Raw genomic sequence first — 144,179 nt, forward strand, 5'->3', positions numbered from 1 at the left:
TAAAGTACATCCAGAACAAACTCCACTTAGCCAGGCCAGTGCGGTGAGGTGGAATGGACTGCACTGGGCTGTGCTGGCGAAACGGGGGAATCATGCGTAGGGATGGTGCCATATACCCCGGCCCGTGGAGACGCACTGGAGACCAGATGCGCTGAGCCGGCTTCATGGCACATTGCTCGATGCCCACTCTAGTCCGGCCGATACGAGGCGCTGCTATGTAACGCACCGGGCTATGCCTGCGCACCGAGGACACCGTGCGCCTCACGGTATAACACGGTGCCTGCCCGGTCCACCTCTCTCCACGGTAAGCACGGGGTGTTGGCTCAGGTCTCCTACGTGACTTAGCCACACTCCCCGTGTGCCCCCCCCCCCAATAATGTTTTGCTGCTGACTCTCGTCCCAGCTGCGCTGCCGTGCTAGCTCCTCATAATGCCAACTCTCGGCTTTAGCTGCCTCCAGCACTGGCTTGGGGGGCGATATTCTCCTGGCTGTACTCAGGGTCCCTTGCCATCCAAGATCTCCTCCTAAGTCCAGGAGTCTTGAACCCGCTGTTCCTGGGTACTACGCTGCTTGGTCCGGTTGTGGTGGGTGATTCTGTAATGCTCGTCTGTGATGGAAGGTGAGGACCAATGCGCAGCGTGGTAAGTGTCCATATTGATTTAATAGAATAAATGAACACTCAACAGAAAACAATAATGCGACAATGAACGAAACAAAACAGTCCTGTATTGTGAGTACACAAAACACAGAACAGAAAATAATCACCCACAACTCAAGGGTGAAAACAGGCTACCTAAATATGGTTCTCAATCAGGGACAACGATTGACAGCTGCCTCTGATTGAGAACCATACCAGGCCAGTGAAGACCGGTAACCCACCCAAATGGCTGTAGCCTGGGGTTTTGACTTGCTTGTCACGGTGGTGCCTCGGGGTTTTGGGTGGCACAGTAAAAGCACAGGCAGCTGCTTTAATGCCCTCCCCATTTCAATAGCATTCAGGGCACAACAAAGAGCCTCTTTGTCATAAACACCACAATCATATATTTTCTTGTAAAATCTCACCTGAAAAGAAAAAAATGAAAAGTATTTTAGGAACGGTGGAGAATTGACCCCCAATCTAGCCCTAACCTAACTCTAACCCCTATTCTGACCCTAAGCCTGGCCCCTACTCTAAATCTGACCCCTAACCCTGCTAACTGGGGGTTAGCTACCTATGCTAGCAGACATTGGCTTATGTTAACTAGCCGGATAGCATTTATTTCACCTCAAACTTTCTGCACATATTGAATCATGTGTTGTTATATATACACACATGCATATATATATATATATATCAAAGTCATCAAATCTATGAAATAACACATATGAAATCACGTAGTAACCAAAAAAAGTGTAAAACAAATCCAGATATATTTTATATTTGAGGTTCTTCAAACCAGCCACCCTTTTCCTTGATGACAGCTTTGCACTGTTGGCATTCTCTCAATCAGCTTCACCTGGAATGCTTTTCTAACAGTCTTGAAGGAGTTCCCACATATGATGTGCACTTGTTGGCTGCTTTTCCTTGACTCTGTGGCCCAACTCATCGCAAACCATCTCAATTGGGGTGAGGTCAGGTGATTATGGAGGACAGGTCATCTGATGCAGCATTCTATCACTCTCCTTTTTGGTCAAATAGCCCTTACACAGCCTGGAGGTGTGTTGTGTCATTGTCTAGTTGAAAAACAAATGATAGTCGCTGTTCCTTTTAGAATATCCGTCATTGTCATACAGACAGAGGAAATAACTGTGGCTTGATATCGACATCAAGATTTATAATCACATTTCTGGTGCCTCATTTAAAACCGTAGCCTAAATCTTACAATAAATATCTGCATGCTCCATTTCTAAAAACAATAAGTGAGCTACATCTTTAAAAAATGGATTTATAAACTTGGTGCACGCCATAGATGTCACGTCTAATCAAGGTGGGTGGAATCAGGCGCAGAGAGCAGATAGTGATATAAAGTTTATTCTCCGGTGAACAAAATAAACATGGTCAACCCAAATACACACAGGGTGAAATTATCCAACACAGGATAACAGACTAACCGGAGAATAAGAAACACAATAACACAGACAGACGAAATGAATGACAAAATAAACAATCCCGCACAAAACAAGGGCGGGACAACCTACATTATATAAAAACACTAATTAACTAAACAACACACAGGTGAAACCAATCAGACAAAACCAACAGATACACGAAAAGGGATCGGTAGTGGCTAGTAGGACGGTGACGACGACCGCCGAGCGCCACCTGAACGGGCAGGAGAGCCAACCTCGGCGGAAGTTGTGACAGTACCCCCCTGACGCGCGGCTTCCGCAGCGCGCCGCCACCATCCTCGAGGACGACCCGGAAGACGAGGTGCTGGGCGATCCGGGTGGAGGCGGTGGAATTCTATCAGGAGAGAAGGGTCCAAAATGTCCCTCACCGGAACCCAGCATCTCTCCTCCCGGCCGTACCCCTCCCAGTCCACGAGGTACTGTAGGCCCCCCCCCGACGTCTCAAATCCAGAATGCCTCGGACTGTATACGCCGGGGGCCCATCGATGTCCAGAGGGGGCGGAGGGACCTCAGACACCTCAACTTCTTGCAGGGGACCAGCCACCACCGGCCTGAGGAGAGACACATGAAACGAGGGGTTAATACGGTAATACCTAGGAAGTTGTAACCTATAACACACCTCGTTTATTCTCCTCAGGACTTTGAACGGCCCCACACACTGCGGCCCCAGCTTCCGACAGGGCAGGTGGAGAGACAGGTTTCGGGTCGAGAGCCAGACCCTGTCCCCGGTGCAAACACGGGGGTCTCACTGCGGTGCTGGTCAGCGCTCCTCTTCTGCCATTCTCCCGCTAACCATAATGAGTCCTGAACGGCTTTCCAGGTGTCCTTGGAGCGCTGTACCCATTCCTCCACCGCAGGAGCCTCGGTCTGACTCTGATGCCATGGAGCCAGGACCGGCTGGTAACCTAACACACACTCAAAAGGAGACAAGTTAGTAGAGGAGTGGCGTAAGGAGTTCTGGGCTAGTTCGGCCCATGGAACATACCTTGCCTAATCACCAGGCCGGTCCCGACAATAGGACCGCAGAAACCTGCCCACATCCTGGTTAACACGCAGGTGCCCATTACTCTCGGGGTGAAAACCTGAGGTTAAGCTAACCGAGACCCCCAGTCTCTCCATAAACGCCCTCCACACTCTGGACGTGAATTGGGGACCCCGATCAGAGACGATGTCCTCAGGCACCCCATAGTGCCAGAAGACATGGGTAAACAAAGCCTCAGCAGTCTGCAGGGCCGTAGGAAGACCGGGCAACGGAATGAGACGACAGGACTTAGAAAACCGATCCACAACGACCAGGATCGTAGTACTTCCCTGGGACGGGGGAAGGTCGGTAAGAAAATCCACCGATAAATGTGTCCACGGCCGTTGTGGAACGGGGAGGGGTTGTAATTTCCCTCTAGGTAGGTACCGAGGAACCTTGCTCTGAGCACACACTGAGCAGGAGGAGACATAAAATCTCACGTCTTTAGCCAGTGTGGGCCACCAGTATCTCCCTCTCAGACTCTGCACTGTCCTCTTGATACCAGGATGACCCAAGGAGGGAAGAGTATGAGCCCACCTAATCAGCTTGTCCCGGACCACCCTCGGCACGTACTTGGTCCCTACTAGACAGTTAGGAGGAGCCGGCTCTGACCGTGAGGCCCTCTCTATCTCAGCATCCACCTCCCATACCACCGGTGCCACGAGACATGACGGTGGAATGATGGGAGTTGGCTTTACTGACCGTTCCTCGGTATCATAGAGGCGAGACAGTGCGTCAGCTTTGGTGTTTTGGGAGCTTGGCCGATATGTGAGGGTAAACTGGAACCTAGTAAAAAAACACGGCCATCTAGCCTGACATGGATTTAGTCTCTTAGCTGCCCGGATGTACTCGAGATTACGATGGTCAGTCCAGATGAGAAAAGGGTATTTAGCCCCCTCAAGCCAATGTCTCCACACCTTCAGAGCCTTGACTACAGCTAACAACTCCCGGTCCCCCACATCATAGTTTCGCTCCGCTGGGCTGAGCTTGCTTGAAAAGAAAGTACACGGGCGGAGTTTGGTTGGCACGCCCGAGCGTTGGGACAGCACGACTCCAACCCCAGCCTCGGACGCATCCACCTCCACTATGAACGCTAAAGAGGGGTCCGGATGCGCCAACACGGGCGCATTGGTGAACAGCTCCTTCAGACGACTGAAAGCTCTGCCCGCCTCTGCTGACCAGCACAAGCGCACCGGTCCTCCCTTCAGCAGTGAGGTGATGGGAGCAGCCACCTGACCAAAACCCGGATAAACCTCCGGTAGTAATTGGAAAACCCTAAAAACCGCTGCACTTCTTTCACCGTGGTCGGAGTCGGCCAATTACGCACGACTGTAACGCGATCATCCTCCATCACCACCCGGAGGTGGAAATACGATACCCCAGGAAGGAAACGGACTGTTTGGAAAACTCACATTTCTCCGCCTTGCAATACAGGTCATGCTCCAGTAGTCGCCCAAGTACCTTACGCACCAGAGACACATGCTCCGCGCGTGTGGCAGAATAGATCAAGATGTCATCAATGTACACTACCACTCCCTGCCCGAGCAGGTCTCTGAGAATCTCATCTACGAAGGATTGGAAAATGGCTGGAGCATTCTTCAACCCGTATGGCATGACGCAGTACTCATAATGACCAGAAGTAGTACTAAATGCGGTTTTCACTCATCTCCTCCCCGGATACGTACCAGATTATACGCGCTCCTCGGGTCCAGTTTTGTGAAGAATCGCGCCCTGTGAAATGATTCCATTGCCGTAGCGATGAGAGGTAGTGGGTAACTAAACCCCACTGTGATGGAATTTAGACCTCTATAATCAATACACGGACGCAGACCTCCATCCTTCTTCTTCACAAAAAAGAAGCTTGAGGAGACGGGTGATATGGAGGGCTGAATGTACCCCTGTCCCAGCGATTCGGAAACATATGTTTCCATCGCAACTGTCTCCTCCTGGGACAATGGATACACGTGACTCCTAGGAAGTGCAGTGTTTTCCAGAAGGTTTATCGCGCAGTCTTCTCGACGATGAGGTGGTAATTGGGTCGCCTTCCCTTTACTGAAGGCGATAGCCAAATCGGCATATTCAGAGGGAATGCGCACGGTGGAAACATGGTCTGGACTCTCCACCGTAGTCGCACCAACGGAAACTCCTATACACCTACCTGAACACTCCTCTGACCACCCCTTAAGAGCTCCCTGTCGCCAGAAAATCACTGGGCTGTGTTGAGCTAACCAGGGAACCCCCAACACCACTGGAAACGCAGGTGAATCTATAAGGAACAGGCTAAACCCAGGGAAAGAAATCAATACAATCACATGACCGACAGGAAGCTCTGAATGAGTTTGGTGCTTACTCACCTGGGGTGATCGAGCAGTGTTCCGCCTGTCCTCCCGACTCCTAGACAAGTTCCTTCAGCACTGGTCGGACTTGTGCCCTCGTCAATCACAACTGGTGCAGGAGGACACTCCTCCTCCGGTCCCCCTCGAAGCCGTACCTCCTAATTCCATAGGGATAGGAACAGGGGGGCTGGGGATTGGAAACAACAGGACATGATCTGAACGCCCGCGAGCAGCCAGCAGGTTATCAAGACGGATAGCCAGATCGATAAGTCCATCCAGTGTGAATGTGGTGTCCCGACATGCCAGCTCCCTGCGGACGTCCTCCCTGAGACTACATCTAAAATGATCAATCAAGGCCCTGTCGTTCCATCCTGCTCCTGCTGCCAAAGTCCTAAACTCTAGGGCAAAATCCTGTACGCTCCTCGTCTCCTGACGCAGGTGAAACAGCCGTTCACCCGCCGCCCGACCCTCGGGTGGATGGTCAAAAATAGCTCAGAATCTGCGGGTGAACTCTGGGTAATTATCCTTAGCCGAGTCCGGACCATTCCACACTGCGTTGGCACACTCGAGGGCTCGCCCAGTCAAGCAGGAGACGAGGGCACACACGCTCTCCTCTCCAGATAGAGCAGGACGCACGGTAGCCAGGTATAGTTCCAGCTGAAGGAGGAAACCCTGGCACCCAGCCACCGATCCGTCAAACTCCCATGGGAGTGTCAGCCGAAGAGCCCCAGAGCCAGATGTGGTCACAGAAACAGGAGGTGCTGGAGAAGAGGTGGGGAGGCCACTCCTCTCCCATCGATCCATTCTCTCCATCATTTGGTCCATAGCAGAACCAATCCGGTGAAGCACGCTGGTATGATGGAGGACCCTCTCTTCCATCGATGGGAGAGGAGACGCTGCTGCTCCTGCTGATTCCGTGGTGGTGCGGGATTCTGTCACGTCTAATCAAGGTGGGTGGAATCAGGCGCAGAGAGCAGATAGCGACATAAAGTTTATTCTCCGGTGAACAAAATAAACACGGTCAACCCAAATGCACACAGGGTGAAATTATCCAACACAGGATAACAGACTAACCGGAGAATAAGAAACACAATAACACTGACAGACGAAATGAATGACAAAATAAGCAATCCCGCACAAAACAAGGGCAGGACAACCTACATTATATACAGACACTAATTAACTAAACAACACACAGGTGAAACCAATCAGACAAAACCAACAGATACACGAAAAGGGATCGGTAGTGGCTCGTAGGACGGTGACGACGACCGCCGAGCACCGCCTGAAAGGGCAGGAGAGCCAACCTCGGCGGAAGTCGTGACAATAGAGGCCATACCAAAGATTATCTATTATCCAGACAAGATAATTAGGTGGATAAATCTTGATTACTGTGATTGGGTAAGCAGCACAATTTTTGCTATGAATGTGCATGAGAGAGTGAATGAATAGTATTCATTACTAGTAAAACATGAAAACAACAAATTATAAAATGTCTCAAGATGCCTTAATGTCTCAAGACATTGGTATTTCCTAGATGTGTCTATAGACGTCTTCATTTTTATGTCTCAAGACATTGGTATTTCCAAGATGTGTCTATAGATGTCTTCATTTTTATGTCTAAAGACATTTGTCAAAATGTTTCAAGACATGGTGAGGGCTGGGTATGCAGTAATAGCAGACATACTTCAAAGTAAAAGATCAACTGTCTTGATGTTCACCTGTTAAATTAGTCTGTTGGCTAAACCGCATTGAGTATGCGATCACACAGAAAACTAGAAATATATAGCCTATCTATTTATATAGGCTCAATTAAATGAGAGATGCATGCTAATTTGTTGTACGGTTACTACGGGAATATGAAACCATCACGGCCAGAAAAGGTGAGGAATTTATTCTGCAAGGGTTCTGAAAATAAATAAATAGGAAATATAATCCTACGTCCAATTATTTTAGATTGGGGGGCTTAATGAGGAACTCAATCCCAGATCTTCGATCTCAGATCTTTATTTTATTATATGGCCATGTTTTGATTTATTTTTCTGAATATTGTTTTGCCTTTGAAAAAGTCATGGGAGCATTGCTTTGAAGAAAATGGGCCCCATTTACAATACATGGCCAAATTAGTAGATTCTGCTATTTCAGCCACACCCATTGCTGAAAAGTGTATAAAATCGATCACACAACCATGCAATCTCCAGAGGCAAAACATTGTCAGTAGAATGGCCCATACTGAAGAGCTCAGTAACTTTAAACGTGGCTGTCATTAGATCCACCTTTCCAACAAGTCAGTTGGTCAAATTTCTGCCCTGTTAGAGCTATCCCAGTCAACTGCAAGTGCTGTTATTGTCAAGTGGAAACTTCTAGGAGCAGCAACGGCTCAGCTGCGAAGTGTTAGGCCAAATTTGCTCACAGAATTAGACCGCTGAACCGCGTAGCGCATAAAAATCGTCTGTCCTCAGTTTCAACACTCACTACCGAGTTCCAAACTGCCTCTGGAAGCAACATCAGCACAAGACCTGTTCAATGGGTGCTTTATGAAATGGATTTCCATGGCCGAGCAGCCGCACACAAGCCTAAATCACCATGTGCAATGTCAAGCTTCGGCTAGAGTGCTGTAAAACTGGAGAGAGAGGTGCGAGAAAGAGTGTCGAAGACAGAAAGAGAAAGAGGTAAGAACAGAGGAGCAGGGAAGACAGCATATGATTAATTAATTACAGTGGTACAATTCAGTGCTACAATTCTCTCAGGTCATCACAATTACATAACAGTGTCTCTAGTGGTGTCTCCTAACCAGCCTTGGGCCCCCAGTTGGCCTGAAGGTTATTTTAAGAGCGGGTGAGGTGGTGATGACGAGACTGGGGGTTGGCAACCTCTCTCACATCAAAACATATCTGCAGACGAGAGATAGAATATAAAAATCATCAATCATCACAAAACTGTCCTTGGATCATTAATTCTGGGAATACTACATCTCTATCTGTATTTGAATGTAAAGCATCGCTTTAATAATACTTCCTGTTGACCTGACCAAGTGACCTCTCACCTCTGATCATGTTGTGCCCTCTATGTGTCATGCAGTTCAGATGCAGGAGGGGTTCACCGACACAGCTGATATAATCTAGAGGATTTAGGGAGAAGGAGGAGAGGGATGAAGTGAAGGAGGGAGACTGTTATTGAGAAAACAAGGTAGTTACAGAGACTGTTCAACAGGAATGTGTGTGTGGGACCTCACCTGGTGTCCACAATCAGTGGCTGCAGGGTACATTATACTGAAAAACATGCACAGACATGTGAGGCAAACAATATGGCATAGTTATATAAATATAAATAATGAAGTGTCTAACTATTCTCCATGGTTGGTCCTCTGAACTATTATTTGAAGGTGGAAGGAGCCAGTTATACAACTGAGCCTGCTTATTGCACAACACAATTCATCAGATTGATACATGAATGCATAGGTCAAATCAAATCAAATTTTATTTGTGCTTCTAGTTCCGACAATGCAGTGATAACCAACAAGTAATCTAACTAACAATTCCAAAACTACTGTCTTATACACAGTGTAAGGGGATAAAGAATATGTACATAAGGATATATGAATGAGTGATGGTACAGAACAGCATACAGTAGATGGTATCGAGTACAGTATATCCATATGAGATGAGTATGTAGACAAAGTAAACAAAGTGGCATAGTTAAAGTGGCTAGTGATACATGTATTACATAAGGATGCAGTCGATGATATAGAGTACAGTATATACGTATGCATATGAGATGAATAATGTAGGGTAAGTAACATTATATAAGGTAGCATTGTTTAAAGTGGCTAGTGATATATTTACATAATTTCCCATCAATTCCCATTATTAAAGTGGCTGGAGTTGGGTCAGTGTCAATGACAGTGTGTTGGCAGCAGCCACTCAATGTTAGTGGTGGCTGTTTAACAGTCTGATGGCCTTGAGATAGAAGCTGTTTTTCAGTCTCTCGGTCCCAGCTTTGATGCACCTGTACTGACCTCGCCTTCTGGATGATAGCGGGGTGAACAGGCAGTGGCTAGGGTGGTTGATGTCCTTGATGATCTTTATAGCCTTCCTGTAACATCGGGTGGTGTAGGTGTCCTGGAGGGCAGGTAGTTTGCCCCCGGTGATGCGTTGTGCAGACCTCACTACCCTCTGGAGAGCCTTTCGGTTTAGGGGGTTGGAGCAGTTGCCATACCAGGCGGTGATACAGCCCGCCAGGATGCTCTCGATTGTGCATCTGTAGAAGTTTGTGAGTGCTTTTGGTGACAAGCCAAATTTCTTCAGCCTCCTGAGGTTGAAGAGGCGCTGCTGCGCCTTCTTCACGACACTGTCAGTGTGAGTGGACCAATTTAGTTTGTCTGTGATGTGTATGTCGAGGAACTTAAAACTTGCTACCCTCTCCACTACTGTTCCATCAATGTGGATAGGGGGGTGTTCCCTCTGCTGTTTCCTGAAGTCCACAATCATCTCCTTAGTTTTGTTGACGTTGAGTGTGAGGTTATTTTCCTGACACCACACTCCGAGGGCCCTCACCTCCTCCCTGTAGGCCGTCTCGTCGTTGTTGGTAATCAAGCCTACCACTGTTGTGTCGTCTGCAAACTTGATGATTGAGTTGGAGGCGTGCGTGGCCACGCAGTCGTGGGTGAACAGGGAGTACAGGAGAGGGCTCAGAACGCACCCTTGTGGGGCCCCCGTGTTGAGGATCAGCGGGGAGGAGATGTTGTTGCCTACCCTCACCACCTGGGGGCGGCCCGTCAGGAAGTCCAGTACCCAGTTGCACAGGGCGGGGTCGAGTCCCAGGGTCTCGAGCTTGATGACGAGCTTGGACGGTACTATGGTGTTGAATGCCGAGCTGTAGTCGATGAACAGCATTCTCACATAGGTATTCCTCTTATCCAGGTGGGTTAGGGCAGTGTGCAGTGTGGTTGAGATTGCATCGTCTGTGGACCTATTTGGGCGGTAAGCAAATTGGAGTGGGTCTAGGGTGTCAGGTAGGGTGGAGGTGATGTGGTCCTTGACTAGTCTCTCAAAGCACTTCATGATGACGGAAGTGAGTGCTACGTGGCGGTAGTCGTTTAGCTCAGTTACCTTAGGTGTGGGTTATAGGGTGTCTAATTGTTCTAAATCTTTTCAATATGGGTGACTCTTAAAATAGCCTGTTTTGTTTTTGTACAGACATCACCCTTACCTAAACAGCACCCTCACCTGAGAAGTAGAAATCAATGGGAGATAAACTGGGAATTGAATAACTGCAGTTGACATAGCTAAATAAATGAAAGAATACTCTTATTGCAATATGGATGGCTCTTAAAAGAGCCTTTGGTTGTTGGTTGTGCATAGTGTAGGTTATGGTGTTGCCAGGGAACAGCACCCTATTTGAAAAAGTAGCAGGTGAATATCTCCTGCACACGGATTGCCTCCCGTGTGGATTGCCTCATTGTTAGACCCCATCCTTGAAACATCACGCAGAGCAGCAGACATCTCCTCGCGCACATGGCGGCAAGCTGCAGATCCCCTCCTGGTCCTCATGTGTTATGCAGGACACAGGTTGCCTTCACACACGCCTGATTTCCCCCACGAGGCAGTCCAAGATGGCCCTGGTCACCCAACTGTGCAGTGTGTTAGAGTTGCGTAAATTCGAATCTGGTATCAGGATAAATATAAAAATGAGTCACCGATTTTATACTATGTATTTTTTATTAGCTAAGTAATAAATGGCAAATGCAACTTTCGTATATACGGGCTCACTGTAATACCACGCAGGGCAGAACAGGGAACTGACAAGACGTATGTAAAACAGTATTCTTTATACTGTGATAGACAGTTCCAACATGTCTGTTGGCCTATCACAGTAGATAGGCTTGCTCAGCCTATTGCAGGCTAAAAAATATGACTCCGTGAGGAGTCAGCTAAATTAGGCTGCTTAGACAGAGTTTGCAGCAGAATGTATACACAGAATAATGTAGGTGGAGTCTTGTCGTGTTGGTCTTCTGACTGGTCCTGAAGAGTTGGAGGCGGGCCTGAGCAGGAGCCCCATTGGTGCACAGCAGAGTCCTCTGCTCTTGGCACCCGACCAGTAGAGGGGGGTGGAGTGTGATGGTACTTGCGTATGAGATGTCTGTGTGTCAAGGAGTTGTGAGATAAGGGGAACTGAAACTGGCAGTTACTGTCTGGGGCTAGGGTGTTTCCTGTTTTGACAGGGGTGCGTGCAATGACTTGAGTCAGGCGGATTAGTTTGGTGCTCTAAAATTGTTTGTGCGGTTAGTTTCCTTGTGACAATGGGGAACCATGTTTTGAGCAACAGCAGTCTTATGTCTTAGTCATAGGGTGTTTTGTGCAAGCTTTAATCATATGGTTACAAGCAGGCTCTAAAGCGCCTGAGGGCAGTAAGGCCACCTAAATGATGCTTAATATATGTGCTTGATATATGAGCTATGTATATGAATATATGTATATATGACAAGTGCCCTAAACTGTAACTTTAGGCAATCGTTTTTAAGGAATCTAAAGTCTGTAGGAATATGGAAGATAATGTCATTATTAGACTTTTACATCACCAGGTCATTGTGGACTCCTAAAGTATAATATCTCTTATAACATATCATGACAACATTTGATAGATAGATGCATGTGCACATACGTGCATGTGTAGCATGTGAAGAGAGCAGGATCATATCAAGGATAGCATCACAGATTCCAAGAACGCAGGATGAGATTTTACTATCCTTTGTGCAAGCACTTCCAAGAGTTAATGAACAGTGAGCGTGGTGAAATTTGGGGAGCGCATCGTCAGTAGTGTACCTTTGGTTCCTAGGGTGTTTCGGCCTTTCACACTATACACCCTCCCCAAAGGCGGCCAGCGACAGGGTGATCAATCCTACGCTTGCGTCCCATTCCCAATTAGTCATAGGAGTTACCTTGTTGTTGAAAGCCAACATCCCATGGGACTATGCATGGCAGGGGCGTCCTCCTCCCTGAGTCAAGCATTGTTGACCGCATACCTCCTACACCCTCCCCAAAGGCGGCCAGCGACAGGGTGATCAATCCTACGCTTGCGTCCCATTCCCAATTAGTCATAGGAGTTGCCTTGTTGTTGATAGCCAACATCCCATGGGACTATGCATGGCAGGGGAGTCCTCCTCCCTGAGTCAAGCATTGTTGACCGCATACCTCCTGGCCCTCTCACATTTTGAGGGGCCCAGCTGGGGTCTTTCCTCTTCATCCAGAGCCACTGACTGCTGCCTTCTGCCGCCTCTGATACAGCTTTGATTGCCGAGGAAACGCTGGCTCTGGCCCATGCTAATTCCCAGGTCTCTAAGCAGTCTGGTTGTAGATGTTGCCACAAAACCTCTGGAGCCCACCTCCACTGGTCGGACTTCTGTGTTCCAGCGATGATGCCGTGCTTCGGCAGCTAGATCAGCATAGCGCAGATGTTTTCGCTCATGTCTGGTTCAAGTGCCTTCCCGAGGCAACCTGCTGTTCACCTGCTGTTCAGGTCAGTCTCATAAGCCTCATCTACTGAGTTTTCCCAGGGTACTGTGAGCTCAATGATAAAGACCTTATTGAGTGAACGGGACCAGAGCACCATGTCAGGTCTTAGGGTGGTGGTTTCGATCTCCGGAGGAAACACAAGTTGCCGGCCAATGTCAGCTAGCATTTTCCAGTCACGGGCCAAGCGCAGCTGGTCTCGCTCTAATGGTGTAGAGCCGCTCTTCGGTGGTTTATCCCCTTCGCGGACAAAGTTTGTCCGTAAGGAGTGTGATGCTGCTGTGGGTGGTAGGGAGTTGGTGGCAGCTCGCTTGTCCTCCAGGGCGGACGCAAGGTTTTTAAGGACTTGGTTGTGACGCCAAGTGTAGCATCCTTGGGTGAGGCTTGTTTTACACCCTGTGAGAATGTGCCTGAGGTTGGCTGGCATGGAACAGAGGGCACAGTCCTGATCTTCACCATACCATTGGTGAAGATTAACTGGTGTTGGAAGGACGTCATATGTTGCTCTGATGGAAAAGCTGTCTGGAAGTGTTTAATGTTGCAAACCGCCTCGCTTCCATGGCCCACAGATCCTTCCAGCTGATCTTCCTCTTCTCCACACTGTCCCATCGAGTCCACTGTCCCTGTTTGGCAAGAGAGACTGCCTTGGCCCACCTTGCAGCCTCCTCCTGATGGCGTACTTCCTGCACTACCATCTTCCATCGCTCTGGTGCAGTGGCCTTACTCCAAGTAGCACGGCTAGTTAGCCCAAGGCCTCCTCTCCCTTGCTGAACATGACCCACAATGTCAGCATGTCTGAGGGCTGCTGTTGCCTCCTGGACTGCTTTTCCTGGCCTCCATTTGCGCCCAGTTGCCAAGGTCGGGCGCGTTGTTGCTCACCACTGGGTCTCGAGATTCATTCAGTGTCATCTGGAGCCTGATTTTTTTGCACACTTGAATTCCTCTGTTAGACTGGTGAGGGGCAGCTTGAGGACACCATCTCCATAGAGGCCTATGGTGGTAAGGCATCGTGGAACTCCGAGCCACTTCTTTAAGTAGCCTGTGACTCCTCTTTCCATCTTCTCCACTGTTGAGATTGGAACCTCATACAGTGCTAAGGGCCACAACACCCGGGGTAGGAGACCAAACTGCAGACACCAGGCCTTTAACTTTCCAGGTAGCTGGGTGTTGTCGATGGACTGTAGGCTACTACTGATGTCTTTGCGCAGCTGTTGCACCAGGTCTTAGTCCTTCAGGCTTGCATCATACCACCTTCCAAGGCTTTTTACCGGCTGCTCAGACACTGTTGGGATTTGGTAATCTCCGATGAAGAATTTCAGGTCAGAGAGTACTCCCTTCACAATCGAGATGCTGCGTGACTTGGATGGTTTCATCTTCATACGGGCCCAGCTGATGTTCTCCTCGAGTTTTCTGAGCAGTCTCCTGGTGCATGGGACAGTGGTGATCAATGTTGTAATGTCGTCCATGTAGGCTCTGAGTGGAAAGAGGCGGAAACCAGAGTCGACTCGCTGTCCACCAGCAACCCATTTTGAGGATCTGATGATAACCTCCATTGCCATTGTGAATGCCAATGGAGAAATGGTACATCCCGCCATTATACCTACATTCAGGCACTGCCATGAGGTGGTGAACTCTGAGGTGGTGAAGCAGAACTGCAGATCCTGGAAATATGACTTCACCAGGTTTGTGATGGTGTCCGGTATGTGGAAAAATCTGAAGGCAGACCACAGGAGTTCATGGGGCACAGAGCCAAATGCATTGGCGAGGTCGAGGAAGACTACATGGAGGTCCCTTTTCTCCACCTTGGCCATTTGGATCTGGTGCCAGATCATGCTGGAATGTTCCAAGCAGCCAGAGAACCCTGATATTCCTGCCTTCTGTACAGATGTATCGACGTACGCATTCCTTTGCAGGTACTCGGCCATCCTCTGGGCAATGACCCTAAAAGAAGATTTTACCCTCGACATTCAGTAAGGAAATTGGGCGGAATTGGCTGATGTTCACTGCATCCTTCTCCTTTGGGATTAGGACCCCGCCTGCCCTACGCCACACTTTGGGTATTATCTTCTTCTGCCAAGCTGTTCTCATAAGCCTCCAGAGGAACCTCAGGAGGTCTGTTGCGTTCTTATACACTTTGTACGGGACTCCATTTTGCCCCGGGGCTGATGCTGTTCTTGCCCGTCAAACTGTGTTTTCCACCTCTTTCCATGTCGGAGGGCTGGTCTCAATATGATGTTCCGGGGGTTCAATGGGTGGGATATCTGATGGGATGGCCAGATGTTCATGTCGCTTTGAGTCAAAGTTTGTTGTTCTCAGGTGCTCCTCTAGGTCTTTCTTTGTTGTTTTTAGAGCTCCACTTTTTTCCTTTGTGAAGAGACTTTTAAGGAACTTGAAGGGATCTTTATAGAAGCGAGTTCGAGTTTGTTCTTTCTTCCTTCTGTGTTTCCGTAGGTTCTCTGCTCTACGGAGGGATGCCAACCAGGTTTTGATGTCAGCCTGAAGTGCCTCTATGCCCTCCTTTTCCACTTCCGAGGCCTTCTTCCACTGTTTCTTAAGCTGCCGCCTTTCTTGAACGAGGCGCTTGATTTCTTGTTGCCTCCTGGAAACTGGTGGGGTTGGAACCTTTCTCCCGCCTTTTGCCTCTTCCACTTCAAATCTTTCTGTCCCGTACTCATAGATGATGTCCCCCATCCTCTCCAACTTCTTCTCCACTGTGCCTCGAAGTTTCTCAAGGGTCAAGGTAAGGTCAGTATTCACTGTTTCCCACAACTTCTTGTCACTGGCGCCAGGCCACTTCACATACGATCTGTGCCCTGGTAGTCTCCTCTCGACTGCAGGTCTGGGAGGCTGGGTGAGTTCCACTCCTGTTGCTGGTTCAACCTCAGTTGCTACTTCGGTGCTTGAGTTTACGTTCTCCATGACAGTGGTACTGATGCACTGCAAACTATGGTTTGCGTCCAGTTGCTGTGCTTCATTCGACTGATTTGATCGCTTTCGCAGAAAGTAATCAATGCGAGTTATCTGTCTCTCTTTACCCAAACACCCCTTCTTCCCCTGGTGGATCCTCAACCCATGGTGTGATGTAACTTTCCTCCAACCACAGACACATACCTGCATCTGTTTGTGGCCCACTGTTGCAGCAGAACTTGTGACAGTTGCTGTGGTGTTCTCTTGTGCTGTGCTCTCATTACTCGTAGTCGTTTCCAGTCCAGTCATTACCATGTTGTCAGCCGATGAGTCATCTTCCGCCCCCGCTCTCGCAGACTCTAGGGGTATTCTGGTATGTTGACTTTCTGTAGCTAAAGCGGGTGTTTCCAACATACTGCGAAGCATGGGAAACTACAGAAATGGGAAGCTACCCCATGACTGTCCCAGTGGGGTCTATTCCCTCCTATCAACCGTCTCTCCGTGCCGCCACAAGGACTTTCCCCTGTTGTCAGCTGATCTTTCTCAGCAGTCACTGGACAAGTCCAGATATTCAGATTCCAAGAACACAGGATGAGATGTTACTATCCTTTGTGCAAGCACTTCCAAGAGTTAATGAACAGTGAGCGTGGTGAAATTTGGGGAGCGCATCATCAGTAGTGTAACTTTCTGTACCTATCACAAATTAATACATACATACCACTTGCAGTTTGGAACTTAAATGTAAATGTAAATGTACAACAGTATCTGCCTTATCCAGCATATCCTACTCTCTCCCTTCTTTTACAGTTGGAGCGGCTATCCTTTCACCCTCCTCCATTGCTGTTAGCTACCTACCAACAAATGCATTTGGAGTTTATTTTTTACAATGATAAATACATCAAGATAGCTAGCTAATATGAAGTTTGGTAGCTTGTGATATTTAATTCAGCTATACAGTATGTAAAGTTGTCTATATAACTAGCTAGCTATATTAGCAGCTCATTTTAGTTAGCCTGCACTGTAGCTAGTTAGCTAATAATACATCGTTGTTTTTTTACATTTTCGAAAAGTATTTACTTACTTGAATAGGTTCTCCAAGCCATGTGGAGAACCTATTCATTTAATAACCAGACCTTCATACAAATGCGCTATGCTTTATTATTGATGCACAACCAACTGCTGTTAACTATATGCTGCCATATTCTGCCAGCACCGCCACAAGCGAGCCATTCTGAGCGGTCGAAGCGGCACGCAACAATTTACGGTGTGCTAGTGTACAGGAGCCGTGAAGTGGTGGCTTTGAGGTGCTGATTATCACAAATTGCAGCTTTTTAAGATATGATGGTATGCAGAATAATTACAATACTATACTTTCTCTTGTTGACTTGTTTAGGCCTATTTCTTTTGAATGTTTTATAGACCAATATTGGACACTGTGCTAATGCTCCTTCGTCACTCAGACACACAATAGCCTATACTAGTGGACATAATTTTGGCTTGACATCTACTTCAATATTAATAACACTTCTGGTCATTATAGAGTTCCTCATTCAAACAATCTTTTTTGAAAGCATGTTGTGTGGTGCTAAAATTACCATTGAGAACCTGCCGTGGATTTGTTGTACTTCATTAAATTGGTATTCATACATTAGTCAAAAAAAGAGAACCACAGAATTAGAGTGCAACAACAGAATCTCAGACAATGTGCATATGCAAACTTTTTAAACAGGCAGCCGTTAGTGCCTCACATAGGAAATGGTTGCAATAACCTTTCGAAATATTACTTTTCGTCTGTAAACATTAATTAACGTTACGTTCGTAACCATAACATTCATAATAAGGTACAACCATTTTACATAGCACACATCATGTCGCTGTTCCTTTTCAATGACGACTACCCAGCAGACGTCATCACGATTGGGAGAGCAGCGCACCGCAGTTGTACCGCGTGGAAGCTAGGCATGAATTCCCCGGTGCAGAACAGAAGGCTACGGATTGTTTCTCACGTAAGCAATAGCGCGTAGATGTAAAGTTATTCGTCTTTAACGGATTGCTTCAAGTATTGACCTAATTTAACATATTTCTTTGCAATAATGGCGCTTTCCATTGCAACTGAATGGACAAGGTGCGTCACCGTTCTCTTTGTATTCAGCGCGATGTGGGGAATTGCTTTGTCCATTAATCGCTACTCTATTCCCGAGGAAATGCAAGAGGGTTCCGTTGTTGCAAACCTGGCTACAGATTTGGGACTTGACCTTCGCACTCTGATAACACGCAAGGCAAAGCTTGACATCATCCACAGAAACAAATATTTGGACATTAACAAAGAAACGGGAGACCTGTTCATACTTGAAAAGATAGATAGGGAATATATATGCTCGAGCAAGACAACGTCTTGTTTTCTGAAAATGGATGTCATATTTGAAAATCCCATTCGAATTTTTAACATTGAGCTTGAAATTATGGACATAAATGACAATGCACCGGTCTTTCGAAGGGAGACCATGCACTTGGATATTTCAGAATCTACCGCTGCAGGAGAGAGATTCTCTTTGACAAATGCTGTGGATGCAGATGTCGGTGCGAATTCTATTAAGACTTACTATTTAAGCGAAAGCAAGTCTTTTATAATTGACATACAGACGGGAAGCGATGGATCTAAATACGTAGATTTGGTTCTCAACAGTAATTTAGACAGAGAGGAACAGGCGGTTCATAATTTAATACTAACCGCTGTAGATGGCGGGGTCCCTGCACGCTCAGGCACAGCCAGTATCATCGTTAGGGTTCTGGATATCAATGACAACGCCCCTTTTTTTAACCAGCCGATATATGCTATTAATGTAACTGAGAACTCCCCAATTGGAACTCTAGTAATGACCTTGAACGCAACAGACTTGGACGAGGGCACTAACGCAGAGAAGATATATTCATACACGTTATATACATCCGAGAAGACACAAGAAAAGTTCTCTCTAAATTCGAATACAGGGGAAATAAAGGTTAAGGATGTGATTGATTTTGAGGAGAGCCACAGTTTCGATATATATATTCAAGCCAGAGACCAAGGATCTAATTCGTTATCCGGAGATTGTAAAATAATGATATTTATTACCGATCTGAATGACAACTATCCCGAGGTTACCATTAAATCTTTTAAAAGTACGCTCAAGGAAGATGTTGCCATAGGAACATTAATAGCAGTGATCAGTATAAGCGACAGGGACTCTGGGGACAACGGTGAAGTTGAGCTCACTTTGAACCAACAAACATCCCTACCTTTCGTTCTTAATAAGTCTTCGGAGGATTATTTTGCTCTGCATGTTTCAGAACCACTGGACCGTGAGACAATTCCAAGATATGAAATCACTTTCATAGTCACAGACAAAGGAACACCTCGCTTATCTGACAATGAGACAATCACCTTGGAGATACTGGATGTCAACGATAACTCGCCAATATTCCCCCAGTCGTTCTACACAATCCATGTTGTGGAGAACAACGTCCCCGGCGCACTGTTGACGTCACTCAGTGCTTTCGACCCGGACCTCCATGAGAACCAGTATCTGGTCTATTTTATCATGGAGAAGGAGATCATTAACACATCTATGTCCATGCTTTTCTCTATTAATCCAGAGAATGGCAACCTTTACGCTCTGAAGACCTTTGACTTTGAGAGGGAGAGGGAGTTCCTCTTCCACATAGAGGCCAGAGACTCTGGGGTACCTCCACTGAACAGCAATGTGACAGTTCACATCATCATTTTGGATCAGAATGACAACACCCCGCTCATAGTGTCACCTTGGCGTGCGCAGGGCTCGGTTATTGAAGAGGTGATACCGAGGTCCACTGATAAAGGATTCCTAGTTGCCAAAGTAATCGCCATTGACGCAGACTCATTACAGAATTCACGGGTCACATATCAGCTTCTACAGATCAGTGACTCTAGCCTCTTCAGTCTAGATCAATACAATGGGGAGATCCGTACCACAAGAATGTTCAGCTATAGGGACCCCCGTCATCAGAGGCTGGTTGTTGTCGCCAAAGACAATGGAGACCCTGCTCTTTCCGCTACAGTCACCATCAAGATATCAACAGTAGAACACATGGTGACACCATTCTCAGAAACTACTGAGTTGCCTTTGGAATATGACTTGTTCACAGACTTAAATCTGTATTTGGTCATTGGTTTGGGCTCAGTATCCTTTCTGCTATTGATCACCATATTGGTGGTCATCGTGCTGAAGTGTCAGAAACCGAAGCCCTTGAAGATGCCTCCTGCTATGAATATGAATCTGAACAGTCTAAATAGGAACAGTATGATCAGCAGAAACAGTATCATCAGCCAGAGGAGCTCTACCATAGCCGATTCCACCCTAATCTCCAGTGATGCCTACTGGTACAGCCTGTTTCTAGCAGAAACCAGGAAAGGCAAGGTGGTTGTCAGACAGCCTATAGTACCGAAGGGAGCAGGCTACTTTGTGTCCAGTATACCCAGAAGCACAGGGCCTACAGAGACCAGCGACTCAAGAGCATCCACGCTACAGGTATGTGCGCCTCTGAAGATGGAGGCCCGGAGTAGTTTTCCTCTGACATATACTTCCTTATATGAAATGCACACTCTTCCTTCCTTCATGTAATCACACATCTGACAAGGTTGGATTGATGAAAGCAGTAGCCTTTCTTTCATAGAGACTATCATGTGTCACTGATTACATGAATGAAGGACGCATTCAAATACTATTCAAACAGGGCCTTGTTGTGTAAAAGAAAAAATGTTTTTATACCAGAGCCACCTCTGCATTATTTTTGAGACCAAAGCCACCTCTGCCGGTTCCTATGCGTGTCCTCTGCGCATCCTTCAGACTGACCGTTTGACCAACTTTACACAATCATATTCCACTGAGAGGAGGAGCCTATAGACCCTGTGTCACCTCAGTGCAGCTCTCAGCCTTTTATGTTTACTGACAGGTTAAACTCCAGTTAATGAACCAATACAGTAGTACTGTACTACTTATAACTACTTATCTGACAGGCTACACTCCAGTTAATGAACCAATACAGTAGTACTGTACTACTTATAACTACTTATCTGACAGGCTACACTCCAGTTAATGAACCAATACAGTAGTACTGTTCTACTTATAACTACTTATCTGACAGGCTACACTCCAGTTAATGAACCAATACAGTAGTACTGTACTACTTATAACTACTTATCTGACAGGCTACACTCCAGTTAATGAACCAATACAGTAGTACTGTACTACTTATAACTACTTATCTGACAGGCTACACTCCAGTTAATGAACCAATACTGTAATACTGTATTACTTATCTGACCAGGGTTTAGTTTGGTTTTAAATAAATCCTCTATGTATTTTGCCGAAATGTCCTCTATGCATGGGATATCTGCAGGTTTTCTAGTGTTTTGCTAAGGGATGCTGTGAGTAGCTCCTGTACCTGTTGAGTTCCAGTAATTGCACTACCGCTAGTTAGCATTGGCCTGTGGAACTAACGCTAACTTTCTTTATACAGCACACATAAACATAGCATCCACAAGTTCACCAGACTCTGGGAAAGTAGAACAAGAATATCACTGTATCCATTTAAGCTCTGTTCCAGTCCTGTGGTGTATGAACACCGCTAGGCTATTACTGTGTAAGTGTTATGCAGACATAACAGAAAAACTTATTTGCTTTTAATTTGCCCTGCAGTCATTCACTCTACTGGGGTTTGGCTCAGTTTGCTTATTTAAGTCATTGAGCCATGCTAATTCCCAAGTCATGTTAGTGCCACTTCCTTTCATTCTTTGCTTGCAGTTCATGCAATTTTAATAACAAAAAATAGCTTTCCAAGAACGTCTGTCTGCTGTTGTCTCAGACACTACAACTCTCTGAGCTGAATTGCAAAAACCAGGACCGGGGTTTGTGTAATAATAAAACTAACCTGGGGGAAAATAATGGACTGATGTGAGCTCTATACAGTATAATGGGAATGCCAGTGTAGGCTAAACATTGTATGACATTGTTAGTTTATTGTAATTATTTTTGTGTTGATGTGTTTGTCTGTGTGCATTGTCTTTTCCAGGTCCAATAAGAGGCTAACCTTGTCTAACTGAAGTACTTTTTTAATTTGAGCTCTGACTTAGAGAGGAGACTGCCTTGTCCCTATTGTACTGACATGACATGAAAACAAACAAGAGATTAGGATTGGATTAGTGGATCTTGGGTTTTGGAAAAGTGTGTGTGTGTGTGTGTGTGTGTGTGTGTGTGTGTGTGTGTGTGTGTGTGTGTGTGTGTGTGTGTGTGTGTGTGTGTGTGTGTGTGTGTGTGTGTGTGTGTGTGTGTGTGTGTGTGTGTGTGTGTGTGTGTGTGTGTGTGTGTGTGTGTGTGTGTGTGTGTGTGTGTGTTGGACTCTGACCATTGAACCTGTCTCTTTTTCTGTTCTAAAGTACTCAAAATGAAAGGAAGCCCATTCTACAGCTGGAGGTATGCTGGTTGCTGGTAACATGATGTAGGAGCACTGATTGGTGTAGCTCAATCTAGAATTGTGTTTCTCACTATTTTTTTGTGCAAGTGTCGCTGTCCTGCTCTAATGATAGGTCTAATTGTCACTTTATCACCCCTAACGTGGGTTTGACTCTGTGTGGGCAGAGTCCAGTCTCCTTTGTAAAAGGGGGCATGCATTATAAAATGTCAGCAAAGAGCCGACATACATTGATTTCCAGAGAGGATGCAGAGAGAGGGTTGAATTCCTGGTCTCTTTCTCTATCCCTTTCCCTATTTGTTTTCTGTCCCCCTCCCCTGACACACACGGCACACTCTTCTTCCCATTGACCTTCATTGTGATGCATCTGTGATTAGATTGGGAAACCAATCACTGACAGCTGAGATTAGGCCCAAAGTGGCTGCCAGGTCAGAGCAGTAATGCCAATATGTGGTTTGTTTGGCAGAGATTCAGGCTAAAGTGCTAACTAGCACAGATAAAGAATAGGATTAAGGTATGCACTGTCTTGTTCCAAAGCTCAGTGTGCACACCAGCTTCAGAGCAGCGGCTGCATCCAGCCCCTCTGTCACACCCACACACATCCCTGCATATTTTGGCTCTGCCCCTGCTCCCCAGCAGCCACATCTTATCATTGGCCCAATACAGGGAGAAATAATGAAATGATGAGCTGCTCAATGCCTGTCGGCCACTGTCTAACACAGACTAACTGTGGCCTCCATAGACATATTACCTTTAGCCCTGCACGTACGCGCGCGCACACACACACAAACACACACACACACATACACATAAACAATTGCACTAAAGTAGTTCAAACACCAGCTTGCCTATCCTTCACTCCTACAGACTGTGATGTGCATGTCTCTATGGTACATCTCCCTTTCTGTTGCCCTATTTTTGTCATTTGTTTGGTTTAATTCAAATTTCACTTGCTTGCTTTTTAATCTGACCTAGATGCACATGATAGATCCATTCTGCAATTTGGCCATTCTGTAATTTCTCAATTCCTGTGGGGACAATAAAAGATAATGATTTGAGAAATAGCCCATGTAGACAATTTTATAGATTTTACCATGCACACCTCCTTGCATAATCCAGAGGCATGTTAATTGTTTATGACCGTAAAAGTAAGCAACTTGGTATCTAATGCCCACCCATGTTCGATTGATGGTGGAAATAACCAGTCAAGCCCCAGTTGGAGATCTTAACAGTTGCATGAATTGTGACTCCTTATAGGCTGTCAGTCAAGCTGATCCCCCTCCTCTCTCCACCTCCTATTTGGCTGACTGTGTTTTCTATTTATTGGCAGGATTCCAGGGCCAGCAGTGACCTGCCATGATGTCCTCAATCTGGATTATTCGGCTGCAGAACGTTCAAAGAAGTTAAGAGTGACCAACACCCCTCCTTCAATCACTGGGATCCAACAGTTACCTCTGGGGGCAGCTCGTCGAACCCTCTGCCCAAACATACCACACCAACCACCTCAGCAACTGTAGACTACCTTTATCATCTTCCATCAAGCATGAATCTGCATGGCTACATCAACAGGTACTTGTATTTAGAAAATATCATAAAGAAGAAAGGAACATCAAACACAAGGTCTTTCAGACAACATTGGACTGATGTCATTATGCATCGCACCCTCACTGGGACTTTTGACTGTAAATGTGGGACCAGGCACTCAATATCTTCCAAAATCCTACCTTACCTCTCCAAGAAACACAATTACACAAAAGGGATATTCTGTTTAGTCCTTGTGAGGGTTCCTCATCATTGTGATGTCAATGCATTATTGGGGTATGTGTCAGAGGTCACAATATGGTCAATGCCATAACTCTGTTAGCTAGTGAAATAACTATCTTTGTTCATCTGTGAATGTGTAGTGTGCATAGATAACGTTTGTACATTTTGTTTAGAAATAATACTAAAGTTTTTCATAATTTGGCTTTGTAGACCTTACCAATTTTCTTGAATGTGTTGAATTATGTTTTTGACTCTGAACATCAGCCTATGTTATGGGATTATTTATCTCCTGAGACATGGTATGAGATGTGCATGTTGAGTTGGTAACAAGATAGATCAAGACCTCATACCTGTCATTCAATGAGCCAGGTAGGAGAGAAGTACCCCATCTTACTCCACTTCACATTGCAGACAGAGATAGCTAATATATTCTCACGGTTGAAATCTTCATGATCACATTTGACACTGACGCTATATTTAGTATATTTTGATGAGAAACATTTCCTGCTCAGCATGTGTGTGTATATATATATATATATAAGCACAGACTATAATCCATTTTTTGTGTGAGAATCATGTCCAAGGAAAAACTCAGGACAGCGAGAAATACCCAGATTTAGTTCCTACCTGCCTAAGCAGGACAATATGAGGGTCAAATGTAGCCAACACTGTATGTAGAATATCTGAGGCACTAAAGGGGTTCACTTTACAACAATTTATCATACCTCTGTCTGAGCCTTCTCAACTAAACTCCACAGGCCTCTGCCAGGTTCCAATTACTGTAACACTTACTCCATCCCACACTCCCAGTGTCCCTGTCACTGTGAACAAACCTCAGAGAATCAGCTAAAGGAGAATTCAGTGTTAAACAGGAAGCTTAGAGGAAGAAACCATGTGTACTTTATATAAGAAATGTTACTATATCCACTTAAAAAAATAAGACTGTTTTAAAAAAAAAAGATGTATTGTTGTATATTTGAAATGTATTTATGTTGGCATGGTGCAATACAATATTCTGGCCATGTTTTTAAAGTTTACAATGTTTTATGAATTGTCATGTTTTTATTGGATATTTTGACCTAACAATTGTTAACACTGCTTTTTATGTGACTTATTGAAGTACATTGTGTAGCCTACTGTATGACATTTGTATTGCAATACATCATTCACATCTTTTATCTGATACAGTGTACAGACAAACAATCTAAATTATTTTATGAAATGTGAATGTAGCGCTCCCCTGTTTAAGAATTTAGCCAAAATGTTATTTGAAATTTATAGACATACAGAGTATCTCTTCTCCCAGCAATACCCTGAAGTGCAGAGATTTAATGCAAGGCATTAGGTCTTAGAAATGAGAAACTAGAACAGACAGCAGTATTTACACGTCACAATGAAGGGAAAGGGCCAAAAGAAGGAGAGAGAGAGATGAGGAGAAAGAATCTAAAGACGAGTGAGACAGAAAGGGGATTCCTTTGACTCCAGTGCATGTCATGTATGACCTATCGGCCCTGCACTCACAATCCATCCAGCTATTCCTATTCACAGTGATTTCCACTGAATCCAGATCTGGCTACACCACTCATATACCACAGGCTGCAGTGCAGTCATAGTTTGAAGTTCTAATTAACTCTCCAATTCTCTCTTTATCAGTCTCTTCCTATTTAAAGCCCTGTGTGAATCATGACCTCACCTCCCGTCACAATGTGAGGTCACTGTTTGGGTCTGAGGGCTGATGGTGTTGGACACACAGCTGTCTGATTGCTACACTAATGATGTGGGCGCTGCCTGCTCTGTCTGTGGGGAGAATATGCTGCCTGAGCCTTGTATGAAGACACATTTATTACACATTTTAGGCAACAGAAAATATTAAACTAAATTCAGACGTCTTGAGCTCTTTATGGGTCTCCTGCATTATACCAGTACATGTGACTTGAGGAGAATGAGATGATGGTTCTTAATCCAGATTCAAGTCATGATTATTGCAAGGGATAAAATGTAATCTGGATTCATTTAGATCCCAGGCATTTGGAGAAAATCTCCCAAGCAGTCAGTGGCTGGGTGATTGGCTGATATGACCTGAGACCTTAAGCTCTACTTTGACAGTGGATGGGGTTTAAAACCTGTATCGGCGTATCTACTTTGTACTTTTTTAAAAATACAATATACTTTTTATATCTGATGTAATCTCTGCACTTGGCTTGATGGTACATGAGGGTGTCTGTGGTGCTTGCTTAAGTATCATGCAGATCATGTCTGTCTCTGTTGTGTAGCTACACTGCTTATTCCTGCATTATGATTATATGGTCTGACTGTATCTGCCTCCCTTTCTGTAGGGCTTCCTGTGTTATTTATAGGTGAGTGGGGGGCGGGGACACAACCCACAACGCTGATTGGCAGATGCGAGTTAAAAAGTGAGTGAGAGAGAATGGCATTGCTTACATTTTTTTATTCAAAAATAGTTTGGATGTTGTTTCTGTTGCTTAAATGTCCTGCTTGTAGATGCTGGTGTCAATAAAGCTTTAAGATATGTGGTTCTGTGGGTCCCTTTCTTTCTGAAGGCCATTATTGAAGTTATCAGTGTTGTTAGGATACTTAAATTGTCAGACATTGATGATGACCCAGTTTCTCACTTCGGTACTCCATGCTAAATCAAGGAGATTGATTATTAAACTGAGGGAGAGGTTAATATGAAGGAAGTATCAGGTAGAAACACAGCTTTCCTGGTGATTTTCTTCTTATCTTAAAGACTGCCCACACGGCACAGTGAAACACTGATGGATGATCTCCATTGTGACGGCACAGAGACAGAGCCTCTACCCTGCAGTCCGCTGCAAACGATTGACGGGAGTGGCTGGTTGCCAGGAACCACCCGGCACCTAGGAAATGGTTGCTATGACAACCGCACCACCTTCCTGTGATTACGGAGGAGGGGATTATCATGAACACCCTGCTTTCTATTTTGTCTCCATCATTCCCTCTCCTTTTGGCTGTTCTGTCTCTTTCGCTCTCTCTCTCTCTCTCTCTCTCTAATTGAATGTTTCTGCCGTGTGACTGCCTTTGCACAAAATATTTCAGAAATCATGACACAATCTCTTGGGCACTGATAATGAAGTAATCTTCAATTCATGCTAACTATTGTTTGACACTCCAGTATTTCAGTAATCATATTCTAACCCCTGCAGAGTGCTCCAGTTACAACGGTCAGCACCTTCTATATGTAGTACCAACCCCCACAAACCTCTGCTCTCTTGCTCTCCCTCTCTCTATCGCCAACCATTCTCAGTCCCTCTCTCATACATACATACATATGCATGTGCACTGACATACACACCAATATGCTGACCTGCACACAAGCAAGTACGTGTGTGCCCACACACACACTACATTCCTCTTTCAATCGGCAGCATTTTCCTCAATGATAGCTCTTGAGGTTCAGCACCATGGATAGCGACCCACCTCAAACTCCTATTGCTATGGAGACAAGCTGTGCCACAATAGAGATAAAAGAGAGAGAGAGAGAGAGAGCATGAGGGGAGAGGTCATATCTCTCATTTTTCACAAGAAGTCAGCAAGACATCATACATTAATTGCAAGGAACATATACCATGCCAACCCCATATTCAAAAATGTCCATGCCTGGAAAATATTACATAGTCACATACACGCAAATAATAGGCTAATTTTCTGAAGAATTAATTGTTGTTGTTCTTACACTGGACAAAGACAACTACATTATGACAACAGATTATATACAGTACAGTGGCAAGAAAAAGTATGTGAACCCTTTGGAATTACCTGTATTTCTGCATAAATTGGTCATAAAATTTGATCTGAACTTCATCTAAGTCACAACAGACAAACAGTCTGCTTAACCTAATAACACACAAACAATTACACGTTTTAATCTCTTTATTGAAAACATCATGTAAACATTCACAGTGCAGAGTGGAAAAAGTATGCAAACCCTTGGATTTAATAACTGGTTGACCCTCCTTTGGCAGCAATAACCTCAACCAAATGTTTTCTGTAGTTGCGGATCAGACCTGTACAACGGTCAAGAGGAATTTTCGACGATTCCTCTTTACAAAACTGTTTCAGTTCACCAATATTCTTGGAATGTTTGGTGTGAACCGCTCTTTTGAGGTCATGCCACAGCATCTCAATAGGGTTGAGGTCAGGAGTCTGACTGGGCCACTCCAGAAGGGGTATTGTTTTTCTGTTGATTTACTTCAGTGTTTTGGGATGTTGTCCTGTTGCATCACTCAACTTCTGTTGAGCTTCAATTGGTGGACAGATAGCCTTACATTCTCTGGCAAAATGTGTTAACAAACTTGGGAATACATTTTTCCGGCGATGATAGCAAGCTGTCCAGGCCCTAAGGCAGACTTTTTTTCTCCACACATAGTGTTGTATGTTCCTTCCAAACAACACAACTTTAGTTTCATCTGTTCACTGAATATTTAGCCAGTAGCATTGTGGAACATCCATGTGCTCTTTTGCTAACTTCAGACGTGCAGCAATATTTTTTTGGACAGCAGTGGCTTCTTCTGTGGTGTCCTCCCATGAACACCAATCTTGTTTAGTGCTTTACGTATCGTAGACTCGTCAACAGAGTTAGCATGTTCCAGAGATTTCTGTAAGTATCTAGCTGACACTCTAGGATTCTTCTTAACCTCATTGAGCATTCTATGCTGTGCTCTTGCAGTCACTCATAGGGAGTCACTCACAGTCACTCTCCATTTATAGGCAATTAGTTTTACCTTGGACTGATGAACATCAAGGCTTTCAGAGATAATTTTGTAACCCTTTCCAGCTTTATACAAGTCAACCATTTTTAATCTCAGGTCTTCTGAGATCTCTTTTGTTTGAGCCATGGTTCACATCAGTCAATGCTGCTTGTGAATAGCAAACTCCAATTGTGAGTGTTTTTTATAGGGCAGGGCAGCTCTAAACACCATCTCCAATCTCGTCTCATTGATTGGACTCCAGTTTAGCTGACACCTGACTCCAATTAGCTTTTGGAGACGTCATTAGCCTAGGGGTTCACAGTACAGTACACTACAGTACACTGTGATTGTTGAAATTATGTATTCAATATAGACAAGAAAAACACAATAATTTGTGTGTTATTAGTTTAAGCACACCATCTTTGTCTATTGTTATGACTTAGATGAAGTTCAGATCAAATTTTATGACCAATTTATGTAGAATTCCAGGTAATTCCAAAGGGTTCACATACTTTTTCTTGCCACTGTATACAGTGCCTTGCAAAAGTATTCATCCCCCTAATTTGTTGCATTACAACCTGTAATTTAAATAGATTTTTATTTTTATTTCATGTAATGGACAAACACAAAATTGTCCAAATTGGAAAAGTGAAATGAAAATTATAACTTTTCTTTTTTTAAACGGAAAAGTGGTGTGTGCATACGTATTCATCCCCTTTACTATGAACCCCCTAAAAAAGATTGGGTGAAACCAATTACCTTCAGAAGTCACATAATTAGTTAAATAAAGTCCACCTGTATGCAATCTAAGTGTCACATGATATGTCACATGATCTCACTATACCTGTTCTGAAAGGGCCCAGAGTCTGCAACACCATTGAGCAAGTGGCACCACCAAGCAAGTTGCACCATGAAGGAGCTCTCCAAACAGGTCAGGGACAAAGTTGTGGAGGAGTACAGATCAGGGTTGGGTTAGAAAAAAAATACCTGAATCTTTGTACATCCCACGGAGCACCATTAAATCCATTATTTAAAAAAATGGAAAGAATATGGCACCATAACAAACATGCCAAGAGAGGGCTGCCCACCAAAACTCACAGACCAGGCAAGGAGGGCATTAATCAGAGAGGCAACAAAGGGACCAAAGATAACCCTGAAGGAGCTGCAAAGCTCTGCAGCGGAGATTGGAGTATCTGCCGTTTAAGCCATACACTCCACAGAGCTGGGCTTTATGGAAGAGTGTCCAGAAAAAAAAACCATTGCTTAAAGAAAAAAATAAGCAAACACGTTTGGTGTTTGCCAAAAGCCATGTGGGAGACTCCCCAAACATATGGAAGTAGGTACTATGGTCAGATGAGATGGCCATCAAGGAAAATTCTATGTCTGGCGCAAACCCAACAGCTCTCAGTACCCCGAGAACACGCGGGAAATCGCGCTGTTAAGACACTGATGCCCTTTGCAATCACGTACCTATGTAAGAGTGGATTCTCGGCCCTCACTAGCATGAAAACTAAATACAGGCACAGACTTTGTGTGGAAAATGTTTTAAGACTGAGACTCTCTACAATACAACCCAACATTGCAGAGTTATATGCATCATTTCAAGCACGCCCTTCTCATTAACCTGTAGAGAGTTATTCGCAATTTTCGAATAACAAATAAAGTTTTACATGTAAGATGGCTAAATAGAGAAAAATGATTGACTATTATTATATTATGATTTGTACCCTGGTCCTATAAGAGCACTTTGTCACTTCCTACGAGCCGGGTTGTGACAAAAACTCACACTCATTCTTGTGTTTAATAAATGTATAGTATAGTATAGTATATAAATAGTTTAATAAATGTATAATCGTATAGTGTGTGTGGCAGGCTTACAATGATGGCAAAAAAATAAACATTTAAGAGTGCTCTGACACTGGTGCTAGAGGGGGTACACAGCTGGAGGTTGAATGTTTGAAGGGGTATGCTTTCCTTTCCAATTCCCAAGAGGTTAAAAGCAGAAATCTGCATATAATGACAATGACAATGTCTTCACCCTAACAATTGGAGTCTTTGTCCAAAAGGTGTGAAGGCAGACGACATGCTTAGGTCTGCATATTATGCGCATAGAAACACATTGTGCTTATTCTTGACAAATCTGACGAGAGTGAGTCCTTCCTTGCTGCTGAAACTTTATCACCGGAGCGAAACAGCGCCCCCTCTGTCTTACTATTTGTAGCCCATATATCTGATGCTGTCTGACCAGATATAGTATGACATACCATATTCTTTTGGTCCAGACAGCATCAGATACATGGCTACACAGACTGAGAAAGAGGAGCGCTGTTTCGGTCAAATAAATGATCAACATTTCAATGTTTTATTTGGATGGGCAAGTAGGTACGGTAGGGCGGGACAGGCCCCCTAAGACCCACCCATAACGCCAGCCCTGGAATGGTCCTCCCCTTCCTCCTCTGAGGAGCATCCACTGGAGTCTTGTGCATGCTGCACTAAGTGTAATAATAAACTGGGTGGTTCGAGCCCTGAATGCTGATTAGCTGACAGCGATGGTATTAGCTGACAGACCTATACCATGGGTATGACAAAACATTTATTGTTACTGCTCTAATTATGTTGGTAACCAGTTTATAATAGCAATAAGGCATCTCGGGTTTGTGATATATGGCCAATATACCACTGCTAAGGGCTGTGTCCGGGCACTCCGCGTAGCGTTGTGCATAAGAACAGTCCTTTCCTGTGGTATATTGGCAATGTATCACAAACCCAAGGTGCCTTATTGGCCATATACCTCACCTCCTCTGGCCATATTGCTTAAATATACAGCTGAGCTCTTACAGTGCACCATTGATTATTCATTCCATCGTATAGCTGATAGGCAGACTTTTACTTGGTCTGTGTCTCAGCTCTCTGACTTATCTGAATGCTGCCCTCTCTTGGTCTATGGCCCAGCTCTCTCCCACCCTCTCTCTCTCTCCCTCTTCCTCTCTCTTTATCTTCTGCTGATGAGGCTCTGGCCTACATAAAGAGAGCAGGCAGCAGCCTGGGTATAGTCTGCCCTGAGGAAAATCTGAACAATACTGATACTCTGCTTCACTACTGTACATGATCATACTGACTTCAACCTTTCAGAAAAGAGACTCCAGAAACACTCATAGAGTGAAATATGCTCCTCAGACTAGAGAGGAAGCCCATCCTCATGGTAGATATTTAGAACACATCTGACGAGCAAAAGGAAGAAGTTAAGTGAAAACATAAACAATAACTAGGAGTTGGCTACCTTGGTGATACTTCGACAGTGATCATGTTACATTATGTTCGTTCCTATGTGATAATTCTAGATTTGAAAGAGATATCCTATGATTGATGAAATTTACTGAGTAATTAAAGGTTAGTATGAGTAAATACCCGTGCGTGTGTGTGTACGTGCGCTCTATCCTGTGTCTGCATGTTTGTGCAACTACAGTATTAACATTGCATGTATAAACTATATAACGCAATACGGGATTAATGATGGCTATGTGTGCTTACATTGCTGTTTGCGGTGTTGTTTCTATTGAATGAGGGAATATTCTCTATGTAGAACTGTGTGCTTGTCCTATGGCGCGATCATTTACTTATCTGGCCTCTGAGCGCCGCTCCTGTGTCCGGGTTTAACCACCAATCTGACTGCGTATCAGCAGAGAGGAAGAAGCGAAGCGAGAGGTTTCACTCTCGCCAAAGTCTTTCCAAAATAAATCCAATGCGTTTCTATGGGTCTATTTTGGACCTACGCCTATCGTGTGGTTTCCCGTCTTTGGGACAACGACTCCCATTGTTAGGGCAGAGACATCTCGTCGTTATTTACAGATCTCTGGAACCAGGAGCTGTCTATGGTTCTGAATTCCGATTCCCGGGTTCTTCATTTTCATCAGTCATATTTTATTTCCCCTTTCTATTCCACAGATTTTTTACAGTTCATAGCCACTAGACATTTATTTAGGACCTTAAAGTGAGAACGTCTCAAATATCAAGTGAATTGTGTTAGGGTACAATCATTGCATAACACATTTTACAGTAGCCTACCTGATAGTTATAGAAATCTATTTAAGCCCTGGATACTGATCTTTCACTAGGCTATGTGCCAATTAATTGATTATACCTCATAATTTCCCCCTTCATGCGAATTTACAATGATTTGTTGTGCAGAAATGCTTTTCTGTCTTCACTTTCTAGTTTATGCCAGTTTTTGAGTTTACGGTTTTCTTGCATGTATGCTCTTATGTCGGACCAGTTCTTATCCACACGGTGTCAGTGTCTACCAGCAAGAGCAATTTAATCTTGAACTCCACCTAGGTCCTGGCACAATAGCAAAAATCCCACTCATCGCCGACTGTCAGTGAAATCTTAATGAGGTGCCGCACGGAGATATGAGGATTATGTTTCTCTTTCTTAAAAAAAATCCATTGCGTTACTTGGGTTCTCCTTGTTCTCTGTCACACTCTATGGATTACATTCTAAAAAGGATTATATAACAATGGCTGTACTCGAGAACCGTGAGTGGGGTTGGATTGTGAATATATTTTGGCTGTTGCTTTGTTTTCGGGGTTCTGTTTCTAGACAAATGACCTATTCCATTTCCGAGGAGGTAAAAACGGGGACATTTGTTGGGAATTTGGCTAAGGATCTAAATCTAAAAGTGATTGAACTGGAGGCGCGCAGGATTCAGATTGAATCTGGATCATATAAGAAACATTTTGAGGTCAATTTGAAAACTGGCGTTCTCTTCGTTAGCGAAGCAATAGACCGAGAGAAGCTTTGTCCCAACAGCCTTGTTTGTACTGAAAGCTTGGAGGTTATTGTTAATAATCCTTTACGAATGTACAATGTTGAAGTAAATATACTAGACATAAACGACAACGCACCACAATTTCCTGTGAAATCACAGATTATTCGTATTTCTGAGCATACTTCACCTGGAGCAAGATTTCCTCTGTCTACAGCTGACGATAGGGATGTAGGGAGCAACACTATTGAAGCATATAAACTCTCCACAAATGCCTTTTTCAATCTAGACGTACATACTGAGGCTGATAGTGGTCCATCAGCAGAGTTAATTCTAAATCAAGCTTTAGACCGAGAGAAACAGCCTGCGATCAAGCTAACGCTGACTGCTATTGATGGAGGAAAGCCTCCCAGATCAGGGAGCACAGAAATCATTGTCAACATACTCGATGCAAACGATAATGCGCCAGTGTTTTCCAAAGCCCTGTATAAGGCAAAAGTCTTAGAGACTGCGCCAATTGGCACTGCTTTTCTAAGGCTTAATGCAACAGATCTAGACGAAGGCTTGAACGGTGAAATAATGTATTTGTTCAGCAAACAAGGACAAAAGGGGGGTTATGGTACATTTGCAATCAATCAGAGCAATGGGGAAATGACAGTAGCGGGACCTTTAGATTATGAGGTGACCAGTGCGTATGAGATTCGTGTAGAAGCTCAGGACCGAGGCCACTCACCTCTGGCCTCACATTGCAAAGTGTTGGTAGAGGTAGTTGACGTAAACGATAATGCCCCGGACATCAAACTCTCCTCACTTTTGGAGAGTGTGAGAGAGGACGCAAAGAAGGGTACGGCAATTGAGCTAATCACGATTATTGATAAGGATGGCGGTAAAAACGGGAATGTGCATTGTACCATATCTGGTGTCTCGCCGTTTCTATTGGAGTCATCTCAGGGTAAATACTACACCGTGGTCCTTGGAGAAACGCTGGACAGGGAAATCACCTCTCAGTATAATGTCACAATCATAGCCAGAGATGAAGGGACCCCTCCTCTGTCCAGTACTAGCATTATTACTGTCCATGTTTCTGATGTCAATGACAATACGCCACGCTTTCCGGAACCCACTGTTAACGTGTTCTTAAAAGAGAATAGTCCGGCAAGATCTGTGATATCTTCTGTGACTGCGCTGGATCCAGATTCAAAAGCAAACGCTCAGATAACATATAGTTTACTAGAGCCCAGAAATAGGCCTACAGCTTCGCAGACACATGTCAATGTGAATTATGCCACAGGTGAGATATATAGCATGCAGTCAGTGAACTATGAAGAAGTGAAAACGTTCCAGTTCCAAGTTCAGGCCACAGATTCTGGTGTTCCTCCACTAAGCAGCAACGTCACTGTCAACGTTTTTATCCTTGATGAGAATGACAACAGTCCTGTGATTCTCCCGCCCTATTCTGACCACGGCTCCGTTAATTCTGAGAACATTCCTTATTCTGCTGAAGCGGGATACTTTGTGGCCAAGATCAGGGCTGTAGACGCCGACTCTGGTTATAATGCGCTGCTTTCTTATCACGTCTCTGAACCAAAGGGGACCAATCTATTCAGAATAGGAACCAACAACGGAGAAATACGGACTAAGAGACGCATGAGTGACAATGACTTAAAATCTCACCCGTTGGTCATTCTGGTGTCTGATAACGGAGAACCTTCCCTGTCTGCGACTGTGTCTATTGATGTTGCGGTCGTTGAAAGTACAGGTGACACACAGACAACTTTCAGACAACTGCCTGTAAAGGAGGAGAGTTTCTCAGATTTAAATCTGTATCTGCTCGTCGCCATTGTGTCAGTATCAGTGATATTTCTACTGAGCCTCATCAGTTTAATAGTTGTAAAATGCCACAGGACAGACGGCAGTTTCAGCAGGTGCAGCGCCCCAATGATCACCACCCACCCTGACGGGAGCTGGTCTTACTCCAAATCTACTCAGCAGTATGACGTATGTTTCAGCTCTGACACTCTGAAGAGTGACGTAGTAGTTTTCCCCACGCCGTTTCCACCTGCTGATGGCGAGCTGATCAGTATTAATGGAGGAGACACTTTGCAAAGGACACAGACGCTTCCCAACACAGATAAGGTATGCCGGTAACTTTATTATGTCTAATTCTATATTAGCCTATTGTTTATTTTTCTACTAATGTTGTTTTGAAACAGTTTAAATTCCATTTCGATAAACAATGTGGTTGTTGTGTTGTGGTTGTCTGTCTTTGTATATTCCACTTAATTTGTACATTAGAGGGCACTGTATGTCGGGTCATGGGTTACTGGTAACCTGTAGGCTATACATGCAGACAGGTGACCAGAGAGTATGGATGTAGGCATAGAGAGTATACTACCGTGCTCATATTTTACGCGTTGGAGCTATGGATTGCGTTTACGGTAGTTTGCCTGTAAGGATTAATTGTATGTTATATCTTTACTGCTAATTAATGGGCAAATGATCCAACCCAAGATACAATTTTGGAAAGTGGTTTGTTTTGCACGTGTATATTAACTTTTGCAATCCCACCTGTGCCAGAGTGGCTATCAGGAACAATTGACTTCCGAGAAATTAGTCCCTTTTCGGTAGTGTAACTTGGTGGGGAAAAAAATGTTTATTTCAGATATTATTAACATTTTGGTATAAATACCACATGGTCAACTTCATAAAAACACGTTTTCCCCCCTCAAGAGGTCAAAAAAAGAAGGAAAAATTACTATAGTAAGTGCCTACTAAGTGCCAAAAAAAGTAACAGGGTTGGCGATTTCAACTTACATCAGCCATAAATCCCATTGTGACAGGGGGAATGGAAGGTTGATGTGTAGAACAGGGAGGGGTAATTAAATGAAAGCTTCACAAAAATATTTAAATTGTTGAAACATTTCTAGCTTGTCTAGCTGTGGGTGACAGGCTTGACGTGTTATGCTTGACCGCTCCGTTTCCCACCACAAAACATCAGAAAATGGCCAAAAATAGTAGAATCAGCTCACCTGCTTTTACGCTAGGATTTTACTATTAGATGTTCAATATTTATTTTGAAAATATTATTTAACCCTCATACTGGCGACTGGGGTCATTTTGACCTCAGAGGAATATTTGTTATCATAGCCCAAAGGTGGTTTATTAAATTCTTCAAAATCTTCATGACTTTGTGAATCAACTCTTTCTTAATAAATTAAATCACTGTTTAGTGTTTCTGTATCAATATGGACATTTTTTATTAAGTCATTTGCGGTCATTTTGACCCCAGCCAAAAACGTCTAATTCCGTTTATAGTAATTTGTTAGATGGATCTTTATCTTAGGTTTCTCTGGAGACAAAATATTAATCATCAGAGGGTGGATGGGGACCTGTATCTGTGATTTTGACCAGACAGACAGATCACCTGCAGAGATATAGCTCCCCATGTATTTGCCTATGATTGTACTTTTTATACCACGTATCATATGACTGTGTGCAAAACCAAAATTACCTTCTTTTCGTGCCTATGAAAGTCTGCCAATGGTATAAATATTTTATAAATCTGCAACACAGAACTCAGGTACTCTCTGAATCTACACAGAAAGCTGTATGGGGCTGCAGTTAGCTTAATGGCTAAGAGCGTTGGGCCAGTTACTGAAAGGTTGCTTGTTTGAATCCCAGAGCCGACTAGGTGAATAAGCTATCAATGTACACTTGAGCAAGGCACTTAACCTTAATTTACCCTTGTCGTCGCTCTGCAAAAGAGTGTCTACAAAAATGTATTGGTGTGTATTCCCTGAAAATTTGTTATTCTATGGCTAATCTAAAAAATGATTGAATCCAGGTTTCTCTGGAGACATAATATGAAGTTATACCCATCCTCAGAGGGTGGAGGGGGACCTGCATCATGGATTTGACCAGACAGACAGATCATCTGCTGAGATGGAGCACCTTATGTACTCGCCTATGGTTATAACTGGTTAGAACTAGGTATGACCGTGTACAAAATGACCTTACATATACTTAGTATTACTGTAATGCAGAAACCAGCTACCTTCTAAATGTACACATAGTGCTGTATTGGTATGTATTCTACATAAGTAGTTATTCTACGATAAATGTTATATACTGTGCCTTCGGAAAGTATTCAGACCCCTTGACTTTTTCCACATTTTGTTAGGTTACAGCCTTATTCTAAAATTGTTTTTTTCCCTCAGCAATCTACACACAATACCACATAATGACGAAGCAAATAGAAATGTTTGCTAATTTATAAAAAATAAAAAACTGAAATATTACAGTTACATAAGTATTCAGAGCCTTTACTCAGTACTTTTTGGAAACACCTTTGGCAGCAACTACAGCCTGGAATCTTCTTGGGTATGACGCTACAAGCTTGGCACACCTGTATTTGGGGAGTTTCTCCCATTCTTCTCTCCTCAAGTTCTGTCAGGTTGGATGGGGAGCATCGCTGCACAGCTATTTTCAGGTCTCTCCAGATATGTTTGATCGGGTTCAAGTCTGGGCTCTGGCTGGGTCACTCAAGGACATTGAGAGACATTTGCCCCGAAGCCACTCCTGCATTGTCTTGGCGTTGTGCTTAGGGTCGTTGTCTTGTTGGAAGGTAAACATCCGCCCCAGTCTGAGGTCCTGAGCCATCTGGAGCAGGTTTTCATCAAGTATCTCTCTGTACTCTGCTCCGTTGCTCTTCGCCTCATTCCTGACTAGTCTCCCAGTCCCTGCCGCTGAAAAACATCCCCACAGCATGATGCTGCCACAACCATGCTTCACGGTAGGGAGAGAGAGTCTTTAGGTGCCTTTTGGCAAACTCCAAGCAGGCTGTCATGCATGTGCCTTTTACTGAGGAGTGACTTCCGTCTGACCAATACCATAAAGGTCTAATTGGTGGAGTTCTGCAGAGATGTCCTTCTGGAAGGTTCTCCCATCTCCACAGAGGACATCTGGAGCTCTGTCAGAGTGACCATTGGGTTCTTGATCACCTCCCTGACCAAGGCCCTTCTCCCCCGATTGATCATTTTGGCCAGGCGGCAAGCTCTAGGAAGAGTCTTTGTGGTTCCAAACTTGTTCCATTTAAGAATGATGGAGACCACTGTGTTCTTGGGGACAGTAAATGCTGCAGAAATGTTTTGGTACCCTTCCCCAGATCTGTGCCTCGACACAATCCAGTCTCGGAGCTCTACGGACAATTCCTTTGACCTTGGCTTGGTTTTTGCTCTGACGTACACTGTCAACTGTGGGACCTTATATAGACAGGCGTGTGCCATTCTAAATCATGTCCAATCAATTGAATTTTCCACAGGTGGACTCCAAGTTTTAGAAACATCTTATGGATGGTCAATGGAAATAGGATGCACCTGTTTCTGAATATGTATGTAAATAAGGTATTTCTGTTTTTTGTTTTGAATAAATTTGCAAAAATTTCTAAAAACCTGTTTTCGTTTTGTCATTATGGGGTATTGTGCGTAGATTGCTGAGGAAACGTTTTATTTAATCAATTTTAGAATGAGGCTGTAACATAACAAAATGTGGAAAAGTCAAGGGGTCTGAATACTTTCTGAAGGCACTGTGAATATCAGTGTTCCTACAATATCCTACAATTGTATATATGTGGAACTTATGGCATTTGGGTTGCTATAACATTTGGTTTGAAGTGACTGAGTATTTGGGCATTATTTTTTAAGTGTCCTGCCTTAGGCCCTACCACTCCTATTGTTTTGCTAGCAGCAATGGTAATGCTTGCAGTGGGGTAAGTAAATAAAGAAAACAAAGCCATATTTTTGGTCATTGCCTGTCAGAATCAATGAATGAATCACTTTTTGTCAATAAAATTAAGTGTATTTCGCATTTTTGTGTACCACCCCTTTAAATGGCAGTCATTTTTACCACATGAATTAGTATTTACTTAAACATTCGAAAAACTAAGTGATACTACAATCAAATGATGGTCAATCAGCTTTTTAGTACATATATGGATTTTATTGTAATTTGGAAAAAAGCTGCACTTTATGAAACGTTTATATTTTTAGTGTTGCAAAATATGCAAATTAACTGTAATTTTGCTAAAATATCTGTCTGTTTTGTTTATTGTTGATTTATTTCTGATAACTGTATTTATACATCTAAATTGGTTTAGAAAAAAAATGAAGTTTATATTTGACTGATTGTTGCTTTTTAAAATGTGTTTCTTCTTGGGGTCAAAATGACCCCAGTTGATATTCCATGTATGTAAAATATGTTGATAGTGTGAAGGTTAAAAAAATATAGTTTCACAATTTTAAAATACGAGTTCAGTTCACGTAACAGGGTTGACCTTAAAATAAGAGACAGGTTTATTTCTCCTTAAACTGAATCACTAATCACATGAAATAAATAATTATCTACAGAAATGACTTTGTCAAAGCAACAAAATAACCAATGCTTTACAATGATGGTGAAAATGACTTTTAGGGCTTAAGTGATTTCAAATCTTCCTAGAAGTCACAGAGGGTATACAGAGGGACATAGAAAGACCCGCAGGCTGTAACTATTATTTTCACATTGAAGTGTTTTTACATTTGTTCTGTTCAGCAATGGGCTACTATTATTGTGTTTCGACGCTGGGAGACGCTATTGACCACGATAGAAATGCACCTAATTTAGAAAGCCCGGGCTCCTCCTATCCTTTGCTACAGGATGTGTAGATCTAGGTTAGCATAGTAGTGAGGCTTTGTTTAAGAACACATTGGAATACCTTGCTGCACAGATAAATCGGCTGGGTGGAATGTCGCGGATTTATCGCAGGCCTACCAATTTGATCAATTTGGGATTAATCTCGATTACAGTGTCAAGGAACTGAGCAGCGATGGATTTGTGTGACCGTAGAATACATGTTTGGATACAGTGTTTTGTATTGCTTTGTTCATGGGGATTGTCTTCAGGACAGATCGTCTACATGGTCTCAGAGGAGGTGGATAAAGGCACAGTTGTTGGAAATATAGCCAAAGATCTCAATCTAAATGTGCAAGATTTGGAGTCGAGAGGAGTTGAGATTGTAACTGGATCGAATAAGAGGTATTTTGACGTAAACCGGAAGACTGGGCTTCTGTATGTCAATGAAATAATCGACAGGGAGATGCTGTGTCAGAATTCAGTCAAGTGTTTTGTAAACGTTGAAGCCATTTTGAAAGGTCCAACACATCTCCACCGCATAGAAATCAATATTTTAGACATAAACGACAATGCACCATCATTCCGAGAGACAGTTCATATTTGTAATATTACTGAGTATGCCTCTCCAGGAGAGAGATTTTCTCTGCCTGAAGCCCAGGACATGGATGTTGGCAGTAACTTGGTGAACGCCTACAAACTGAGCCCAAATGAACACTTCTCTCTGGATGTACAGAGCGGTGGAGAGCAGGTGTCTGCTGAGTTGGTGCTACAGAAATCTTTAGACCGAGAGAAACAGGCTGTTATCAAGCTTGTGCTGACTGCCATTGATGGAGGAAAACCACCGAGATCCGGGACATTACAGATTATTGTTAACATTATTGATGTAAACGATAATTCCCCATCTTTCAGCAAACAACTCTACAAAGTTCAGATTCCTGAGAATGTCTCAAGTGGAACGACAATTCTTATTTTAAATGCGACTGATTTTGATGAGGGTGTAAACGGAGATATAATGTATTTCTTAACGGCAAAGGGAGATGCAAAACATGCTGAAATATTCTCCATTGATCCGCAGTCGGGAGTTATCACCTCTAAAGGCAAAATAGACTACGAGGAAAGTACAGCATTTGAGATCCGTGTACAGGCTAAGGACAGAGGCGTCCCTCCTCGAAGCACGCAGTGTAAAGTCTTAGTTGAAGTGCTTGATGAGAATGACAATGCCCCTGAGATAGCTGTAACATCACACATGGGCGCAGTGAAAGAGGACTCTCCAATTGGCACTGTTGTCGCATCTATAAATTCATTAGATAAAGATGGAGGTAAAAATGGACGTGTTTTGTGTGCCATAGTCGGAGAAGTTCCCTTTAAACTTATTTCTACTTATAAGAACTATTATTCTGTAGTAGTGGGCGGCCTCTGGACAGAGAGAGCGCATCGCAGTGCAATGTCACCATCATTGCTAAAGATGAGGGAACACCTCCTCGCTCCAGTACCAGTGTTATAACAGTAGACATATCTGATGTGAATGACAACCCACCTCGCTTTTCAGAACTAACAATAAACATGTTTCTAAAGGAGAATGGTCCTGTGAGAGATTTAATTGCAAGCTTGACTGCAATTGACCCCGACGTCAATGGCAATGCTCAAGTTACATATTCAATGCCAGAAACTAGCAACAACCTTCCAATGTCTACGATGATAAACATCAACTCTTTAACTGGTGAGATATATAGCATGCAGACTTTTAACTATGAAGAAGTAAAACAGTTCCAGTTCCAAGTTCAGGCCACAGATTCTGGTGTTCCTCCACTAAGCAGCAACGTCACTGTCAACGTTTTTATCCTTGATGAGAATGACAACAGTCCTGTGATTCTCCCGCCCTATTCTGACCACGGCTCCGTTAATTCTGAGAACATTCCTTATTCTGCTGAAGCGGGATACTTTGTGGCCAAGATCAGGGCTGTAGACGCCGACTCTGGTTATAATGCGCTGCTTTCTTATCACATCTCTGAACCAAAGGGGACCAATCTATTCAGAATAGGAACCAACAACGGAGAAATACGGACTAAGAGACGCATGAGTGACAATGACTTAAAATCTCACCCGTTGGTCATTCTGGTGTCTGATAATGGAGAACCATCCCTGTCTGCGACTGTGTCTATTGATGTTATGGTCGTTGAAAGTACAGGTGACACGCAGACAACTTTCAGACAACTGCCTGTAAAGGAGGAGAGTTTCTCAGATTTAAATCTGTATCTGCTCGTCGCCATTGTGTCATTATCAGTGATATTTCTACTGAGCCTCATCAGTTTAATAGTTGTAAAATGCCACAGGACAGACAGCAGTTTCAGCAGGTACAGCGCCCCCATGATCACCACCCACCCTGACGGGAGCTGGTCTTACTCCAAATCTACTCAGCAGTTTGACGTGTGTTTCAGCTCTGACACAATGAAGAGTGACGTAGTAGTTTTCCCCACGCCGTTTCCACCCGTTGATGATGAGTTGATCAGTATTAATGGAGGAGACACTTTTCAAAGAACAAGAACGCTTCCGAGATCAGAGAAGGTAAAGATCACTGTTCATGATATGGGATGTTTTTGTCACGTCTTGATTTATTTGATTAGGATTATTATCTTGTGTGTGTACATTATATTTTTCAAATTCCCGAGATTTATTGTCAATTTACATAGACGGTTCCAATTGTATGGGTACGGTTTAGGATAGGTATTTTTTTTAAATTATCCTCTAAATTGATGCAGAATGTAGCGTTACAATTCAGCACCAGGGACAGCAACATATGGCTTCTCGCTTTGATTTGTGTCAGTCTAATTCTTGCTCACGTTTTCTCAATTAGTTTGCAGGAAAGTTGTTTCATATTCTCCCATATCAGATCATCTTTTGTGTCTGTCAAATTAGTGTAGTTTTTAATGGTTTATGGTTGACGCAGTAACTGGTAAAGTTATTTAAATATATATGCACACCACAGAATATTTAACCATTGAGTTCGACTACTGGTCATCAGCTGTTTGTCAGATTTAGGGCTATAAGCAATAAATGACATTTGAGAGGATCATGCAAAGCGTTGTTCATTAGATGATCTTTTTTATATGAACTCTTCTGATAGATACCAACATCTTGAATAACTAATGCAGTCACATCTGTATTCATTTTAAGAGCAGAGTAAAAGCACTTGGTGTCGCTGTAGACCGTGATTATTCAGTTGATAACTATGTGGGGCGTCTCCTTCCTCTCCTCACTTCCACTGATGAGGCAGGTACAGTCAAGCGAGTTGTTGAGACGAGAACGCACTCGAGATAGGCCTGTGTGTAGACACAACCGTTGTATACTAATTAATAGAGAGATAGTTTTTTACATAAAAACGTTGCTTAGCAATATTATAAATCTATCATAAACAACTCACAGAAGAATCAGAAGGTCTGTGTATAAGGATGGACCATTCCGTGCATTGTGTATATTTTTGGATTCGGATTGTGCTGTTTCTTTGTTTCTGGGATTTATCTTCCGGTCAGATTGTCTATTCTGTTTTAGAGGAGGTGAACAAGGGAACATTTGTTGGGAATATAGCCAAGGATCTCAATCTCAACGTTCAGGAACTGGAGTCACGTATGATTCAGATTGTATCCGGATCCAACAAGAAGTATTTTGATGTAAATCTAAGAACTGGTGTTCTGTTCGTGAATGAGATAATTGACCGTGAGGAGCTTTGTGAGACCAATGTGAAGTGTTATTTGAATGTGCAGGCCATTGCGCACAATCCTTTACATGTTTTTCGTGTTGAAATAGAGATTTTGGATACAAATGACAATGTACCTTGTTTCATAGAAAATTCTCTGACATTAAATATTTCTGAAAACGCTGTTGCGGGAGAGCGATTTCTTCTGCCAGTGGCTGAGGATGCCGATGGGGGCAGTAACTCTATGAAAACCTACCAGCTAAGTCCAAATGAACATTTTTATTTGGATGTACAGAGCGGTGGAGATCAGAGTTTGTCTGCTGAGTTAGTGTTACAGAAGGCTGTAGACCGAGAGAAACAGGCTGTGATGAAGCTCACACTAACTGCTGTTGATGGAGGAAAACCTCCCAGATCTGGGACATTACAGATCACTGTACACGTATTCGATACTAATGACAATACTCCAATTTTCAGCAAACCTCTTTACAAAGTGAAGGTTGAGGAGAACGTTTCAAATGGCACCACAATATTAACTCTCACCGCATCAGACTTGGATGAGGGTATCAACAGTGACATTCTTTACTATTTTGTTGGTAACAGGAATGCAAAAGGATCTAGTATATTTGCTATTGACCCCTATACTGGGGATGTATCAGTGAAAGGTAATGTCGATTATGAAGAAAACGTTGGGATTGAGTTGCGAGTCCAGGCTGCAGACCAAGGTCAACCTCCAAAAACGACACATTGTAAAGTGTTGGTGGAAGTAGTGGATATAAATGACAATGCTCCAGAGATAGCAATAACATCACTCATGAGCACAGTAAGAGAGGATGCCAAGTCTGGCGCAGCTGTTGCTTTAGTCATGCTCTCAGATAAAGATGGGGGTAAAAATGGAATTGTGAATTGTCAGTTAAGTGATACTGTTCCTTTCAAACTGCAGTTTTCTTACAAAAATCACTACTCTTTAGTTGTGGACGGGCCTCTGGACAGAGAGAAATTTTCTCACTACAACATCAGTATTATTGCTATGGACGAGGGGACCCCACCTCTCTCCAGCACCAGTGTTGTAACTGTATACATTTCTGATATGAATGACAACCCACCCCGTTTTCCAGAACATCTTATTAACATATTTCTAAAGGAGAATAGTCCAGTGGGTGGTCTGATAGTTAGTGTAAGTGCATATGATCCAGATGAAATGGAAAACGCGCATGTATTATATTCTCTATCGGAAAGTAAAAGTGATAATATATCGCCCTCGTCAATTGTCAACATTAACTCCATAACTGGTGAAATATTCAGCTTACACTCTTTTAATTATGAAGAAGTAAAAAAGTTCCAGTTCCAAGTTCAGGCCACAGATTCTGGTGTTCCTCCACTAAGCAGCAACTTCACTGTCAACGTTTTTATCTTTGACGAGAATGACAACAGTCCTGTGATTCTCCCGCCCTATTCTGACCACGGCTCCGTTAATTCTGAGAACATTCCTTATTCTGCTGAAGCGGGATACTTTGTTGCCAAGATCAGGGCTGTAGACGCCGACTCTGGTTATAATGCGCTGCTTTCTTATCACATCTCTGAACCAAAGGGGACCAATCTATTCAGAATAGGAACCAACAACGGAGAAATACGGACTAAGAGACGCATGAGTGACAATGACTTAAAAACTCACCCGTTGGTCATTCTGGTGTCTGATAATGGAGAACCTTCCTTGTCGGCGACTGTGTCTATTGATGTTGTGGTCGTTGAAAGTACAGGTGACACAAAGACAATTGTCAGACAACTGCCTGTAAAGGAGGAGAGTTTCTCAGATTTAAATCTGTATCTGCTCGTCGCCATTGTGTCAGTATCAGTGATATTTCTACTGAGCCTCATCAGTTTAATAGTTGTAAAATGCCACAGGACAGACGGCAGTTTCAGCAGGTGCAGCGCCCCCATGATCACCACCCACCCTGACGGGAGCTGGTCTTACTCCAAATCTACTCAGCAGTTTGACGTGTGTTTTAGCTCTGACACACTGAAGAGTGACGCAGTAGTTTTCCCCACGCCGTTTCCACCTGCTGACGGTGAGCTGATCAGTATTAATGGAGGGGATACCTTCCAAAGGACACGGACGCTTCCCAACACTGAAAAGGTAAGAACATATTTTTATTTTACCAATATTCTAATGTTTCATTAAAGTTTTAGTACAGAGCTCGTGAAATCTGCCGAGATTCCAGCATTGGTGATTTTAGCACCATGCTAGTGGACTGCGATGCCGCGACAGAAACCATCTCCACCAGTGGATTGGTGAATGACGAGCAGTATACATTGTTGTTCTTTCTTTAAATTCGTCATCTTTGAGGGGTTGTGTTAACGTCTCTCGACTTTCAATTAACCTTAAATTGTGACACCTTTCTCTTTTATATAACTGGAATTAACGGGCACAAAATATTAAGCATCAGTTTTCTCATAGTCATTCTTCCACATGATTAAATTAAGAATTCGTCTTTTTCTTTATCTTCTTTCGTGCTTCATTTTGTGAACTGCCTAAATGTTGTGACCCATCTCCTTTTGCAATGTATTCAACCATAGGGGTTATAACCTTCAGTTCTCTGTTTCTTTTTCAACTACTAATACCCATAGCGGAAGCCTGTATGATAACTATGTCAAGTGTTGTGCTATTGATTAGTCAAAGTGGTAGGTGGTCTCTAAATTATATAGAGTAAACCACAAGTGAAATAAGTTGGCGTACTATTTGCCTCTTCTTGTAATGAAGCAGAATTTTTTACTTAGACTATTAAACCGTTTTATTTCAGGCAAAGACATGATGCAGATGTAGGTCATGTGCTTATTTCTAATTGAGCGGTGTCATGTCCATTTAGTAAGAAAAACACAGGGTGTCGCTGTAGACCGTGGATATGAACCCATGATTTAATTATTTTAGGGCCCCTCCTTCTGAGCCTATCAGTCAGTGTTGTTGCAGGCTTTTGTCAGAATAACAGAGCCAGATTCCATTTGAAACGACAGCTCTTTCGTGAGAGTATATTTGTAAAATATTTGCATTATTATCTTCATGATTTTCTCATAGAATACGGAAAGTGTGGGATTCCCGTGGATTTAACGATGGGTCATTCCATGCATTGTGGAAATTGTTGGATTACGGTTGTGCAGCTTCTTTGTTTCTGGGATTTATCTTCCGGTCAGATTGTCTATTCTGTCTCAGAGGAGGTGAACAAGGGAACCGTTGTTGGGAATATAGCCAAGGACTTCAATCTCAATGTTCAAGAACTGGAGTCTCGTATGTTTCAGATTATATCCGGGTCTAACAAGAAGTATTTTGATGTGAATTTAAAGACCGGTGCTCTGTTTGTGAAAGAAAGAATCGATCGAGAGGAGCTTTGTATGACCAGTCAAAAATGCTCTCTAAACTTGGAGGCCATTTCACAGAACCCTCTCAAAATGTATCGTTTAGAGATCCAAGTATTAGATATAAATGATTACGCACCTTCATTTCGTACAAGTGATCATACATTAAATATAACAGAATCAACCTCTCCAGGTGAAAGATATCCCCTACCAAGAGCTAATGATGCTGACATAGGCAGTAACTCTGTTAAAACCTACAAACTGAGCCCAAATGAGCACTTCTCTCTGGATGTACAGAGCGGTGAGAAAACGGTGTCTGCTGACTTAGTGCTTCAGAAAGCTTTAGACAGAGAGAAACAAGCGGTTATCGTGCTCCTTCTGACTGGTGTTGATGGAGGAAAACCTCCACGATCCGGGACATTAAATATATTTATTAATGTGATAGATGTAAACGATAATAGCCCAACATTTAGCAAACATTTGTATAAAATAAGTATATTTGAGAACCTCCCTGCTGGCACACCTATAATAACAATTAACGCAACTGATGTGGACTCAGGAGTATATGGGGAAATAATGTATTCTTTGATAGGCCATGGGGAGGAAAACGCACGGGACTTTTTTCAAATAAACCCAGTCACTGGTGAAATTACAGTTAAAGGAACAATTGATTACGAAGAGCATGCTGCGTTTGAATTACAAGTACAGGCCAAAGACAGTAGTTCTAGTCCCCGTGCAACACACTGTAAAGTCCTGATAGAAGTGATGGATGTCAATGACAATTCCCCAGAAATATCAGTGACTTCAATGCTGAATGCAGTCAGAGAAGATGTAAAATCAGGTACAGCTGTTGGTCTAATAACAGTGTCTGATAAAGACAGGGGTGTAAATGGAAAAGTACACTGTCAAATAGTAGGCTCTGTTCCATTCAAACTGAAATCCTCCTATAAAAACTATTACTCATTAGTAGTAGATGGATCTCTAGATAGAGAGAGTGGTTCCCAGTACAATGTGACCGTTACAGCTACAGATGAAGGCATCCCACCTCTTTCCAGTACCAGTGTCATTATTGTGTATGTCGCTGATGTGAATGACAACGCGCCTCGCTTTTCAGGACCAATAATGAATGTCTATCTGAAGGAGAATAGTCCCGTTGGAGGGCTTGTTGCCAGCTTGACTGCGCATGATCCTGATATGAATGAAAATGCTCAGATGTCTTATTTATTTTTAGAAGGCAATAATGCAATACCCTTGTCTACAATGATAAACATAAACTCCTTAACTGGTGGGATATATAGCATGCAGTCTTTTAACTATGAAGAAGTAAAACAGTTCCATTTCCAAGTTCAGGCCACAGATTCTGGTGTTCCTCCACTAAGCAGCAACGTCACTGTCAACGTTTTTATCCTCGATGAGAATGACAACAGTCCTGTGATTCTCCCGCCCTATTCCGACCACGGCTCCGTTAATTCTGAGAACATTCCTTATTCTGCTGAAGCGGGATACTTTGTGGCCAAGATCAGGGCTGTAGACGCCGACTCTGGTTATAATGCGCTGCTTTCTTATCACATCTCTGAACCAAAGGGGACCAATCTATTCAGAATAGGAACCAACAACGGAGAAATACGGACTAAGAGACGCATGAGTGACAATGACTTAAAATCTCACCCGTTGGTCATTCTGGTGTCTGATAATGGAGAACCATCCCTGTCTGCGACTGTGTCTATTGATGTTATGATCGTTGAAAGGTCAGGTGACATGCAGACAACTTTCAGACAACTGCCTGTAAAGGAGGAGAGTTTCTCAGATTTAAATCTGTATCTGCTCGTCGCCATTGTGTCAGTATCAGTGATATTTCTACTGAGCCTCGTCAGTTTAATAGTTGTAAAATGCCACAGGACAGACAGCAGTTTCAGCAGGTACAGCGCCCCCATGATCACCACCCACCCTGACGGGAGCTGGTCTTACTCCAAATCTACTCAGCAGTATGACGTGTGTTTCAGCTCTGACACACTGAAGAGTGACGTAGTAGTTTTCCCCACTCCGTTTCCACCTGCTGATGGTGAGCTGATCAGTATCAATGGAGGAGACACTTTTCAACGGACACGAACGCTTCCCAGTAGCGAGAAGGTAATTACCCTTCATTGTAAAAGCATACTATGCACCATCTATTAACCAAAATGCTATTTGTATGTCGATAATATGTCTCTTGTTTTATATCATTAGTTTTGATCAGGAAATCCTCATGTCTCAGCATGTTGTTGTTTCGTTCAATGTGCCTTTTGACAAGGTCATGTAGGTACCTTATGTTGTTGAATAGAGTTAGGCCTACCTTGTTTAACTTTTCTGCCTTCTGGATATTAATCACTTTGTTCAAACAATATTTTAATAATTTGGGGTTCATATGGTGTAAATGTTATGGTTAATTTTAGGTTAAAAAAAGACAGCTCGTTTAAGGAGCACTTTTCTTTTGACTTCAGCACCACTTGGGTGGACAGCGACATAACTGGGTCGCTGGCGGTTTAAAAAAACACTCGTTTCAAGTCACACCGTGTCGCTGCAGACCATGGATATGAAGGTTGTTCCTCAGTCTGGTGCCCCTCCCTCTATGGCTTGTCATGAGCTGGGAGGGATTTGTACAGGTCCAGGATACATCGCACTCTGTTTGTGTTTTATACAAGAAACCATTCTCACTGCGTTTTGGGCGTTTCATGTCTAATGTTTTTATGGTAGATAACACTAGTTTCACAATCTACTTATCGATGTTTGGCACAAACAACTGAACCGTGGATAACGATGGGCCTCTTTCTCCATGCATGTATTTTTATTCGAATTCTGCTTCTTTGTTTCTGGAATCTATCATCTGGTCAGATTGTCTATTCTGTCTCAGAGGAGGTGAACAAGGGAACCGTTGTTGGGAATATAGCCAAGGACCTCAATCTCAATGTTCAGGAATTGGAGTCTCGTATGTTTCAGATTGTAGCCGGATCTAACAAGAAGTATTTTGATGTGAATGTTAAGACTGGTGCTCTGTTTGTGATTGAGAGAATTGATCGAGAAGACCTATGTGTGACGAGCAAGACTTGTGCCTTAAATTTAGAGGCCCTAGCACAAAACCCACATAGTCTTTATCGGATCGAGATAGAGATTTTGGATACAAATGACAACGCGCCATTTTTCTCAGGTAATACACTTACAATGAATATTACAGAGATAGCTATTTTGGGAGACAAATTCCTCTTACCCATTGCAAAAGATCCAGATGTTGGTAGTAACTCGGTAAACAGCTACAAGCTGAGTCCAAATGAACACTTCTCACTGGATGTACAGAGCGGTGGAGAGCAGAGTGTGTCTGCGGAATTAGTGCTAAAGAAAGCTTTAGACCGAGAGAAACAAGCTGTGATCCAGCTGACACTGACTGCTGTTGATGGAGGAAACCCTCCTCGATCAGGGACGTTACAGATTGTGGTAAACGTTATGGATATAAATGACAATAATCCAATTTTCAGCAAACCTCTTTACAAAGTGAAAGTGAATGAAAATTCGCCGGTAGGAAAAAAAGTAACTTCTCTTCTTGCATCGGATATAGATGAAGGAGTAAATGGTGAAATAATATATTCTCTAGTTGGATATGGGCCTGAAAACGAAGCTCTATTCTCTATCGTTCCTGAGACAGGGGTGATTGAGGTAAAGGGAGTGATTGACCATGAACAAAATGCTGCAATTGAGTTAAGAGTCCAAGCAAAAGACAAGGGTATTCCACCTAGGAGTACACGTTGTAAAGTCTTAGTTGAAGTTATTGATGAGAATGATAACTCTCCAGAAATATCAGTGACGTCACTCATTGACACTGTTCGCGAGGATGTGAAAACAGGCACAGCTGTTGCCTTAGTCACAGTCAGTGACAAAGATGGGGGTAAGAATGGAGTAATTCAGTGTAAAATTGCAGGTTCTGGTCCTTTTAAGTTGCGGTCTTCATATAATAATTACTATTCTGTATTAGTTGATGGGCCACTAGACAGAGAACTTGTTTCAATGTACAATGTAACCATTGTTGCAACAGATGAAGGATCCCCACCTCTCTCCAGCACTCGAGTTATTAGTGTGCACATTTCTGATGTGAATGACAATGCGCCTCGCTTTTCAGAGACCGTAATGGTGAATTTAAAAGAAAACAGCCCAGTGGGAGGTCATATTGCCAGCTTGACTGCGCATGATCCTGATATGAATGAAAATGCTCAGATGTCTTATTCATTTTTAGAAGGCAATAATGCAATACCCTTGTCTACAATGATAAACATAAACTCCTTAACTGGTGAGATATATAGCATGCAGTCTTTTAACTATGAAGAAGTAAAAAAGTTACAATTTCAAGTTCAGGCCACAGACTCTGGTGTTCCTCCACTAAGCAGCAACGTCACTGTCAACGTTTTTATCCTTGATGAGAATGACAACAGTCCTGTGATTCTCCCGCCCTATTCTGACCACGGCTCGGTTAATTCTGAGAACATTCCTTATTCTGCTGAAGCGGGATACTTTGTGGCCAAGATCAGGGCTGTAGACGCCGACTCTGGTTATAATGCGCTGCTTTCTTATCACATCTCTGAACCAAAGGGGACCAATCTATTCAGAATAGGAACCAACAACGGAGAAATACGGACTAAGAGACGCATGAGTGACAATGACTTAAAATCTCACCCGTTGGTCATTCTGGTGTCTGATAATGGAGAACCATCCCTGTCTGCGACTGTGTCTATTGATGTTATGGTCGTTGAAAGTACAGATGACAAACAGACAACTTTCAGACAACTGCCTGTAAAGGAGGAGAGTTTCTCAGATTTAAATATGTATCTGCTCGTCGCCATTGTGTCATTATCAGTGACATTTCTACTGAGCCTCATCAGTTTAATAGTTGTAAAATGCCACAGGACAGACGGCAGTTTCAGCAGGTGCAGCGCCCCAATGATCACCACCCACCCTGACGGGAGCTGGTCTTACTCCAAATCTACTCAGCAGTTTGACGTGTGTTTCAGCTCTGACACAATGAAGAGTGATGTAGTAGTTTTCCCCACGCAGTTTCCACCTGTTGATGGTGAGCTGATCAGTATTAGTGGAGGAGACACTTTTCAAAGGACACGAACACTTTCCAACACAGAGAAGGTAAGGATCACCTTTTTTAAGGATTTTGCTTTGCAATTGCTTTTTTAAAATTTACGTTATTGTCTTATGTGCACATTATATATTTTTAAATTCCCGAAAAACTTGGGGAAGTTCCCTTCTAACTTGACAAATTGAATGGGTACCGTATAGTTTGGAGAAAACTTTGCTCCAAATTGATGCAGCATGCAGCTTTTTAATTCAACACCATGGACAGCGACCTGTGGCTACTTTGGTTAGTCAGTCTCATTCTTGCTCACTTTTTCTAGATAAAACTGCAGCAAAGTTGTGTCGTATTGTCCTCTAACAGATAAAGGTATGAACCTGTCAGAATATTGTAGTTTTCGTTGTTTCATGTAAAACTGAACATTCTTTGTTTGTTTCTTTAGGCGTTCCTTATGTTATTTCAGCCCAGCCTCACATCCAATTCGCGCATATATGAACAAAATGTATTTCAGCAGATTTCGTGCGTTTTTGTGCATTTTTGTGTGGTTCAATTCGTTCGAAAATACACGAATTGATGTGCTACTTAATTCGTGCGAAAAGACAAGAATTTAACCAGTAGGCACACAAGCCTTTGCAACAACCATATACGCGACTATACCTTACCCTAACCTTAACCCTAACCTTAAACCATTCTACTAACTATACATAACCCTAACTCCAACTGGACTTAACCCTAACCCCCACCCTACGGACGGCCTAAGCGCATATGTGTGGAGTGCACCCCCTCCCTTACCCCTCCGGTTTCCACTTGTCAGAGATGGAAGTGGATCAACCGACTCAAAACTAGAAACCAAACTCTTAGGTTGCACTATGCTTTCCACATCCGTTGACAAGCGGACCTAGACATCATGATCACACCACTCGATATGGACACATGGCAACCAACCGAGGACCAAACCTGCATAAGGTGCGCAACTCAAGGGATTTTTCCTGATCCTACATCGAGTTTAAGAACAAAAATTAGTTACATGGCAACCAACCGAGGACCAAATCTGCATAAGGTGCGCAACTCAAGGGATTTTTCCTGATCCTACATCGAGTTTAAGAACAAAAATTAGTTACATGGCAACCAACCGAGGACCAAATCTGCATAAGGTGCGCAACTCAAGGGATTTTGCCTGATCCTACATCGAGTTTAAGAAAACAAATTAAATATAAACTATCGCGTCTATATGGTTGTTGAATAGGCTTGTGTGTAGCCTACTGGTTAAATTTGTGTCTTTTCGCACGAATTAAGAAGCACATAAATTCGTGTCTTTTCTCACGAATTAAGCCAAAACAACCGCACAAAAACGCACGAAATTTGCTGAAATGCATTTTGTACATATATGCACGAATTGATTGTGAGACTGTGTTGGTTATTTACAGTTGAAATCGGAAGTTTACATACACCTTAGCCATATACATTTAAACTCAGTTTTTCACAAAAAAAATCCGTTTTAGGTCACCAATTTATTTTATTTTATTTTAAGAATGTGAAATGACAGCTTTGATTTCTTTCGTCACATTCCCAGTGGGTCAGATGTTTACAAACACTCAATTAGTATTTGGTAGCTTTGCCTTTAAATTGTTTAATTTGAGTCAAACGTGCTCAAACGTGCTCACACACGCTTTTTCTGTCCTGCCCACAAATGTTCTATAGGGTCGAGGTCAGGGCTGTGTGATGGGCACTCCAATACCTTGAATTTCTTGTCCTTAAGCCATTTTGCCACAACTTTGGAAGTATGCTTGGGGTCATTGACCATTTGGAAGAGCCATTTGCGACCAAGCTTTAACTTCCTGACTGATGTCTGGATATGTTGTTTCAATACATCCACATCATTTTCCTGCCTCATGATGCCATCTAGTTTGTGAAGTGCACCAGTCCCTCCTGCTGCACAGCACCCCCACAACATGATGCTACCACCCCTGTGCGTCATGGTTGGGATGGTGTTCTTCGGCTTGCAAGCCACCCCCTTTTTTCCTCCAAACATAACGATGGTCATTATGGCCAAGCTGTTCTATTTTTGTTAAATCAGACCAGAGAACATTTCTGTCATGTTTTGTCTTTTATTGTCTTGTCATTTTGCTTTTCCTTCTGTTCGTTTTCCCCCTGCTGGTCTTTTTAGGTTCATTCCCTTTTTTTCTCTCTCCCTCCCTCTCTCTCTTCTCTCTATCGTTCCGTTCCTGCTCCCAGCTGTTCCTATTCCCCTAATCAATCATTTAGTCTTCCACACCTGTTCCCTATCTTTTCCCCTGATTAGAGTCCCTATTTCTCCCCTTGTTTTCCGTTTCTGTCCTGTCGGATCCTTGTATATTGTTCACCCGTGCTGTGTCTTTGTATCGCCCTGTCGTGTCGTGTTTCCCTCAGATGCTGCGTGGTGAGCAGGTGTCTGAGTCTGCTACGGTCAAGTGCCTTCCCGAGGCAACCTACAGTTTATGATCGAGTCTCCAGTCTGTTCTCGTCATTACGAGTGGAATTGTTTTTTATGCTTTATTTACCACTCCGATTTGTCTAGGAGTATTGCAGATTTCCTTTACTGGATTAAAGACTCTGTTTTCGCCAAGTCGCTTTTGGGTCCTCATTCACCAGCATAACAGAAGGATCCGACCAAGAATGGACCCAGCGACTATGGATTCTCTCTACTCTACTCTCGAGTTCCAGGGAGCGATGCTCGGCAGACACGAGCAGGAATTGTCTGCTGCTCGGCATGCCGTTGAGACCCTGGCCGCTCAGGTCTCCGACCTCTCAGGACAGTATCAGAGTCTTCGTCTCGTGCCACCAGCTACTTCCGGGTCTTCCGAGCCTCCGGAACCTAGGGTTAATAACCCACCATGTTATTCTGGGCAGCCCACTGAGTGCCGCTCCTTTCTCACCCAGTGTGATATAGTGTTCTCTCTCCAACCCAACACATACTCAAGAGAGAGAGCTCGGATTGCCTACGTCATATCACTCCTTACTGGTCGGGCTCGGCAGTGGGGCACAGCTATCTGGGAGGCAAGCGCTGAGTGTACTAACAATTATCTGAACTTTAAAGAGGAGATGATAAGGGTTTTTGATCGTTCAGTTTTTGGGAAAGAAGCTTCCTGGTCCCTGTCTTCCCTATGTCAAGGTAATCGATCCATAACCGATTACTCTATAGAGTTTCGCACTCTTGCTGCCTCCATTAACTGGAACGAGCAGGCGTTGCTCGCTCGTTTTCTGGAGGGACTCCACGCTAAGGTTAAGGATGAGATTCTCTCTCGGGAGGTTCCATCCAGCGTGGATTCTTTGATTGAACTCGCTATTCGCATTGAACGACGGGTAGATCTTCGTCACCGAGCTCATAGAAGAGAGCTCGCGTTAACTGTGTCTCCCCTCTCTCCGACACTACCATCTTTCCCCACTGACTCAGGTGTTGAGCCCATGCAGCTGGGGGGGTATTCGCATTTCGACTAAGGAGAGGGAACGGAGAATCACCAACCGCCTCTGTCTCTATTGCGGTTCCGCTGGTCATTTTGTCATTTCATGTCCAGTTAAAGGCCAGAGCTCATCAGTAAGCGGAGGGCGACTGATAAGCGCTACTAGACGGTCCTCTCCGTCAAGTACCTGTACTACCTTACCGGTCCATCTACGCTGGACCGGATCGGCAGCTTCCTGCAGTGCATTAATAGACTCTGGGGTGGAGGGCTGTTTTATGGACGAAGCCTGGGCTCGGGAACATGACATTCCTCTCAGACAGTTAGGGGAGCCCACGGTCATGTTTGCCTTGGATGGTAGTCCTCTCCCCAGTATATTATGTGAAACACTACCTTTAACCCTCACTGTATCTGGTAACCATAGTGAGACCATTTCTTTTTTGATTTTTTGTTCACCTTTTACACCTGTTGTTTTGGGTCATCCCTGGCTTGTGTGTCATAATCCTTCTTTTGATTGGTCTAGTAATTCTATCCTTTCCTGGAACGTTTCTTGTCATGTGAAGTGTTTAATGTCTGCAATTTCTCCTGTTTGTTCTGCTCCCTCTTCACAGGAGGAACCTGGTGATTTGACAGGAGTGCCGGAGGAATATCATGGTCTGCGCACGGTCTTCAGTCGGTCCAGAACCAACTCCCTTCCTCCTCACCGGTCGTATGATTGTTGTTCTGATCTCCTCAAGAAGCGTTTTGCATCCGCTCCTATCCTTGTTGCACCTGACGTCACTAAACAGTTTATTGTCGAGGTTGACGCGTCGGGGGTGGGCGCTCCGATACTGACGATGGGGTCCACCCTTGCGCGTATTTTTCTCATCGCCTGTCACCGTCGGAACGTAACTATGATGTGGCTAACCGTGAACTGCTCGCCATCCGTTTAGCCCTAGGCAAATGGCGACAGTGGTTGGAGGGGCGACCGTTCCTTTTTCGTTTGGACTGACCAAAGGAACCTTGAGTACATCCGTTCTGCCAAACGACTGAATGCGCGTCATGCTCGTTGGGCGTTGTTTTTCGCTCGTTTCGAGTTCGTTATTTCTTATTGCCCGGGTACTAAGAACACCAAGCCTCATGCTTTATCCCGTCTCTTTAGTTCTTCTGTGGCTTCTACTGTTCCAGAGGGGATCCTTCCTGTTGGGCGTGTTGTCGGGTTGACTGTCTGGGGAATTGAGAGACAGGTTAAGCAAGCACTCACGCACACTGCGTCGCCGCGCGCTTGTCCTAGTAACCTTCTTTTCGTTCCTGTTTCTACTCGTCTGGCTGTTCTTCAGTGGGCTCACTCTGCCAAGTTAGCTGGCCATCCCGGCGTTCGAGGTACTCTTGCTTCTATTCGCCAGCGCTTTTGGTGGCCTACTCAGGAGCGTGACATTCGTGGCTGCGTGTTCGGACTGCGCGCAGAATAAGTCTGGTAATTTTTTTTTCTGCTTCTGCTCCTGGTCTTGCTGGGTCTCAGTCTGTTCCCTGCCACCGCATCTCTCCTGTTCTTGTTCCTGCCCTTGCTGTGTCTCAGTCTGTCCCTAGTTGTTACTCTCCTGGCCTGTTTGGTCCTGTTTGCTCTAAAGCTTTCAGTTCTCTACCCGTGTCTCATTTTTTTTTTTTTTTTAGAGTAGTACCCTAGTTTCCCTTTTTTCGTTTTCCGTTACGGTCCTGAGGAGAGGAGTTGGGTTCTTTCTCGGGACGTGCTGGACCGTTTGTGATCTATGATTTCCTCCGTTGCCGCCAGTGTTCCTCCTTCGGTGAGTGGGGGGGTACTGTCATGTTTTGTCTTTTATTGTCTTGTCATTTTGCTTTTCCTTCTGTTCGTTTTCCCCCTGCTGGTCTTTTTAGGTTCGTTCCCTTTTTTCTCTCTCCCTCCCTCTCTCTCTTCTCTCTATCGTTCCGTTCCTGCTCCCAGCTGTTCCTATTCCCCTAATCAATCATTTAGTCTTCCACACCTGTTCCCTATCTTTTCCCCTGATTAGAGTCCCTATTTCTCCCCTTGTTTTCCGTTTCTGTCCTGTCGGATCCTTGTATATTGTTCACCGTGCTGTGTCTTTGTATCGCCCTGTCGTGTCGTGTTTCCCTCAGATGCTGCGTGGTGAGCAGGTGTCTGAGTCTGCTACGGTCAAGTGCCTTCCCGAGGCAACCTACAGTTTATGATCGAGTCTCCAGTCTGTTCTCGTCATTACGAGTGGAATTGTTTTTTATGCTTTATTTACCGCTCCGATTTGTCTAGGAGTATTGCAGATTTCCTTTACTGGATTAAAGACTCTGTTTTCGCCAAGTCGCTTTTGGGTCCTCATTCACCAGCATAACAATTTCTCCAAAAAATACGATCTTCGTTCCCATGTGCAGTTGCAAACCGTAGTCTGGCTTTTTTATGGCGGTTTTGGAGCAGTGGCTTCTTCCTTGCTGAGTGGCTTATCAGGTTTTGTCGATATAGGACTCGTTTTACTGTGGATATAGATGCTTTTGTACCGGTTTCCTCCATCATCTTCACAAGGTCCTTTGCTGTTATTCTGGGATTGATTTGCACTTTTCGTACCAAAGTACTTCCATCTCTAGGAGACAGAACGCGTCTCTTTCCTGATTGGTATGACGGCAGCAGGGTCCCATGGTGTTTATACTTACGTACTATTGTTTGTACAGATGAACGTGGTACCTCCAGGTATTTGGAAATTGCTTCCAAGGTAAAACCGAACTTGTGGAGGTCTACAATTTGTTTTCTGAGGTCTTGGATTATATATTTTGATTTTCCCATGATGTCAAGCAAAGAGGCACTGAGTTTGAAGGTAGGCCTTGAAATACATCCACAGGTACACCTCCAATTGACTCAAATGATGTCAATTAGCCTATCAGAAGCTTCTAAAGCCATGGCATCATTTTCGGGAATTTTCCAAGCTGTTTAAAGGCACAGTCAACTTAGTTTATGTAAACTTCTGACCCACTGGAATTGTGATACAGTGAAATAATCTGTCTGTAAACAATTGTTGGGAAAATTACTTGTGTCATGCACAAAATACATGTCCTAACCGACTTTCCAAAATTATAGCTTGTTAACAAAAAATGTGTGGAGTGGTTGAAAAACGAGTTTTAATGACTTCAACCTAAGTGTATGTATACTTCCGACTTCAACTGTATATATATATATACAGTACCAGTCAAAAGTTTGGACACAGCTAATCATTCCAGGGCTATTCTTTATTTTTACTATGCTCTACATTGTATAATAATAGGGAAGGCATCGCATATTTGAAATAACACTTATGGTATCATGTAGTAACCAAAAAAGTGTTAAACAAATCAAAATGTATATTTTGTTTTAGATTCTTCAAATTATCCACCCTTTGCCTTCATGACAGGTTTAATGATGGTGGTGGTGGAGCTGAAGTTGGCTAGCCGGTCTTGATGTTGTTCTCAGTCCCCAGCCCTCTGTAGGCACTGGTTGACTCCTCCACTATCGATATGTAGCACCCTCTTGGGAGATGCTTCTTCTGCTGCCAATACTGGCGCTTAAAGCTCACCCACACATCAGTCCATTGTAACGTCACCTTCTGCCATATGTGTACTGTGGTGACATATGCATACTGCAGTCCTCTCACTTTGGGTGGGGGAAACTAGAAGTGGGTGGTGCTGAATGAATATTTTGAATGCAAACAGTACACAGCTATAGCTAGTTAGCTAGCTAGCTTAGCAAACCAAACAAATCAATTTGCTTCCATTTCTGCAATTCTGTTGATAGCAATATTTTGAATAACTAAAATAATACATATTTATTAAAAAAAAATAAACACAGTAAAAACACTTGGTGTTGCTGTAAACCGTGATTATATTGTGTTGATTGGGTTCCTCCTTCCTCCCTGCACTTCCACTGCAGAAGGCACAGTCAAGCAAGTTTGGTGAGAGGGAATGCACTCGAGATGTCCTGTATGTAAACGCATCAGGGTGTGTGGTGATCATTGGGGCGCTGCACCAAGGGGGCTGCACTACCGGAAAGGCCCATCACTATCCACGGACCACCCTATTCTTCTGTAGGCCTAAGTTATTTATGATCGTTTCATTATATTGCAAAGTATCGTTAAGAATAATCTCTCCACTAGTATACCAGCGGTTCTTTTGGTGGGAGGGGCGGCAGGTATCCTAGTGGTTAGAGAGTTGAACTAGTAACCGAAAGGTTGCAATATCAAAACCCCGAGCTGACAAGGTAAAAAAAAACTGCTGTTCTGCCCCTGAACAAGGCAGTTAACCTACTGTTCCTAGGCTGTCATTGAAAATAAGAATTTGTTATTAACTGACTTGCCTAGTTAAATATTTTTTATTTTTAAATAAACAGCTATGTCAATAGTATTTGTGCTGTGTATATACAACAAACACAGGATGTCGCTGTTGACCATGAACATTATTTCTAGGAGGAATAATACTGGACTATTCTTGTGAATACTAAAAAAGGAATGGAGTTGAAACCAGTCGTGTGTTTTGGGATGAGAGGAAAATGCTTGTGCGTCCTGGATTACTTGGGTTGTATAAACACGGATTAGCAGAGCTTGTATTATTTTCATTTTTCCCTTTTAGTATATTTTGGATAAGCATTTAATTGTACGGCCATGGGCCTGTGTGACCACAGAAAACGTGTTGGGATTCAATGTCTTCTGCTGCTTTGTTCATGGGGATTGTGTTCCGGACAGTTCGTGTATTCAGTCTCAGAGGAGGTGGATAAAGGAACATTTGTTGGAAATATCGCCAAAGACCTAAATCTTAACGTGAGGGAACTAGAATCTAGAGAGATTCAGATAGTAACCGGATCCAAACGGAAGTATTTTGATATCGACGTAAAGACTGGCGTTCTTTTTGTCAGTGAGATAATTGACAGAGATGCCATCTGCCCCAACTCCATAACATGCTCCATAGATGTAGAAGCTATCATGAACCATCCCATGCGAATCCATCGGATTGAAGTAAACATTTTGGACATAAATGACAACGCGCCATCATTTCAAGAGCGCATTCACGTTATCAATATGACCGAATATGCTTCTCCAGGTGAAATATTCCCATTACCACGTGCCGGTGATGCGGACGTTGGCAGTAAATCGATAAAAACCTACAACCTGAGCCCGAATGAATACTTTTCTCTGGATGTACAGAGCGATCAGCATAGTGTGACTGCTGAGTTAGTGCTGCAGAAAGCTTTAGACCGAGAGAAACAAGCTGTAATTAAGCTGATTCTGATTGCTGTTGATGGAGGGAAACCTCCACGATCCGGGACTTTAGAGATAATAATTAATGTGATAGATGTGAACGACAACAGCCCGATTTTCACTAAATCTCTGTATAAAGTCCAAGTCTTAGAAAATGTTGCCATTGGAACTTTAGTTCTAATCATAAACGCAACAGACATAGACGAAGCTGCAAACGGTGAGATTGAATACTCCTTCATTAGTAACAGAAAAATGGATCTTCATAGGCTGTTTGCAGTCAATCAGCACACAGGTGAAATAACCATTAAAGGAAGGTTAGATCACGAGGAGAACCCTGCGTTTGAAATCCGTGTACAAGCAAAAGACAAGGGTAATCCACAAAGGAGTGCCCATTCAAAAGTCCTAATTGAAATACTTGATATCAATGATAATACACCCGAGATAGAATTAACATCACTGACCATTGCAGTCAAAGAAGATGCCGAGAAAGGAACAGCAGTGGCTTCATTGAGTATTGGAGACAAAGATGGGAGTAAAAATGGGCTCATCAAAGCATTTGTTATAGGAGATGTTCCTTTTAAATTACAGTCGTCCTATAAGAACTATTATTCTTTGGTGGTAGATGGGCCTCTGGACAGAGAGAGTGCCTCTCTTCATAACGTAACTATTAAAGCCATTGATGAAGGGACCCCACCTCTCTCCAGTACCAGTGTTATTACTGTACACATTTCTGATGTGAATGACAACGCCCCACTCTTTCCGGAGCCCATATTGAACTTTTATGTAGAGGAGAACAGTCCAGTGGGGGTTCGTGTTGGCAGCGTGACAGCGAATGACCCGGATATCAATGAAAACTCTCAATTGACGTATACACTATCAAAAAACAAAACATACGCCCGTTTGTCAACATTTCTAAACTTAAATTCTCTAACTGGTGAAATATTCAGCTTACAGTCATTTAACTATGAGGAAGTGAAAACGTTCCAGTTCCAAGTTCAGGCCACAGACTCTGGTGTTCCTCCACTAAACAGCAACGTCACTGTCAACGTTTGTATCCTTGATGAGAATGACAACAGTCCTGTGATTCTCCCGCCCTATTCTGACCACGGCTCCGTTAATTCTGAGAACATTCCTTATTCTGCTGAAGCGGGATACTTTGTGGCCAAGATCAGGGCTGTAGACGCCGACTCTGGTTATAATGCGCTGCTTTCTTATCACATCTCTGAACCAAAGGGGACCAATCTATTCAGAATAGGAACCAACAACGGAGAAATACGGACTAAGAGACGCATGAGTGACAATGACTTAAAATCTCACCCGTTGGTCATTCTGGTGTCTGATAATGGAGAACCTTCCCTGTCTGCGACTGTGTCTATTGATGTTATGGTCGTTGAAAGTACAGGTGACACGCAGACAACTTTCAGACAACTGCCTGTAAAGGAGGAGAGTTTCTCAGATTTAAATCTGTATCTGCTCGTCGCCATTGTGTCAGTATCAGTGATATTTCTACTGAGCCTCATCAGTTTAATAGTTGTAAAATGCCACAGGACAGACGGCAGTTTCAGCAGGTGCAGCGCCCCCATGATCACCACCCACCCTGACGGGAGCTGGTCTTACTCAAAATCTACTCAGCAGTATGACGTGTGTTTCAGCTCTGACACACTGAAGAGTGACGTAGTAGTTTTCCCCACTCGGTTTTCATCTGCTGACGGTGAGCTGATCAGCATTAATGGCGGGGATACTTTTCAAAGGACACGAACACTTCCTAGTAGTGAGAAGGTAAGCCCTTTTCACTATTCACAATAAGTACTGGATCTGTTAGAATGAGGGTCTTTTTAATTCATTCACTGCTTATGGATGTGTTTTTTTAAATAAAAATGTTGTTGGATGATTATTGACAGTGACATTGAGTACGGTTTACATGCACACAATGGTACGATTATTGTGGATAGTCAGATTAATATAATAGTTCTATTAAAACTTTTATATTCTTTGCAAGAAGTACAATTTCCCGAATAATCTTTACAATCAGGCTACCTGATGGCACTCTGATGAATGCAGAAAATCCCCAATGAAAATATACGTTCGACCATTTTATTTTTGGGAAACATATTTAATTCTAAATTCGACATAACGTTTGTATGTGAGAAAAAAAAACTTCTAAGATGCGTACATTCAGTTGTTCCAAACTCACTTCACTCGCGATAAAGAGGGAGGCTCGCTCCGCTGGTGCTAGCACATGCGCAGATCAAACACACAGCTGGAACGCGGATAAAGGTGTTTACATGTCCTAATAATTCGAAAGATTGCTTAGAAAACCAGATGTTTTAATCGGCGTATGCTTACCTCTATTTGGACCTTATGCTGATTACGATAAACAGAGTAACGTGTTTACATGACTATTGCATAATCTGCCTATTGGCACAATCCGTTTACTATCAAATTATTAGTGTGCATGTAATTGTAAGGCTATAAATTGTCGTCGATTGTGAAGTGATTCAGATTTCACATAACAGCTACTGCTGCTTCATCATACATGGTGATAGTAGGGCTGTCAATAGCAGGGCTGTCAAACTCATTCCATGGAGGGCCTAGTGTCTGCGGTTTTAGTTTTTTTCATTTAAATTTAGACCTAGGTGAAGGGAGTTCTCCAAATGAAATGAAATCAAATGTATTTATAAAGCTTTACATCGGTAGATGTTACAAAGTGCTTATACAGTTGTGGACAGTAGCATCATTACTGATGTATAGTAGTTTTAGATGCACTATTGTTAAGTGACTGTATTTCATAAGGTGAAGCACCACAGGTGTGGATAGCAGCATCAGTTCTGAGGTAGCTCAAAAGACGAAAACGCAGTAATTTTTCTTTTTTTTAATTGAAATTTCCTATTGTAAATGTTAGCAACACCTCCACCTTTGCGGGATGCGCGGGGGATATGGTCACTAGTGTAGCTGTCACGTTCTGACCTTAGTTCTTTTGTTATGTTTTTGTTTTAGTATGGTCAAGGCGTTAGTTGGGTGGGTTGTCTATGTTCCTTTTTCAATAATTTGGGATTTCTGTGTTTGGCCTGGTATGGTTCTCAATCAGAGGAGGCTGTCTATCGTTGTCCCTGTTTGAGAACCATACTTAGGTAGCCTGGTTGTCCCTGATTGAGAACCATACTTAGGTAGCCTGGTTGTCCCTGATTGGGAACCATACTTAGGTAGCCTGGTTTCACCTTTTAGTTGTGGGTGATTATTTTCCGTGTCAGTGTTTGTTTCCACACAGAACTTTTGGTTTCGGTTTTGTTTTTTCACGTTGTCGTTTATAGTTTTTTTTCAGTGTTTTTATTAAAAACCAAGATGAACACTTACCACACTGCGTATTGGTCCGATCTTTGCTACTCCTCCTCTGAAGAGGAAGCCGTTACAGTAACCAGGAGGAGAGGCCTCATTTAAATTCATCAGGCTTAAACCATGTTTCAGTCAGGCCAATCACATCAAGATTATGATCAGTGATTAGTTCATTGACTATAACGACATTGGAAGTGAGGGATCTAACAATAAGTAGCCCTATTTTGAGATGTGAGATATCACCATCTCTTTCGAATAATGACAGAAATGGAGGTCTTTATTCCAGTGAGATTGCGAAGGCGAACACAGCCATGTTTAGTTTTGCCCAGCCTAGATCGAGGCACAGACACGGTCTCAATGGGGATAGCTGAGCTGACTACACTGACTATGCAAGTGAATCCACTAAGCTGGCAGGCTGGCTAACAATCTGCTGCCTGGCCTGCACCCTAACTTATCGTGGGGCGAGAGTTAGAGCCCTGTCTATGTTCATAGATAAGATGAGAGCACCCATCCAGCTAGGATGGAGTCCGTCACTCCTCAGCAGGCCAGGCTTAGTCCTGTTTGTGGGTGAGTCCCAGAAAGAGGGCCAATTATCTACAAATGGTATCTTTTGGGAGGGGCTGAAAACAGTTTTCAACCAGCGATTGAGTTGTGAGACTCTGCTTTGGAGCTCATCACTCCCCCTAACTGGGAGGGGGCCAGAGACAATTTCGTGACCTCTGACTGTTTAATCCTAACATCGTTGGTGCCGACGTGGATAACAATATCCCTAAACTCTCTACACTAGTTATAGCCTTAGCCAGCACCATTTTCAGATTATCCTTAACGTCGGTAGCCCTGCCCCCTGGTAAACAGTGTATTATCGCTGGATGATTCTTTTTAAATCTAATACTACGGATAATGGAGTCGCCAATGTCTATGGTGTTCAATTTGTCAGAGCTATTGGTGGGAGGCTTCGGCGTCTCAGACCCCGTAACGGGAGGAGGAGAGACCAAAGAAGACTCAGACTCTGACTCGGACTAGTTGCTTAATGGTGAGAACCGGTTGAATGTTTGTCGGCTGAATGAGCGACACCGGTTGAGCATTCCTACAGCATTTCCCTCCAGAAGTCATGAGAAAATTGTCCGGCTGCTGGGACTGTGCGAGGGGATTTATACTACTTTCTGTACTTAATGCTGGCACAAACGCTGTTTCATCCTTTCCTACACTTTCATTACCTTTGCCTAAGGATAGCTTCTAAAGCTGGGCTTGCAGCACGGCTATCCTCGCCTGGGCTGCCTCGCCATAAGGCGATGGTTCTCCTGTAAATTATGAGTACAGCGACTGCAGTTAAAGTCATAATGTTAATGTTACTGCTTAGCTTCGGCTGGTGGAGGTCCTGTAGAACCATGTCCAGATAAAGCATCCGGAGTGAAAAAGTTGAATGAAAAAAGTTGAACGAGGGAAAAATGTAAAATATAAAATGGCAAAAAGTAAAAACCGTTGCTACCGTTGTCAGGTAGCAAAGAAATGTTAGCAACAAACCGCACAGCAGCACATAAACAAGTCTACAAGTCTAGATCAGCATTCTGCACTCTCCTAATTTACTGTTATTTGTCAAACATAGAGCAACACAAACCTCAGCCTTTCCATTCTTACCACATGTATATAGGCTTTAAGATTATATTGAAGGTTATATTGCTTTACTGAACTTTACTGAACTGAACTTTAATCAGGTTGGTTCCAGATGAATGGGAATATCGTCATAAACCAAGTTTCCATCCACAGTTTTTATGCGAGTAAAGTTATACCATATACAAAAAAAATATGAAAGCTGTGATGGAAACATGAAGTTTCGGTACAGTTTTATAAATCCAAAACAGATAATATGTTCGTTTGACATGGTGGGATCTTTTTCTGTTGGTAAAATGCATTATGCGAGAAATGTGTGCCTTAATGCGCAAATATTGATACCGTATAATAACCATCATATCTAAGTAATTTGGAGTCACGTTATTATATGGCGTGTGGTACTCCCACTACGATTTAGGAAACCATACAGTTTATTAGGCTACAGATGAAACTTCACAGGGTGGTGAATGTGAACTGTGATCTTGATGCTCCTTTCCAATACATATTGAGGGTCTTATTCTGAGGATCAATGATTGACTGGGTTTGACAAATATAAATATTCTAGCTCTTATCCATAATAATCTCATAATATAGACTATACTGCACATCCTACCTGCACTGTAGGCTACCTGAGATCTGTTGGCCAGAGCACACGTGCCAAGACCAGAGTAGGCACATTTGCAATTTATCGCAGCGGTTTTTGTGACGAAACTATCGTTAGAGTTGAAAATGCCATGGAAACATATTAAACATTATATGTTTTATTAGGTACATGAAAACTTCAGCGAAAAAGTACTTTTTGTTTGCACTACATCATCACGCACTGATTTTTATTAGCACAAAGTCCATTTGGGGGGAAAAACACCACTGTTGGGAAAATGCATATTTTCTTTATGTGGATTCTAGTATTCACATTAAAATAAACATTGGATGGAAACCTAGCTATATCCTCACTTTCCCATTGATCTCCAATGAGCTATTGTGTGTGTGAATAAATAGGTTTCCATCCAATTGGCAACAAATTTTCATGCGAATATTCTCAAATCTGCATAAAAACAATATGCACATTTCCCCATCAGAGATGATTCCATCAAATTGACTTGTTGCCGATAAAAGGCCGTGCCTGATGAAGTAGTGGACATAAAAATAACTTTTGCGGTTAAACTCCTAAGTAAGGATAAAAAATACAAGTTAAATGGTTTTGTAAATGTTTTTTTTTTTAGTCATATAGCGATTGTGCGCACACTGGTATTGGCACGTGAGCCTAAAGGTGTCTACATGCTTACCAGTGAAAACAGTTCGGAAGAGTTCGTGCATACATTATGACGACATTTGGTGAAGTTTTTGTTTGTTTTGGAATTCATTGAGAGATTTTTCGACTGTTCGGAACACAAAACATTTTCTGGAGTAATGACCTTTCGGCGATGATTGGTCAACAGCAGGGATACTTCAATAAAGTCTTTGTAGTCATTCAACGAGAGACGACTCGTTTTCATGCACATTTTTTCCATTGAGAAATACTGCACCAAACATCTTAGTTCGAAACATTTATTACAGATTTCTTGAGTTATCTCAGACTAATTTGGACTATTTTGGCTACCGTCTCAAAATGGACAAATCAATCAAATGTATTTATAAGGCCCTTCTTACATCAGCTGATGTCACAAAGTGCTGTACAGAAACCCGGCCTAAAACCCCAAACAGCAAGCAATGCAGGTGGAGAAGCACGGTACTATTGCTGTTTTTTCCCCTAGTTTTTCAAGCAAAGGTCTTTTAATAAGGCACTTTGCGAGATCTCTCTTTCGGTTTGCCTAGCTGAGTCTGGCTAGGCGCCAGCCGAACTGAAGCCTGCTGAATCATTTAGCCAACAGCTCACACATATAGTGTGGGTATAGCCTATATGATACGATTATAATGGACAAAAGAGCGAGATAATTTGTATTTGTCAAATGGCAGCCAAGAATCAATCATCATGTCACCAGAATAAGACCCTTGATAGCATCACTTTCACCAGGATGTGAAGTTCATCATCATTTACTTCATCTGTACCCAAACAAACTGCATGGCCACTGTGGATGGGTCTGTGTTTAGAGACAGTCACAGATGTGCGGCCTGTTTAATTCACAAGTCAACCTCCATATAATCATGTTAACCTTTCTTTGCATGCTCTGTGTTTGGTCTGTGTCTGTGTTTGTCACAGCTTTGTAGCCATCATGTCATGGCCTCTCAGGGAACACATAGCTGTCATTCTAGAGGGGACTGTGACAATGTATACTGATCCAGTTAATTCAAACTTACATGTAAACTTCCCATTGGCATCAATGCATGATTTCAGTTTATACCATGGCATTGTTGAATACCCCTTTCTGATTGGCATGAAGGGCATTCTAGAGAGTGCATTATTTCCCTATAATTGCCTATACTCTATGCCACTGAGCTCAGCTCTGACTGTGTGTTGTGGTTCTCACTGAGGATAGGTAATGATAGCATGTTTCTGTAATGCCATCCCATGGGTCAGTTGTGCATGAGTCCTTAACAGAGGACATGGATGACTCCAGCTGTAAGTGGGTCAGGCCTGTGGTTCTGCCTGGCCCATCTGGCAAAGAGAGATACATGGATTAGAGGGTCTTGGGTCTGCAAGCCGGAGCACTGGAGCAATCCCACTTGCATTATTGTGTGGAAGGCTGCATTGAGAGCGATACTGCAGCCTCGCTCCCCAGAGAGACACGCCTGGGCTAGAGCCCTGCTCCTCTTTCTCTGTCTTTCTCTGTCTCCCTTTCTCTCTCTCTCTCCGTCTCTCTTTCTCTCTCTCTGTCCCCCCCCCTCTCTCATTTTTTATCTCTCTCCCTGTCTCTTTCCCTTTATTTTCTCTCTGTTTTCACAGATTTCACAGTGTCTTCTATCACCGTATAGAATCAGGATCTCATTAAAAGTGTTTTACCCTTTTTTTTCTCTAACTCTTTGTAAGTACCTCTAGAGTCAGTCTTACACAGAGCCCACTTCTATGTTGGGTGTCTGGGATGAGGATTATGATTAAGACATTTTTTCACTTGTTGACCTTACAGAGGAAGTGTGTCTCACACAGAGATAACACCTCTCACAAAGTGGCTGTATATGTCAATATTTCACTTACTTTTCATCCCATCCTAGTTGAAATGGAGAGTGTATGGTACATTCTTATTGTGAGATTTGATTTCCCCAGTCCACTTCCTGAGCTGTTGTCTGATAGATTACATTTCCCTGGGAGTCATACTGCTGGTGCTCTGGGGCGCCACAGGGACAATTACCCATGCTATATTAACACTATTGTTCAGATAGCGTCCCCGAAAATTGTGAGTTTCTAAACTTTGTCTGTCTTTAGTTAGTAGTGCTGTAGGGCTGTCTCAGGAAGAGAGAAAATCAAGTCCCTGCAGTGCAGCAAAGACAGAGAGGAGAGGAGAGGAGAGGAGAGGAGAGGAGAGGAGAGGAGAGGAGAGGAGAGGAGAGGAGAGGAGAGGAGAGGAGAGGAGAGGAGAGGAGAGGAGAGGAGAGGAGAGGAGAGGAGAGGAGAGGAGAGGAGAGGAGAGGGAATAGAAGAGACAGGATATCCTTTCATGCCTTCTGCTTTTGTTTGTACCTTAAGCGAGCCTGCTCCAAATGCCCAAGGGAATTCAGGAAGAATTTTACAATCATATTAATAGACTGATATATTTGGAAACATCTGTGTTTAATTTATGCTGAGTACTGCATTAAGGAGGGTGTGTAATGTGATATGCAGAGTCACACACATGCATTCTCACACACATGCACACACATTGGCTTGCAGGCTGTGTAGGATGCCTGCCAGTAATATTCCACTCTGTATTTCTCCACTGCACCACTGAAGCCAGATATAGGGCTATGCTGGGGAAAGGTGTGGCTTCAGATACACACACTGTCACATGCTGGTCTCTCTCTGTCTTTTCTCATCCCCACCTTCTTGTATTGTGTCCTTCCCTACCCCATTCTCTTCCTATTTCCCTTTTTTCTCTCTCTTTTCGCCATCTCTCTCCTCTCCGCGCCACATCACCTGTGTGTTGCTTGGACAGATGAATCACAAATGTCAACTCTTCTATCTGTCATGCATATCTTTATGTATTATTCAGCAGGGCCAGTGGGGAGGCAGCAGCATCCCTCTCACAAAAATGGTAATCCGTAGCCATCTATCTACCGTTATACAACCATCATTAGTCCACCCTCATCCATTAGTCTGCTCACATCCAAAGGTCATGGGTCAGACCCAAAGGCATAACATCATTACAGATCAGTACGAGAGAGAGAGAGAGAGTGTGTGTGTGTGAGAGAGAGAGAGAGAGAGAGAGAGAGAGAGAGAGAGAGAGAGAGAGAGAGAGAGAGAGACTGACTGTGACTGACTGACTGACTGACTGACTGACTGACTGACTGACTGACTGACTGACTGACTGAAAGATTGATGTATAGATAGAGAGAACACACACAGAGCTACACCTAGATATCCCTTTATCTGTACTATATCACTGCTGTAAGTATGTGATGTGTTTCTAGTCATGTCATTGTCTTCTAAGATGTACAGTATGTTCTTTATTGTGCATTTCTATAGCTGCAAGGCCCAGGTCATGATAATCTAGTGTTTCGATCAGTCAGTCTTTTGCATGGCTTGGCTGGTATGTTTCTTTGGAGGGCTGCAGGTGGCAGACCAAGCTAAGCCGAGCTGGGTGCATTGGCTGCTAGCAAGTTCACTGGCGCCCTCTGTCTGTGTAGTGGTGGTGATGGAAGGGGGAAGGATGGGAGTTGTCTCTGGAAGTGTCTTTAGAAGGCTCCGATTGTGGATGTCTTACTCAGCCAAGAGATCTATCCATTAGAACTCCTCAATGCTTGAAATTGTTTGTAGAGTTCTAACTTTTTTTACACCACTGATCCCCCGCAATCTCTGTGTGATGGGATGTTCTCTTTACCACGGTATGCATCAGCAGAGACACAGACAAAGATGAACACTGACTCAAGGCATGCTGGTTTATATTACTATGTCATAATAAATCCAGTTGACCTTGGAGGTCATGTATATGATGCAGATTTCTGAAATGAAACAGCTACATTCATCTGCTGCCACATTCTGTGCAAGTCAGGATTTATCTCCTTGTATAATGTTCACTACCAGCTAGTTTTGTATGAGTAAGTTACTGTTCAGGTTATTGTACTAAAACAAACCAATCTCTCAATCCATAGGATAATGAGTACATGTGTAGTTGTTGGTTAAATGTAATATTCATTGTCACATGCTTGACGTAGATATACAGTACCACCTACCCATTCCAGGTTTGTCCTTTATTTTTGACTATTTTCTACATTGTAGAATAATAGTGAAGACATCAAAACTCTGAAATAACACATATGGAATCATGTAGTAAACAAAAAAGTGTTAAACAAATCAAAACATTTGTTATACTTGAGATTCTTCAAAGTAGCCACCCCTTGCCTTGATGACAGCTTTGCACACTCTTGGCATTCTCATGATTCCATATGTGTTATTTCATAGTTTTGATGACTTCACTATTATTTTATAATGTAGAAAATAGTACAAATAAAGAAAAACCCTGGAATGAGTAGGTGTATCCAAACTTTTGACTGGTTCTGTATAATAGCACATACTTAGGAACTAATATACCTGAATTGCTCCTCTGAATGCTAGATATATTGAGGTGTTCGGATAGACAGGGCAGAATTCAGCAGGCACTGTGAAATGTGCACTATGTTGGAACCTCATACAATACTGCAGTGAGTAATGGACACTAGAGGGCACCCAATGTCAGATCTAGTCTGTGATCACACCCTTCAGCTGCAGGCTGCGGCAGTGTCCAGTCTCGGCTTGAGAACAAGAGAGGGGGAGAGAGAGCTGGATAAATAACTGGAACAAGTGGGAGAATGGAGTTTGATAAAGGGAGAGATAGAGAGAGATCGAGAGAGAGAGTTTGTTTTGAGTGTTCCGTGTAGCTGTAGTGCCTGTAGCTGGTTGTGTGTCCTCAGTTGCTGTTGCTGAGGGCGCTGTTCTGCTGTGGTGGAGGCTATCTGTCTGGTCTAGTTGAGGGTGCTATTCTTCAGTGATGGGGGCTGTCTGTCTGCTGTTGATGATGGCGCTGTTCTGGTGTGGTAGGGGCTGTCTGTCTGCTGTTGGTGAGGGCGCTGTTCTGCTGTGGTGGGGGCTGTCTGTCTGCCGTTGGTGAGGGTGCTGTTCTGCTGTGGTGGGGGCTGTCTGTCTGCTGCTGGTGAGGGTGCTGTTCTGCTGTGGTGGGGGCTGTCTGTCTGCCGTTGGTGAGGGTGCTGTTCTGCTGTGGTGGGGGCTGTCTGTCTGCCGCTGGTGAGAGTGCTGTTCTGCTGTGGTGGGGGCTGTCTGTCTGCCGTTGATGAGATGGAGTGCATGTCTGAACTCTGGTGTCTCGACCGCTTTGGGTGTGAGTTCAGATCCCAAAAAGAATGTACCACTTTCTGGAGTTCATAGGTCATCATTATCTTGTGTCAACATGAAGGGGAATGGAGCGAAGCCATAAGCCTTTAATCCACTTAGACAGACCCCAACACCCCATCTCACTGTCCTGTGTCCTCCCCTGTTCATCTCGCTCTATCTATATGTATCTAGTTGAAATTCAAATAAGCTTTATTGACAGGAGAGGTACCATCCAATGTTGCAAAAAGCCATTTATAGTACACATAACAGATAACACATAACACATAACACATAACACATAACAGATAACAGATAACAGATAACACATAACAGATAACACATAACACATAACACATAACACATAACAGATAACACATAACACATAACACATAACAGATAACAGATAACAGATAACACATAACAGATAACACATAACACATAACACATAACAGATAACACATAACACATAACACAGATAAACACATAACACATAACACATAACATAAGATAACACATAACACATAACACATAACACATAACACATAACACATAACAGATAACACATAACACATAACACATAACACATAACACATAACACATAACACATAACACATAACACATAACAGATAACACATAACACATAACACATAACACATAACACATAACACATAACACATAACACATAACACATAACAGCATAACACATAACACATAAGACATAACACATAAACATAAGATAACACATAACAAGTAATCAAAATAACACATAACACATAATTCTCACGAAGAAGTATTTATAACACATAACAGATAACACATAACACATAACACATAACACATAACACATAACATCTTTCTATAACACATAACAGATAACAGATAACACATAACACATAACACATAACACATAACACATAACACATAACACATAACACATAACAGATAACAACATAACACATAACACATAACAGATAACACATAACACATAACAAGACATAACACATAACAGATAACACATAACACATAACACATAACACATAACAGATAACACATAACACATAACAGATAACACATAACACATAACACATAACACATAACACATAACAGATAACACATAACACATAACACACGGCAAAGTGCAGACCTCACCCTCCTCCAGGTGCGCTCACAACGTTGGACAAACGCTTAAGACTACTCTGAAACGGAGATAACCCGGTAGCAGACGAAGGAAGCGACCAGCGGGTTTCTGCCCAGACTGAATAACCCGGTAGCAGAGATAACAGATAACAGATAACACATAACACAGAATAACACATAACACTGAATAACAGATAACACATAACACATAACACATAACACATAACACATAACAGATAACACATAACACATAACACATAACAGATAACAGATAACAGATAACACATAACAGATAACAGATAACACATAACACATAACACATAACACATAACAGATAACACATAACACATAACACATAACAGATAACAGATAACAGATAACACATAACAGATAACACATAACACATAACACATAACACATAACAGATAACACATAACACATAACACATAACACATAACACATAACACATAACAGATAACACATAACACATAACACATAACACATAACACATAACACATAACACATAACACATAACACATAACACATAACACATAACACATAACACATAATACATAAGACATAACACATAACAGATAACACATAACACATAACAGATAACACGTAACACGTAACACGTAACACATAACACATAACACATAACACATAACACATAACACATAATACATAAGACATAACGCATAACGCATAACGCATAACACATAACACATAAGACATAATACATAAGACATAACACATAACACATTGCACAAGTAATCAAAATACCACACAGAATAAAATAATGGACTGGAAATGGATGTTCATTCCCAACTCTATGCTCGCTCTCTCTCTATGTCTCTCTCTCGTTCTTTCATTCTCACTCGAAGAAGTATTTATATTTTCAATTTGTGTTTGCACAGAATCATTTTGAATTTTCTGAGAGGCACAGTTCTGGGACGCAAAGACAACCCCCTGACAGTTTTGCTTTTAATTTTTGGTATGTGGTGTTTTGGAATATGCTATTTTTATAGAACAGGAGAGAACCTTATCTCTTTTACTCACACTTCCGATATCTCTTTCACACATTGTATCTACAGTATCTGTGTAATCTTTATTGTGTTTCTGTCTTTCCATCTTGAAGGGCGATACACAATCACAGCAAAAAACACGACAGGACAGGGCAAAGGAATAAATAGGGGACTCTATCACTTTCTTCACCTCTCACTATACAGTATCTCTCTTCCTGTCTGTGTCAGATATCTTCCTGGTCTTGTTGATGAAAAGCAGACCCAGGTCATTAGAACAGTGTCCCTTAGTGTTCCTGTGAAATGTGTTCTGGACCTGTCATTCTTGACTCACTTGGAAGGGTTGTGTTTTATATACACAGTGAGGATGATATATCTCAATCAGAGTCTACAACAGGAAATGGCTCTTATTTACAACGTGGACAACAGATGGGGCAGCTGCCTGACAAACTCCTTAAAAGAGACAATTAGATCGACTAGATTTAAGACATGAGCCAGAAGAGGTACTTTTCCCTGCTGCAGGAGCCAGGTGGACGGATTGTGTGTAATTGATAGGATTGTGCTGCTGTGTGTGTAATTGATAGGATTGTGCTGCTGTGTGTGTAATTGATAGGATTGTGCAGCTGTGTGTGTAATTGATAGGATTGTGCTGCTGCTGTGTGTGTAATTGATAGGATTGTTGTTTCCTCTTCTTGTGATGGGGTCAGGCTGTCTTGGTCAGCCAGAGTAGTTAGGATGTGGGTTACCCATTGCATGAGGCGAGAACTGCGGATATGGGCTGGCTGCTCAGTGCATCAGTGACCTGTAGTCCGATGCTTACTGCAGGAATAATTCACCCAGATCCCAAGATCCCCTGATTCGCTCAGAATCATCTGTCCTCACAATGACACATAGCCTTGCTTGGGTTTAGACTTACAAGTCCATGGACCTGTGTTGGAGATAATGGGCCTTTCGGTAATGAGTCAGAGCCGTACTCTCTTTCTCTCAAACACACACACACAAAATGTATCGAGCATCATTAACTTTGGTACTCAAGTTGTGATTTAATGTGTCACCTGAATTTATTTCACTGAAGTCAGCACCCCAAACAAAGTGTTTCTCAGCAAATACATGACATTGGGAACACACTATCATCTTGAAGTCTTGTGCCCTCCTGCTTTAACCACAGAAATAAGCTTCTTTATTTTCTGTAAGAAACCACTTGGCCTACAGATGTAGGATCTTAATTTGATCACCCTGTTCCAGGGGAACTGTCCTGCAATGCAGGAAAACAACTTGTAGTGTATTTGAAGTTTAAAAAGGCTTCTGAAGTTTGTAATTTCCACTTTGTAATGTCAGACTTGATTTTCCCTTACAAAAAAAATTATCAACCCCAACAAAAATGTACATGAATTATAATCCACATAATAATTCACATTTCCTGTTGCTGCAGGATTATATTCCGGCTGTAAAAAACTGGCTCAAATTAAGATGCTACATCTGCATTTGTTTTCTTGGATGGTAAGGTTAATTAATTATATGTTAATTATATGCTGGAGCAGGTTTGTATTGGCGATTTAGCAACTTCAATATATTACTAGTCCAAAACTGACAGTATATGACTGACTTTGTGTTAACTTGCTCAATGAGAAAGTAAACTACTGCATTAAAATCCATAACATTACAGTGAATTCTGCCTGTGCCATAAACCATGTATGCCTACAGATGTTATAAAGACACATGTTTTAAGGTATCTTCCCAGTAATAGGCCTACCACATGTTCCCCATTCGCCAACTCTTGTGCACGGGACTCAATTGTCACTCTGAATAGACAGTAGTTTCAGAGTGACAGATTCATGTACTCTAATTTTGTTGATGGATGCACAGAGAGTGTGCCTGGGGCATGCTGGCCAATATGGTCTACACTGTCTCGTGTAAATCTGTTAACATTTTGACAATGATGAGGATGATTATAATAATGTTGATGATGATGATGATGAAGATGACGATTATTATTGTGATGATGATGTGGAAAGTGATGGTGCTGATAGTTAGGATGATGGTGGAGAAAATAAGCGGGTTCCGCGTGCACAGTGGTGATACAGAGAGGGAATAAGACGTAGGGCTTATTGGGGACACCACGGGCATTTTAGATGTGATTATTTGAGCTGACACTGAAGTCTAGCACTGACAGCGATCCCGGCGTCGCAGCATGAGGCAGGCTAATTGCAAATTTGATATCATTATTAAAAAAAGACTAGAGAATAATTGGTGGGACAACCCAAGTTAACAATTTAATTTTAAAACATACAGCTGTGCTGGTTTTCCATATCCATTTTAACGAGTGATCCATTGCAGTGGTGACTCAATTTATCATGTGCACAGACACGGTAAATGGCCATAAATTAAACCAATCTAAGGCGGTGGATTTGTATTCAGTTCTGTTATTGTTCTTAATTAAGGTGCTGATATGTGAAATGGAGCCAACCGTCTTTGAGCACACGGACCCTCCCCCGCTGCTCTGCACAGACACCATCACATTGAGCACTGGAGGTAGAAAGAGAGACACAGGGAGAAATTGATGGGGACGGGGACGCGGGGGAGGTTGCACCAGTGGGGAAGGAGAAGAGGAGAGAGAGAGAGAGAGAGAGAGAGAGAGAGAGAGAGAGAGAGAGAGAGAGAGAGAGAGAGAGAGAGAGAGAGAGAGAGAGAGAGAGAGAGAGAGAGAGAGAGAGATCGACCGTTGCGCGCGAGAGCGAGAAACGCAGCACCAGTGGCAGGGAAACACACCCGTCAGCCGCGCGCTGAGGGGAGAAAAAATACATTACGGACAAAGACAACATGGATGCGTTGGAGAAGTATCCATTCAAACAGATAACGGAATGGATGTGCCGTTCCTCCTGCACTTAACGGGGAACCAATGATCTTATTTTAATGCGGTGGTGGGAGGCGAGGTACTGCAAGCTAAAAAGGCGGAAAGCTGTATTTAATCCGTCTGCGGATCCCATGAGCTTGCAATGGCTGTTACGAGGATATGTAACTGTATAGGAAACAATGTGGCTCTTTCTTTTGTTGTATTTTTCTTATTTTGTGGCCTTTCACTTGGACAACTACGGTACTCCATTCCTGAGGAATTAGAAAATGGAGCGGCGGTGGGGGATCTTGTGCAGGATTTGGGGTTGGATATCCGAAAGCTCTCAAATCGAAAGATAAAGGTAACCTCCACCACTGGAAAACGGTATGTGGATGTCAATCCTAAAAATGGAAAATTAATTGTCACTGAAAGAATCGACAGAGAGACGTTGTGTGATTTAAGCAGCACCTGTCTTATAAATTTAGAGGTGCTTGTTGAAAACCCATCCGAGGTGCACAATGTTGAGGTGGAGATTGTGGATGCTAATGACAATGCGCCGACGTTCCCTAGAGATGAGTATCAATTGGAAATGGCAGAATCGGCTTTACCAGGGTCTCGTTTCCCCATTGAGAATGCCCTGGATCCGGACGTGGGATCCAACTCCGTTCGTCTATATCGTCTCAGCCCAAACGAACACTTCGCGCTGGATTCCAACAAACCCTCCATCAACAGCAAGCACATTGAGCTCGTGCTCAAAAAGCCCCTTGACCGCGAGCTGGTGCCTTACCACCAATTAATTCTGACTGCTGCTGATGGCGGAACACAAGCAAAAACCGGTTCAGCTAAAATTAATGTGCGAGTCCTGGACACCAATGACAATGTCCCTGTATTTGACAGCTCAGTGTACAAAGTAAAATTGTTAGAAAACTCACCAAAAGACACACTGGTCATCAAATTGAATGCCACAGACCTTGACGAGGGTACCAATGGTGAGGTGTATTATTCTTTCAGCAGCTACACATCTGAGAGAGTCAGACAGATGTTCAGCATGGACAGCAACACGGGAGAGATCAGAGTGAGGAGCAATGTGGACTATGAAGAGACCAACTCTTATGAGATGTATATCCAGGCCATGGATAAAGGCCCTGGTGCTGTGGCAGCCCACTGTAAGGTGGTGGTGGAGGTGGTGGATGTGAATGACAACGTCCCAGAGATAGTCCTGTCTTCTCTCTCCAGCCCAGTGAGGGAGGATGCCCGGGCTGACACCGTGGTGGCCCTGATCAGTGTCACAGACCGGGACTCTGGTGCTAACAAACAGGTTAGCCTAGAAATACCCCTTGGCCTCCCCTTCAAGATCAAGTCCTTTAGAAACTACTACACCCTGGTCACCTCCGCCTTCCTGGACCGTGAAACCACCGCTGCCTACAATGTCACCCTCAGCGCCACTGACGCCGGCACCCCACCCCTCTCCTCCCAAAAGACCATACAGGTGGATGTGGCTGATGTGAATGACAACCCGCCACGCTTCGAGCAGACCTCCTACACGGTCTATGTGACGGAGAACAACGCCCCCGGGGCCTCGCTGTGCACTGTGAAGGCCCAGGACTCAGATGTCAACGAGAACGGACGCATCACCTACACTGTCCTCAATGACAACAACCATGGGATCCCTGTCACCTCTTACGTCTCTGTGAAGGCCGAAACAGGAGAGGCCTACGCCCTGCGCGCCTTTGACTATGAGTCACTCAGGGAGTTCCACTTCCAGGTCAAAGCTCAGGACGGGGGCATTCCACCCCTCAGCCGGGTGGCCACTGTCTACATCTATATCATGGACCAGAACGACCACGTGCCTGAGATCGTCAATCCCCCAGGCAACGGTACGCGCTCCACAGAGACAGTCCTGAAGAACGCTGAGGCTGGCGCCCTGGTGACCAAAGTCGTGGCGTACGACGCAGATGCAGGTCCCAATGCCTGGCTGATCTATGTGTTGGATCAGTGCACAGACTTGGAACTGTTCAAGGTGCATGAACACACGGGGGAGATCCGCACCACACGCAGGGTCTTGGAGGACAACTCCACCTCCTTCAGCATGACGGTGCTGGTGAGGGACCACGGCCAGCCGCCTCTCTCCTCCACTGCCACTGTCAATGTGGCTGTCATGGAGGTGCCACCCAAGGTGACCCCTGACCCTAAGAGGGTCATCCGGCCCCACAGCACCCTGCTCTTTTCTAATTTCACCCTCTATCTGATCGTCGCTCTGAGCGCCACCACCTTTGTGTTCCTGGTAACTGTGGTGGTGCTGGCCATCGTGCGCTGCCATGCCTACTGCACCCAGCCTGGGTCCTGCTCCCCCTGCTGCGTATCCCAAAAGACCCTCCCTGACGGCGGGAGCAGCAGTATAGTAGGTGGTGGTGGGGGACAACCAAATAACAATGTGGCGCTGCGGAGAGACCTCAAGGTGGAGCCTCACTACATTGAGGTGCGTGGGAATGGCTCTATGACCAAGACCTACTGCTACAAGACCTGTCTGACGGCCACCTCAGGCAGCGACACCTTCATGTTCTACAACACAGGCCGGCCCATTAGCGGCACCTGGGGTTCTGAGCGCTTCTTCACAGGAGGTAGTGGGTTTGTACGGAGACTAAGCATGCCCGACGCTTCACTGCAAGTCTGCCCAGAGGTGCGTCATATTTTTCCTCTTCTTTTAAGCCAAATGACTAACAGGTCATACATGGCATAACAGAAGTATAGCCTCACAATCTGCCACCTCTCCAGATTACATACTAGGCCAGGGGTGTCAAGCATACAGCCTGCTGGTGGTTTGAGTACAGAAATGATTTAAAAACGATATGCTTTTCTCAATATACTTTAAAATGACTAAAACCAAATTGAAAGTGTGTAGAAATGATAATGGACCTACATTTATAAAGCTCCTTGACTGTGTCCAGCTCACTAATAATCACAGAAATTAAAGCTAGAAAGTATCAAAAAAACAAAAAACAAAGGATAGAGGACTGTCTTTTGCAAATTTCAACGGTGAGGAAACATTTAACATTTTCAGAGTGGCTCTCTGGACCATGTTGAAGACCTATTGCGGTTCCCAGGGCAGAATGAGTTTGACACCTCTCTACTAGGCTTTATATGTATTGGCTATGTTGGTGCTGGTTGTCTTTAGATGAGTGTTGTAGAACACATTCCATCCTACCACTGTTCTTTGAACTGTCCTGTTACATGAAGGGCTGTAGAGGCTCAGTGGTTTTACATGCTAGCTGAAGTCGTTCATTGTCATATTGTTTGCTTTGTTGTCATATTCTTTTTATTTGCCAGTACATCTTGAGACTGCGTCAGATATGACATGTTTCTTTGTGTGTGTGTGTGTGTGTGTGTGGTTGTGTGTCTGTGTGTCTCTTAACTCCTCTCTCTAGTTGCACAGTGTAGCTACTTCCTCCACCCAGCTCAGCACTCACACTGTGTCAGTGTAAGATTGGAAGACTTTCTGGAGTCCTGCTGTATTTCTGATGATTCAGGGATTTGTTATTCACTTTGATGTTGTCATCACATATTCAGTCAGTGCAGGTCATTTTGACTCTACCACTGGCTCATTCTCTATCCAAGTGTGTTTGACTTCATCACATCTCACAGTGCATGTGTGTGCCTGTGATTTCTCCAGTTTAAATGTGGCTGAACAGTGTGTGTGTGTGTGTCTGTGTGTGTGTCTTTGTGTCTTCTTTTTCTTTAGTCACGACAACGTACGTGTTAAATTGCAGTAATTGAAAGATCCTCTCAAAACTTTACTCCTGTGTTCCTTCCTCTCCAGTCTGCCACATTGACTCCTCACTCAGAGTTCTCTCTAGCAGTCTTTCATGCTGTCTCTCCTCTCTAGAACCTATTCTACTGCAGCACTATGCTGCCGTAGGAAAGTGTTGGCATTCATGGTCGAGCATGGCTTAGGAGCCAAGGCTGAGTACTACAGGAAATGAAAAATAAACAGCTCTGCATATGTTTACCACAACAGGGCTGGAATGTTACGTATTGCAGCAGCACTCATGATAAACATGTTCTCTAACGAGGAACCACAAGTTGAGTTTTCGTTTAACCTCAGTAAAACTCCCAATAGGGGTGCTTCATTACAGACTAGAGCTCAAGGAATTAACGTTCCTGGAGAGTGTGCAAATGGCTGTATTCAGCAGCTATGTCTTTTGAGATCCATGAGCTCTCTGCTTACATTAGCCATCTTTTAAGGTTGATTTGTTGTATTTTTGTCTCTGTTTAATTGGCGGGAACTCGTGTTTACTCTAACGAGCAGAGATCTGGGTTGTGTCCTCTAATGGGCTGGCTGTCATACGATCTGATGCTCTGCTGTTTCAGCGCTCCACTCTCTGCATTGGATAGATTGATGGTCAAAACATTGTCAGAATGTAGTTCGGAGGCAACATGGGGTTGATTGGAATGTTTTGGGGTTTAGGTTGTGGTCGTGGATGGGTCAAGATGGAGCAACGAGCAGAGGCAGCATCTGGCCAAGATAAGAATGGTGGTGGAAATTAAATTAACCTCCAGCCCCACAAATGAGATTCACTCAGAGAGGTTGTGTCTCAGAGCAGGAGATACTCCCTTCAGAATGAAACTAATTAAATAACATTATGTACCCTCTTTATCTGGGACACCTACTGAAGCCTAAACAGGTATGAGTCTTAAACTACTACAGTACTCACCCCTACCCACAGATCTGATGTCTAGGGCTCTGAAGATGTCAGTGGTTATGATTTGTGTTTTCAAGATATACATATTGAAATCTCTGAAGCTCCATTATGAACCTTCATGCAATGTGTAAACCTTGTGGAAAACAAAGTACATTAATTGAAAAAACACACATCCACATGAAACACACATCCACATGGAGCAGCCTTCTGGAGGAAAACATCAATGAACTGGAGTAATGTGTGACTGCCCTAGGAGAACCGCCCTTTACCTCTTAACCCCAGCCCAACATGAGCAGGGATGGAGGATATGGTTGGCCTGGTGATAGAGGGGCTCGTCCTGATTGGATTAGCTCAAAGCCCAGCTGCAGTGTGACTGATGAGGCAGTAATTTAAAAGGGCTGCCTGGAGCTCTGAGCTCACGGGACTCAAGCAAACTTCATCAGCAAACACACACACACACCACACACCACACCACACACACACACACACACACACACACACACACACACACACACACACACACACACACACACACACACACACACACACACACACACACACACACACACACACACACACACACACACACACACACACACACACACACACACACACACACACACACACACACACAGAAGAACTCTCACACACACAGGTAATCCAAGAATGTATCAGTGTGTCTCTCAAAGTCATTGCTTTGGTAAAGGGCATGTGTGTGTGTATCTGATGGTAGTGGCACACTGTCTTCCAGAACTGCAGTGTTCCAATCAGGATGCAGAGCTGGGATGTGCACCATGATTAATTAATGAGACCATATCTGCCCCCCCCCCCCTCTCTCTCTCTCTCAGCCGAAGGCCCCAAATGCTGACTGGCAATACTCCACTTCTCTGAGGACAGGGATGCAGAGGTAAGCACTTTACTCTTGTAAATTCTACCCTCCTTAAAAAGATTCCTACGCCCCTTACCACTTTTAGCTCTTAGAATCACAGTATATTACAGTATACTGGGAGGCAGCCACTCTGACTACTGCACTCTGCAGAAGCACCTGCCTGCAGACAGCCTAACATGACCACAGACAGGTCTCAGATCAGATTAGCACCAGCCTCCATAACCACTAGTGGCTCCTCAACATGTGTCTGACCCCACTCAGCCCCCTGTTGCCCTGTTTGGGCCAGCTGTGCCCTGGCTGTCCTGTCAGCCACCCCAGAGGGGTACACACACAGACAGTGGGGCAGAGCCATGCTGTTCCAGCCAGGCCCCAGTAGCTCTGCTCCCCTGCTCTGCCATATTGTATATAGGTCATCTACATTCCAAGCACCACTCTTCCCAGATACACAGTCTTTCAGAAGGAACCGTGAAGGACAAATGAGCTGATGAACTGACTGAGAGCTTTCTCAGCCTCAGATCATCACACACACACACAATTGCATGCATGCACACACACAAACACAAACACTATAAAGGGCTACAGACCGTTTCGTTATTTACATGAATGTTTTAATCAGTAGCCCCTGGCGGTTGGGGGGGGGTGTGTATGCTCTCTTGGGTAAATAAACAAAATCAGTAGGCTAATCTTTTGGAGTGTGAAGTGTGTACTGTATTGTATTATACTGTATTAGATGGACTGTAATTACACACATCGTTCAAACCATGATAAAGCAGAAGAGAACATGGAATTCTAGTGCAGCACATGCGGCCTACAAAGTTACAAGTATAGGCTAGCAAATTTGATAAACATTTTGAAATATACTGTAAAAGGGCCTATTTGTATAAGGCTGGTACTGTATATATTTATATATATATATTTATACAGTACCAGTCAAAAGTTTGGACACACCTACTCGTTCAAGTGTTTTTCTTTAAAATAAAAACTATTTTCTACATTGTAGAATAATAGTGAAGTCCTCAGAACTATGAAATAACACATATGGAATCATGTAGTAACGAAAAAAGTGTTAAACAAATCAAAATATTTATTATATTTTAGATTCTCCAAAGTAGCCACGCTTTGCCTTGAATGACACCTTTGCACACTCTTGGCATTCTTCACCTGGAATGCTTTTCCAATAGTCTTGAAGGAGTTCCCACTTACGCTGAGCACTTGTTGGCTGCTTTTCCTTCACTCTGCAGTCCAACTCATCCCAAACCATCTCAATTGGGTTGAGGTTGGCTGACTGTGGAGGCCAGGTCATCTGATGCAGCACCCCATCACTCTCCTTCTTGGTAAAATAGCCCTTACATATGATAGTCCCACTAAGCACAAACCAGACGGGAAGGCGTATCGCTGCAGAATGCTATGCTAGCAATGCTGGTTAAGTGTGCCTTAAATTCTAAATAAATCACAGACAATTTCACCAGCAAAGCACCATCACACCACCTCCTCCATGGTTCACAGTGGGAACCATACACATGGTTAGCAGATGTTATTGTGAGTGTAGCGAAATGCATATGCTTCTAGATCCGACAGTGCAGCAGTATCTAACAGGTAATATCTAACAATTCCACAACAAAACCTAATATCTAACAAATTCCAAAACAAAACCTAAAACACACAATCTAAACTCTGCAACAAAAAAAACGTCCTCTCACTGTCAACTGTGTTTATTTTTTAGCTAATTGTGTGTAAATATTTGTATGAACATAACAAGATTCAACAACTGAGACATAAACTGAATAAGCTCCACAGACATGTGACTAACAGAAATTGAATAATATGTCCCTGAACAAAGGGGGGGGGTCAAAAAAAAGTAACAGTCTGTATCTGGTGTGGCCACCAGCTGCATTAAGTACTGCAGTGCATCTCTTCCTCATGGACTGCACCGGATTTGCCAGTTCTTGCTGTGAGATGTTACCCCAGTCTTCCACCAAGGCAAGTTCCCGGACATTTCTGCGGGGAATGGCCCTAGCCCTAAACTTCCGATCCAACCCCAGAAGTGCTCAATGGGATTGAGATCCAGGCTCTTCGCTGGCCATGGCAGAACACTGACATTCCTGTCTTGCAGGAAATCACACACATAATGAGCAGTATGGCTGGTGGCATTGTCATGCTGGAGGGTCATGTCAGGATGAGCCTGCAGGAAGAGTACCACATGAGGGAGGAGGATGTGTTCCCTGTAATGCACAGCGTTGAGATTGCCTGCAATGACAACAAACTCAGTCCGATGATGCTGTGACACACCTCCCCAGACCATGACGTACCCTCCACCTCCAAATCATTCCCACTCCAGAGTACAGGCCTCGGTGTAACACTCATTCCTTCGACGATAAGCGCGAATCCGACCGTCACCCCTGGTGAGACAAAACCGCGACTCGGCAGTCCTGTCTGGTCCAGCGACGGTGGGTTTGTGCCCAAGGGGCCCCAGGGTTGAGGATCAGAAAAGTGGCGAGGTTGTTTCCTACCTTCACCACCTGGGGGCGGCCCGTCAAGAAGTCCATGACCCAGTTGCACAGTGCGGGGTCGAGACCCAGGGTCTCAAGCTTAAGGATGAGTTTGGAGGGTACTATACTGTAGAATGCTGAGCTGTAGTTAATGTACAGCATTCTTACATAGGTATTCATCCTGTCCAGATGGAATAGGGCAGCGTGCAGTGTAATGGCGATTGCATTGTATGTGGACCTATTGTGGCGGTAAGCAAATTGGAGTGGGTCTAGGGTAACAGTACATGCAGCCCTGGCGAAGTAGTGTGTTACTGATGGTAGGCTTTGTTACTTTGGTCCCAGCTCTCTGCATGTCTTTCACTAGGTCCCCCCATGTGGTTCTGGGATTTTTGCTCACCGTTCTTGTGATCATTTTGACCCCACGTAGTGAGATCTTGCGTGGAGCCCCAGATTGAGGGAGATTATCAGTGGTCTTGTATGTCTTCCATTTCCTAATAATTGCTCCCACAGTTGATTTCTTCAAACCAAGCTGCTTACCTATTGCAAATTCAGTCTTCCCAGCCTGGTGCAGGTCTACAATTTTGTTTCTGGTGTCCTTTGACAGCTCTTTGGTCTTGGCCATAGTGGAGTTTGTAGTGTGACTGTTTGAGGTTGTGGACAGGTGTCTTTTATACTGATAACAAGTTCAAACAGGTGCCATTAATACAGGTAATGAGTGGAGGACAGAGGAGCCTCTTAAAGAGGAAGTTACAGGTCTGTGAGAGCCAGAAATCTTGCTTGTTTGTAGGTGACCAAATACTTATTTTCCACCATAATTTGCAAATTAATTAATTAAAAATCCTACAATGTGATTTTCTGGATTTCTTTTCTAATTTTGTCTGTCATAGTTGAAGTGTACCTATGATGAAAATTACAGGCCTCTCTCATCTTTTTAAGTGGGAGAACTTGCACAATTGGTGGCTGACAATACTTTTTCCCCCACTGTGTATATATAGGGCTATATACAGTATCAATCTAGAAAAGATGATCTACTTTGGATTCAATTTGAAATGGGGGTGAAGGAGAGAGAGAAGGAGAGACTGCTCGCGCGTGCACTGATTTAGAGCAATAATATTCCAGTGATAAGCGGTTTTAAAAATGGAGCTGCAATTAAAACAATTATAATATTTACAATTAAAAAACAAGGTGACCCCTGAAAGCCAGATGGAGACGAGTAAATTAGATGCTCAGTCTGTGTTTATTTTACTGTAGCATAGGCTATGCTGCAGACAATGTAGGCCTAAGAAAGTTCCCATGATGAGTTCCCATGAACTGTGAACTGCACTCCATACTAAGATGGGCTGTCTGTCCCCACCCTGAATGTTGATTCATCATGCAGAGGCTTAGAGAAGCCAGATTTAGATATCGTATATAATTTAACAGTTCCGTTTCACCCCATGCTCTTCATATAAATAATGTATTATCATTTCTGGATTCTCGCAGTTATTTATCACTGGAAAAGGGAGTGGTTTTGGGCAGTAAATCTTGGTAACCGGGTTCCCACCATTTAACCCTAGTGTGTGTGCATGCGCACTAGGGTGTGTGTGTGTGTGTGTGTGTGTGTGTGTGTGTGTGTGTGTGTGTGTGTGTGTGTGTGTGTGTGTGTGTGTGTGTGTGTGTGTGTGTGTGTGTGTGTGTGTGTGTGTGTGTGTGTGTGTGTGTGTGTGTGTGTGTGTGTGTGAAGGGGAGAGGGTGTGAACACAGGCGGCAGGAAGACATTTTAGATTAATAACAGCACTGCTATACAAACACATTAATATTCTCTTCCAGGGGCAATGCTTCTCCCATGCATACAATTGAGCCATTCTACAACAATTACGCAATCATCTGCTAAGAGTGCAGGGCCTCCTTTTGTGTACTATCTCAATGGAGTCTGATTTTCCAGTTTGGTTTTAATGCATTTGAGTAGGATATTTTGATATATTGGATTGTTGATTTATCTGGTTTGCAGAGAGATTGTGTATCATGGTGACATAGACTCTCATGAACTCTCATGAACTCTCATCCACCGTCTTGGCATTGCTGCAGCAGTTTCAAATGGCACACTCCCTATACCTCTTTCTGCACACAGCCAATCCAAACCCTTGCTTCCATATTCTCCACCCGCACACATCCTCCAGACACCCCATTCTGACACACCCCCACTAACACCCCTCAGTTCATATCCCTCACCCAACATCACCGAATTTGAAACCCACTATAAACGGCCACATCTCTCTCTGAGTGATGTGCATTGCAACAGAGGGCAGGAAGGCATACAATTCATAAAGCAGAGGGAGAATATACACTGTGAGCTGCATTGCAGAGGCTACAGCCAGGGCTAGCGGCTCCTCTGCAGGCCTACATGCTTTACATTTATTATGCATGTTTAGGAAAAAGGGTGCGTGTTTGTGTGTGTCTGTGTTTTGAAGTTTATATCCTTTTTCCGTATGTGTGGTTGCCAAGACAAATAATGCAGTTCTGAATGCATCTGTGACTCATACATGCCCTCTGTTTTGTGTGTGCATTAGATGTGGTAGGGATTGTGAATGTTGGAGTAGCATGGTTAGTTGTGACAAACAGTGGATAAGGGTTGCCTTCGGAAAGTATTCAGACCTCTTGACTTTTTCCACATTTTTGTTATGTTACAGCCTTATTCTAAAATGGATTTTTAAATATAAATCTACACACAACACCCCATAATGACAAAGCAAAAACAGGTTTTTATATATCATATTTACCTAAGTATTCAGACCCTTTACTCAGTACTTTTCTGAATCACCTTTGGCAGCGATTACAGCCTTGAGTCTACTTGGGTATGACGCTACAAGCTTCACTGCCCATTTTCAGGTCTCTCCAGTGGTGTTTGATCGGGTTCTGGCTGGGCCACTCAAGGACTTTTAGAGACTTGTCCCAAAGCCACTCCTGCATTGTTTTAGCTGTGTGCTTAGGGTTGTTGTCCTTTTGGAAGTTGAACCTTCGCCCCAGTCTGAGGTCCTGAGCACTCTGGAGCATGTTTTCATCAAGGATCTCTCTGTACTTTGCTCTGTTCATCTTTCCCTCAATCCTGATTAGTCTCCCAGTACCTGCCGCTGAATTACATCCCCACAGCATGATGCTACCACCACCGTGCTTCACTGTAGGGATGGTGCCACATTTCATCCAGACGTGACGCTTGGCATTTAGGCCAAAGAGTCCAATCTTGGTTTCAACAGACCAGAGAATCTTGTTTCTCATGGTCTGAGAGTCCTTTAGGTGCCTTTTGGCAAACTGGGAAGACAGGGACAAGAAAGATAATAAATCACAAATCATGACACGGTGAGGAACAGTGAAGGGTTGCTCGGAAAGTATTCAGACCCTTTGGAAGACCATTTTGTTATGTTACAGCTTATTCTAATCATGGATTTTCCGGTCACACAACACCCAGGTGAGAATAGGACCCAGAAGCAAAACCTTTGGCAGATCATTTAAACAGTACATGACAAGAAACCTCCATAGTGAATACTTTTGGCAAGGCAGTCTACTTTCAGAAAACAGGGTAAACTAAGTGGTCGTCTTGAAATAGGTGGTTACCCAGGACTTTTGATCAGGCCCCTAAAGCAGGCTGTCATGTGCGTTTTATTGAGGAGTGTCTTCCGTCTGGCGACTCTACCATAAAGGCCTGATTGGTAGAGTGCTGTAGAAATGGTTGTCCTTCTGGAAGGTTCACCCATCTCCACAAAGGAACTCTGGAGCACTGTCAGAGGGACCATCAATGTCTTGGTCACCTCCCCGACCAAGGCCTTTCTACCCCGATTTTTCAGTTTGGCCAGGCAGCCAGCTCTAGGAAGAGTCTTGGTGCTTCCATATTTCTTCCATTTAAGAAATGGAGGCCACTGTGTTCTTGGGGACCTTAAATGCTGCATAATGTTTTTGGTAGCCTAATCCAGGTCTGTGCCTTGACACAATCCTGTCTCTGAGCTCTACAGACAATTCCTTCGCCCTCGTGGCTTGGCTTTTGCTCTGACATGCACTGTCAACTGTGGGATATTATATAGACAGGTGTGTGCCTTTCACAAATCATGTCCAATCAATTGAATGTATCACAGGTGGACTCCAATTAAGTTGTAGAAACATTTCAGTGTTGACAAATGGAAACATTTAATTCATATAAATAAGGTATTTCAGTTTTGTTTTATTTTATTCATTTGCAAAATGTTCTAAAAACCTGTTTTCGCTTTGCCATTATGGGGTATTGGGTGTAGATTGATGAATTTGATCATTTTTAGAATAAGGCTGTAACATAACCAAATGTGGAAAAAGTCAATGGGTCTGAATACTTTCCTAAGGCCCTGTATGTAAAATGATCATCTGGTTCTCCTTCTCTCTAGATCGTCTCCTTCGTTCTATTTTCCTTCTCTCTCTATTTCTTCTCTCTTCCTTCTCTCTCTCAATCTCTCTCCTTCTCTCTCTCATCTCTCTCCTTCTCTCTCTCTCATCTCTCTCCTCTTCTCTCTCTCATCTCTCTCCTTCTCTCTCTCATCTCTCTCCTTCTCTCTCTCATCTCTCTCCTTCTCTCTCTCATCTCTCTCTCTCTCTCCTTCTCTCTCTCTCATCTCTCTCTCTCTCTCATCTCTCTCCTTCTCCCTCCTCTTTCATTCTCCTGCCTCTATGTAACTACCACCTCCCGTCCCTATTTTTATCTCACCTCTTTCTTTCAATCCCATCACACCTGCTCTCTCCATCTGACTCCTTCTCTCCCTTTCTTTCACTGTCCTTCTCTCCTCCTCCTCAAATCAAATCAAGTTGCATTTGTCACATGCGCCGAATACAACAGGTGTAGGTAGACCTTACAGTGAAATGCCTACTTTACAAGCCCTTAACCAACAAGGCTTTAAGAAGTTTTAAGGGAAAAAAAGTGTTAAGTAACAAATAGATCATCAAAAAATGTATAATAAAATTAAAATGAACAAATAATTAAACAGCGGCAGTAAAATAACAATAGCGAGGCTGTATACAGGGGGTACCGGCACAGAGTCAATGTGCGGGGCACCGGTCAGTTGAGGCAATTGAGGTAAATACACCCATGCAGGTAGAGTTAAAGCGACCATGTATAGACAATAAACAGAGAGTAGCAGCATGTTTATGCGATGTTTCCTCTGTCTCTCTGCCTCTCAGTCAACACATCTGATGGGAGGTGAAGTGATACACAACAGACCAGAGACACATCAGTGTGCAAAGATATTTGCACGCACCTTAACAGACCCCCCCCCCCACACACACACACACACCACACACATACGTTCCCAGATACACATCAAACTGCGATTATACTGTCACACTGGAAACATCCATCAAATTAAATGATGCCGGGCTTACCCAAACAAGACTGATTAAAAGCATGTTGTCAACCTTGAAGGGATAATTAGAGCATTAGAGGAGGAAGTATGTGGGTGTCTGATTGTATAGTTATTTTAATATTGAAAGTATATCGTCTGTATCCATTTCCTTTTTGGAGAGTATTTTTAAGGAATGTAGTATTGGCTGGACTATGGGAGTCACTTTCTTGAAATGCATTTAAACTTTGAACCCTTAAGCTTACCGACTGGGTTATTTTGACCCCAGAGGGGCATTTTTTAACATATCCCAAAAGTAGTTTATTCAATTCTTCAAAATGTTTCATGACTTTGTCTAACCTAAGCTTAAAAAGACGCCTGAGCGGAGGTTCCACTTCCGTTTTTCGGGGTAATTGGAAGTTAGGTTGAAAATACTGTATCCCTGAAAAACGGATGGTAGCGTTTTCTGGTCACTCCGCATAGCCTAGACTTTGTCAGTCAATTTGTTCTTAACAAATCTAAATCATTGTTTAGTTTTTCTGTATCTATATGGACTTTCAAAATCTCGTGTCTGTCCTTTGGGGTCATTTAGACCCTAGCCAAATTCCCTAATTCACCTAATTCCCCTTTTACCAGCACTTCCCAAACTCCGTCCTCGGGACCCCAAGGGGTGCTCATTTTGGTTTTTGCTATAACATTACACAGCTGATTCAAATGATCAAAGCTGGATGATTAGTTGATTATTTGAATCAGCTGTGTAGTGCCAGGGAAAAACCCCCAAAGTGCACCCCTTGGGGTCTTGAGGACCGAGTTTGGGAAACCCTGCCCTATAGTCATTTAATAAATTGGACCTTTATTTTAATCTAGGTTTCTCTGGAGACATACTATTAAGTAGTACACATCATCCGAGGGTGGAAGGGGACCTGTATCATTCATTTTGACCAGATAGACAGATCACCTGCAGAGATACACTGCAGCTAGCTCCCCATGTACTTGCCTAAGATTGTACTTTTCGATACCACATCGTATGACTGTGTATAAAACCAAAGTTATTCTCCAAAAATGCTTTATTCTACTGAAAATGTGATATAAATACCAGAATTCCTATAATATCCTCCAATATTCTATATGTGCAACTTGTTATGATTTGGTTGCTATATCATTTGCTTTGAAGTGACTTAGAACATGTGGTTATGCTTTTTGAAGCATGCTGCCAAAGCCCCTACCACTCCCATTGTTTCACTAACAGCGATGCTAATGCTGGCCGTGGGGTAATTACATAAAGAAAACTAAGCCATATTTGTTGGTCAATGTCTCAAAGGATTACTTTTTGAAGTGAATAGAATCCCTTTCTGCAATTTTTTAAAGAATATATTTAAATGGAGGTAGTTTTTACCACAAACATATGACAAAAGTAGTATTGATTTAAAAAATCTGAAAACTAAATGATGCTATATGATGATAAATTAGCTTTTTATTACTAATGTGGATTGTACTTTGTAAAACGACACATTTATATAAAAAAAAAATGCATATAAATATGCAAATAAATCATAATTTTGCTAAATGAAGTCTGTTTTAGTCTTTATTTATTTATTACATGTCTAATGGTGTTTTGATAAGACATAAGTTGATATTTTCTTATTATTGTTGTTTTTTCCAGTAGTTTCTTCTCTGGTATATGTAAAATATGTTGGTAGCTTGAGGGTTGCAAAAAAACTATTCATAGCCTTTAGGTGATCCATACTTGGAGAATGATGGTCAAAATATAAATTGTGACCTGAACTCAAGTTATGACATCACCCGGAAAAATATTTAAACTTAACTGGCAGCTATTTGTGATGTCATGAATCAGAATATTCAGTCCTGAATTATGACATCGTACAGGAAAACTATGACAAAGAACTGATTTGGTAGTTTATGGGGATGTCATCAATCAGAATGTACAGGCCTGAGTTATGACATCAGGCGGCAAAACTGACTAAGGACTGAGTTGGTAGCCTATTGTGATGTCATCAATCAGAATGTACAGGCCTGAGTTATGACATCAGGCGGCAAAACTGACTAAGGAAACTGATGTCTCAATCAGGACTGAGTTGGTAGCAAAACTGACTAAGGACTGAGTTGGTAGCCTATTGTGATGCCATCAATCAGAATGTTTGAGGCTTTCTAAACAACCTGGTGGGCCAACACACACATCTGGCTGGTTTTGATAGGCTAGGACCAAAGCTATACTTTACTTTCAGCTCATTCATGTGCTGATACGACAGGGGATCATATTGATGTATCTAATGAGCATACATGAATGTGTGTTTTGTGTTCCAGCTCGGTCCATATGGAGGAGTCGTCAGTGATGCAGGGAGCCCAGGGGATGCTGGTCCAGAACTGGCCCACAGTGTCCAGTGCTGCAGGTGAAATGGCTGGCTGTGTGGGGATCAAAAGCACACAGTTGATCTGCTGCCCGCTCCTGTAATGGAGGCACTCTGCACACATAGTGATGTGAAATGACAGAAGATAAATAGAAATAAGGAAGTCAGATGGGAAACATGCAGGTGACCTTTTAGAATTTCTGCCAGATGAATGCTAAGCATTAGTGCTGAGACTCCAGAGGGAGCATCCTGGAAAGACTAGAGGAAGGCCAATGACAGACAGCAACACAATCTGCCAAAATAAAAGAGCCAATGAGAAGCTGTTACAAGACAAGCAAATGTGGGCTAATATTTGTCTGTTGGTTAGGTAGGGGAAATTGGGACAGACTTTGATAGGTGAAGTGAAGTGTGACACTGCACCATGCCCGACTTAATAGTTGTGATGGGGTGCTGTTGGGAGTGGTACATTTAAAACCATTGCCACTGACAAAAGAAGAGAGAAAGCAAGGCATTCATTTGTCCACATACACAGTATCTTAGATAAAATGGAGCGAAAACAATCGCCTTTGAAGACTATTTTAGGAATCTGTCTGGTAGTGAAGAGAGGGATAACTAGACAGCGAGTGAGAGAGACAGAGAGGGCTGACTTGATCACAGTTGACTGGTTCGCTCCTGTGGTTGTATTCGGAGGGGTTGTCAGAATGCCTAGGCGCTGGTTTGGTGTTCCTGTCAGCTGCCTGCCTCCTCTCTAATGCCTGCCAGCCCAGGCTGAGGACTCATCGATTTACTGTCCAGTGACAAGAGTTCGAGCACAGGTGTAGGACCCTAAGGTGGTTGAGGTATCAGCACGGTGATGGACTGAAGTGTGTCTGTTTTATGTGTGTGTCTGCACAAGCTGAAATTGAGTTGGAAGATTGAGGGAGAGAGAGAGTAGGGTTAACGAGAGGGAGAGAGAGATTAGGGTTAACGAGAGGGAGAGAGAGAGTAGGGTTAACGAGAGGGGGAGAGAGAGTAGGGTTAACGAGAGGGAGAGAGAGAGTAGGGTTAACGAGAGGGAGAGAGAGAGTAGGGTTAACGAGAGGGAGAGAGAGATCAGGGTTAACGAGAGGGAGAGAGAGAGTAGGGTTAACGAGAGGGAGAGAGAGAGTAGGTTAAGAGAGAGGAGGGAGAGAGAGTAGGGTTAACGAGAGGGAGAGAGAGAGTAGGGTTAACGAGAGGGAGAGAGAGAGTAGGTTAACGAGAGGGAGAGAGTGTATCAAGCTATTGATTTTTTTTCTTCTTACTGACTGACGTTTTTTTGAATTTATGGAAAACTTGCACTCTGTGGTATTGCAGAGAATCCAATACTCTGTGGAGGCAGAGGACATGCAGAGTGTACTGCAGGCTTATCAGAAATGTCATGAAGGGTTAATAGGGGCTTAGTGCTACATCCTGGTATGCTGCAGGGTGAGACAGTTTTCATAATAGGAAAAGTTATCAAAGCATTATGGTTTATACAGTATATATATATGATGTCATATAGCAGGATTGGCTTTGTTTTAAAGATTGTAGAAGTAGGTTGGAAGAGTAAAGAGAAATAAGGGATACTGCATAGTAGGGTTGCACCTCAAAGAGAGAGTATACTTCCTCAAGGGTTCATTTGAGCAGAGAAAGGGTAGGGTTAACGAGGGCATGGTTGGATTAAGACCAGACACAGAGTTAGAGAGGTTGTTGAATAAGGCATGGCAAGACAGCCATCTTTTTTACAGTACTATTGGAATTCTGAGTAATTTGCGAGAGGACAAAAGAGAGACACAAATGACAAGGATGGTAAAGGAAAGAGAGGTATGGGGGTTGGAGAAAGAGAAAGGTTTAGGAATGTCAGGGCCCTGCAGTACTGGCTAGGGAAAGCTGTGACTTGCTTCTAGGCAACGCTGTCTAACTGAGAGATTGCTGCACCATCCTACATCAACAGGGAGTGGGTGAAAGCAGTTTCCACAGCAACGATTCAAAACCTGAATGGAAGATTTAGAGGATGAGAGAGAAACAGAGAGGAAGGGGGGAGAGAGAGACAGAGAGAAGAGAAGAGATGGATAGGTGTTAAGAGGAAAGAGTGAACAGTCAGACATGGAGAAGAATGAAAATGGAGGTGGAAAAGTAAGACAGATATACAGTGAGCTTTTAAGAGAAAAATTTATTCATAAAGAATGCGGATACAGATGTGCAGGGTTAACGAGAGACACAGAGACACACAGGGTTACACGAGAGGGAGAGACAGACACAGGTTACACACAGACACACAGAGACACACACACACACACACACACACACACACACACACACACTGTAGAATAATATAAATAAAACACACACACACAAATAACATACACACACTCATATTCAGAAACCTTAATCTAATGCATGATCTTTAAATTGGGATGTGTAGAACAAAGAAGAAGAATGGGTTGAGGAGTAACCCAGATTGGACCAGGAATAATGGACTTGAATGTAGAACACTGGGTGCTGAAATGAGGCTCGAACCACCCCAGACAGCTGAGTACCATGGTAACCTCCTTACAGAAATCTATAGTAACCTACAAATCAGCAGCCACAGCAGGTTCCTTTTAATATGATGTTTGCGGAGGGGGAAATAGGCAATGGTCAGGGTAGAGCAGAGCTCCAAATAAGCCTCCATGTTACTGGAGATACAAAGGCCCTCTGTGTGCAGAGCATGTCAAGCCTGCTCCCGCATAGCCCCCGTCGAGAAGTAGACTCACATCTTCCACAGAGTAACATTCTGCAAATTGATACAACTCTCTCATGTAGACACGCAAAAGAGATGAAGAGAGGGGAGATAAAAACAGAAAGAGAAGAGGAAGTACAGGTGTAGAACTGTTTGTTGGTTTCTTTCAATAGGTGCACATTTGATAAATACATTAGATTATTCCATCTACACACACCACTTTCAAACATGTGTCCCTCTCCAAACCAATGACAAGCTCAACTGACCTGCTTCGACAAATAATCATTGCACTCAAAATGTTGTTGATCAGTATTGGCTACCCCCATTAACACAATCACAGTGGGCTTGAGGGAAGTGATGTACTTTAGTGTGGTAATGGTGTTTATCAGAAATGTCAGGGACAGGGTTTAATTTAGTTTCTTAGTGCTAAATCCTGGTATGCTGCAGGAGTGAGACAGTTTTCATAATAGGAACCAAAAGTATCAAAGTTCCTTAGGGCTTATACAGTAGTGTACTGAATGATGTCATATAGCAGGATTGGCTTTGTTTCTAAATATTGTATCAAGTATGGTTGGAAGTGTAAAGGAAATAATTCACATACTGCATAGTAGAGCTATTGCACCTCAAAGAGAGAGTATACTTCCTCAATGTGATTCATTTGAGCAGAGAAAGGGGAACGGGGCATGGTTGGATTAAGACCAGACACAGAGTTATAGAGAGGTTGTTGAATAAGGCATGGCAAGACAGCCATCTTTTTTACAGTACTATTGGAATTCTGAGTAATTTGGGACCATGCAGGAATTTAATTAGCACTCCAGCCACAAATGACAAAATAAAATAAAAAATAATATCTTAGTTTGATCTAAATAAAAAAGGTTTAGAAATGTCAGGGCCAGTGCAGTACTTGACTAGGGAAAGCTGTGACTTGCTTCCAGGCAAGCTGTCTGGGACTGAGAGATTGCTGCACCATCCTACATCAACAGGGAGTGGGACTGAAAGCAGTTTCAAGCCGATTCAAAACCTGGAATGGAAGATTTAGAGGATGAGAGAGAAACAGAGAGGCTGGGGGGACTGAGAGAGACAGTCTGTCAAGCCCAGAGATGGCTGGTGTTAAGGGACTGAGAGAACAGTCAGACATGGAGAAGAATGAAAATGGAGGTGGAAAAGTAAGACAGATATACAGTGAGCTTGTTTGGGACTGAGAAAAATTTATTCATAAAGAAGCTGGTGTGGGACTGAGAGCATGTGTCACAACACAGAGAAGCTGGTGTGGGACACACACACACACACACACACACACACAGAGAAGCTGGTGTGGGACTGACACACTGAGTCTGCCACACCAGAGAAGCTGGTGTGGGACTGACAGCACACAGTCACACACAGCCCAGAGACACATTGTGGGAATAATATAAATAAAACACACACACACAAATAACATGGGACTGACACACTCATATTCAGAAACCTTAACTAATGCATGATCTTTAAATTGGGATGTGTGGGACTGAGAAGAATGGGTTGAGGAGTAAGCAGATTGGGACCAGGAATAATGGACTTGAATGTAGAACACTGGGTGGGACTGAAATGAGTCTGAACCACCCCAGACAGCTGAGTACCATGGTAACCTCCTTACAGAAACTATAGTAACCTACAAATCAGCAGCCACAGCAGGTTGGGACTTTTAATATGATGTTTGCGGAGGGGGAGAATAGGCTGGTGTGGGTCAGGGTAGAGCAGAGCTGGTGTGGGACTGAAGCCTCCATGTTACTGGAGATACAAAGGCTGTCTGTGTGGGACAGAGCATGTGCCTGCTCCCCATAGCCTGGTGTGGGACTGAGAGACTCACATCTTCGAGCCCAGAGTAACATTCTGTGGGATTGATACACTCTGTCATGTAGACCCAAAAGAGATGAAGAGAGGGGAGATAAAAACAGAAAGAGAAGAGGAAGTACAGGTGTAGAACTGTTTGTTGGTTTCTTTCAATAGGTGCACATTTGATAAATACATTAGATTATTCCATCTACACGAGCACCACTTTCAAACATGTGTGGGACTGAAACCAGTCTGACAAGCTCAACTGACCTGCTTCGACAAATAATCAATGCACTCAAAATGTTGTTGATCAGTATAGGCTACCCCCATTAACACAATCACAGTGGGCTTGAGGGAAGTGATGTACTTTAGGTGTGGTAATGGTGTTGTAATGTAATAACTTCCCCATGCTAACCAGGGACAGAGGTTTAATTTAGTTTCTACTGTAAAATAAGCTGTTGTGGGACTGAGAGCACTGATTATCTGAGCTGTTCAGCCATAGCTGGTGTGGGACTGAGAGCACTGAGTCTGGAGCCCAAAAGCTTTAGGTGGGACTGAGAGCACTGAGTCTGCCGAGCCCAGTGTACTGAAGAGGGACTGAGAGCACTGTGTTTGTTTCATTTTATTTACTTTAGCTGGTTGGGACTGAGAGCACTGCATCTGCATGCCCAGTCATTTCAGGCATGTGGGACTGAGAGCACTGTGTCTGTCAAGCCCAGAGAAGCTGGTGTGGGACTGAGAGCACTGAGTCACACGAGCCCAGAGAAGCTGGTGTGGGACTGAGAGCACTGAGTCTGCCACACCCAGAGAAGCTGGTGTGGGACTGAGAGCACTGAGTCTGCCGAGCCCAGAGAAGCTGTTGTGTGGGACTGAGAGCACTGTGTCTGTCAAGCCCAGAGACAGCTGGTTGGGACTGAGAGCACTGATCTTGTCAGAGTAGTAGGCTATATTCGAGTACAACGTCCCTGTGGGACCATGCATGAATTTGGGACTGAGAGCACTGAGTCAGCCAGCCCAGAAGCTGGTTGTGGGACTACAAATGAAAATAGCAAAAATAAGCTGGTTTGATGGGACTGAAAGCAGGCAGAAAGTAGGTCAGAGCCAGTGAAGCTGGTGTGTGGGACTGAGAGCACTGTGTCTGTCAAGCCCAGAGAAGCTGGTGTGGGACTGAGAGCACTGTGTCTGTCAAGCCCAGAGAAGCTGGTGTGGGACTGAGAACACTGTCTGTCAAGCCCAGAGAAGCTGGTGTGGGACTGAGAGCACTGTGTCTGTCAAGCCCAGAGAAGCTGGTGTGGGACTGAGAGCACTGTGTCTGCCAAGCCCAGAGAAGCTGGTGTGTGGGACTGAGAGCACTGAGTCTGCCGAGCCCAGAGAAGCTGGTGTGGGACTGAGAGCACTGAGTCTGCCGAGCCCAGAGAAGCTGGTGTGGGACTGAGAGCACTGTGTCTGCCAAGCCCAGAGAAGCTGGTGTGGGACTGAGAGCACTGAGTCTGCCGAGCCCAGAGAAGCTGGTGTGGGACTGAGAGCACTGAGTCTGCCAAGCCCAGAGCACATCACCTCACTATTTCTTTCCCTTACTGACGCCCTCTCATTTCCCCTCTTATTTTTCTGCATTGTTCTTCACCTCAATCGATATCTCCCTTCAAATGCCTCTGTCTGTTGCCTGCTGGTTATAATTAAATGTCTTTCATATCTTGCATTATACTGTATGCTAAATGAAAGGAGAATAGGGTCTCACTCTCTTAGTACTTGGTCTTTTTCTTTCATCGTCTCTTCCGCTCGCCCTGCTTCTCTCTCTCTCTGTCTGTCATATTCATGATTGCATATTATATGAGATTCTCTCTTTTACCACTGCTGTGTCGAGCCCTTGTGAGAGTGGGATTAGGTTAGTGCTGGGTTTTCACAGTTCCTGTCATCCTTACGTGCTAATTCTTGTCACATCACAAGTGTTAAACATCCCAGTACCTCTCTGCCGTTAAAGGTCATGTCTGTTTAGTCTAACCTTGTGTTCTCAGCTGCACCACTGGCTGATAAAGTTATACTCCCTGCAATCACTTTCCCCTTCTTTAGTTTATCGGTGTGTCTCTGGCTTGAATTCTTTTGCTTATCTATGCTGTGTCCAATTGTCTTGAGTAAAAGTAAAGATACATGAATAGAAAATGACTCAAGTAAAAATGAAAGTCACCCAGTAAAATACTACTTGTATAAAAATCTAAAAGTATTTGGTTTGAAATGTACTTAAATATAAATAGTAAATGTAATTGCTCAAATATACTTAAGTATCAAAAGTAAAAGTATAAATAATTTCAAATGTCTTAAATTAAGCAAACCAGACGCCCAATTTTCTTATTTTTTAAAATGTACTGATAGTCAAGGGCTATCTCCAACACTCAGACATAATTTACAAATTAAGCATTTGTGTTTAGTGAGTCCACCAGATCAGAGGCAGTAGGGATGACCAGGGATGTTCTCTTGATGAATGTGTGAGTTGGACCATTTTCCTGTCCTGATAAGCATATCAAAATGTATCTGGGTGTCAGGGAAAATATATGGAGTAAAAAGTACAATATTTCTTTAGAAATGTAGCGAAGTAAAAGTGATCAAAAAATTGAAATAGTAAAGTACAGATACCCCCCAAAACTACTTAAATAGTGCTTTAAAGTATTTTTACTTCCATACTTTACACCACTGGCTGTATTACAGCTGTGGTAACACTTTACCTCAGCCGGAAATAGGAGACTGAATAAGGCTCCATTTATGACTGTGCTGGTATGTTCAGAATCTCATTGTGATGATGAATAATGGGGATGAAGATGATCATGAATTAGACATAGCTCTTCTATCTCGCTCCGTTTCTTCTCTTTCTCTCTTGTAGATGGTGAAGGGGGTGAGCTGTCCCCTCCGGTTGGAGCTGGCATCGACAGTAACAGCTGGCAATTCCGTTACGGGCCTGGCCCTGGCTACGGCCCCCCTCAGGTCCTGAAGCCTGGAGACATTCCCCCTGAAGCCTTCATCATCCCCGGCTCCCCCGCTATCATCTCAATCCGCCAGGGCCCGGGAGGAGAGGATGACAAGAGTGATTTCATTTCCTTTGGCAAGAAGGAGGAAGCCAAGAAGAAGAAAAAGAAGAAGAAGGAGAAGAAAGACAAGAAAGACAAGGGCAAGGAGGATGTGGACGAGTAGAGGAGAAAGGGGAGATATGAAAACAGAGCTACCAACTAAAGTCCAAATAACAGCTGCAAGACAAAAAGCCAAATGTATATTTTCGAATCAGGAGAGTCTCCATGTGTTGTGTTTGCGTAGTTAAGTCTGCCAAGCCAGGTCCCCATTAGCAGAGGCCTATCTCTGTAAAACATGTAAGCAGCCAATAGTATCCTCTGCAAGATTGGCCCTCTGAAGCTTCCATACCTCTGGCTATAAAACACTATTTTTAAATATATTTAATAGGCTCTCATTTACCAGACATTTGCTGAAAATTCCACAAAAATCTCTTTGATTAGAATAACCTAAAGATGATAATCCAATCAACTACCGATACCCAGACGTTTCATGTATAACATGCCGTACAGTATGTGAGAGAAACCTCACATACCCTATTAATGGTGGTGCTATAGTCCTGCCAGCCCGCCTGCCCAACCTTGCTTGCAATGGGACCCCTCTCCCTGGCCCTTCTGGCCCCTTGTTGGCATCTCTGTCTTTACTCTGCCCCTTGCCTCCTCTGCTCCCCTGATTGGAGGGGGAGAGGAGGAGCTCAACCTGACAAAGAGTGACACAGAGGCTCTCATCTACAGTAAGATGGAAGCCTTGTGCAGAAAAATGAGTCATTTTTTTTTCTACAAAATATACAAAAGAAAAAGTGGTGCAAACAAGACCCCTGACGTGTATATGTACAGTACAGTGAGCTGTGTGAGATTGGAATGTGTTGAGATTAGTGCTGGACGGGATTGAAGGCTGGATTAGGCTGACCGTGTTCTGGATTAGGCTGCCCGTGGGTTGTTTCATGCCTGGTACTGTTGGCACTGTTGGCAGCATAGGGCAGGGGCTAAAGACCTTGCCTCGCCTTCTCATCTACCACACAAAATAGGCCAGTGGGACCTTGGACCCACAGTCTGTGCAGCACACAACCACTGTAACACACACACACACGCGAACACATTAGACAGTCTGGGACATGCACACACCTCTCTGGATAGTGTACAGCTCTAACTCAGCCAAAAGACTGAGGCCTATTTCAGTGGCCTCTTTTCTATGGGAGTGTAATATATGACAGGAACTGTTGCTTGTTGTTTAATTTCTGTTCAAGCCTGATCCCCCCCCCCCCCTGCTTCTGTCAGTCAATGTTTAATAGTCAATGTTCAGTAGTTATTAAAGCCCCGCCCCCTTACCTTGCCCGCTTTGGTGCTAGTAGGATTCTCTCGCACGCCTCGTCTGTTGACCCTCAACTCCTCCGTCCTCTGATCACCATGTTCAGAAGGCCTCTCTCAAAGACACTCTTAACTTCTGATAACTTGTTCCTCTGCAAAAACAGCAACAGAATGAACCTGTATAACACACTCACACACTTTCTGTTAGCTTTAACCAAGCCTTGCTACTGAAATATCAACGTTCCTAGCACTGTTTTGGGGACAAGTTGCCGTCTCTTCCACCAGTTACACACAGGGTAGTGGGGCAAACATAAGGAGCTTAGCAGAAATATGGACAGGCTTCCTTCTGTCCAGATGGAGAGAAAAAGTGGGATGGAAGGATGTAGAGGCAAGGAGAGAGAAGTGGATTTGTAGTGGTGGGCACTCCAGTCCACAGACATTCCCTGGAGAGCTTTGTTGCTGTGTTAAACTCTACTCATATTTTGTGATGAAAAGGAAGCATCAACAGCATTGAGTCTTCTCCAGAATAAGAGCATCCCCAGAATGAACTCAGTATGTGTGAGGGCTAATTCCACAGCATCTCCTACTCACCTCTCGGTTTCATCTTCCTGGCTGATATCTGACCAATCAGAGCGGACACAGGGATGATGCTAGCGCTGCTATTGGACTGAATCCCCCCATATTATACACGTGCTCCCCCTTCAGGTGTGAATCTGTGCTGTCAGATCACTAAGTGGCTGTTTGCATGTTATAAGCAAAGGAAATATATATATATAGATCTATATAGATAGATATGTTTCATTTCCTTCAACCATTTATCACAAATTCAGAGATATGAATATCATCTCTGCTAAAATATGTATACATACTCACTCTCGAAAACACACATGAACACAAATACACACATACTATGTATTCCTAGACAAACAAGAATCACTTGTTTTTATTCTGTTGAAGTTCAATTAAAATAACCTTCTAAATATAAGTAATGCTGTAGATATGCTATGAAATGCTATTTTTGTTCATGCCCTTATGATTTTTGAGGATTACAAAATTAGTCCTTATACCTTGTGTTAAGCTATGAACTGATATCAAAGAAACACTAACGTAATACTGAATCATTTACTCACCATCGATATATATCCCGAACATCTTTGAAAATGTTTTTATAATGTTGAGAAAAGAAAACTAACAAAATTGTCAAAAAAAAGCTAATATTGATGTACTCTCTGCTTGTGTGAAGTGAATGTTTCCTGAGTCATCTGGTGCCTGTATGGCACTAAGCAGTCGACTGCGACATTGCAGATCTGTTAATAACCTTTTTGTACACCTGCTCATCAATGTAATGGTGATATAGTGATTTGTCTTTTTTATTATTTGATAGATCTGGTATCGTGTTTTGTTTATAAATCACAAATAAAATGGTATTTCTTAAATATTGGGAAAAAAATGGTCTGTGCCTTGATTTCAACTAATGTATACTGCTAAGCCCAGCAGCCTGGTTAGTTGGGTTTTGGGCACAAGGTTGAATAGGCCCACTGCAAAAGTGATAATTACATATATTTACAGATTTTGGCTACAATTGACAAAATAATATCCTAAGTTCTGTAGAAACCTAACGGCGACAGGAGAAAAACGCTCAAAAACTGCAGAAAGACCCACACAAACACCCCTGAGTCTAATACCTGAGCACTAATCAACGAGAAGGGTCTGCCCCTGACCTGCATCCAGGGAAAGTCCAGGGAAGAAACGCCCCGGGGAACCAAACCCTGTCTTGCTTCTCTTTCTATTGGATCCTAGCTGCTTTCTCATTCTATGGGTCAACTAGTATTGTAGCAAAATCCAAACCCCTTTCCATAACCTTAACCTCATTCCCCTAACCTAATATGTTAATTATGCTAACCTGCTATATTAGTTCTCCTAACCTGCTATTAGTGCTAGGAGCAAATCTGACCAGATCTGAAGATGAGATTGAGAGACCCGGACCCAACGAGGACTCTCATCTGGGTTAGATAACACATCTCATTGAGTATGTCACTGTAGGGAGAGACAGCTCTGCTCTATGATAAATTATATATCAGTGGCTAACAGGGCTCTCCCAGTCAGAGCAAGAAGAACTTAACCCTTGTGTGGTGTTCATGTTTTTGTTATTCACTCAATGTTTGCGGGTCTGTTGGACCCACAACATTATTGGGTTTTTAAAACAATACAGCAATAACAATGTACATACAATACTTAATGCTTAGATGTTGACTTATATCAATTGCAAGCAATATAGACAGCATACATTGTTAATATTTGCCATTTACCTCTGCTAGATCACATTTATCAATAAAAGCGCTATTTGCTTTAAAAAAAATAATAATTGGATTTTTGTACACAAAAAACAATTATAATCAAGATACGGGTGGAATAAATAATGTTTATTGCAAATGTATTTATTGCCCTTGATGCACGTGTACTGTGTCTTCCTGTCCTTTTTGGGTCCACACACATCACAGCACTTCTTGTTGCTATCGGCTGCAATCTAGAATGATGAAACACTTAGTTCAGGAATTTTACTAACATCTCACTCACCCACATATGCAGTTACAGCAGGCCAAGGTAGGAGAGTCAGACACACACGCAACAACATCACTCACACTTACTTCCGGAATTGGATTTGTTGGTTCTGTGGGATGGGCGTATGGGGCACCAACTTCCTCCTCCTGAATCCTCCTCATGATGGCTGCAGAAGCTGGGGTCCTTGGTATATGTTGCCTCCTCTGGATTTGAGGTCTTACCAATGCCTTGCCCAGCTTCTCGACTGTTGTTCCAATCTGAGTTCAACGCCATCCAGATGACAAGCACGTTGTATGCCGAGATGTCCAAGATGTTGAAGAATGTGTTGAAGAAGTGGCCAGTGTAGGGTTTTTATTTTGCAGCTGTAGTCAGTCACCAGCTTGTCTAAAAATTGTCCACTCCTCCTTTTGTGGCATTGTAATCTATTATGATTTCTGTTTTCTGATGTTCCTGGCCACAGATTCTCCCATCCCTATGCAGCGTACTCATGAGTACCACATTTCAGCCTTTCTTTGGCACGTAGGACACTAGAGACGTGTCGGCCGTGAACACAATCTTAGAGGAATGAATAGGCCTGCTCCGTGTATTGAACAGCTGAGGTGGGAGCTCTGGCTTGTTTTTTCGTACTGTTCCTACTATTGTCAGCTTCCTCTTGAGGAGCTCCTATCCCAGCTTGTGCAAATTTAAAGAGTTATTGCATGTGATGCTGTGGCCACGGAGTCCCTGTGTCAAGTCCTGGACAACTCACATCCCTTTGTTTTTCTCAGTGGCTCCTCCATCTGGCTTCCCTGTATACACTTGCAAGTTTCACGCAAATGATGAAGCAGCATCACAGTCAGCCCAGATTTGGATTCTATATTTTGCGTGTTTAGATGATATGTACTACCTGAAGAGGCAGCCGCCCCTAAATGGCATAAGCTGCTCATAAACAGTAACGTTGGGCCCAGGGTTGTAAAACAGTTATCCAAAGACATTGTTGCAGGGAAAAGTTCTCTGCCAGTTTCTGCATCCCACATGGATACTGTGAATTCCCCATTGAATCTGAAAACACCAGCAAGGATAAGAACCCGAAAGTTTGCATGTAAATGAGTTTGGTCCATCTCTTTCCATCTCTCTCCAAAAACACACCTTCTCCATATTAGTGCAGTCCAGAATGATTTTCTGGATGGTGTCTGGGATGAACAGTTCAAAAATAGACTTTATGTCCTGCACATGAGTAACCACAATCCGGGTCAGCCCTGGTTGCATCCTTATTATATTGGCAGCCATGCGGGGTGGCTCATTCCTTGGACAAGAAGACCATTCAATTTTGTTTTTTAATGTGCAACCATATTTCTCCTCCTGCAGGCTGCTGATGAGTTGGATAATGACGGGCTAATCCTGTGGCTGGCTGAGGGTCCAAAGTGGAAGACACTCCTTTCCTCTCCCAATTTGCACCTGGCTGGGGTAGAGTGTGGGAAAGTACTGCATTTTTACAATGTGTCGGAATTAGGTATCTAAATAATGTATTGTAATAACATTGTGCAGGTTCCCGCAAGACATTGTGTAGTTTCACACTCTACAAAGGGCATAGAGTGCAAGAAAAGTGGGAGACAGGAAGACAGACAGGGAGACAGACAGGTTCTTGGTGCTATGTTGAAACAGAAGGCCCGGGGAGGAGGAAGACAGAGTGAAGTCACACAGCAAACATTTTAGTTTCATTTTAGCTTGTGCTCACCTACACACACACTTTTCCACACTTTTATTACACTCGGGTCCAGTGGGTCCAGTCTCGTATTAGAAGATGGCGCCGAAGAACATGGCGGACATTTTACATTCTCCCAACAAATTGCGCTATTTTGTTCGTTTTTTTGCCTTTTGTATAACTTATTTTTTACTTCTTGTGCCAAATTTTTACCAGCATGTCACATGTGCAACCAACGAAAAAAAATCCTAGACCACCTTTACTCCACACACAGAGATGCATACAAAGCTCTCCCCTGCCTACATTTGGAAAATCTTACCATAATTATATCCTCCTCATTCCTGCTTACAAGCAAAAACTAAAGCAGGAAGTACCAGTGACTCACTCAATACGGAAGTGGTCAGATGACGCGGATGCTACTCCACAGTACTGTTTTGCTAGCTCAGACAGGAATGAGTGGATGCTACTCTTCAGGACTGGTTTGCTAGCACAGACTGGAATATGTTCTGCAATTCATCCAATGGCATTGAGGAGTATACCATCTCAGTCATCGGCTTCATCAGTAAGTGCATCGACTACGTCATCCCCAAAGTGACTGTATGTACATATCCCAACCGGAAGCCATGGATTACAGGCAACATCCGCATTGAGCTGAAGGCTAAAGCTGCCGCTTTCATTGAGTGGGAGACTAATCTGGACGGTTATAAGAAATCCCGCTATGCCCTCAGACAAACCATCAAATAAGCAAAGCGTCAATACAGGATCAAGATTGAATCCTACTACACCGACCCTGACACTCTTCGAATGTTGCAGGGCCTAAAAACTATTACGGATTACAAAGGGAAACCCAGACGCGCGCTGCCCAGTGACGCAAGCCAACAAGACGAGCTAAATGAATATTATGCTAGCTTCGAGGCAAGCAACACTGAAGCATGCACGAGAGAACCAGCTGTTCTGAATGACTGTGTGATAACGCTCTCGGTAGCAAATGTGAACAAAACCTTTTAACAAGTCAACATTCACAAAGTCGCTGGGCCAGACAGATTACCAGGACGTGTACTCAAAGCATGCACGGACCAACTGTAAAGTGTCTTCACTGACATTTTCAACCTCTCCCTGACCGAGTCTGTAATACCTACATGTTTCAAGCAGACCACCATAGTCCCTGTGTCCAAGGAAGTGAAGGTAACTTGCCTAAATGATTACCGTCATGTGGCTCTCACATCGGTAGCCATGAAGTGCTTTAAAAGGCTGGTCATGGCTCACATCAACAACATCCGCCCGGACACCCTAGGCCCACTTCAATTTGCATACCACCCCAACAGATCCACAGATGACACAATCTCAATCACACTCCACACTGCCCTTTCTCACCTGGACAAAAGGAACACCTATGTGAGAATGCTGTTCATTGACTACAGCTCAGCGTTCAACAACATAGTGCCCACGAAGCTCATCACTAAGCTAAGGACTCTGGGACTAAACACCTCCCTCTGCAACTGGATCCTGGACTCCCTGACGGGCCGCCCCAAGGTGGTAAGAGTAGGCAACAACACGTCTGTTACGCTGATCCTCAACACTGGGGACCCTCAGGGGTGTGTACTTAGTCCCCTTCTGTATTCCCTGTTCACCCATGACTGTGTGGCCAAACATGACTCCAACACCATAATTAAGTTTGCTGTTGACACAGCAGTGGTAGGCCTGATCACCAACAACGATGGGATGGCGTATAGGGAGGAGGTCAGAGAACTGGCAGTCTGGTGCCAGGACAACAACCTCTCCCTTAATGTTAGCAAAACAAAGGAGCTGATCGTGGAATACAGGAGAAGGTGGGTCTAACAGGCCCCCTTTAACATCGACGGGGCTGTAGTGGAGCGGGTCGAGAGTTTCAAGTTCCTTGGTGTCCACATCACCAACGAACTATCATGGTCCAAACATACCAAGACACTTGTAAAGAGAACACAACAAAACCTTTTCCCCCTCAATAGACTGAAAAGATTTGGCATGGGTCCCCAGATCCTCAAAAGGTTCTACAGCTGCACCATCGAGAGCATCCTGACCGGTTGCATCACCGCCTGCTCAGCATCTGACCTTAAGGCACTACAGAGGGTAGTGCAAACTGCCCAGTACATCACTGGGGCCAAGCTTCCTGCCATCCAGGACCTATAAAATAGGCAGTGTCAGAGGAAAGCCCATAAAATTGTCAGACTCTAGACTCTCACCAAAAGGCTCCTCAACAGCTTCTACCCCCAAGCCATAAGAATGTTGAACAATTAATAAAATTGCCACCGGACAATTTACATTGACCCCCCCCCCCCCTATTTTTGTACACTGCTGCTACACGCTGTTTATTATCTATGCATAGTCACTTCACCCCCACCTACATGTACAAATGACCTCAACTTACCTGTACCCCCGCACAGTGACACGGTACCGGTGCCCCCTGTATATAGCCTCGTTATTGTGTTACTTTTTATTATGACTTTTTATTTTAGTCTACTTGGTAAATATTTTCTTAACTCTTATTGAACTGCACTTTTGGTTAAGTGCTTATAAGTCAGAATTTCACTGTAAAGTGTTCACTTGTATTCGGCCATGTGACAAATAAAGTTTGATTTGATTTTAATTGATTTGACCCGAACACCACATATGTGCTATAAATGTGTAGGAGGGTGTACAGTGTGCACTCAATGAAACTGTGTTATTTTACATGTTCTTTACAGAAAACGAGCCAAGGCCAATGAGTCTCAGGTTGAAGAATAATTGAATGTATCAAGTTCTCATTTACAATTGCAACCTGGCCAAGATAAAGCAAAGCAGTTTGACACATACAACAACCCAGAGTTACACATGGAGTAAAACAAACATACAGTCAATAATACAGTAGAAAAATAAGTATATGTACAATGTGAGCAAACGAGGTGAGATAAGGGAGGTAAAGGCAAAAAAAGACAATTTTGACAAAGTAAATACAATATACCAAGTAAAACATTGGAATGGTAGATTTGCAGTGGAAGAATGTGCAAGGTAGAGATAGAAATAATGGGGTGCAAAGGAGCAGAGTAAATAAATAAATACAGTAGGGAGCGGTAATTGTTTGGGCTAAATTATAGATGGGCTATGTACAGGTGCAGTAATCTGTAAGCTGCTCTGACAGCTGGTGCTTAAAGCTAGTGAGAGAGATTAGTGTTTCCAGTTTCAGAGATTTTTGTAGTTCATTCCAGTCATTGGCAGCAAAGAACTGGAAGGAGAGGCGGCCAAAGGAAGAATTGGTTTTGGGGGTGACCAGAGAGATATACCTGCTGGAGCGCATGCTACAGGTGGGTGCTGATATGGTGACCAGCAAGCTGAGATAAGGGGGACTTTACCTAGCAGGGTGTTGTAGATGATCTGGAGCCAGTGGGTTTGGCGACGAGTATGAAGCGAGGGCCAGCCAACGTGAGCATACAACTGCATTCAATTTATTGAGTAGGGTATTGGAGGCTATTTTGTAAATGACATCGCCGAAGTCGAGGATCGGGAGGATGGTCAGTTTTACAAGGGTATGTTTGGCAGCATGAGTGAAAGATGCTTTGTTGCGAAATAGGAAGCCAATTCTAGATTTAACTTTGGATTGGAGATGTTTGATGTGAGTCTGGAAGGAGAGTTTACAGTCTAACCAGACACCTAGGTATTTGTAGTTGTCCACAATTCTAATTCAGAACCGTCCAGAGTAGTGATGTTGGACAGCATGCATTTAGTTTTACTTCTATTTAAGAGCAATTGGAGGCCACGGAAGGAGAGCTGTGTGGCATTGAAGCTTTCCAGGAGGGTTGTTAACACAGTGTCCAAAGAAGGGCCAGAAGTATACAGAATGGTGTCATCTGCGTAAAGGTGGATCAGAGACTCACTAGCAGCAAGAGAGACATCATTGATGTATACAGAGAAGAGAGTCGGTGAAAGAATTGAACCCTGTGGCACCCCCATAGAGACTGCCAGAGGCCCAGACAACAGACCCTCCGATTTGACAAACTGAACTCTATCAGAGAAGTACTTGGTGAACCAGGCGAGGCAATCGTTTGAGAACCCAAGGCTATCGAGCCTGCCGATGAGGATGTGGTGATTACAGAGTCAAAAGCCTTGGCCAGATGATGTCATCGCATGTGTGGGTGGTGGCACTGAAAGTTTGGATAAGGTATAATGAGCAGGGCTAGAGGCTCTACAGTGAAATAAGGCAAAAAACACTAACCAGAACAGCAATGGATAAGGCATATTGACATTAAGGAGAGGCATGCTTAGTCGAGTGATCATAAGGGTCCAGAGAGTAGTGAGGTTGGTTGGGAACACGGCGATTCAGACAGCTAGCCGGGCCTTCGGTAGCAAGCTAGCAGATGATGGAGGTCTGTTTTTAGCCACCTCGTGCATTTCCGTTTGTAGATTAGTGGGGTTCCGTGTGGTAGAGGGGAACAATCCATTTGGCAAAATAGATATACTTATAGTGACTCAAGAAAAATTGTCCGATAGACCTATTCAGGTAGCAGCCGATAAGACAGCTAACGATTAGCGGGCCGCAGAAGGACTGTCAGGTAACGTCGCAACGGAGGAGCCGTTGGATAACTCCCTCGGTCAGAATAACGTCGGTAGTCCAGTCGTGAAGGCCCGGTGGGGCTCCCCTTCGGCAGTAAAACGGGTCCGGATAGGTGATTGTAGCCCAGAGTGGCTGATGAAACTCTTCAGCTGGCTAGCTCCGGAGTAATTTATGTTTGCACCGGGATCGACGTAAGCCAATAGTCACACGGATAGCAGCTAGCTAGCTGCGAGATCCAGGTGTAAATGTCCAGAGCTTGCGGTTGAAATCTGGGGATATGGAGAGAAAAATAGGTCCGGTATGTTCTGGTCTGAGTCGCATTGTACAAAACTGGCGATAGCTTTTCGAGCTAAAGGATAGCTGATGACCTCAAACCGTGGTTAGCTGAATACTAACATTAGCCAGTAAACTGTCTAGCTTCTGGCTAGATTCTGGCTAGTTTCTGGCTAGCTTTTGGCTAGATTCTATTGTGGATTTCAGATGAGTTAAATAATACTTTTTTTAAATTGGTGAGGCGGGTTGCAGGAGAGTGTTTTGAAGTTGAGTTTTTGGAAAATAAAATATATAAAAGATATGCGAAGAAAGGTGTAAATATACAGTGCCTTGCGAAAGTATTCGGCCCCCTTGAACTTTGCGACCTTTTGCCACATTTCAGGCTTCAAACATAAAGATATAAAAAAAAAATTTTTTGTGAAGAATCAACAACAAGTGGGACACAATCATGAAGTGGAACGACATTTATTGGATATTTCAAACTTTTTTAACGAATCAAAAATGGAAAAATTGGGCGTGCAAAATTATTCAGCCCCCTTAAGTTAATACTTTGTAGCGCCACCTTTTGCTGCGATTACAGCTGTAAGTCGCTTGGGGTATGTCTCTATCAGTGTTGCACATCGAGAAACTGAATTTTTTCCCATTCCTCCTTGCAAAACAGCTCGAGCTCAGTGAGGTTGGATGGAGAGTACTTCCGGGTTGGAGCGAGCGGTCGCATCGGCACTTCGCTCCGCAGGTAGTATAACTTTTTCATTACATTTCATTACATTTCATTATAGTACAACGTTTTGATTTGTCTAATCTTAGCAATTTCTTCTTAGCTAGCTACATAGCCATCTTTGTATCAAAGATAATTGCATAATTATCGTATTTCGTCGTCCTAACGTAGTCTTCACTGCTATTTGCCCAGCAGCTAGCCAGCTAGCCAGCTAGCAAACGCCCACCGATTAGCAGCACTGTAGTAACTATTACACTCAACGGAACGACTTGATTAGTGTAGTGTTAGCTAGCTACATAGCTGTCTTTGCTTTCTTCATATCCAAGATAATTGTGTAGTTTAGAGTGTGTAGTCTTAGAGTGATTATCTTAATTTACTGAGGTTAGCTAGCCAGCTATTTGTCATCCTTAACGTAGGAGACTCTGCTAGCTAGCCAACAGCTAGCCAACAGCTAGCCAACAGCTAGCCGACAGCTAGCCAACAGCTAGCCAACGTCTACCGAATAAACTCAACAACCCGGTCGCATTCACAGGTAGTATCACATTTTCATTTCATTTCATTACAGTACAACGGTTTGATTTGTTTGATCGTAGCTAGCTACATAGCCGTCTTTGTATCAAAGATAATTGTGTAGTCTAGAGCGATTTTCTAGGTTAGCTAGCCAGCTTTGTCGTTCTTTTAAAACGTAACATAAACAACATAGCTAGCCAGCTAGCCCCGAATAGCAGCACTGCAGAAACTATTACACTCAACGGAACAACTTGATTAGTGTAGTGTCAACAACGCAGCCACTGCAGCTAGCCTACTTCAGCAGCAGCAGCTACTTGCAGTCATTCATTTTAATCATTTTAGTCAATAAGACTCTTGCTACTTAACTTCCTGAACATTCAGACGTGTAGTCCACTTGTCATTCCAATCTCCTTTGCATTAGCGTAGCCTCTTCTGTAGCCTGTCAACTATGTGTCTGTCTATCCCTGTTCTCTCCTCTCTGCACAGACCATACAAATTACACGGCCACCCTAATCTGGTGGAACACCCACGTGGAGTTCCAGGTCTCCGGTAGCCTCTGGAACTGCCGTCAACAAGGCAGAGTTCATCTCAGCCTATGCCTCCCTCCAGTCCCTCGACTTCTTGGCACTGACGGAAACATGGATCACCACAGACAACACTGCTACTCCTACTGCTCTCTCTTCGTCCACCCATTTGCACACCCCGAGAGCTTTTCAGCGGGGTGGTCGGGATCCTCATCTCTAGATTCCCTCTCTTTCTCCCCTTACCCATCTGTCTATCGCTCCTTTGAATTCCATGCTGTCACAGTTACCAGCCCTTTCAAGCTTAACATCCTTATCATTTATCGCCCTCCAGGTTCCCTCGGAGAGTTCATCAATGAGCTTGATGCCTTGATAAGCTCCTTTCCTGAGGACGGCTCACCTCTCACAGTGCTGGGCGACTTTAACCTCCCCACGTCTACCTTTGACTCATTCCTCTCTGCCTCCTTCTTTCCACTCCTCTCCTCTTTTGACCTCACCCTCTCACCTTCCCCCCTACTCACAAGGCAGGCAATACGCTCGACCTCATCTTTACTAGATGCTGTTCTTCCACTAACCTCATTGCAACTCCCCTCCAAGTCTCCGACCACTACCTTGTATCCTTTTCCCTCTCGCTCTCATCCAACACCTCCCACACTGCCCCTACTCGGATGGTATCGCGCCGTCCCAACCTTCGCTCTCTCTCCCCGCTACTCTCTCCTCTTCCATCCTATCATCTCTTCCCTCTGCTCAAACCTTCTCCAACCTATCTCCTGATTCTGCCTCCTCAACCCTCCTCTCCTCCCTTTCTGCATCCTTTGACTCTCTATGTCCCCTATCCTCCAGGCCGGCTCGGTCCTCCCCTCCCGCCCCGTGGCTCGACGACTCATTGCGAGCTCACAGAACAGGGCTCCGGGCAGAGAGCGGAAATGGAGGAAAACTCGCCTCCCTGCGGACCTGGCATCCTTTCATTCCCTCCTCTCTACATTTTCCTCCTCTGTCTCTGCTGCTAAAGCCATTTTCTACCACTCTAAATTCCAAGCATCTGCCTCTAACCCTAGGAAGCTCTTTGCCACCTTCTCCTCCCTCCTGAACCCCACCCCCTCCCTCTCTGCAGATGACTTTGTCAACCATTTTTAAAAGAAGGTCGACGACATCCGATCCTCGTTTGCTAAGTCAAACGGCACCGCTGGTTCTGCTCACACTGCCCTACCCTGTGCTCTGACCTCTTTCTCCCCCTCTCTCTCCAGATGAAATCTTGCGTCTTGTGACGGCCGGCCGCCCAACAACCTGCCCGCTTGACCCTATCCCCTCCCCTCTTCTCCAGACCATTTCCGGAGACCTTCTCCCTTACCTCACCTCGCTCATCAACTCATCCCTGACCGCTGGCTACGTCCCTTGCGTCTTCAAGAGAGCGAGAGTTGCACCCCTTCTGAAAAAACCTACGCTCGATCCCTCCGATGTCAACAACTACAGACCAGTATCCCTTCTTTCTTTTCTCTCCAAAACTCTTGAACGTGCCGTCCTTCGCCAGCTCTCCCGCTATCTCTCTCTGAATGACCTTCTTGATCCAAATCAGTCAGGTTTCAAGACTAGTCATTCAACTGAGACTGCTCTTCTCTATATCACGGAGGCGCTCCGCACTGCTAAAGCTAACTCTCTAACCTCTGCTCTCATCCTTCTAGACCTATCGGCTGCCTTCGATACTGTGAACCATCATGGATAAATCGATCCTCCTCTCCACCCTCTCCGAGTTGGGCATCTCCCGGCGCGGCCCACGCTTGGATTGCGTCCTACCTGACAGGTCGCTCCTACCAGGTGGCGTGGCGAGAATCTGTCTCCTCACCACGCGCTCTCACCACTGGTGTCCCCCAGGGCTCTGTTCTAGGCCCTCTCCTATTCTCGCTATACATCAAGTCACTTGGCTCTGTCATAACCTCACATGGTCTCTCCTATCATTGCTATGCAGACGACACACAATTAATCTTCTCCTTTCCCCCTTCTGATGACCAGGTGGCGAATCGCATCTCTGCATGTCTGGCAGACATATCAGTGTGGATGACGGATCACCACCTCAAGCTGAACCTCGGCAAGACGGAGCTTCTCTTCCTCCCGGGGAAGGACTGCCCGTTCCATGATCTCGCCATCACGGTTGACAACTCCATTGTGTCCTCCTCCCAGAGCGCTAAGAACCTTGGCGTGATCCTGGACAACACCCTGTCGTTCTCAACTAACATCAAGGCGGTGGCCCGTTCCTGTAGGTTCATGCTCTACAACATCCGCAGAGTACGACCCTGCCTCACACAGGAAGCGGCGCAGGTCCTAATCCAGGCACTTGTCATCTCCCGTCTGGATTACTGCAACTCGCTGTTGGCTGGGCTCCCTGCCTGTGCCATTAAACCCCTACAACTCATCCAGAACGCCGCAGCCCGTCTGGTGTTCAACCTTCCCAAGTTCTCTCACGTCACCCCGCTCCTCCGCTCTCTCCACTGGCTTCCAGTTGAAGCTCGCATCCGCTACAAGACCATGGTGCTTGCCTACGGAGCTGTGAGGGGAACGGCACCTCAGTACCTCCAGGCTCTGATCAGGCCCTACACCCAAACAAGTGCACTGCGTTCATCCACCTCTGGCCTGCTCGCCTCCCTACCACTGAGGAAGTACAGTTCCCGCTCAGCCCAGTCAAAACTGTTCACTGCTCTGGCCCCCCAATGGTGGAACAAACTCCCTCACGACGCCAGGACAGCGGAGTCAATCACCACCTTCCGGAGACACCTGAAACCCCACCTCTTTAAGGAATACCTAGGATAGGATAAGTAATCCTTCTCACCCCCCCCTTTAAGATTTAGATGCACTATTGTAAAGTGACTGTTCTACTGGATGTCATAAGGTGAATGCACCAATTTGTAAGTCGCTCTGGATAAGAGCGTCTGCTAAATGACTTAAATGTAAATGTTAAATGAGAGCATTTGTGAACAGTAGTTTTCAGTTCTTTCCACAGATTATCGATTGGATTCAGGTCTGGACTTTGACTTGGCCATTCTAACACCTAGATATGTTTATTTTTGAACCATTCCATTGTAGATTTTGCTTTATGTTTTGGATCATTGTCTTGTTGGAAGACAAATCTCCGTCCCAGTCTCAGGTCTTTTGCAGACTCCATCAGGTTTTCTTCCAGAATGGTCCTGTATTTGGCTCCATCCATCTTCCCATCAATTTTAACCATCTTCCCTGTCCCTGCTGAAGAAAAGCAGGCCCAAACCATGATGCTGCCACCACCATGTTTGACAGTGGGGATGGTGTGTTCAGGGTGATGAGCTGTGTTGCTTTTACGCCAAACATAACGTTTTGCATTGTTGCCAAAAAGTTCAATTTTGGTTTCATCTGACCAGAGCACCTTCTTCCACATGTTTGGTGTGTCTCCCAGGTCGCTTGTGGCAAATTTTAAACGACACTTTTTATGGATATCTTTAAGAAATGGCTTTCTTTTGCCACTCTTCCATAAAGGCCAGATTTGTGCAATATACGACTGATTGTTGTCCTTTGGACAGAGTCTCCCACCTCAGCTGTAGATCTCTGCAGTTCATCCAGAGTGATCATGGGCCTCTTGGCTGCATCTCTGATCAGTCTTCTCCTTGTATGAGCTGAAAGTTTAGAGGGACGGCCAGGTCTTGGTAGATTTGCAGTGGTCTGATACTCCTTCCATTTCAATAGTATCGCTTGCACAGTGCTCCTTGGGATGTTTAAAGCTTGGGAAATATTTTTGTATCCAAATCTGGGCTTTAAACTTCTTCACAACAGTATCTCGGACCTGCCTGGTGTGTTCCTTGTTCTTCATGATGCTCTCTGCGCTTTTAACGGACCTCTGAGACTATCACAGTGCAGGTGCATTTATACGGAGACTTGATTACACACAGGTGGATTGTATTTATCATCATTAGTCATTTAGGTCAACATTGGATCATTCAGAGATCCTTACTGAACTTCTGGAGAGAGTTTGCTGCACTGAAAGTAAAGGGGCTGAATAATTTTGCAAGCCCAATTTTTCAGTTTTTGATTTGTTAAAAAAGTTTGAAATATCCAGTAAATGTCGTTCCACTTCATGATTGTGTCTCACTTGTTGTTGATTCCTTACAAAAAATACAGTTTTATATCTTTATGTTTGAAGCCTGAAATGTGGCAAAAGGTCGCAAAGTTCAAGGGGGCCGAATACTTTCGCAAGGCACTGTATATATACACGGGACACGACAAGACGAGGACAAAGGACGTCTGACTGCTATGCCATCTTGGGTAATAATCATTGTATGTATGTATCAATGTCATCTCTTATTTGTTCAAAGATATGTCACCATTTTCATCCCAACGGCAACGGTAATCTAGTCAACAAAAACACAGTAATAAGAAGAGAACAATATACTGGCAGTAGAAGGTTAGAAAGGTAAGAAGAGGACATTTCATTATAAGGGGGCTTGATTGAAGGAAACAGGCTGACTGTTGCCCTGGGTTAAAGGTTTACCAGGGCCAGAATGAGCTGAAGCAGTGACAATATTTTTTCCTCTTCCCCCTGGGCTTGTCTGGCTGAGTACCCAGCCAGGCCATCTGGGAGTCTGGGAGTAAAATCATTCACAAGCTGCTTCACTCATACAGGCTGCTTCCCTCACAGAGGCTAAACTGGGGCAATCACTCACAAGGGGCAGCACCAAGCATAGGTCCCACATGTGGGGAATGCAATACATACAGTATCTACATCATCAGTATGTTTTGCAGTGTTTTGGGTTTAATCCTCTTTACTGTTAGAGTTTGGTCTACTTTGAGCAAACATCGCTAAACTTACAAATGCAGACTTCAGTTAGGAGCAAGGCATTGCTCATGCAGGACATCAATATGGCATCATTAAAAACAGATCACTCTAGAGAGCATCCTTTAAAACAGGCCACCAGATATATTGGGTGTGTTGTTTAAGACTGTCTGTAGGAGGGAAGGAAGGAAGTATAAGACTGATGGAGGAGTTAAGGCATCCAGTGGCTACAGCTGCTATGCCAAGGCAGATGAGGAAGATGGAGTCAAATTCACTGCACTATCCTTGTATCTGTCAATGAATCTGTTCACATGGGGAGAGGCCAGGAGAGGAGCCATCAAGGGAATGAAATGATGGACATCAAAGACATCAGAGCTGAAGTCGCAGACTGGTTAGGTGTCAGAGTATTTTTGAGACATTCCATCATCAACTTGTTTGGATTTGCATTTTGCAGTCAATTAGCTGAAATGTGGCAGAGCGTGTCTGTGTTCACTCACAAGCTGAAATGAGATGATATGCAACCCCATGTATCATGCAATTGGGAGTGTTTACTGTCAGTGCTACTGATTATGTTTTTGCGTGCGTGCGTGCGTGCGTGCGTGTGTGTGTGCGTGCACATAATGTGCGAACGAAAAAGGGAGAGGTTTTTATTTTGTTGTCCCTGTCTTATCATATATGAACCAACCCATGTTACCCCATCAATTAAACAGCATTTATCCACGTAGCATAAACACACCATAACTCTAATCAAAGCATACCTCTTCTCACTGCTGAGAGCACCTTTGGGGAGATGAAAACAAATGCTCCCAGAATGAAGCGTCAGACAGAACGTTTCTCAAGCCGCGGTCAATGGCGCCAAGCTGCAATCCAAGCAGGAATATATTGCCTGAATGACTTGTGAGAAGGTAGCTACCAAACAGTAGAAAAGTGTTGTCCATAGTATGTTGACAACTTGAAACGCACATCTTCTAACCTAGGCCAAGAAAACAACATGCAAATGAAAAAAGAAGGTTGCTGTTAGCCAGTACTTCAGCTGTTATGCTGATTGATTATGTGGTGATTGGGATTTAATTTCTTTGGTGATGACTGTCATCATGAACGTTACAAAGAAACTAGCCATGCTAATATCACACAAAAATAGAGATTGAATTCCCCAACACTCGCTGTGACCCTTATATCGTTATATCCCAGAATAGGTCTAGGCCGACTTGGAATATGGCTTTATATATACGGAAACACGACCATCTCAAAGTATTATGGTTAATTTGACAAACGATATAGCAGCCTGCCCTAGACTACTGATATGATGTACTGGCCTGGGTGATCATGCACACAAGACTTTTAGAAAAAGCGGTTGAAAAGGGTTCTTTGGCTGTCCCTATAGGAGAACAATTTTTGGTTCCATGTAGAACCCTTTCCACACAGGGAAAAATAGTTCTACCTGGAAACAAAAAAGGTTTCTACATGGAACCAAAAATATTCTAGATTGCACCTTGTTTTCTAAGAGTGTAGGTGCATGCATCTTTTAACATTGCACTGTGTGTAAAACAAAGTGTGTTGTGCTATTCCAACACACAGCCCTATGTAATCTGCACTGACTTGCATGTTTGGTAATTCTGTATCATGGTTTATGTTCTAGTAAGGCAACAGTTATACAGACCTTTGCTCATTGTGTGGCCACCGTTTCAGAGGACATGATATAGGCTATACAGGTAAGAAACCCTCATTCCAGTCTGTTATTTCATTCACCAAAATATACATAAAGTGATGGGTTACTCACAGTAACATCTGGTATGGAGATTGATTTGTGCTTTCTTTTGTGTGTCAACTTACCATTGGAGCTCGAGGACCACTGGAAACAAACGTTTTAATTATTAATTTCAAGTGATATCCTCTGGTTCCTAAATATACTTTTTGTTGTATGTCTTTTACCCAAAATAAATTAAATTCAAACAAAACCAGAATATGGATTCAGCTATTACAGGAATTGTTACTCTTCAAAATAATTGTGTTATGACCATCAAGAGATAAACTTTACACTAGTGTTGTGAATAGTGCTGCCCTGACAGGGCCTGACAGGGTTTGTCAATGAGGAATTGCCTGCAAGTGGCATGAAGTTAAGTTGCAATCAAATGGGTTGCTTTTATTATTATTATTATATTATTATATCTTGCTCTATAGCCTACGTGGTGAGCTTTAATTATTAAGAATACATACTTTTGAGATGGGAACAGTTGCCACTCCCTGATCTTAGAGCTTTTTATGTCTCTATTTTGGTTTGGTCAGGGTGTGATTTGGGTGGGCATTCTATGTTACCTTTTCTATGTTTTTGTAGTTCTTTGTTTTTGGCTGGGTATGGTTCTCAATCAGGGACAGCTGTCTATCATTGTCTCTTATTGGGAACCATACTTAGATAGCTTTTCCCCACATGTTTTTTGTGGGTAGTTAATGAATATCTGGTTAGTGTTTTCACCTTATAGGACTGTTTCGGTTATTCTATTGTTTATTTTTGTTATAGTGTTCAGTTTTAATAAAACAAGCATGAACACTTACCTTGCTGCGCTTTGGTTCGATGACTCCTCTTCTTCAGACGATGAATACCGTTACAACAGTGGCTTGCTAAAACTCCTGGTCTCCAGCAGCAGCCAATGAGATTTGAATCAAAGCATTGCTGAAAATTGACTAGGCCTACAGATATTACACTAATAAGCTGCAGGTCTTTGCACACACATTTCATTACTGTAAATCTGGTCTATCAGCAGATCCTTTGTGATTTATATTGCACATTGCAGTTATTGATAGGTACTGGCTGCCTGTGCTGTTTTCTAGCACGTGGCTCAGAGGCTGCATTTAGTTAGGCAGCTGTAAAGTCTTTCGTCTGTTGTTTGAAGAGAGTCAGACCGAAATGCAGCGTGTAGGTTACTCATGACTTTTAATGAAGATAATGCGGTACATGAAATAACCGAAGAAGAAAACAACAAACGGAACATGAACTAATTACAGCCTATCTGGTGACTAACACAGAGACAGGTACAATCACCCACAAAATACAACGCGTACTCAGGCTACCTAAATACGGTTCCCAATCCGAGACAACGAGAATCAGCTGACTCCAATTGGGAATCGCCTCAGGCAGCCAAGCCTAACTAGACACACCCCTAATAATACACAATCCCAATTAATACAAACCCCAATACGAAACACAACATATAAACCCATGTCACACCCTGGCCTACCCAAACATATAACAAAAACACAAGATACAATGACCAAGGCGTGACAGCAGCCCAATTCTGATCTTTTTTGACCAATTAGATCAGCTCTTAATAAGATCTGATGTGATTATTTTAAAAGACCAATTAGTGGAATAAAATATCAGAATTCTAAATGCAACCAAGGTAGTGCCTGTATGTGGCAGTGATGCGCCTGAAGAGAGATTCTGGCTCATCTCTTTATGTGATGGGTTTTACAGTATACACCAATCCCTTTAGAGCGGTCTGATTCATACAACCTGCATATCCTTACCCAATCAGATATGAACATAGCTGGTGATGTGTGATTAAGCAATAAGGCACCTTATTGCTTAATATGGCCAATATACCACGGTTTAGGGCTGTTCTTAGACGCGATGCAATGCAGAGTGCCTGGATACAGCCGTTAGCCGTGGTATATTGACTATATACCACAAACCCCCAAGGTGCCTTGCTGCTATTATAAACTGGTTACCAAATCATTAGAAAAATAAACAAGTAATTTTGTGTCATACCGTGGTATTTTGTCTGAAACACCACTATTTTTGTCTCAGCATCCAGTACTTAAACTACTCGATTTCTAATTACAATTAGATCATCTGAACAACATGCAGTAGGCCTAGTATGTATTTATGGTTTTTATTTAACCTTTATTTTAACAGGGAAATCACATTGAAACCAATGGCTCTTTTGCAAGGGAAAAGAGCGGCAGTCACCGCTGTCCATGGTGCTGAAATGGTCCAGGCTCTGCTGTGCGGAGACTTATACAATTGTTTTCATTTTTGTATTATTTTATTTAATCTTTATTATTATTATTATTAACCTAGGCAAGTCAGTTAAGAACAAATCCTTATTTACAATGACGGCCTACCCCGGCCAAACCCGGACGACACTGGGCCAGTTGTGCACCGCCTTATGGGACTCCCAATCAAGCCCGGTTGTGATACAGCCTGGAATCGAACCAGGGTTACTAGCGTTTAAGAGCAGTTGGAGGCCACGGAATGAGTGTTGCAAGGCATTGAAGCTCATTTGGAGGTTAGTTAACACAGTGTCCAAAGAAGGGTCAGATGTATACGGAATGGTGTCGTCTGCGTAGAGGTTGATCAGGGAATCACCCGCAGCAAGAGCTACATCATTGATATATACAGAGAAAAGAGTCGGCCCGAGAATTGAATCCTGTGGTAGAGACTGCCAGAGGTCCGGACAACAGGCCCTCCGATTTGACACACTGAACTCTGTCTGCGAAGTAGTTGGTGAACCAGGCGAGGCAGTCATTTGAGAAACCACACACACAAGTCAGATTTAGTTATAAAAGTCCATCTTTAATTATATGAGCTCTATCACAGTCCTGTGACTCTCAGATAAATTCAGTGTCTCTCAATGAATTCTCTGAGAGCCCCATTACAATGCAACTGAGATCCTTTAATAGCAAAGAACACACATAGTCAGACAGCATAGACATAATTCATCGTTCAGCTTTGTCTCCTTTCTCAAACCCCAGAACCATAAACCAATCGTCCATATCAACAGGCATACATCAAATTGTCATTTAGATACAACCAACTCTAAAACAACCAAACCTGGACAAGCTCACGGAGAGGAGAGTGAGGCTATAGGTTAAGATAAAAGGGAGCATGATAATGATTCCAGACACTGCTACCCTCCTTTCCCCACTAGAAAAAGGTAGGGAGTAAAAGATATGTTTACACATGATGACACTTTGACCTCTCCCCTCTCTGCGGCCCATGCAACTTAGTTTTGACATAGAACAGATAAATGCAACCCGCCACACTATTATACAAAAATACCATTCTGATGAGAAGTAACTTACACACATTTGATGAATATAAAACATAGTACAAATGTAACCAACAAATTCTGAATCTTCCACGACAAGTGTCACCCCATTTGAAGAGGGGGATGACCGCGGCAGATTTCCAATCTTTAGGGATTTCGGATAATACGAAAGAGAGGTTGAACAGGCTGGTAATAGGGTTTGCAACAATGGTGGCGGATAATTTTAGAAAGAGAGGGTTCAGATTATCTCGCCTAGCTGATTTGTACGGGTCCAGGTTTTGCAGCTCTTTCAGAATATCTGCCATCTGGATTTGGGTGAAGGAGAAGCTGGGGAGGCTTGGGCAAGTAGCTGCGGGGGATGAGGAGCTGTTGGCCGGGGTTGGGGTAGCTAGTAGGAGTTGATTACCAGGGAGAGAAACTGTACTCTGGAGATCTCATTGTTCTCTATATAATTGACAGGGAGATGCTTTGTGGAACCCTGCCTCTTGCATTTTGAGTTCATCTTGGAGAACCCTTTAGAACTGCATAATATCGTGGTGGAAATACAGGACAATAATGATAACCCTCCCATTTTCCCAAAGGTTTTCATCAAATTGGAAATAAGCGAGACCGCTCCAACTGGGAGTTGATTTAAAATAGCCTTGGCTCAAGACTTAAGTACTTTGTGTTGGAATCAAAACGCAGTAATGAAAGTTGTGGAACTTGTTTTGAAAAATAACCCTGACCGAGAGAAAGAAGGGGAGCATTCTCTAACACTGACGGCAATTGATGGGGGTAATCCTCGTCATATAGGTTGTCAGCATATATATGTTAATGTTAACACCCATGTTTTCACACAAACTCTTTATACAGTTAACGTGATTAAAAATGTAAGTCCAGGCAACTCTGTTGTCAAGGTTACTGCATCTGATAATGATGAGGGAGCAAATGGTCAAAAAGCGTATTACATGAAATGTGTCTGAAAGCAGCAAGGACAGCAATGCAGCAAGGACAGCAAAGCAGCAAGGGTTTATTACACATTGACCAAATCAGTGGGGAGATTACAGTAGTAGGCAAGCTTGTCCACAACAAGGCCTCGTTTTATGAAGTGATTCAGGCGGAGGTCAAGCTTGGACACTGCAAAGTCCTTGTAGAAATAACTGACATAAATGACAATGCACCCACAATAACTGTAAAATCTGTTACCGATTCCAGAGAACGATCCAGCAGGCACTGAAATAGTTGTTATTAATGTTAAGGACAAGGACCATGGAGAGAACAGCAGAGTGAAGCGCTTCATTGTGTAAAACACCAATTAGAAACTACTTCACCTTAATGAACAGAGCCCCCCTGGATCAGGAGCAAATATCAAATGTCGGGGGGCTAGGGTCAGTTTGTTTATCTGGAGTACTTCTCCTGTCCTATTCGGTGTCCTGTGTAAATCTAAGTGTGCGTTCTCTAATTCTCTCCTTCTCTCTTTCTTTCTCTCTCTCGGAGGACCTGAGCCCTAGGACCATGCCCCAGGACTACCTGACATGATGACTCCTTGCTGTCCCCAGTCCACCTGGCCATGCTGCTGCTCCAGTTTCAACTGGCCTGGGCCCTAGGACCATGTCCCAGGACTACCTGACATGAGGACTCCTTGCTGTCCCCAGTCCACCTGGCCATGCTCCTGCTCCAGTTTCAACTGTTCTGCCTTACTATTATTCAACCATGCTGGTCATTTATGAACATTTGAACATCTTGGCCACGTTCTGTTATAATCTCCACCCGGCACAGCCAGAAGAGGACTGGCCACCCCACATATGCTCTCTCTAATTCTCTCTTTCTTTCTCTCTCTCGGAGGACCTGAGCCCTAGGACCGTACCCCAGGACTACCTGACATGATGGCTCCTTGCTGTCCCCAGTCCACCTGACTGTGCTGCTGCTCCAGTTTCAACTGTTCTGCCTTATTATTATTTGACCATGCTGGTCATTTATGAACATTTGAACATCTTGGTCATGTTCTGTTATAATCTCTACCCGGCACAGCCAGAAGAGGACTGGCCACCCCACATAGCCCGGTTCCTCTCTAGGTTTCTTCCTAGGTTTTGGCCTTTCTAGGGAGTTTTTCCTAGCCACCGTGCTTTTACACCTGCATTGTTTGCTGTTTGGGGTTTTAGGCTGGGCTTCTGTACAGCACTTTGAGATATCAGCTGATGTACGAAGGGCTATATAAATAAATTTGATTTGATTTGATTTGATTTGATATCTGAGTATAATGTCAACATAATAGCAACCGATTGAGGAACGCCATCCTTGTCATCAAGTGTTATTTTGATTTTCTAAATTTCTGATATAAATGACAACTCACCTGTCTTTGAAGAACAATCCTACAGCACCTATGTGACTGAAAATAACACCTGTCTCCTCTATGTGTTCTGTTACAGCCAGAGACCCAGACTGGAGACACAACGGTACTGTGGTATATTCTATATTACCCAATAAAGTCAATTGGGTTCCGGTTTCATCATTTGTATCCATAAACGGAGACACAGGGGTGATCCACGCTGTTAGAGCATTTGATTAAGAGCAGTTAAGGAGATCCAAAGTCCACGTTGTAGCCAGAGACAATGGTTCTCCTCCACTCAGCAGTAACGTGGCTGTGAGTGTCTTCATAACAGATGAGAATGATGACTCTCCCCAGATATTAAACCCTGATAAAGTAGGGAACTCCTTGATGACTGAGATGGTCCCCAAAACTGCTCTGGTGTGTTTTTTTGTTTTCATATGCGTGGCAGACTCTCCTCCATACAATTGTTGAGAGCCTTGCAAACAATTTTCTGCACTTTTGTGAAACTACATGTAGTGTCGCTATTTACTACCAGCAGTAGCTTTCAAATCCATCTCTCCGCCCATTGATGCAATTTCCAGGGAGGAAGGAGACCTTATTATTGCCATGTAGGGAGGTCGCCCACTTAACATTTTAACGTGGTACATTTTGATCTACTGGTCGCAAACATTTATTTTGTTCGATAGTACTGTATTTTTTCTAATTTGGCCTATTTGGATTAAGTTGTGTTCTCTGTTGATGGAATACAGAGGATTGTCATTCTCTGCTTCGATGTTCTGCCTGTGTAATGCTCCGGGTGTCGTGGGTGTGGAGTCAAATGCAGGAGACAAAGTTCAATGCTGTGCGTCTTTACTAGCACCAACGCACCACAGGGTGCTCACAAAAGTAACGTTCCCAAACACAGGGGAAAAGTACAATAGAAAAAATCACGACTAGGCACTAAGCACGTACCTCTACAACAAAGCCGAAGGTTTACAATGAAATAATCCCGCACAACAACCAGGCGGGCCGGCTGTCTAATAAAGACAAACTAATTAAACATGAACAGGTGCTACCACTAAACATACAAGGAGGGGGAGGAAAAACAATCAGTGGCAGCTAATAGGCCGGTGATGACGACCGCCGAGCGCCACCCGCCCGGGAAGGGGAAACACCCTCGGTCGGACTCGTGACAGCCTGGCTTTGTTTATCTTCTTCCTGCGCACCAGTTATGGAGATTGAAACCAGTTATGTTCAGGAGGAGCTGAAACGCGGATTTGTTTAGATAAGGATGGGAGCAGCAAACGCTATTGTGAAATCAATCTGTATACTGGTGATGAGTTCGTCGTAGAAAGGGAGCAGCTTTGCGGTGGGAGGATTTCATGCTCAAAAATATTAAATTGGTCTGGAGAATCCTTTAGAATTACATAACATAGATCTTTGGGTTCAAAATATGAGTGACAATGCTGCACAATTTGGGGAGGATAGCGTTGCATTTGAGATCAGCCTTTAAAGGTACTCGTTTTGCGGTTAATCAGGCTCACTATGGGGATATGGGACTGAAAGCTGTTCAGAACTACACACTATAAAGGGACAACCATTTTATTCTGGCTGTTCATACCAAACCTGGTTCTGAAAAAGATGGTGAGTTAGTGTTAGAGTAAGAACCATACCAAGCACAACAGCAGGAGGTGATATTATTACTTACTGCTGTTGATGGTGGTACAACACAGAAATCTGGCACTGTATTTTGTATTGATTAAGGATCCCAATTAGCTGCTGCCAAGGCAGCCACTACTCTTCCTGGGATCCAGCTACATTCATTTGGGCTGACATCCCATTACCGGGATGATGTTACAACAGCCAGTGAAAGTGCAGGGCGCCAAATTCAAAACATCAAAAATCTCATAATTAAAATTCCTCAAACATACATGTATTTTATACCATTTTAAAGGTTCTTGTTGTTAATCCCACCACAGTGTCCGATTTCAAATATGCTTTACAGCAAAGCACCACAAACGATTATGTTAGGTCACCACCAAACGACAATAAACACAGCCATTTTTTCTAGCCAAAGATAGCAGTCACAAAAAGCACAAATAGAGATAAAATGTATCACTAACCTTTAATGATCTTCATCAGATGACACTCATAGGACTTCATGTTACACAATACATGTATGTTTTGTTTGATATAGTTCATATTTATATCAAAATATAAGTTTACATTGGCGCATTACATTCACTAGTTCCAAAAACATCCAGTGATTTTGCATAGCCACATCATTCAACAGAAATACTCATCATAAATGTAGATGATAATACAAGTTATACACATGTAATTATAGATAGACCTCTTCTTAATGCAACCGCTGTGTCTGATTTTTAAAAAAACTTTACGGAATAAGCAAACCATGCAATAATCTGAGACGGCGCTCAGAAAAATAGTCAAAATAGCCGCCATGTTGGCGTCAACCGAAACAAGAAATTACATGATAAATATTCCCTTACCTTTGATGATCTTCATCAGAAAGCACTCCAGTAATCCCAGGTCCACAATAAATGTTTGTTTTGTTCGATAATGTCCGTTATTTATGTCCAAATACCTCCTTTTGTTAGCGCGTTTAGTAAACATATCCAAATGCTCATTCTGGTCAGCGTTACGTTGGAAAAAAACTTATAAAAGTTATATTATAGGTTGAAGAAACATTTAAAACTAAGTACAGAATCATTCATTAGGATGTTTTTAACATATAGCTTCAATAAAGTTCCAACCGGAGTATTCCTTTGTGTCTGGATGAGCAATGGAACGCATGTGGATACCATGAGGAATGCGCGTGATCATAAAATGGCTGACTGCCAGACACCTGATACATTCTGCTCTCATTCAGTCCCACAACACAGTAGAAGTCTCATTCAAATGTCTATAGATGGTTGACATCTAGTGGAAGTCCTAGGAAGTGCAACATCATTAATATCTCAAGGGGATTTCAATGGGAACTGTGGTGAATACATACCAAGCTCAGATTTCTCACTTCCTGTTTTGATTTCTCCTCAGGATTTTGCCTGCCATATGAGTTATGTTATACTCACAGACATCATTCAAACAGTTTTAGAAACTTTAGAGTATTTCCTATCCAATAGTAATGATGATATGCATATATTTGCAACTGAGACTGAGGACAGGCCTTTTCCTTTGGCAACTTATTCATCCAAGCTACTCAATACTGCCCCCCAGCCATAAGAAGTTTTAAGATAGTTATACAATTACAAAATGTTACATGACATTACATTTCATAACACTTTCTTCAACCCATGAAGTGTGTTCCCTCAGGCAACTACCACATACTGTATCTACAATACAAAATCCATCTGTATGTGTGTGTAAAGTGCTTGTGTTATCATGTGTGTGCACTGTAGTTATTTATACCCGTTACTATTCTAGATGCAAATTATAATATTCCAATACTTAGCCAGGACGTCTATAAGGTCAGTGTGGCCGACTATTCTCAATTAGGTTCATTAGTTATTACTCTGACGGCAACAGATTCAGATGAGGGAGCAAATGGGGAAGATATGTACGGTTTTGGACCCATCTCAGTGGAATTGAATACATTATTTTATCTTGATCTGAAATATGGGAGACATCAGTCTAGCTGGACGGATGGACTTCGAAAGAGTCCATTTATGAAATAAGTATCCAACCAAATATGCATCAGGATTGAGGTCATTTGCCAATATAGTCGTAGAAATTACAGTTGTCAATTACAATTCCCCACTGATACATTGGACATCTCTGACCAATCCCATCCCTGAAAATGTGTTACCTGGCACAGAGGTGGGCATTATTAATGTACAGGGAAATAGGCAGGTCCCCTGCTCCATTCAACAAAATGTTCCTTTCAAACTAAACCCCTCAATCAAAAACTATTATTCTCTGGTAAATACAGATGAGCTAGACCACGAGATAATATCAGATTATAACCTGACAGATTGCATATTATAACATGACAGCACGTTGCAGGCTGATCAGACACTGAAGAGGAGCCCAGATAACTTAATAGAAGGAGTATCAACACTGCAGGAGACTTTGAGGTTACCCACTGCACTGAACACAGACGTCAATTCAATATCTATTACACATTGGTTCAACCTAATATCACTGAAATGATGTGGAAACAAAGTTGATTCAACCAGTGTGTGCCCAGTGGGATGCCTTTATTTAGGATTTATAGGAATGGTAACATGGTTTTCAGATGAGATGTTACTCATTTGCAGTATGTCTACTAGCAAACGTGCAAATCTGAAATGCATTACCCTATGTTTTATTAGCAGGTATGTCAGCAACATATGGTTTGGGTTCTAGTATTAAGAGCATTGGGCCAGTAACAAAAAGGTTGCAGGTTCGAATCACCAAATCGACTAGATGAACAATCTGTCGATGTGCCCATGATCAAGGCACTTAACCCTAATTTATCCTATAAGTCGCTCTGGATAAGAGCTTCTGCTAAATAACAAAATAAAAAATGTGGTATGGCAGTCTGGAGCAAAATTAAGTCATCAGAAGACTAACTACTGTTCTTCTTTTGGCCTGAATGTGTTTATTATTGGTCATTGGCGGCATCTACTGTACTTCTATTAGCTTGAATGTGTTTATTATTGGTCATTGGCGGCATCTACTGTACTTTTATTAGCTTGAATGTGTTTATTATTGGTCATTGGCGGCATCTACTGTACTTTTATTAGCTTGAATGTGTTTATATTGGTCATTGGCTGCATCTACTGTACTTCTATTAGCTTGAATGTGTTTATTATTGGTCATTGGCTGCATCTACTGTACTTCTATTAGCTTGAATGTGTTTATTATTGGTCATTGGCGGCATCTACTGTACTTCTATTAGCTTGAATGTGTTTATTATTGGTCATTGGCGGCATCTACTGTACTTTTATTAGCTTGAATGTGTTTATTATTGGTCATTGGCTGCATCTACTGTACTTCTATTAGCTTGAATGTGTTTATTATTGGTCATTGGCTGCATCTACTGTACTTTTATTAGCTTGAATGTGTTTATTATTGGTCATTGGCTGCATCTACTGTACTTTTATTAGCTTGAATGTGTTTATTATTGGTCATTGGCTGCATCTACTGTACTTTTATTAGCTTGAATGTGTTTATTATTGGTCATTGGCTGCATCTACTGTACTTTTATTAGCTTGAATGTGTTTATTATTGGTCATTGGCGGCATCTACTGTACTTCTATTAGCTTGAATGTGTTTATTATTGGTCATTGGCTGCATCTACTGTACTTTTATTAGCTTGAATGCATCTACTGTACTTCTATTAGCTTGAATGTGTTTATTATTCATTGGCTGCATCTACTGTACTTCTATTAGCTTGAATGTGTTTATTATTGGTCATTGGCGGCATCACTGTACTTTTATTAGCTGAATGTTTATTGGTCATTGGCTGCATCTACTGTACTTCTATTAGCTTGAATGTGTTTATTATTGGTCATTGGCGGCATCTACTGTACTTTTATTAGCTTGAATGTGTTTATTATTGGTCATTGGCTGCATCTACTGTACTTTTATTAGCTTGAATGTGTTTATTATTGGTCATTGGCTGCATCTACTGTACTTTTATTAGCTTGAATTATTTAATGTGTTTATTATTGCTTGAATGTGTTTATTATTGAATCATTGTTTGGCGGCATCTACTGTACTTCTATTAGCTTGAATGTGTTTATTATTGGTCATTGGCGGCATCTACTGTACTTCTATTAGCTTGAATGTATTTATTATTGGTCTTCTATTAGCTTGAATGTATTTATTATTGGTCATTGGCTGCATCTACTGTACTTCTATTAGCTTGAATGTGTTTATTATTGGTCATTGGCGGCATCTACTGTACTTCTATTAGCTTGAATGTGTTTATTATTGGTCATTGGCTGCATCTACTGTACTTCTATTAGCTTGAATGTGTTTATTATTGGTCATTGGCGGCATCTACTGTACTTCTATTAGCTTGAATGTGTTTATTATTGGTCATTGGCGGCATCTACTGTACTTTTATTAGCTTGAATGTGTTTATTATTGGTCATTGGCTGCATCTACTGTACTTCTATTAGCTTGAATGTGTTTATTATTGGTCATTGGCTGCATCTACTGTACTTTTATTAGCTTGAATGTGTTTATTATTGGTCATTGGCTGCATCTACTGTACTTCTATTAGCTTGAATGTGTTTATTATTGGTCATTGGCTGCATCTACTGTACTTCTATTAGCTTGAATGTGTTTATTATTGGTCATTGGCGGCATCTACTGTACTTTTATTAGCTTGAATGTGTTTATTATTGGTCATTGGCGGCATCTACTGTACTTTTATTAGCTTGAATGTGTTTATTATTGGTCATTGGCTGCATCTACTGTACTTCTATTAGCTTGAATGTGTTTATTATTGGTCATTGGCGGCATCTACTGTACTTCTATTAGCTTGAATGTGTTTATTATTGGTCATTGGCGGCATCTACTGTACTTTTATTAGCTTGAATGTGTTTATTATTGGTCATTGGCTGCATCTACTGTACTTTTATTAGCTTGAATGTATTTATTATTGGTCATTGGCTGCATCTACTGTACTTCTATTAGCTTGAATGTGTTTATTATTGGTCATTAGCGGCATCTACTGTACTTCTATTAGCTTGAATGTGTTTATTATTGGTCATTGGCGGCATCTACTGTACTTCTATTAGCTTGAATGTATTTATTATTGGTCATTGGCTGCATCTACTGTACTTCTATTAGCTTGAATGTGTTTATTATTGGTCATTGGCGGCATCTACTGTACTTCTATTAGCTTGAATGTGTTTATTATTGGTCATTGGCTGCATCTACTGTACTTCTATTAGCTTGAATGTGTTTATTATTGGTCATTGGCTGCATCTACTGTACTTTTATTAGCTTGAATGTGTTTATTATTGGTCATTGGCTGCATCTACTGTACTTCTATTAGCTTGAATGTGTTTATTATTGGTCATTGGCTGCATCTACTGTACTTCTATTAGCTTGAATGTGTTTATTATTGGTCATTGGCGGCATCTACTGTACTTTTATTAGCTTGAATGTGTTTATTATTGGTCATTGGCGGCATCTACTGTACTTTTATTAGCTTGAATGTGTTTATTATTGGTCATTGGCTGCATCTACTGTACTTCTATTAGCTTGAATGTGTTTATTATTGGTCATTGGCGGCATCTACTGTACTTCTATTAGCTTGAATGTGTTTATTATTGGTCATTGGCGGCATCTACTGTACTTTTATTAGCTTGAATGTGTTTATTATTGGTCATTGGCTGCATCTACTGTACTTTTATTAGCTTGAATGTATTTATTATTGGTCATTGGCTGCATCTACTGTACTTCTATTAGCTTGAATGTGTTTATTATTGGTCATTGGCGGCATCTACTGTACTTCTATTAGCTTGAATGTGTTTATTATTGGTCATTGGCGGCATCTACTGTACTTCTATTAGCTTGAATGTATTTATTATTGGTCATTGGCTGCATCTACTGTACTTCTATTAGCTTGAATGTGTTTATTATTGGTCATTGGCGGCATCTACTGTACTTCTATTAGCTTGAATGTGTTTATTATTGGTCATTGGCTGCATCTACTGTACTTCTATTAGCTTGAATGTGTTTATTATTGGTCATTGGCGGCATCTACTGTACTTCTATTAGCTTGAATGTGTTTATTATTGGTCATTGGCGGCATCTACTGTTCTTCTATTAGCTTGAATGTATGTATTATTCTAGGCTGTTATTTTGTATCGTGAGAAATAATAATAATAATAATAATAATATAGACTAGAACATTCAAATCAGGCTAGGTATTCTATTCCGTCTGTAGCCTACTGGTGCATATAGGCACCTTGTTCACCCCTAAACTGAAATTCAATAATGTGTAAGACACATCTTCTCAATACTACTCAGTAATATCAATGTGATATGTTCTCCTTTCCAGCACTGTATCCAAGGTTTTTTTTCTGCTAAATTCAAGTTTTTCTATTATTTTAATATATTCTGTTTCAGTAAAAATTACTGTGACTTAAATCAATAGATTCACACATTGAAAATACATATTCATCATGTTCAATTCCGAGGAAGCTACGCCAGTAGTGTTTCAGAACCACACAGATGGACAGCGCCACCGAGAAGCGTATTTTTCAGTGGGACCGTGCTCATTCTCGACCTATCAGTTTTTAAGTAAAAAGTATAACTAGATATATTTTGTAAGTAATGTTTGAAATTGAATAACACATTAATCCCATTTGTATGCTATATCTGTTTTACTTCCCAGCAGGAAATCACACTCACACTTTTTATTGAAACAGTCTACCCTAAATCTCATGGGACCTTATAGTTTTACGATGCTTCATTTCTAAAAAAAAAAACGAGTTCAATTACAAATCCAAGATTCTGTTGGTAGATGAACGAGCTTCCTTCTGAGTGAGGCTCATGATGCCGATATAGGATAAAACGCAGTTAGGATAAATATAGGATAATATAGGATAAAACGCAAACCATTTGTTTTGGGTGTTCATTCAAACCCAGATGGTGGAAAATACAGTGAGTTAGTTGTAGAGAAGGAGTTAGATCGAGAACAACAGCAGGAGGTGACATTGTTACTTACTGCGGTTGATGGTGGGACTACACAGAGATCTGGTACTGTAGTTATACATGTCACTGTTCTAGATGCTAATGATAATATTCCAGTTTTTACTCAGAACGTTTACAAGGTCAGTCTACCGGAAAATTCTCCTTTAGGCACGGTAGCGAGTACAGTGATGGCTACTTATGCAGATGAGGGACCTAATGATGAGGTGACCTATTAACTCAGACGTATAAGTAACAAAGCTGGGAAGCTGTTTTCTATGAACAAGACAACCGGGGAAATAAACATAATTGGCCCCATTGACTTTGAAGAGGAAACATATTATGAAATAAGTGTACAGGCAGAAGATGGTTTGGGTCAGCCTTAAATTGTAAAGTTATTGTCATGCAGGTGAAAGAGGACCCAAAAGCGACTTGGCGAAAACAGAGTCTTTAATCCAGTAAAGTAAATACAATCAAAAAAACACAACTTTCACTCGAAATGACGAGGACAAACTGGAGACTCGATCTTGAACAGCAGGTGAACAGCAGGTTGCCTCGGGAAGGCACTTGAACCAAACAGACTCAGACACCTGCTCACCACGCAGCATCTGAGGAAAACACGACACGACAGGGCGATACACAAACACAGCACGGTGAATTCTAGACAAGGAACCGACAGGGCAGAAACGAATAACAAGGAGAGAAATAGGGACTCTAATCAGGGAAATGGATCGGGAACAGGTGTGGGAAGACTAAATGATTGATTAGGGGAATAGGAACAGCTGGGAGCAGGAACGGAACGATAGAGAGAAGAGAGAGCGGGAGAGTGAGAGAGGGAGGGGGAGAGAGAGGGATAGAAAGAGGGAAAGAACCTAATAAGACCAGCAGAGGGAAACGAATAGAAGGAGAAGAACAGGGACAAGGCATGATAATCAATGACAAAACATGACAGTACCCCCCCACTCACCGAGCGCCTCCTGGCGCACTCGAGGAGGAATCCTGGCGGCAACGGAGGAAATCATCAATGAGTGAACGGTCCAGCACGTCCCGAGACGGAACCCAACTCCTCTCCTCAGGACCGCAACCCTCCCAATCCACTAAGTATTGGTGACCCCGTCCCCGAGAACGCATGTCCATGATCTTATGTACCTTGTAAATAGGTGCGCTCTCGACAAGGACGGGAGGGGGGGGGAGGGAAGACGAACGGGAGTGCGAAGAAAGGGCTTGACACAGGAGACATGGAAGACAGGATGGACGCGACGAAGATGTCGCGGAAGAAGCAGTCGCACAGCGACAGGATTGACGACCGGCAGGAGGAGAGTTACCCGACTTAGTCTGCGCGCAGTCCGAACAAGCAGCCACGAAACGGCGCGTGTTACGCTCCTGAGTCGGCCACCAAAAGCGCTGGCGAATAGACGCAAGAGTGCCTCGAACACCGGGATGACCAGCTAACTTGGCAGAGTGAGCCCACTGAAGAACAGCCAGACGAGTGGAAACAGGAACGAAAAGGAGGTTACTAGGACAAGCGCGCGGCGACGCAGTGTGCGTGAGTGCTTGCTTAACCTGTCTTTCAATTCCCCAGACTGTTAACCCGACAACACGCCCATAAGGAAGAATCCCCTCGGGATCAGTAGAAGCCACAGAAGAACTAAACAGACGGGATAAGGCATCAGGCTTGGTGTTCTTGCTACCCGGACGGTAAGAAATCACAAACTCGAAACGAGCGAAAAACAACGCCCAACGAGCTTGACGGGCATTAAGTCGTTTGGCAGAACGGATGTACTCAAGGTTCTTATGGTCTGTCCAAACGACAAAAGGAACGGTCGCCCCCTCCAACCACTGTCGCCATTCGCCTAGGGCTAAGCGGATGGCGAGCAGTTCACGGTTACCCACATCATAGTTGCGCTCAGATGGCGACAGGCGATGAGAAAAATAAGCGCAAGGATGAACCTTATCGTCAGACTGGAAGCGCTGGGATAGAATGGCTCCCACGCCTACCTCTGAAGCGTCAACCTCGACAATGAATTGTCTAGTGACGTCAGGAGTAACGAGGATAGGAGCGGACGTAAAACGTTCTTTTAGAAGATCAAAAGCTCCCTGGGCGGAACCGGACCACTTAAAACACGTCTTGACAGAAGTAAGAGCTGTGAGAGGGGCAGCAACTTGACCGAAATTACGAATGAAACGCCGATAGAAATTAGCGAAACCTAAAAAGCGCTGCAACTCGACACGTGACCTTGGAACGGGCCAATCACTGACAGCTTGGACCTTAGCGGAATCCATCTGAATGCCTTCAGCGGAAATAACGGAACCGAGAAAAGTAACGGAGGAGACATGAAAAGAGCACTTCTCAGCCTTTACGTAGAGACAATTCTCTAAAAGGCGCTGTAGAACACGTCGGACGTGCTGAACATGAATCTCGAGTGACGGAGAAAAAATCAGGATATCGTCAAGATAGACAAAAACAAAGATGTTCAGCATGTCTCTCAGAACATCATTAACTAATGCCTGAAAAACAGCTGGCGCATTGGCGAGACCAAACGGCAGAACCCGGTACTCAAAATGCCCTAACGGAGTGTTAAACGCCGTTTTCCACTCGTCCCCCTCTCTGATGCGCACGAGATGGTAAGCGTTACGAAGGTCCAACTTAGTAAAGCACCTGGCTCCCTGCAGAATCTCGAAGGCTGATGACATAAGGGGAAGCGGATAACGATTCTTAACCGTTATGTCATTCAGCCCTCGATAATCCACGCAGGGGCGCAGAGTACCGTCCTTCTTCTTAACAAAAAAGAACCCCGCCCCGGCCGGAGAGGAAGAAGGCACTATGGTACCGGCGTCAAGAGACACAGACAAATAATCCTCGAGAGCCTTACGTTCGGGAGCCGACAGAGAGTATAGTCTACCCCGAGGAGGAGTGGTCCCCGGAAGGAGATCAATACTACAATCATACGACCGGTGAGGAGGAAGGGAGTTGGCTCGGGACCGACTGAAGACCGTGCGCAGATCATGATATTCCTCCGGCACTCCTGTCAAATCGCCAGGTTCCTCCTGAGAAGTAGGGACAGAAGAAACGGGAGGGATGGCAGACATTAAACATTTCACATGACAAGAAACGTTCCAGGATAGGATAGAATTACTAGACCAATTAATAGAAGGATTATGACATACTAGCCAGGGATGACCCAAAACAACAGGTGTAAACGGTGAACGAAAAATCAAAAAAGAAATAGTCTCACTGTGGTTACCAGATACTGTGAGGGTTAAAGGTAGTGTCTCAAATCTGATACTGGGAAGATGACTACCATCTAAGGCTAACATGGGCGTAGGCTTCTCTAACTCTCTGAAAGGAATGTCATGTTTCCGAACCCATGCTTCGTCCATGAAACAACCCTCAGCCCCAGAGTCTATCAAGGCACTACATGTAGCACCCGAACCGGTCCAGCGTAGATGGACCGACAAAGTAGTACAGGATTTTGATGGAGAGACTTGAGTAGTTGCGCTCACCTGTAGCCCTCCGCTTACTGATGAGCTCTGGCTTTTACTGGACATGAATTAACAAAATGTCCAGCAACTCCGCAATAGAGGCACAGGCGGTTGGTGATCCTCCGTTCCCTCTCCTTAGTCGAGATGCGAATCCCTCCCAGCTGCATGGGCTCAGTCTCTGAGCCAGAGGAGGGAGATGGTTGCGATGCGGAGCAGGGAAACACCGTTGATGCGAGCTCTCTTCCACGAGCCCGGTGACGAAGATCTACCCGTCGTTCTATGCGGATGGCGAGAGCAATCAAAGAGTCCACATCTGAAGGAACCTCCCGGGAGAGAATCTCATCCTTAACCACTGCGTGGAGTCCCTCCAGAAAACGAGCGAGCAGCGCCGGCTCGTTCCACTCACTAGAGGCAGCAAGAGTGCGAAACTCAATAGAATAATCCGTTATGGACCGTTCACCTTGGCATAGGGAAGCCAGGGCCCTAGAAGCCTCCCTACCAAAAACTGAACGGTCAAAAACCCGAATCATCTCCTCTTTAAAGTTCTGGTACTTGTTAGAGCAATCAGCCCTTGCCTCCCAGATAGCTGTGCCCCATTCTCGAGCCCGGCCAGTAAGGAGTGAAATGACGTAAGCAACCCGAGCTCTCTCTCTAGAGTATGTGTTGGGTTGGAGAGAGAACACAATCTCACACTGCGTGAGAAAGGAGCGGCACTCAGTGGGCTGCCCGGAGTAGCAAGGTGGGTTATTAACCCTAGGTTCTGGAGGCTCGGCAGGCCAGGAAGTAACAGGTGGCACGAGACGAAGACTCTGGAACTGTCCAGAGAGGTCGGAAACCTGAGCGGCCAGGTTCTCCACGGCATGGCGAGCAGCAGACAATTCCTGCTCGTGTCTGCCGAGCATGGCTCCTTGGATCTCGACGGCAGTGTAACGAGCGTCTGAAGTCGCTGGGTCCATTCCTTGGTCGGTTCCTTCTGTCATGCAGGTGAAAGAGGACCCAAAAGCGACTTGGCGAAAACAGAGTCTTTAATCCAGTAAAGTAAATACAATCAAAAAACACAACTTTCACTCGAAATGACGAGGACAAACTGGAGACTCGATCTTGAACAGCAGGTGAACAGCAGGTTGCCTCGGGAAGGCACTTGAACCAAACAGACTCAGACACCTGCTCACCACGCAGCATCTGAGGAAAACACGACACGACAGGGCGATACACAAACACAGCACGGTGAATTCTAGACAAGGAACCGACAGGGCAGAAACGAATAACAAGGAGAGAAATAGGGACTCTAATCAGGGAAAAGGATCGGGAACAGGTGTGGGAAGACTAAATGATTGATTAGGGGAATAGGAACAGCTGGGAGCAGGAACGGAACGATAGAGAGAAGAGAGAGCGGGAGAGTGAGAGAGGGAGGGGGAGAGAGAGGGATAGAAAGAGGGAAAGAACCTAATAAGACCAGCAGAGGGAAACGAATAGAAGGAGAAGAACAGGGACAAGGCATGATAATCAATGACAAAACATGACAGTTATTATCGAAATCACATGTGAATGACAATGCACCAAACATATTTATCAAATCGCTTAGAAATCCCATCCCTGAGAATGTGTTACATGGCACAAAGGTGGGCATCATTAAATGTACAGAATGAAGACTGAGGGAAATAGACAAGTCAGCTGCTCCATTCAACAGAATGTTCCTTTTAAAATAAAACCCCTCAATGAGAAACTATTACTCTCTGCTAACTACAATCGAATTAGTTTGTGAAATAGTATCAGATTTTAACTTAACTATCACTGCCACTGACGAGGGGTCCCCACCCTTATCCTTCCCAAAGACTATTCATTTATCTGTGTCAGACATGAATGACAACCCACCTGTCTTTGAAGAACAATCCTACAGCACCTATGTGACTGAAAATAACAAGTCTGGCTCCTCTATGTGTTCTGTTACTGCCAGAGGCCCAGACTGGAGACACAACGGTACAGGGGTCTATTCTCTATTGCCCAGTGAGATCAACGGTATTCCGGGGTCCTCATTGTTATCCCATTAATGGAGACACGGGCGGATCCAAGCTGTTCGATAATTTGATTATGAGCCGTTTAGGATCTTCAACGTCCATGTTGTAGCCAGAGACAATGATTCTCCTCCACTCAGCAGTAACGTGACTGTGAGTGTCTTCATAACAGATGAGAATGACAACTCTCCCCAGATATTATACCCTGCTCCAGCAGGGAACTTCTTGATGACCGAGATGGTCCTTAAAGCTGCTCTGGTGTGTTCCCTGGTTTCCAAGGTGATAGCTGTTGATGCTGAATCTGGACAGAACACCTGGCTTTCATATAAGATAGTGAAATCAAATGATCTGGGACTTTTCACTATTGGTCTCCACAGTGGAGAGATCAGGGCATAGTGGGACATTTCTGAATCTGACTGTATGAAGCAGAACCTTGTGATATCAGTTAATGATAACGGACAACCCTCTCTCTCTACAACCTGTGATGTATATTTACTAATATCAGATAACTTGGCTGAAGTTCCAGAACTGAAAGACATGGCTTATGAGGATAGTTTCAAACTAACTTCCCAATTGATCATCACACTGGTTTCTTTCACCACTTTTTTCCTAACTTTCATTATTGTCATCCTGGCCATTAGGTTCTACCATAGGAGAATGCCTAGGATGTTGTTTGATGGAGGAGTCGCCATTCCCAGTGCGTATTTCTCTCCCAACTATGCAGAGGTGGATGCATAAATGACAGCGGGTACACGTACAAGTGACTTCAAGTTTGTAAGATCTTACAATGACAGCATGCTGCCTGCTGATCTTACATTGAAGAGACAAGTTGAGCCTATTGGAGAAAGTACAATTACTCAGAACAGTGCAGAAGATTGTGATGAGGTAAGATAACAGTGGTCTGATATAATTTGCTGAATTACCAAATTGAAATGTGCAGTTTGAATATCCACTTAAGGCTCATAAGCATTTAAAGCATGGTAGGCTTGTTTTGTTATGCAGGTGAAGGAGGACCCAAACGCGACTTAACAGAAACAGAGTTTATTAATGCTCAAAACCGAATAACTGAAATCCTCTAGATAGTAGAGGGGAAAACAACTGGAGAAGCGGCCACAGACTGCAGGTCGCTTCGGGTAGGCGCAGGCCGTAGTCAACTGAGACACCTGCTCACACGCAGCGTCTGAAGAAGGCACAAAACACGACAGGACAGGGTGATACACAATCACGGCAAAAAACACGACAGGACAGGGCGAAACGCAATTACAGCATGGAATACAAAACAAGGAACCGAAGGAACAGGAACGGATCACAAAGGAATAAATAGGGAATCTAATCAGGGGAAAGGATCGGGAACAGGTGTGGGAAGACTAAATGATGATTAGGGAATAGGAACAGCTGGGAGCAGGAACGGAACGACAGAGAGAAGAGAGAGCGAGAGAGTGAGAGAGGGAGGGGGAGAGAGAGGGATAGGAGGGAAAGAACCAAATAAGACCAGCAGAGGGAAACGAATAGCATGGGGAGCACAGGGACAAGACATGATAATAAATGACAAACATGACAGTACCCCCCACTCACCGAGCGCCTCCTGGCGCTCTCGAGGAGGAACACTGGCAGCAACGGAGGAAATCATAGATCAAACGGTCCAGCACGTCCCGAGAAAGAACCCAACTCCTCTCCTCAGGACCGTAACGAAAAACGATAAAAAGGGAAACTAGGGTACTACTCTAAAAAAAAATGAGAACTAGGGACAGACTGAGACACAGCAAGGGCAGGGACAAGAACAGGAGAGATGCGATGGCAGGGAACAGACTGAGACCCAGCAAGACCAGGAGCAGAAGCAGAAAAAAATTACCAGACTTCTTCTGCGCGCAGTCTGAACACGCAGCCACGAAACGGCGCGTGTCACGCTCCTGAGTCGGCCACCAAAAGCGCTGGCGAATAGACGCAAGAGTGCCTCGAACACCGGGATGACCAGCTAACTTGGCAGAGTGAGCCCACTGAAGAACAGCCAGACGAGTGGAAACAGGAACGAAAAGGAGGTTACTAGGACAAGCGCGGCGACGCAGTGTGCGTGAGTGCTTGCTTAACCTGTCTTTCAATTCCCCAGACTGTCAACCCGACAACACGCCCATAAGGAAGAATCCCCTCGAGATCAGTAGAAGCCACAGAAGAACTAAACAGACGGGATAAGGCATCAGGCTTGGTGTTCTTGCTACCCGGACGGTAAGAAATCACAAACTCGAAACGAGCGAAAAACAACGCCCAACGAGCTTGACGGGCATTAAGTCGTTTGGCAGAACGGATGTACTCAAGGTTCTTATGGTCTGTCCAAACGACAAAAGGAACGGTCGCCCCCTCCAACCACTGTCGCCATTCGCCTAGGGCTAAGCGGATGGCGAGCAGTTCACGGTTACCCACATCATAGTTGCGCTCAGATGGCGACAGGCGATGAGAAAAATAAGCGCAAGGATGAACCTTATCGTCAGACTGGAAGCGCTGGGATAGAATGGCTCCCACGCCTACCTCTGAAGCGTCAACCTCGACAATGAATTGTCTAGTGACGTCAGGAGTAACGAGGATAGGAGCGGACGTAAACGTTCTTTTAGAAGATCAAAAGCTCCCTGGGCGGAACCGGACCACTTAAAACACGTCTTGACAGAAGTAAGAGCTGTGAGAGGGGCAGCAACTTGACCGAAATTACGAAAGAAACGCCGATAGAAATTAGCGAAACCTAAAAGCGCTGCAACTCGACACGTGACCTTGGAACGGGCCAATCACTGACAGCTTGGACCTTAGCGGAATCCATCTGAATGCCTTCAGCGGAAATAACGGAACCGAGAAAAGTAACGGAGGAGACATGAAAAGAGCACTTCTCAGCCTTTACGTAGAGACAATTATCTAAAAGGCGCTGTAGAACACGTCGAACGTGCTGAACATGAATCTCGAGTGACGGAGAAAAAAATCAGGATATCGTCAAGATAGACAAAAACAAAAATGTTCAGCATGTCTCTCAGAACATCATTAACTAATGCCTGAAAAACAGCTGGCGCATTGGCGAGACCGAACGGCAGAACCCGGTACTCAAAATGCCCTAACGGAGTGTTAAACGCCGTTTTCCACTCGTCCCCCTCTCTGATGCGCACGAGATGGTAAGCGTTACGAAGGTCCAACTTAGTAAAGCACCTGGCTCCCTGCAGAATCTCGAAGGCTGATGACATAAGGGGAAGCGGATTACGATTCTTAACCGTTATGTCATTCAGCCCTCGATAATCCACGCAGGGGCGCAGAGTACCGTCCTTCTTCTTAACAAAAAAGAACCCCGCCCCGGCCGGAGAAGAAGAAGGCACTATGGTACCGGCGTCAAGAGACACAGACAAATAATCCTCGAGAGCCTTACGTTCGGGAGCCGACAGAGAGTATAGTCTACCTCGAGGAGGCGTGGTCCCTGGAAGGAGATCAATACTACAATCATACGACCGGTGAGGAGGAAGGGAGTTGGCTCGGGACCGACTGAAGACCGTGCGCAGATCATGATATTCCTCCGGCACTCCTGTCAAATCGCCAGGTTCCTCCTGAGAAGTAGGGAGAGAAGACAAACGGGAGGGATGGCAGACATTAAACACTTCACATGACAAGAAACGTTCCAGGATAGGATAGAATTACTAGACCAATTAATAGAAGGATTATGACATACTAGCCAGGGATGACCCAAAACAACAGGTGTAAACGGTGAACGGAAAATCAAAAAAGAAATAGTCTCACTGTGGTTACCAGATACTGTGAGAGTTAAAGGTAGTGTCTCAAATTTGATACTGGGAAGATGACTACCATCTAAGGCAAACATGGGCGTAGGCTTGTCTAATGGTCTGAAAGGAATGTTATGTTTCCGAACCCATGCTTCGTCCATGAAACAACCCTCAGCCCCAGAGTCAATCAAGGCGCTGCATGTAGCACCCGAACCGGTCCAGCGTAGATGGACCGACATAGTAGTACAAGATCTAGATGAAGGGACCTGAGTAGTAGCGCTCACCAGTAGCCCTCCGCTTACTGATGGGCTCTGGCCTCTTACTGGACATGAAATAACAAAATGTCCAGCAACTCCGCAATAGAGGCACAGGCGGTTGGTGATCCTCTGTTCCCTCTCCTTATTCGAGATGCGAATCCCTCCCAGCTGCATGGGCTCAGTCTCAAAGCCAGAGGAGGGAGATGGTTGCGATGCGGAGCAGGGAAACACCGTTGATGCGAGCTCTCTTCCACGAGCCCGGTGACGAAGATCTACCCGTCGTTCTATGCGGATGGCGAGAGCAATCAAAGAGTCCACATCTGAAGGAACCTCCCGGGAAAGAATCTCATCCTTAACCGCTGCGTGGAGTCCCTCCAGAAAACGAGCGAGCAGCGCCGGCTCGTTCCACTCACTAGAGGCAGCAAGAGTGCGAAACTCAATGGAATAATCCGTTATGGACCGTTCACCTTGGCATAAGGAAGCCAGGTTCTCCACGGCATGGCGAGCAGCAGACAATTCCTGCTCGTGTCTGCCGAGCATGGCTCCTTGGATCTTGACGGCAGTGTAAACAGCGTCTGAAGTCGCTGGGTCCATTCTTTGATCGGTTCCTTCTGTTATGCAGGTGAAGGAGGACCCAAACGCGACTTAACAGAAACAGAGTTTATTAATGCTCAAAACCGAATAACTGAAATCCTCTAGATAGTAGAGGGGAAAACAACTGGAGAAGCGGCCACAGACTGCAGGTCGCTTCGGGTAGGCGCAGGCCGTAGTCAACTGAGACACCTGCTCACACGCAGCGTCTGAAGAAGGCACAAAACACGACAGGACAGGGTGATACACAATCACGGCAAAAAACACGACAGGACAGGGCGAAACGCAATTACAGCATGGAA

At 43.6% G+C, this 144,179-nt stretch overlaps 3 protein-coding genes, 1 long non-coding RNA gene and 1 pseudogene across 10 annotated transcripts; 4 read left to right on the plus strand and 1 right to left on the minus strand.

Moving 5' to 3' along the window:
• Window positions 1–5,298: 5,298 nt before the first annotated feature.
• Window positions 5,299–8,734, minus strand: LOC124017532. The gene is made up of 3 exons (XR_006835504.1): window positions 8,702–8,734; window positions 8,513–8,587; window positions 5,299–8,360 (listed from the first exon to the last, which is right to left on the minus strand). It is a non-coding gene; the product is annotated as an uncharacterized LOC124017532 (long non-coding RNA).
• Window positions 8,735–17,699: 8,965 nt separating this feature from the next.
• On the plus strand, window positions 17,700–26,671 carry LOC124017541 (protocadherin alpha-C2-like). Of its 2 annotated transcripts, XM_046332757.1 has the most exons (3): window positions 17,700–20,431; window positions 22,339–22,375; window positions 23,704–26,671. In XM_046332757.1, the coding sequence occupies exons 1-2, from the start codon at window positions 17,978–17,980 to the stop codon at window positions 22,348–22,350; spliced, it is 2,466 nt and encodes an 821-aa protein (XP_046188713.1). In that variant the 5' UTR covers window positions 17,700–17,977; the 3' UTR covers window positions 22,351–22,375; window positions 23,704–26,671. The 2 variants fall into 2 exon arrangements, with proteins under 2 accessions (XP_046188713.1, XP_046188712.1); XM_046332756.1 differs by lacking the exon at window positions 22,339–22,375 and having other exon boundaries at window positions 17,701–20,431.
• A 6,585-nt stretch (window positions 26,672–33,256) lies between these two features.
• Window positions 33,257–101,964, plus strand: LOC124017536 (protocadherin alpha-C2-like). 6 transcript variants are annotated; one of them, XM_046332748.1, is made up of 4 exons: window positions 33,257–35,768; window positions 83,033–83,091; window positions 93,221–93,306; window positions 100,677–101,964. In XM_046332748.1, the coding sequence occupies exons 1-4, from the start codon at window positions 33,384–33,386 to the stop codon at window positions 100,982–100,984; spliced, it is 2,838 nt and encodes a 945-aa protein (XP_046188704.1). In that variant the 5' UTR covers window positions 33,257–33,383; the 3' UTR covers window positions 100,985–101,964. The 6 variants fall into 6 exon arrangements, with proteins under 6 accessions (XP_046188704.1, XP_046188705.1, XP_046188707.1 ...); XM_046332749.1 differs by lacking the exon at window positions 33,257–35,768 and adding an exon at window positions 43,590–46,129; XM_046332751.1 differs by lacking the exon at window positions 33,257–35,768 and adding an exon at window positions 46,989–49,473.
• LOC124017537 (protocadherin alpha-7-like) lies at window positions 40,384–41,902 on the plus strand. Its single transcript, XM_046332753.1, has one exon. It carries the CDS (start codon window positions 40,495–40,497, stop codon window positions 41,803–41,805), a length of 1,311 nt encoding a protein of 436 aa, XP_046188709.1. The 5' UTR covers window positions 40,384–40,494; the 3' UTR covers window positions 41,806–41,902.
• A 23,958-nt stretch (window positions 101,965–125,922) lies between the features above and the next one.
• The window catches only part of LOC124017535, an 18,795-nt pseudogene continuing 538 nt past the window's right edge, over window positions 125,923–144,179 (plus strand).

Source organism: Oncorhynchus gorbuscha, unplaced genomic scaffold (genome assembly GCF_021184085.1).
Source record: "Oncorhynchus gorbuscha isolate QuinsamMale2020 ecotype Even-year unplaced genomic scaffold, OgorEven_v1.0 Un_scaffold_27:::fragment_2:::debris, whole genome shotgun sequence".
Classification (NCBI taxonomy): domain Eukaryota; kingdom Metazoa; phylum Chordata; class Actinopteri; order Salmoniformes; family Salmonidae; genus Oncorhynchus; species Oncorhynchus gorbuscha.

Bases quoted from the DNA above. Each gene is read 5' to 3' on its own strand.
- LOC124017536 (XM_046332747.1), top strand. From the start codon at position 77,648: ATGGCTGTTACGAGGATATGTAACTGTATAGGAAACAATGTGGCTCTT. The intron at 80,165-83,032 runs GTGCGTCATATT...TCTCTCTCTCAG, and splicing joins CACTGCAAGTCTGCCCAGAG to CCGAAGGCCCCAAATGCTGA. The intron at 83,092-93,220 runs GTAAGCACTTTA...TTTGTGTTCCAG, and splicing joins CTGAGGACAGGGATGCAGAG to CTCGGTCCATATGGAGGAGT.
- LOC124017541 (XM_046332756.1), top strand. From the start codon at position 17,978: ATGGCGCTTTCCATTGCAACTGAATGGACAAGGTGCGTCACCGTTCTC. The intron at 20,432-23,703 runs GTATGTGCGCCT...ATTTATTGGCAG, and splicing joins CAAGAGCATCCACGCTACAG to GATTCCAGGGCCAGCAGTGA.
- LOC124017537 (XM_046332753.1), top strand. From the start codon at position 40,495: ATGGATTTGTGTGACCGTAGAATACATGTTTGGATACAGTGTTTTGTA.